The 138,061-nt window shown below is 41.0% G+C and overlaps 7 protein-coding genes across 7 annotated transcripts; 6 read left to right on the top strand and 1 right to left on the bottom strand.

The window, feature by feature from the left end:
* The first annotated feature begins 694 nt into the window (after nt 1-694).
* LOC115826808 (cytochrome P450 2K1-like) lies at nt 695-4,011 on the top strand. The gene is made up of 9 exons (XM_030790714.1): nt 695-943; nt 1,031-1,193; nt 1,301-1,450; nt 1,573-1,733; nt 1,835-2,014; nt 2,189-2,330; nt 3,188-3,372; nt 3,480-3,621; nt 3,763-4,011. The coding sequence occupies exons 1-9, from the start codon at nt 737-739 to the stop codon at nt 3,948-3,950; spliced, it is 1,518 nt and encodes a 505-aa protein (XP_030646574.1). The 5' UTR covers nt 695-736; the 3' UTR covers nt 3,951-4,011.
* A 4,193-nt stretch (nt 4,012-8,204) lies between these two features.
* On the top strand, nt 8,205-11,600 carry LOC115826807 (cytochrome P450 2K1). Its single transcript, XM_030790713.1, has 10 exons — nt 8,205-8,282; nt 8,600-8,920; nt 9,007-9,169; nt 9,276-9,425; nt 9,539-9,699; nt 9,951-10,130; nt 10,302-10,443; nt 10,678-10,862; nt 10,960-11,101; nt 11,236-11,600. Exons 2-10 carry the CDS (start codon nt 8,720-8,722, stop codon nt 11,421-11,423), a joined length of 1,512 nt encoding a protein of 503 aa, XP_030646573.1. The 5' UTR covers nt 8,205-8,282; nt 8,600-8,719; the 3' UTR covers nt 11,424-11,600.
* A 15,939-nt stretch (nt 11,601-27,539) lies between these two features.
* LOC115826809 (cytochrome P450 2K1-like) lies at nt 27,540-31,446 on the top strand. Its single transcript, XM_030790715.1, has 9 exons — nt 27,540-27,743; nt 28,019-28,181; nt 29,061-29,210; nt 29,593-29,753; nt 29,934-30,113; nt 30,276-30,417; nt 30,552-30,736; nt 30,901-31,042; nt 31,259-31,446. Exons 1-9 carry the CDS (start codon nt 27,540-27,542, stop codon nt 31,444-31,446), a joined length of 1,515 nt encoding a protein of 504 aa, XP_030646575.1.
* A 19,212-nt stretch (nt 31,447-50,658) lies between these two features.
* On the top strand, nt 50,659-55,253 carry LOC115826802 (cytochrome P450 2K1). Its single transcript, XM_030790708.1, has 9 exons — nt 50,659-50,977; nt 51,190-51,352; nt 52,575-52,724; nt 52,826-52,986; nt 53,153-53,332; nt 53,484-53,625; nt 53,749-53,933; nt 54,032-54,173; nt 54,311-55,253. The coding sequence occupies exons 1-9, from the start codon at nt 50,771-50,773 to the stop codon at nt 54,499-54,501; spliced, it is 1,521 nt and encodes a 506-aa protein (XP_030646568.1). The 5' UTR covers nt 50,659-50,770; the 3' UTR covers nt 54,502-55,253.
* Nucleotides 55,254-57,993: 2,740 nt separating this feature from the next.
* LOC115826774 (RNA-binding protein with serine-rich domain 1-like) lies at nt 57,994-61,199 on the top strand. The gene is made up of 7 exons (XM_030790670.1): nt 57,994-58,029; nt 58,767-58,922; nt 59,230-59,421; nt 59,549-59,654; nt 59,825-59,978; nt 60,143-60,284; nt 60,951-61,199. Coding segments are annotated over exons 1-7 (858 nt in total). The 5' UTR covers nt 57,994-58,027; the 3' UTR covers nt 61,057-61,199.
* Nucleotides 61,200-62,186: 987 nt separating this feature from the next.
* Nucleotides 62,187-81,885, top strand: LOC115826524 (arf-GAP with dual PH domain-containing protein 1-like). The gene is made up of 11 exons (XM_030790394.1): nt 62,187-62,277; nt 68,186-68,316; nt 71,017-71,108; nt 72,051-72,133; nt 77,525-77,637; nt 78,147-78,293; nt 78,735-78,818; nt 79,098-79,160; nt 79,518-79,589; nt 79,997-80,225; nt 81,857-81,885. The coding sequence occupies exons 1-11, from the start codon at nt 62,187-62,189 to the stop codon at nt 81,883-81,885; spliced, it is 1,134 nt and encodes a 377-aa protein (XP_030646254.1).
* A 2,957-nt stretch (nt 81,886-84,842) lies between these two features.
* On the bottom strand, nt 84,843-134,552 carry LOC115826800 (ras-related protein Rab-26-like). Its single transcript, XM_030790706.1, has 9 exons — nt 134,367-134,552; nt 131,514-131,624; nt 113,991-114,032; nt 111,579-111,645; nt 103,525-103,577; nt 87,728-87,793; nt 86,219-86,275; nt 85,327-85,403; nt 84,843-84,948 (listed from the first exon to the last, which is right to left on the bottom strand). The coding sequence occupies exons 1-9, from the start codon at nt 134,550-134,552 to the stop codon at nt 84,843-84,845; spliced, it is 765 nt and encodes a 254-aa protein (XP_030646566.1).
* Nucleotides 134,553-138,061: the final 3,509 nt, after the last annotated feature.

Here is a 138,061-nt window from a genome sequence, read left to right as displayed (position 1 = left end):
TAAAATATGATTACGCATTAGATTAACTAATTTAAATAGTCTCAGTGGGGCAGTAATGCCTTGAAATTTTCTCAGCTTTTTCTATCGTGTGCAGAACAGATTAGGGAAAGGGTGAACATTGATTGGCAGAGCTACGTCACAGCACTGGTTAACACAGTACTGAAAACACAGCTCAAGGTAAGAGTTCACTCAAGGTTAAAACGTAAACTTTTAAGGGAGGGGTGAGATTTCCTAATTTGTTACTAATAATCAGCAGTATGACACTAAAGAAAGTCACTGAATCGGCAGATTTGACAAAATGTGATTTGCTTGATGGCTGAGACAAGAAGAATCATTAATAACACTATATAACTATACACTCTATAAGGAATATCATGTCTCAGTTGCAGAACAATAAGATTGGGAATATTTGACAAGGAATTTGGGGTTTATACTCAAATGCATCTTCTGGTTATGTGGAGAGCTGTAGAATGTAAATAACACACAGAATCTCAAATGTGGGTTAATCATTTACTGACGTCATTCGGCCTGTATGCAATGCACAGCAATGTTCACTTTATCTGCTGTGTTCCATACAGCTTTCTGTTTTCTTTCTTTCTATTTTCTTTCCAAGAACTGCTCCTCCCTGTTTTATTGACTCTTCCCACTGTAACTCCTCAAGAGCACAGCTCCAGACAATAGAGGTTTCAGAGCACAAGAAAGGCATCTAGGAACAAATGCTAACTTAGATTTAATAATGGCAACACTGGAGATACTCCTTTCACAGATCCCCAGCACAGGCACATTGCTGACTGCTGTTCTACTTCTTCTGGTTCTTTACTTCATCTCCTCTGGCTCCAACACCCAGGAAAAAGGAAAGCAACCTCCCGGACCAAAGCCACTGCCTGTCTTGGGAAACCTCTTACAGCTGGACCTCAAGAGACCCGACGAAAGCCTTCATGAGGTGAGTGCTAATGTTTACAGAGACCAAAAGCAAGTTCACTTGCAACCAGCACATGAGCATTGTCTAACTTTATGTTATGCTCCACAGCTGTCCAAAAAATATGGGTCAGTGTTTACAGTGTACTTGGGCCCCAGGAAAGTTGTAGTTTTGGCTGGATACAAGACTGTTAAGGAGGCTCTTGTGGAACATGCAGAGGAATTTGGGAACAGAGATATTCCTCCTGCAGTAGCTGAGTTTAATAAAGGACATGGTAAGAGATGCAAGGACCACCATCCAAGCATGTGTATTTGTGATTTACTGGTTGACATTTTGATTCTCATGCTTCAAACACATTAATGCGCATGTCTTATATTTTAGGAATTATCTTCAGTAATGGAGAGGTTTGGAGAGAATTGAGGCGCTTTGCTCTTTCTACTCTAAGAGACTTTGGGATGGGCAAGAGAGGGAGTGAGGACAAAATCATTGAGGAGATCCAGTACCTCAAAGAAGTTTTTAAGGCATTCAATGGTGAGATTCCAGCTGTATGTCTGCTCTGTGTGGACCGACTTTCAAATGTATCATAAACAATTTGGTTTTCAAGGACATGATGAGAAAGAGGAAAATGTTTAATTTCTCTCTCCTTCCCACAGGGAAACCATTTGACACCACCCAACCTGTAAATTACGCTGTATCCAATATCATCTCCTCTATTGTGTATGGCAACAGATTTGACTACAGTGATCCTCAGTTTAAGGCTATGGTGAACAGAGCCAACGAGAATGTCAGGATTAGTGGCTCTGTCTCTATGCAGGTTCATCTCTTGTGTCTGTGACACCAACAATGATGACAAGACAACATCTCAGAAAAATGACAGTGTGTGTTATAAACTTGAATGTTTTGATACACTTTTAGCTATTTAACATGTTCCCCTGGATCGGTCCCTTCATTATGAACTGGTGGAAGATATGGAAGCATGTTAAGGCCAACAGAAAGCAGATAACAGAACTCATAAATGGTCTAAAGAACACATTGAACCTTGAGGAACGTAGATGCTTCGTTGACTGCTTCCTCATCCGTCAGCAGAGTGAAGAAGTATGTTTTTGGTGTTGATTAAACAGCCATTTGAAAAAGAAAAAATCTTTTGATACTTGCTCTTCAGGCTAATGTAACGTAGTGTTTATGTTTCAAGCTTCTGAACAGAATTTTCTTTTTTTTTTTAACCGTAAATGAGACAAGATCACTGTTTCATTTTTGCTCTTTTATAAGGAATCAGGTAAGAAAGATTCGTTCTTTCATGAAGACAACCTTCTCAACACTGTGGTCAATCTGTTTGTTGCTGGGACGGACACTACAGCCACAACACTGCGCTGGGGCCTCAAACTTATGGCCAAGTACCCACATATACAAGGTAAGGGAGTGTGACACACAAAGTGCACAACCTCATGCAATAGTCATGTCACACCATGGGCATCCTTTGTGCACTTTAACATTTAAAGCAGTGGTTCTCAATCCGTCCTCCAGGGACTAGCTGTACTTCACAATTTTGTTTCAGACCAGCACCAGAACACCTGACTCCACTGAAGAACTAATCCTTGATTAGCACAACCAGTCGTTATGATTAAGGGTTAGGCTGTTTGTATGAAAAGCGCATATTTGTAATATATTATTTATATTAACCCTTCATTATATTACTGGCTCCAAATCTCAGAGATTTCTGGACCAGCAGCCAGTGGTAAACAGGTTGTGTAGCACTGTGGATCAATGAAGAAAGACATCATATATCGGAGTATTGCTGAAGTGGTCACTATTTTATTTTTGAAATGCTCATTCCTGTAGTCATGGTTTCATTAGTTGACTCACAGTGACACTGAATGGTCATCTACTTCCTGGGCAGCGTAGCAGTAGCTTAAATGAGTAAAGTGTTAAAGAAACTATTAGATTAGCTCTGAAAATCTAAAAAACTAGGGATCATATCTGTTTGTATTTGGGCTTTAAACGGAAGCAACTTCTCAACCCTGTACAGTTCTCAGAAATTATTAAAATAATCAAAGGTTTGTAAACCAGCTGTGAAATCAAGCCCGCTACTCTCTGACTGAAAGAAGTATATGTAGGGCAGGGGGTGTCTGAGGAATGGATTGAGAACAACTGATTTAAAGAAAAGAACAGACAGTCAAAGGCCTGTTTGAAGGACACATTAAGGCTGTAATTAAAGACATTTGTTCAGGAGATGTAATAAAGTGACTTAAAATATTTGTTTTGCCTCAGACCGGGTCCAGGAGGAGATTGACAGGGTGATTGGCAGTCGGCAGCCAGTGGCAGAGGACAGGAAGAACTTACCTTATACAGATGCAGTGATCCATGAAATTCAGAGACTGGCCAATATTGTACCCATGAGTCTCCCTCACACCACAAGTTGTGATGTTCATTTCAAGGGTTTTTTCATTGAGCAGGTCAGTCCCATTGAAACACCATTCCATGATTATATACTTTTTACTTAATCACATACTTTTTCCAAACCTGCTTTGAACTCATTTTTGTAATTTGTAATTATTTTTAGGGAACTGTTGTGTTTCCTCTGCTGACATCTGTGTTAAGGGATGAGAGTGAATGGGAGAGCCCTTACACCTTTAACCCAGCACATTTCCTCGATGAGCAGGGTCGGTTTCGTAAGAGAGATGCCTTCATGCCCTTCTCTGCAGGTATTCTGAAATTTTATCCACACACTGCATTAGAAATGATCAGCTCAGTAAAGATATACAGTCCTCATTATACATGTATATGCCTAAGTAAAACTGTAGATCTTCCTAACAGAAGTCACTCTTTGTCCCTGTGTCTTTCAGGGCGTAGGATATGTCTGGGGGAGAGTCTTGCCAGAATGGAGCTCTTCCTCTTCTTCACCTCTCTCCTGCAGCATTTCCGCTTCACTCCTCCTCCAGGGGTGTCTGAGGAAGAACTGGACCTGACATCAGTTTTAGGGATCACATTAAATCCTTCCCCCCACCAGCTGTGTGCAGTGGCCCGGTCCTGATCACCACATTTTTTATTACAATCATAGCAAAGAGGACAAACCGTTTCACTGTGTAGGAAGGGTGGGGAGACCCTTTAAGAGAGCGATGTCATTCATCTCGAGTGTAACCCATATATCAGATATGGTTATAGCAGTGTGGATTTATCATCATCAGAGCCTGTGTTTGCTCTCCCAAGCAAATAAATGTTCGAAAATATTAAGTGGAGTCATACACTGATTGAGGCAATATGCTGTTGCTTATAATATCTGGGGAATCAGCAAACATATTTAACATGTATTTTGTTGCTTTTCATTGTATTGTCATTTTATTTTTTGGTAGGATTATTGGAAAGAGGTTATGGGCTGTAAAATCAAGAGACTCTGTGCAATTGAGAGCAATTCTTTTTTTTTTTTTTTTTTTGGCCTCACTTTCATATTAAAGAGTTATGATGTAAAATCATCAAAGCAAGCATCAGTCTCAGTGCATTTTTTTTATGTATTAGTGATTATTTTTTAAGGCACGAGAGGAAATGTGAGAAATTGTGTTTTGTATATGGAGATATTTCCAAGGCACTTGAACAATACTTTAAGAACTCCAGGCTGCTTCTCCACATGACAGCATTAAAATGACCTGAGCCTTACTGCTGTCACATTTAGAGAGTAAACAGTAGTACACACCAGTTCAAATGTTATCCAGGTGATCAGTGCACTCCGGTGAGTGTCCGGATCAGATAGGCAGTCACTGGTGGATTTTGCATTGTACAGGAGAATTTGTATGCATAGAAATAACTGTGAAGTCCAGCAACAGAGAGTGTGTTGCCCTTCATGCGAAAAATGGACATTAAATTATTGTGATGCCTCATTTGTAGCCTGTATTAATGCTTGTAACTTAAAAACCAGGGGTTTCAGCTGCACAACTGTTTAATAGATTTTCCACAGCTGACTACAATATTCTCTCTAATAACATCTGTTCAACAAAATGATGGTAAAGGCAAAAGATTCTCCTAAAGCTTCAACTCCTCAAGAAGAAGAAGAAGAAGAAGAAGAAGAAAGAAGACAGCTTAATTCTGTGACTTCTTTATATGATTACAAGAGAAAATGGTTGGAGTGGATTAATAAAACTGCAGATAATTAATCTACAGATATTAGACTATTAATACTACTGTAAAATAGTGACTATAAGAATTATACTGGAGGCCAGTGTATATATTCATGAAAATGTATTATCAGAAACGTGGCACATTACATTCCTTGGGCTGGCCTACCATTCTTATATCAAGAGGTTCTTCTGCCATGCTTTAAATCAGGGGTTCTCAACTTTTTCGCCAGCCGAACTCCTAAGACCACATTATTTTTTTCAGGTAGCCTTCTGAGATTTTAACAAAGGAGGTTCAATTTGACGTTGGCGTTTCCATCACAATCTAATGAATCCGCTAAAGTAATACCACGAACCTCTTAGAATTCACGAACCCCCGGCTGAAAGACCCTTAAACTAAGGCAGGTAGCTACCTCGCTATTTTTATAGGTAACGACTGCTCCATGTATGCTGAACGCCCTCGAGTGTAATCATCACAAGTAACTTCTAAATACAACATTTACTTCGAACAAAATATAATACCTTATTTGTGGCAATGCCACAGTACTTGTAGTAATTTTGGGACATCAGTTCAACCGGACAGTTTAAGTTCACAATAACGGAGTACTCTGTCTCTGAAATTGTGAGCTCGAGGTTGACGTCTTGTGTAAATTTAACTAATAGTTATGGAAACAGTGGGCTACTGATCAGGCAGAGACAATAATCAGGACAAATACTTAAAATCAAGTAAACTGTAATAAGTTTCATAACATATAAAGATGGGTTCCCTTGGGGGGTTGTGTATCTGGATAAACTTAGGAGTGTCCACTCAACTAAGGGCAAGTGAGCTTGTACACAAGCAACTTTGACAAGGTGGGGCAACCTCCCAACTGGATCCATCACATTGCCGCGAAATACTTATAAGATACACAATTTGTTAATGTTAATAATGCATTATTTGCATGATACGCTGCATAAGATTCGTCATGCTCACGTTCAGAACACGCTCCGGGGATTTGGCGTCAATTTAGGCTATTAGGCTACATTTGAGCAACAAAAAGCATAGCACAAAAACATTTAACAATTTATGTAAGGCTACGTCTTACCGTGACGTTTTAATTTAGTTAAAAAATTTAAAATCTAATTTAGTGTCCAATTTTTACTTTAGTGTAATGATTACAAACAGAGACATCCCGCTTTGTTGGTGGTTTTTTTTTTTTGTATAGTCAATAACAGATCCTTGTGCGTCAGTACTATGTGAAAAGTTATCAGCTAATTTAAATAAAATGAACTGGGACATTTTTCATCTTACTTTCAGGCTCTGAATGGTCATAAACGCTTCGCCAACGTACTGCGGTTAATTGTATTGGACAGTTGCTAGACATTCAGATTTCAGTTCTCGATATTTCAGAACGAAACGTCCAAGTATTATCGGAGATGCACTTTCTCATCCATGGAAAGACAGAGAATAACGTAACAAAAAATATACTGTCTCTTTATTAAAATATTCAGTCTTGTGATTTTGCTGAGCTGAGTCACGCTACGAGCGTCTAAAAAGTAACAAAACCTGTACCGGTCAGTTGATCTTATTAATAAAGAATGCAAATATTTATGTCGCCGCAGAATAATTATGGTGTAACCTTTATGCTACATTTCCGTACGCACGAAGTTATGTTTTGGTACATCATTTTTTCCTGCGCGCGCGTTTGTCATGCACGTATTTGCAGACATGTAGATGAACTTTTATTGAGTGCAAAGTTAAATAATTATTAACGATAATAAGGAAATAGTGGCAGAATTTGAAGGTTTGCTTCCTTATCTATTTTTTTTATTTCTCAGTTAAACAGCATTTAGGCCATTCGATTATGTATTACCAGTCTCAACCTGCCAGCCATTTTGACAGATGTTTCAGTTATTTACTTAGACTGTGTTTTTGTCATGCCCTGGCTCGTTCTCTCTCTCTCTCTCTCTCTCTCTCTCTCCCTCTCGCTCTCTCTTTCTTTCTCTCTTTCTCCCTCTGCTGGGCGTCTTTAGGTTTTTAGTCACTTCCTGGTTTGCCTTGGTTCACCCAGTTTAATCATCAGTTGCATCTGTTTCAGTTGATCTAGTCTTCTTAGTTTGTGTATAGACTCCTGGTTTTCTTCTGTTTTTTTGTGTGGATTTATCATCTGATGCTTGTATTGGTCATCTCCAAGTCAGTAAGTGTTGAGAAGTCTTTCGTTAAGTCTTTCATTAAGCCTTTTGTTAAGCCTGTTAAGTCTTTTGTCAGCTTCATAGTTGGACCCTGTTCAAATAAATCCTGAGTTTCTGCAAATGCATCCTGTATCTTCAGTTCATGACACTTTTGCTTTGGTTTCACACTTGCAGCTTCTCTAGGCCTAATTCAGGACAAACTGACTCAAACTTTCCTAACCTTAAGGTTTTTAGTCAAAATTGACAGAAAGCTATTGAAATCACAGATGACTTGTATTCTCTAAATCAAAACATTTGTGTTCTGTTTTCACAGTTGAACTGGCAAATCAAAACGTTCTTGGAGCAAATATAAAAGTAATTCTCATGTCAAAACCACAAAAATGTCTTCTGTTGCCTTTTTTCAGTAAGCAGTACGAGCATGTGTTAAGGACGCAAGTTTTTAAAATCTGAATGTTGCAGTGAATGTGTGAAGGTGGTCTGACTGTTATACTATGGAGTTTATATTTGCAAGTTATGCAGCCATGACACATATCTTTGCATTGTTTGTATGTAAGATTAACTTTCAGCTACTTTTTAGACAGTCTCTGAAGCCCATGCTCTGAAAGACTATCTTCAGATCAACTCAGCAAATTAAGAGTCTGAATATTTTAATAGTATTGAATATTTTGCAAAATATCAACACTGAACACTAGAAGGCACCGTAAAAAGGCGAACCCATTGGTTTGGAGAATTGTGGTAGGCCAGTCTGGAGGATTTGGTCCTTTAAGAAAAATAATGGTCATGTAATTGGCTACAGCAGGGACAGACTGTAGTAGGAACAAATGGAAGCCCAGTTGTAAGTGCATTTTAATGCGTGTTAAGTGTCTATAAATTTCGTGACATAAATTTGGACATCTTTTGGACCTTTTAAAGACATTTCTACATCTAATTTTACTCACTGTCGTAAAGCCACATTCAAATGCCATTAAACGTGTCAGGTATTGCTCCTTGTTTGTCACTCCTTGCAGTTTTATCAGACATCTGGGTGTAGTCTACTGCTGTTTGCATTTTGTGTTGTCCTGTCATTCATTTGGATGGTTTCACAGGTGAGAACAAACTGGAATTACTCTGACATTACTACCTTTGCCTAAGTTTGCTTGTTTCAGAGCAAAGTATTTTCATACCATTTATATTGCAGCAGCATTTGCTTTATACACCATTATGATGTCGAATAGACTTTTTCTGTAAACAATGTTGTTCTCTTTGGTATGTGGCATATGCTCAAAGGGGGTAGCTGAACTTTATACTTTACTCTTCTACCCATCACCTAGATTAGATTTACAGCAGCATTACTGAAGCTTGTTCTTATCAAATAAACATATTTCGCAATCTTGTCCTTAATTTTTCTATTTGATTTTTTCAGGAGAGCCCCTCCCACTGTAAAACCCTCCCATCTTTGACTGTTTAAAGAGCCAGCAAGAGACACAAGACGTCTCAGAGTGTCTTTAAGGCCTTTCAAACGAGAGAACTACTGAAATTTAAAATGGCACTGCTGGAAATGCTCCTTTCACAGATCCCCAGCACAGGCACATTGCTGTCTGCTGTGCTGCTTCTTCTGGTTCTTTACTTCATCTCCTCTGGCTCTCATAAAGAGAGAAATGAACCTCCAGGACCCAAACCACTGCCTATCGTGGGAAACCTGCTGCTACTGGACCTAAGGAAAACCCATGAAAGCCTTTTTGAGGTAAGAGGTATTGTCTGAATAAGAGCTTAGGGCAAGTTTGTAAACAACATAATAATGATTTTCTTATTTTATTATCTGTCCCACAGATGTCCAAAAAATATGGATCAGTTTTCACTGTGTTCTTTGGTCCCAAGAAAGTCATTGTTTTGGCAGGGTACAAGACTGTTAAACAAGCACTTGTAAACCATGCAGAAGAGTTTGGAGACAGAGATGTTGCTCCTATATTCAGTGACCTTGACAAAGGCCATGGTAAGGGAAGCCTTACATCTGTATTTGTAATTGGAACAGACTGCTTTTCTTTTTGGTTTCCTCCTACAGGCACATAATTACAGGATGTACATGTTTTGTGTTTCAGGAATCTTGTTCACTAATGGAGACACTTGGAAGGAGATGAGGCGGTTTGCCCTCTCTAGTTTACGGGATTTGGGAATGGGGAAAAAAGGGACTGAGGAGAAAATCATTGAGGAGGTCCAGTACCTTAAAGAAGTTTTTAAGGCTTTCTCTGGTGAGATTAATTCTGCATGTCTCAAATATGGAGATGACTTGAAAATTATGTTAAAAGTTATGAAACTTCCTTGGAGGATGACAAATGTTTACTTTTATTGTTCTCTCATACAGGGAAACCGTTTAATACATCACAACCAGTCATTCATGCTGTGTCCAATATCATCTCATCCATTGTGTATGGCAACAGATTTGATTATGAAGATCCTAAATTCAAAAACTTGGTTAACTGGGGCAATGAGAATGTCAGGATTATTGGCTCGGCCTCCATACAGGTAAAACTATGTGCTTACTCTGTGTAGTCCAAGTGCAGTACTGTATGAACATGTGATAAAGATTCAACAAACATTTCAAATTCTAACAGTTGTTTAACTTCTGCAGATCTTGTTCTTTTTATTCTCGTTCTTTCCATGTCTTCCTCTATGTGTGAGCCCAATATATTTCACACTAATAAAGACAATCTTCCTATATGTATTGGAAAGAGGTTTTACACTGGCAAAGTTATAATATTGTGATGTAATTGTAGTTGTATAACATGCTCCCCTGGATTCGTCCCGTCATTATGAACTGGTGGAGGACCATGAGGAATGCACAGGGCATGAAGAAGGAGATGATGGATATTATTAAGAATCTAAAGGATACAATGAGCCTTCAGGACCACAGAAGCTTCATTGAGTCCTTCCTCCTCCGCAAACAAAGTGAAGAGGTAGCCAGCCCATGTTAAATCAACATTTATTTTACCTATTTCAAAGGAGTTTGTGATGGGCCAAAACATATCTTAGTGTTTCATATTGCTTTATTTTATTTGAAAATGATTTAGTCATTCTCCACCTAAAGGAGGCAGAGGATGACAAATTTGTGGTTCTGTGTTTATCAGAGGTCAGGTAGGAAGAGCATGTTCTTTACTGATGAGAACCTCCTGGCCTGTGTACGTAACCTATTTGTGGCTGGGACAGACACGACAGGCACAACACTTTGTTGGGGGCTCCTGCTTATGGCCAAGTATCCACATATACAGGGTAAGATATATTTTGCCACACAGCATCATACTAAGGACAAGATCACAGGTTGTGGTCATAACTGATTTAAAAAGTGCCTTTTATTTGTGGGCAAATATCAGTATGTCTGTTTGATGAACAAATTGGCAAGTAATTGAAGAAGTGATTTTCCTTTTTTTAAATATACAACTAAGGCAGTCTTGGCCTTGCTGAGCTTGGTATGAATGATAAAGCATGTTTTTTATTTTGCTTTAGACCGGGTCCAGGAAGAGATTGACAGGGTGATTGGCGGTCGGCAGCCAGTGGTGGAGGACAGGAAGAACGTACCCTATACAGACGCAGTGATCCATGAAACTCAGAGGCTGGTCAATCTTGTACCCATGAGTATCCCTCACACCACAAGCTGTGATGTTAATTTTGAGGGCTTTTTCATCAAGAAGGTCTGTCTGTTGGAGAAACATAGACAGTGTACAATACACATACAGCATCACTTCAAAAATCCTATTTTTACCTGCATAATATCTTTGTTGTTTACAGGGTACAGTTGTGTTTCCTTTGCTGACATCTGTGTTAAGGGATGAGAGTGAATGGGAGACCCCTGACACCTTTAACCCAGCACATTTCCTCGATGAGCAGGGTCGGTTTCGCAAGAGAGACGCCTTCATGCCCTTCTCTGCAGGTATTCTGAAACTTTATTCACGCTCTGCATTAGAAATGATCAGCTCAGTAAAGATATACAGTCCTCGCTCTACATGTATGCGTCAAAGTAGAACTGTAGATCTTTCTAACAGAAGCCACTCTCTGGTCTTTCAGGGCGCAGGATATGTCTGGGAGAGAGTCTTGCCAGAATGGAGCTCTTCCTCTTCTTCACCTCTCTCCTGCAGCATTTCCGCTTCACTCCTCCTCCAGGGGTGTCCGAGGATGAACTGGACCTAACACCAGTTGTAGGATTCACATTAAATCCTCCCCCTCACCAGCTGTGTGCAGTGGCCCGGTCCTGATCACTATCATATATTAGTGACAATCATAATGACTGGGACAAACCATTTTGTTGTGCTGGAGGAGTGTTTTGAAAAATGAATTTCACTCATCTTGGATGTCTGTTTTTAAGATGATGTGTCTATATTTTGAATTGTTAATCCCTGTTTCAGTGCTCTTCAGTAAAATGATATATATTAGTCAAATTTTGCTTTGGTCATCTTCATTTTATATTATTTCATGTTCTGTGTTCATTAGTAGCACTAGTGCTCAGTTTATGGTGGCCATAGCTATGTCACCAACCACCGTGGAGAAACACTATGATGGTAAAAGCCCTGAAAAGAGAATGCAGGAAAGCCAGACATAAGTGCAGAAAGACTAAACTTCAAATCCACTATGAAACCCATAAACAAAGCCTTTGTAGTTCTAACTTTGAGGTATGCAGGGCTAGACAGCTATATTTCTCTAAAATGATAAACAGGAACATCAGCAATACCCGCACTCTAACCGCTCCAGAACTCCTTTCCACAGAGGAATGTAATGAATTTGCCTGCTTTTTTAGTGAAAAAATCAGAACTATTTGACTGACAATTGACACCATGCCGTCAAAGAATGAAACCATACCATCTCTACAACCACCAAGAAACAATTTAAGAATCATGTCACAATTCAGTAAAATTGACCATAAAACCCTTGAGGAAACAGTTCGGCATCTGAAAGTATCGACATGTTGTCTCGATCCACTGCCGTCTGACTTTTTTATTTTAAACTCTGTAACAACTGATTTGCAGCAAATAGTTAATGGTTCACTACTATTAGGCATTTTCTCCAAATCACTAAAAACAGCGGCCATCAAGCCACTCCTATAAAAGAGAAATCTGGATGCGTCTATGTTAAACAACTATAGACCCTGTCTCCAATCTTCCTTTTATAGCTAAGATCATTGAGAAAGTTGTTTTTGACCAAATCAGCATGTTTTTAAATTCAAGTGGTTATTTTGACAAATTTCAATCAGGCTTCCGACCTTACGGTAGCACTGAAACGACTCTTATAAAAGTGTTAAATGACAGACAGCTGAATACTGATTCAGGTAAAACAACAGTTTTGGTCTTACTAGATCTTAGTACTGCATTTGACACGGCTGATCATAGAATAATGCTAAATAGATGGGAAAATTGGGTGGGACTCTTCGGGACAGTCCTTAATTGGTTCAGGTCTTATTTAGAAGGCTGGAACTATTTTGTCACCATTGGCAGTTGTAAATCTGCTAGGGTGGCTATGGAATGTGGAGTTCCCCAGGGATCTGTCCTTGGACCTCTTCTGTTCAATGTCTATATACTGCCTTTGGGCCCAATTCTACAGAATTATAACACTGATTACCACAGTTATGCAGATGATACACAGATTTATCTGGATCTCTCACCAGATGATTACAGCCCAATAGACTCATTGCGTCAGAGTTTAGAGCAAATCAATAACTGGATGAGCCAAAATTTCCTACAACTAAATAAGGACAAAACAGAGGTTATTGTGTTTGGCAACAAAGAGAAGAGTATTAGTATTAGTAAACGCCCCCATACTCGAGCTCTAAAAACCAAAGACCAAGTCCGAAATCTCTGTGTTTTAATAGACTCAGATCTCACCTTCACAAACCATATCAAAGCAATCACCAAAACAGCGTTCTGTCATCTTAAAAATATAGCCAGAATCAGGGGTCTGGTGTCCTGAAATGACCCTGAGAAGCTCATTCATGCTTTTATCTCCAGTGAGGTGGACTACTGTAATGGCTTTTTAATTGGATTTCCCCAAAAAAAAAAAAAAAACAGTAAACAGCTGCAGCTCATTAAAAATCTGGCTGCTAGAGTTTTATCCAGGACAAAGAGTACTGAGCACATTACTCCAATCCTAAAATCTTTACACTGGTTTCCAGTTAGTTACTTTAAAGTGTTGCTACTAGTCTATAAATCACTAAATGGCTTAGGCCCAGAATATATGGCTGATATGTTTAAGGAATATAAACTGAGTAGATCCATGGACTCAGGTCAGCTAGTAGAGCCCAGAGTCCAAACTAAACATGGTGAAGCAGCATTTAGCCGTTATGCTGCGTGCAACTGGAACAAACTACCAGAAGATATTAGATGTGCCCCAAATGTAGCAACTTTTAAATCCAGGTTAAAAACATTTCTCTTCTCATGTGCCTATGATTGAGCCATAAAAACTGCACTGTACTCTTAATGCACTGTAGTTCTGGAAGTAGACCTCTCGTCATTCTTTTATTATTTATCTTTTAATTACATTCTGTGACTACATGCTTTTTCTTTTCTTTTCTTTTACATACTTTGTACTTACTTTTAATTTAATTTTATTATCATTTTATTTTTATATTTTTATCTCAATGTTTTCTTTTCCTTGTTTATAACAGTTTGTCTTCTTTTTCCATTGGAGGTCCTTTTGCTCTTATTTATGGAAAGCACATTGAATTGCTTTTGTTTATGAAATATGCTACAGAAATAAACGTGCCTTGCCTTGCCATTATGTTGTTTTTCCGAATTTTTAGTACTTCATTTTATAATCAGAATATGGACATACTTTGATGTTTAATTCAACTGAGTTCACACACACACACACACACACCCACACCCATAAATAGACTTCAAAAATTATGGCATTCTAGGTGCTTCATATAAAACAAACAGAGCATCTTTTAGTCATCTCAAGCTGATGACCTTTGAGTTCCTGTGATCAGCCTACTTTGCCATAGAGGATTATTGTAATCATTGTCATTGGCTGACATCAAGCAAAAGCACTTTCTAGGTTAAAGTTTATTCAGTTAACGGTCACTTTGTGTCTCTTTATGGCAAAGGTGACAAGCAGCAGTGGGTGGATTTCTGTTATATTCATGCCAGTCTATAGATATAGTGACTATGATTTTAGGATAATGTGAAAGTGCACTTTATTCATTCAGACTGACAGATATTGAAACTTCAAGTTACAAAAATGTAAGAAACTAGTCACTTTTTCAGCAACATAAGGCTCTCTGTTTTACGATGAAGCTAGCCATTTTCTTTGAGAGAATATCTCACTGGTCTTTTCTTATCAAACTAGTCTCTTTAGTTCAATAAAGCCTTTGTTTTGCCCTGGATTCACCAGCAGTAATAATGACAGTGCTAAAATAGTTTGCAGAACTTTGGCCTTTCTGCTCTGTACCAGAGAGGCCAGGGAAAAGGTGAGAACTGGTCAGCTTTAGTCAGAATTTATCATTAATTAAACAAGACTGCTGTTGCAGTCTATTGCAAAGCTGTAACAGAAGACTACAACTGGAAGGGAACGTTCTGTGAATGTTCTCAGCTAAGGGATTATCAGACTTGTTTAACCACCTTTTTATTACAGAGATTCCACAAATTGGTGGTTCTGTGTTTATCAGAGGTCAGGTAGGAAGAGCATATTCTTTACTGATGAGAACCTCCTGGCCTGTGTGCGTAACCTATTTGTGGCTGGGACAGACACAACAGACAGAACACTTTGTTGGGGGCTGAACAAATTGGCAAGTAATTGACGAAGTGATTTTCCTTTGTTTAAAGCCACTCTCTGGTCTTTGTTTAAAGCCACTCTCTGGTCTTTCAGGGCACAGGATATGTCTGGGAGAGTGTCTTGCCAGAATGGAGCTCTTCCTCTTCTTCACCTCTCTCCTGCAGCATTTCCGCTTCACTCCTCCTCCAGGGGTGTCCGAGGATGAACTGGACCTAACACCAGTTGTAGGATTCACATTAAATCCTCCACCTCACCAGCTGTGTGCAGTGGCCCGGTCCTGATCACCATCATATATTAGTGACAATCATAATGACTGGGACAAACCATTTTGTTGTGCTGGAGGAGTGTTTTGAAAAATGAATTTCACTCATCTTGGATGTCTGTTTTTAAGATGATGTGTCTATATTTTGAATTGTTAATCCCTGTTTCAGTGCTCTTCAGTAAAATGATATATATTAGTCAAATTTTGCTTTATTTTATATTATTTCATGGAGTCCACGTACATCATATAAAACCAACAGAAGTCTTTTAGTCATCTCAAGCTGATGACCTCTGAGTTCCTGTGATCAGCCTACTTTGCCATAGAGGATTATTGTAATCATTGTCATTGGTTGACTTCATGGTTTAAAGTTTAATCAATTAACGGTCACTTTGTGTCTCTTTATGGCAAAGGTGACAAGCAGCAGTTGGTGGATTTCTGTTATAATCATGCCAATCTATAGGTATAGTGACTATAATTTTAGGATAATGTGAAAGTGCACTTTATTCATTTAGACTGACAGATATTGAAACTTCAAGTTACAAAAATGTAAGAAACTAGTCACTTTTTAAGCAACATAAGGCTCTCTGTTTTACAATAAAGCTAGCCATTTTCTTTGAGAGAATACCTCACTGGTCTTTTCTTATCAAACTAGTCTCTTACATCTTTAGTTCAATAAAGCCTTTGTTTTACCCTGGATTCACCAGCAGTAATAATGACAGTGCTAAAATAGTTTGCAGAACTTTGGCCTTTCTGCTCTGTACCAGAGAGGCCAGGGAAAAGGTGAGAACTGGTCAGCTTTAGTCAGAATTTATCATTAATTAAACAAGACTGTTGTTGCAGTCTATTGCAAAGCTGTAATAGAAGACTACACCTGGAAGAGAATGTTCTGTGTTTTTCCTTAACTGAAGGATTATCAGACTTGTTTAAACAGCTTTTTATTACAGAGATTCTCTTCATACTTGGAGCCTCTCACAACAAGTTCATTAAATGGCTTCATTGTGGTGTATTTTGTTTTTATTTTTAAATACAGCTGAAGATATAATGCAGCAAAAGTCCAGTTAGAGGAGGGGGTCTCATACAATGTTTATTTAATCAATGAAACTGATTAGAAAATCGGTCCTTACATTTCGGCTAAATAATCTTTTGGGCTACACAGTTTTATCTTCTGTGGTCATTTAATCATGTCTGTCAGCCAGGTGGCAGTGGACATTGTTGCTGTACTGCTCCAATTTTTTCAAAGCGTTGTGAATATATTACTCAATCCGCTGTTCATTTAAACTGTTATTTATTAATGGGAATCACATGATGTGAAGATGGTAGTGGTGGCCTAAATTGTGTGCTCCTGTGACTCTCCTAGAAATATCCCTAAGATTCATTCGTTTCCCGAATCAGATTTTCACACTCTTGGCTATTTTAATCATAATAACCTAATGACATCTAAAAACCCCAAAAATCCGCCAAAGAACATCCAAGAACAGTCGATACGTCCTACAGCCCGGTCATCTATGCTAGCTTACCATGAGGGCAAACGTGATGCAACCAACATCGAACAAACACCATGCGATGACAAAACAGCAGGACATATTAAAGATAAAACCCTTTTTGATATGCTGCAGAAGATCTTGAGTGAAATGGAGGACTTCAAAACTATCAAGCAAACTACCCCTTTTGGAATTTCGAGTTCGACTCTAGTAGAAAATCCCACTAGACATCCAGTAGAACACCAGTAAAAAAAACATTTAAAAACCAATAGAAATTTTAACTGGTCCTTATTGGAAATTGGAACACATTCTATTGGTGTCTAACTGGTTTCTACTGGAATGTATTGGTCTGGTTCCAGTTGAAAAAAACAACTGATAGAAGTTGCTGGTCTCAAATGGTCTGTATTGGTTGACGTGGTCTCAAATGGTCTGAATTGGTTTTAGCTGGGTTATTGAGTTCACAATGGTGTCTGAAACGTTGGTATTTAAATGGATTAAACTCATTTCAGTTCAGCAGGGTGCACCAACTTTTGCATATACCACAATTTTTTGTATATACTTTTCATGAAATGAAAAAGTGACACTGCATTAACATTTGAAGAAATGTTCATTTTGCTGCAGGGGTTACATTTACTCCTTTTCACCATAAATATCAGCAAAATATGTATGTATGTACTTTCCACAGGGGTACCCTAATTCTTGCATACAACCTTGCAAACACCATTCACTGAAACAAAATACCAATCTTTAAATGCCTGACATTTTCAGGAGTGAGGGGAGGTTTGGCAACAACTCCTTCGCCTTTGAGCCTGTTGCACACCTTCCCCTCAGTGGACTGGTTCCCCAGGACCTCTGACCCCCAGATGGCTATGGCAAGATCCTTGCTGAACCAGGAGTCATTTTTGACTCCTCTAATCCAGCTCCAGGTCCTTGCAGAAATGTAGGCTCCAATATGGATCTAAGAGAAGAGTAAAGAAAAATTGCCAGGAAAATTAAGCAATAGTACAAGAGAGGCAATGGTACATGGAAAACACACAACTGCTACAGGAATTGTTGGCCCAACTCAAAGCAGAGTGCCCTTAATGCCTGTAATAGTTGTTTATTTTTCATATACCATTTGCCTCGAGTGTAGCCTACTATTGGTTTTATAACACCATTGCCAGTGATTTATAACACAGTTACCCGCGATTTTGACCAGAATGGTAAAACTTTATTTTCCATTCATGTGTATGGTTGCTGAGGAGCTTGCCCGTTCATTAGTCACTAGCTTCATTTCAACCCAACCCAGTCCATTATTTGTTCCATTGACATTTTGTTAGTTGGTTGTTAGGTCTAGAAATCTGTGAATTCTATGCCAAACAACATGGGTGACATCACTCCCATCACTACAGGTGACATAAGGCACACAAGAACACCAGTGCCATTGCATTTATCCTATTTTCAATATAACTTGGTATAATCGTCACAATTATTTTGAAAGTATTAAGGTCTCACAGTGACACTGAGGAACAAAGCTGATTACTACAGAATAATAAAATGTACCTTTCTATCTGGGCATTGAAGAGTTGTCTCTTCACTGGTCTGTGAGGTGCCGAGTTGAACAGGTGTACTGCAGGATACTGAAAAAACAAAAACTTTCAATTTTGCTGTGTTGTAATTAGCTCTTGTCATATTGACAGAAGTTTCTTAGTGGTAGCAGGCAGCGGGTAGAAAATTGAACTTCGGTAGCCAATAGAAATATTTCACATTAACGCAAGTGTAATGCATTGGTATGCACCTTGTGTGGTTAAATGTGTACTATGTTTGGTCTCCAAAGACAATAAGATAGTAGTAAGAATAAAAATAATATGGTACTTTCCTATCACTTATAATTACTTCATTTAAATGTTTGCTCACCCTCTAACACCTCCCCTTGGAGCAGTGTCTGGATGTTGCCCTGGCTGGACAACAGGTAGATTTTGTCCTGGTCACACTTGTTTTGTATGTCTATTTTGTCTTTTCCAGCTTTGTGTATGGTTGGATGAAAATGGAAAAAGACAATAGAATTTTTAATTTTCTCCTATAATGGTAAAGTAGATTACTACCATAACTACATGTCCAGAATCCTAGAGATGAGGAAAATACAATTGTCACAGGAAATGACAATGAAAAGTTCAATGACAGTTTCATTACATTTCACTTTCATGACATGTCATTTATGAAAGGCGACAATTGCCCCATTATTGACTCTGTTTATGTCCCAAGTCCTTACTTCTGTTGAAGATCACATAAATTTGCTGAGAGACCACTCCACCTTCATCTGTGCAATCAGAATCCTAACTGCAAAGGAAAGACTTCAATGCATCTCTGGAGATATTTATTATATGGCTTAGGCTACTTATGTCGACCTTGTCTATGCCAGTTAGTATGAGAGGTTTAAAAACAATTTGCTGTGACACCTAGAACAGTGTAGTGCTAAAAAAAAATTATGCATAACACAACTCCTGTTAAGCGCACACTTTTGCAGATTATTGACCTTTTGCAGCTCATTAATGTGTTGTCTAGAGCATAAGTGTTCTTGCAAGTTCTAAACATTTATTCCAGAAAGTGTTTGGGAAATCTTCAGATCTGGTTAAACTCCATTTGTACTGCAGTTTTTGTAATCCTTCTATTGGTACGCAAGGCTCCAGCGACACGAGAGAGGTGGAGTGCCTTCAGTGTTGTAGCATGTGTAAAACACAGGATCTCAAGCAAAAAGTGTGCTCATTAGTGTTCCCCTTGCTCCACAAATTCAGTGCATCCTTGAAAGACTAGATGGTACGGGTCTTAAAATTACAAATTAATACCGGGTAACCGTATCAGTAACAGAACCCACCACAGAGGCAACATTATGAAGGCCCCGGTCTTCGTCAGGCCGTGAGTCTTCGTCATGACCCTGTTGAGGAGACATATGAAAAGGAATGATTTAAGCAGGATTAACATAAAACTGGATAACTGGGAACCATTTCTAGAGTATAAATTGGGTGTAAGTGAATTACAACCTCCATAAAACCCACCATAGCTGCAAAATTTTGAAAGAGCTTGCCAGTGTCATTGGTGTGGGGAAATAGCAAAGTTTGCTATTTTTCAGAGCTTCAAAAGCAGACTGATAGCAAAGACAAGACATATATAGGATCTGATAATGAAATTATGGTGGGTTGGGGGGGTATTAATCTCAGTAGTGATTGAAGAATTCAGAGAAGATAGTCTGTCACGCAAGTAAAGAGAACCTACCATAGACGCAGCATTATTAAGGCTTGATTACAGGTCTGATTACGCCGCCCCACACCCAATGAGAGACCCAGAACAATTGTTGCAGCTTTTCTTTGACACCAGGACTGACAAAGAATCCTAGGAGCCACCAGGGAGAGACAGAGGATTCTGTGGGAGGGGAAACAGGTGATGTTTTTCCCTGATTTCTCCAGGGAGACCCAAGAAAGACGCAAGAGCTTCAAACAGTGCAAGAAAGCACTCTATGACTGTAAGATGAAGTTCAGCCTGCTGTATCCTGCACTACTGAGCATCAGTGTAGGAGAAGGTGCCTCCTGGATCTTTGACAATCCCCAAGACACAATGGATTTTATCCAGAACTGGTGATCTCTCTCTCTCTCTCTCTCTCTCTCTCTCTCTCCCTCTCCCTCTCTATGCTGATTATTCTATCACAACCTTAAACATTTCTGGGCGACTATAAGACTAAGTTTTGAAAAAAAAAAAAACTGAATAGAATGACACACGGGCTGGAGGTGATTATTTTCCAGGGGGTTACAAAACCAAAATGGATCTATTTCAGTTGGGTTATGATGCCGCTTTGAGACATTTTTGCTACCCTAAAACAATGTACCCTACCTTTTCCCTCATCTTGGGTTTATGTTTACACCTTCATACCTAATGTTTCATCTTGCACATGAACCATTAGAGGGACATAGAGAAATAGCTCCGTTGTGTTCAATTGCTCTATGTACCCCAACTCTGTTCTTGATGATGGGCTGTAATTGCAGAATTAAGTGCTGTATATAGTTTTTAATGGAGACAAAGCCCTTTGAAGTTTTGTACAGTTTTTTTTTTTCAATTGAAATTTTTAAAAATTGACAGTTGTAGTTCATGCTTTATTGACTTGGTGCTGGTTCGGATAATGGTAATCACAATCTGGTGAGGTCACTTGATGCATAATATGGAACACCACTTGTCAGAGGAGATATGGACCATGATAGTGGGAGTATTTTTCTTTTTATCTTTCATGTGTCCCATTTTTTTGGTGATGACACATGACGTCAGGAAGAGTTCTGAGGTTCTTCTTTTCGGTATGTATGTTTTTCTTTGTCTTTTTTTTCTTTCTCTTACATCTTATCAAAGGCCACACACAGGGTACAACAAAATGAAGGACTGGTTTATCAATACGACGATATTTCTGATTTCTGATTACATGTGGTAACAAGAAAAGTCTGTCTACCTGGAACATTAAAGAGTTTGAGGATCCTATAAAAAGACGTAAGGTTCTTAACTTTCTGAAATCGAAACAATATGATATTGTCTTTCTGCAAGAGACTCATCAAACCGCACATGAATCAAAGAAACTCTGTAAGGACTGGGTGGGACATGTTTTCTACGGCACTGGGTCTAGTAGGGGTAGGGGTGTGGCAACTCTAGTACATTTGTACAATTCACATGTTTAAAGAAAGTGTCTGGTCATGAAGGCAGAATGGTCATTATCCAGGCCAATGTTCAGGGACAAAACCTAATGCTGGCAAACATTTATGCACCCAGTGGTGATAACCTTACCTTTTTTATTGACCTGGAGAATAAATTACATAATGCAGGTGATCTCCCCATAATTCTGGGTGGAGACTTCGATATTACTTTATACAGTACTTTAGATTGTAGTGGTCTGACTCTCAGTGGACCACCCAAGTCAGTGCAGGTCACTTCTAAACCCGAAAGGCAATTATTACACTTTTTTCTCAAGTCCACTCCAGGATTGATCTATATCTAATTTCAAGATCTCTACTTCCCTCCATATCATCTTGCTCTATTGGGAATATTATCATCTCAGACCATGCACCTATCTCACTGGATATTCTGCCACACTGTGATAACTCTCGGTCACCCAGGTGGAAACTTAACAATGCCCTGCTACAGGATCTAGATTTCAAAGATAAACTTAGGACAGAAATGAAATTTTATACGAATAGCAATGTCCCAACAGCACCCTCTGCAGGTGTGGCATGGGATGCTATGAGGGCTTACCTTGGAGGCTTTATAATTCAACACTCAGCACATAAAAAAAAACAGTATAAGGTGGAGTTAATATAATTGGAGGAGGAGATAAAAGCTGTGGAGCTCAAATTGAAATAAAATATGTCCACTGGAGAACTGAGGAAACTAACGCAACTCAAATTTGAATATAATCCTTTACTCACAAAAAAGTGTAATTCATGCAGTATAGGGCAAAGCAAAAGTACGTTGAATCAGGCGATAAAATGGGAAGGTTAATAGCAAGATATATCAAACAAAAACAGTCTACTTCTGCAGCAGTGCGTTTTCACAATGGCAAACTAGCAACCAAGCCTAGAGATATTAATGAAACATTCAAAGAGTTCTATAAAGAACTTTATACATCAGATTGCACAGTTGCAGATGAAGCTATAAATTCTTTTCTTGAGAGTCTACACCTTCCTACGCTGGATGTGACTCAACAACATGCTCTTGACTTCCCAATAACATGGGAGGTTATATAGGAAGGCAACAGCAGCAATGCCAACAGGCAAAACTCCTGGCTCAAATGGTTTTACAGTCAAATTCTTTAAATGAAAAGAATGATTTCAGAAACCTTTGATAAGGGCAAACTTACACCCTTATTAGAAAAAGCCATTATTACTCTCAAACCTTTTTTTTTTCATTGATTCATTCACTTTCTAAGCTGCTTATCCTAATTAGGGTTGCAGGAGGTGCTGGAGCCTATCCCACACCTTGGACAGGGCGCTAGACCATCACACTACTCTAATACTTAAATCGATAAAGATCCCACTGACTGTAAAAGTTATCGCCCTATTAGCCTCGTACAAACAGACTGTAAAATCCAATCAAAGATTCTGGCCAACAGAATAGACAATGTACTCACCTCACTTGTACATCGTGATCAGGCAGGTTTTATTCAAAAGAGGAATTCTTCAGGTGATGTAAGACAGATGCTAAATATCACGTGGGCAGTCTGCAATTTGAACTCTCCAGTCGCCGCCACCTTGCTTGACGCAGAGAAAGCATTCGACTGAGTTCAGTGGAGGTATTTGGTCAGTGAGCTGAGAAGCTTTGGATTCGGACAAGTGTTCATAAAATGGATAAAGATCTTGTATATGCAACCAGAAGCAGCAGTGCAAACTATTTTATGCTGGGCAGAGGGACACGTCAAGGATCAGGACTCTTGCTAGCGCTCTTTTGTTGAGCTATTGAACTACTGGCAGAAGCAATACATACAAACTCTGGTTCCCTAGGAGTCAAAATCGGTGACTCAGTTTATGCACCAACTGATGTTATATGCGGATGATATACTTTGCTTTGCATTAGACCCCGCAACATCTATTCCAGCCCTTCTTAACGCCATTAACCAGTTCTCAAAGCTCTCTGGCTACAAACAGGGGTGGAAAAGTAGAAGTACTCTTGCTAAAGAAAAGTACTCTAAGTAGAGTTTAAGTATCCCTCCTGAAAAATACTTAAGTAAGAGTAAAATAGTCACTCATTTACAATTTATGAAAATGGTTGTCAGTTTAACTCTACTTAGCATACTTTTTTTTTTTTTTTTAGCAAGAGTACTTCTACTTTACTTTTTCCACCCCTGCCTACAAAGTTAACTGGAGCAAGGTAGAGGCTCTCCCTCTGATCGCATTCTGTCCAAAAACCCTATTCCAAGCCAGATCCTTTCAATATGGCCACCAGAGGGCATCAGGTATTTAAGTATTGTCTTCTCCCCCTAAAATAGATGAGACTGTGGAAAAGAACTTTGACCCCCTACTGAGGAAAATATCATGCGATGTAGATAGATGGTCATTCTTATTTCTATCACTATGGGGCAAGGTGAATGTTCTCAAAATGAACCGTATTCCTAAACTTAACTATCTCATTAAATCTCTCCCCATACATACCCTTACGAAATACTTCAAGCATTTTCACAGCATATGTGACAAATTTCTCTGGAATGGAAAATGACCAACGATGCGTTTGGAAAAATTACAACTACCAGTGGACAAAAGGGGCTTGGGACTTGCTATTTTATCATTATGCTTTCAGTCTGAGACATACTGCCAAGTGGTATCTACCACCAGAGAGAGCTTCCCCATGGCCATGTAATGTGTACCTCCCTCTCACCCCTCTGGCATGTTTGACCATCAAAATGTCACCTGATATGCATTCCCACCCGGTCCTCTCTCACCTACAGAACATATGGAAAAAATTAACTAAGATTCATAACCTAGGCCCTAACCTCAACTCAAAGTGAAGCATCCGGCTGAATCTGAGACTATGTGTTGGTAGAGCCCCCTCTTTATGGAAACTATGAGTATGTAAGGGGGTTCAGACACTTAATACACGATTGTGCTCCTTATTTTTTATTTTAGTTCTTTTAAGGACCTTTGCTACTTTACACACTTTTTTTTACTCAACGACCCCTAAGTATATACCAGCCAGGATGGATAATTTTAGTTTATTTCTTATTATTTAATCTGATGTTTTTCATGTACTGCTCGACTTTTCTTTGTGTGTGTTTCTTGATAAATAACACGTGGAAATCTGTACTAACACAATGTACCACTTAAAATGTAGCATATTAATTCTCGGTCTTGTGATTCACATTTTTGCTGTCTATTGTGATATAACAATTATAACTATCTAGTTATCTACCAGATGTCAAAAATGAATATGGTACAACGTAACGTTAGTCAGGAAAGAACAACATTAATACTGTGACAAACATGCAGTTAAATTCCAGTATTGACTTTCATTTCAATAACTTGTGCAAAATGAGCACAATACATGTAAAGACTGCATTCTATCACTGGTGAAATACAAAAGAGAGCTGCCATAGCTCAAGTTCATGGGGACACCTTTAAGTACTTTGTAATTGATTGGGTTCTTGTGGTCAGAGGAGCTCCTTAGAGAACTTTATGAAATCAGCCAAAATAATGAGCCTGTAACTCCCATAGCTGTTATGTAAATTTAGACTAAGTTGTAGACTAAAACCACTGTATTCATTCTAAATTGCACCTGGATTTCAGACATTAGTAAATATTTAATTTCCCTGAGCTCTCTCTCCTGGCAACTGATCAACTGGTGTGTTCTTCCAGGAGTTAGGACCGCAGAAACTAACTGACCAGCTGTGAAAGATGCTACAGTTTCCTCTCGGTTCAATGTATTTCTCATCCTGAATCAAAAACGGAGAAAAGAATATTTTATTGTCAGTCTCTGAAGGAACTGAAGAAATGGAATTGTTTATATTCGTCTGTCATATACACTTCAAATGGCTATTCAGTAACCATAATTATATGTAGCGATGTATTCAGTAACTACAACCATGTGGCTATAACCAGTAGGGTATACCTCTCTGTAAAATTATGTTTTAAAGTATCTGATAATACGCAGGGGTGTAGAGAGCACAAACAGAAGTACTGTTACTAAAAAAAGGTAGAGTTAAAGTATCCCTCCTGAAAAATACTTCAGTAAAACAGTCATTTACAATGAGTGCGTGGCCAGGCATGCTTGGACTGACCAAAGCAGCCAGCTTTGCGGACAATATATTTGTAAGGTTAAAATATGACAGAAAGTCTCAAAAATAGATTATATCTACAAAATGGTACGAGATAGGAAAATTTTTAGGTGATTTTCGTGATCAGCATCCCAAAATGGATTAAATATGCCCAAAAGAGTTCAGGGAGCAAAATCTTCGTTGTCCAGTGTAATACGTGTACTTAAGTATAAAAACACAGGTAAATTACTGAAATAGAAAGAAGTCAGTAGTACATATCCTTGTTGTTTTGTGTGTCTTTATGAGTCTTTCTTACAAACTCTTTAAAAAAAATCCGGTATGCCATCCTCTTTTTGTCCTCAGGATGAAAGCCACGCATGCGCACTACATCGTGTTTTCTGGCATAAACAGAACTGTGCCGCTCATGCGCACACATCCCAGAGCACAAAACATGTAGGGTGTATCCGAATCGTTTTTTGTTTTTGTTAACTGAGTGGAAATGACTCAGAAGTGTCTCTGTGAGAACCGTGATAACAGCTGAAGGGGTATTCCAAAAAGTGGGTTTAGTGAAAACTCAGAGTTATTTAAATCAGAGAACATAGTAAACCTCTGAATGGAAGAGAGCTATGGCTTTGAATGAAACCATAAGGCTGTTCTTTTTCTACAATTTTAAAAACCACATTTTTTATTGTGATTATTTGGAAGCAACCGTAGAGTTTTTACTCGAGAAACAAAATGTTAAGCTATATTTCTGATAATGTTATTGAAGTACTGCAAGTATTCAGTATAGTTTAAGCATGACATGCAGTGCGGGATTAAATTTTTTGCAATTAACAGATACGTATCAGAAAGCGTAAATAACAGACACAGAAGGCATATTGACTTATCAACAAGTAGAACAAAAAGGTAACAAAAGAAAAGTACATACTTTAACCTAGGATGAGAGTTCTATATCAGAACTTTCAACAACGTTTTTACGTTTTGAATGGTATTAAGCACATGTTTCCGCAACAAGACAAACAATAGAATAATGTTCTCAATGACAAAATTACGGGTTTAAACGCGTGAGAGTTAGCGTGTGTGTGTGTGTGTGAGAGAGAGAAAGAGAGAGTTCAGTATCACAAATAGTGATGAAATGACAAATTGAGTTTACAACTAAGCACAGAAAATGGAAAGCAGCATAAGAGAAAACAACGACGAGCAACCATTGAAGACAAAATCAACAAAATAAACCGTGGCAAAGAAGCTTAAGACATGCAAAGTGACTACTTAAAAACAAGGTAACTCAACTGATCAAGGCAAGAGCTAACTAATTCCCCTAAAGCAAAGCAAGTGAAAGACAAAATTACAAAAAACAAAAAACGTCAAAGCAGCACTGGTGTAGCTTACGGGGATAAAACAGTGATCACTTGGCTTGGTTTAAATGACCCTACTTATGATTCTGCTCAGTCAGCGTGAGCATTGTCTTTTAAAAACGTTGTCCAATAGAGGTGTAGCTACTCCAGTGTTTTGTTATATTCTATGAATATTTTCATGTTTGAAACCTATTTTACATGAAAGTTGAGCAAACAAGGAAAACAAACATCGAGGAAAGGAACACCGTGTAGTTACAGACTGTTAAATTGCTCCCTGAGCGGTGATGATGAGAAAAGCTCGCTTGTACTGCAGTGGTTGTTTTAGCGTTGCACCTCATCTGACCGAAGTCAGATCTCTACTAAAAGTTGCTATCGATTTTCAATGTTGAAATAACGTCAGCTTTTCAGACATTTTGGTCACACCCGAACTTATCGGGAATTCGATGTCGAATTAATGTGGAAAAAGTGAAGCAGTGTGTGTATTTGAGTACTTTTTTTCCGCTGATTTAATCTTGCAATAAACAAAGGAATATGTATGGGGAAATGTATCAGAATAAAATGCGTTTCAAAAATACTTTTGAAATGAATTGTGGCACACAGATTTATACTTGAGTAAAACAGAGATGCCCCATAAAACACACCTGAATGTTTCTCTGCTGCACACGATTGGATGCAGCATAAACCACTCCCTCTGTGCTATTTTCAAGAGTCCTATTTGTTAGCATGCTCCCTGAGAATAACAATCACTCGCGGTGTTGACTATGGCTGTGGTTGAAGAGCTTCTACAGTTTCCATGCATGAGCACAGTCCTTTCTGCTGTGCTGTTCCTTCTGTTTTTTTACCTCATACTTTCTAGCTCCAGCACCCTGACACAAGGAAAGGAACCTCCAGGACCCAAACCACTGCCTATTCTTGGCAACTTGCTACTCCTGGATCTCAAAAGACCTTACATGAGCCTTTGTGAGGTGGGTGCTGTTGTCAAAACAAGAGATGAAGGTCAGACTGTTTGCAGATAAATATGTTGCCTTTGCGGTCTTAATTTAAGACTTTATTCTAAGAGGTAATCATACCTGTATCGGTGTTACTTTAACACGCAGTGCATGCACTTCCGTGATGAGATGAGAGAAAACCTGCAAATTCTGCCAAGGGACATATATTTTATCCATAGCTTTTAGGATCAACAGTTAAGGGAAGCCTAAGATAGTTGTTCATAACAGAATCTTCCTTCAATGCCTTACAGCTCTCGAAGAAATATGGATCAGTTTTCACTGTGTTCTTCGGGCCCAAGAAAGTGGTTGTTTTGGCTGGATACAAGACTGTAAAGCAAGCTCTTGTGAACTGTGGAGAGGAGTTTGGAGACAGAGATGTTACTCCTGTATTTCATGATTTGAACCAAGGTTATGGTAAGGAAAAAAAATGGAACTCAGGTAGTGGTTTGACAAGGTTTTTCGTCTTCATGTTTTTTTAAGCAGTTGAGGAATAATGATATGAAAAAATGAATGATTTTGTAATAACGGCTGCTGGTCATTGAAATGAATCTTTTCAATGTCCTATTGCAGAAATGTAAGTTTGTTGATCGTGGTTAATCTTTCTTTTTGATTCGAACAGTCATAGATTTGAAACATTGAAAGACGTATGGTTTATAAGGAGGCAGCGATTATGTCTGGGTTGAAGTACACATGTATATATCATTAACCATGAGTTGTGCTAGTTCCATATTGTGCAATTGTCATACTCAATGAGTTACATATTAAGACAACAGGAGAACGTCAAATGTATAGAGGTACGCCTTTTTGGGATTTTGACCCTGCTTTCTCCCAATCTGGCATGTCCATATCCCTGTACTGTCATACATCCCCCGTCCTCACACACCAGTGCGGGAAGGTGAAGACTTGCACACGCATCCTCAGATACATACGTTATTTACCACTTTCTTTTCAACTTCCAGTGTATAAGCGTCTCCACAGGGATGAAAAGCATGTGGGAGTCCCTGCTATTTGCCTGGATCTGCCTACAACTGTGCTCTTACTAAATGTTAGGAGTCACTGTAGTGCAATGGTAGGATCCTGACCCTTCCAGAATATAGCAAATTGTGTTTACAGTGCCATCCCACATGTAAGACAAGTTTCCAAAGAGGGTCAAGAGTGCTCCAAAAGAGAGGAGCACAATGTGAGGACAGACTAAGAAAACAGCAAGAGTCACCTTAAGCACCCGCCCATGACCATAGTGAAGCAAATTATTGACACATGTACCTTTTATAAATGCAAACATATTCCTCATAGGCATCCTCTTCTCAAATGGAGAAAACTGGAAAGCGATGAGGCGCTTTGCCCTCTCTAATCTGCGGGATTTTGGCATGGGCAAAAAAAGGAGTGAGGCGAAAATTATTGAGGAGACCTTGTACCTGAGAGAAGTGTTTAAGAAGTTTGAAGGTAAGAATCATATATTATCATACAAAAAGAGACAGTCTAAATGTTATTTTATATGGACATGCAAACCATAAGGCTAATTTGGTTCCTTTTCAAGTCACTTAATGAACCATCATGTCTTCTCATTTGAACCCTTTCAGTTATTGAGATGAAGCTTGTAAACATGAATTGTGCATCCATCCACCATTCATATTTTTGGCACTACCTGAAACATTTCTTGCTATAAGACCACTTCTTTTGTTGTACTTTTAACAGAGTGTATAATACAGTAAAATGATACACTTACAGCATGCTTTTACGTTAGAAGCATTTTAATGGTCCTCATGCTTTGAGTCCTAAAATCTTTCTAAAATTTGCTGTCCTAAAATTTGTTTTTCTTTTCTAGGGAAACCATTTGATACAACCCAACCCGTAAATTATGCTGTATCCAATATCATCTCAGCCATTGTGTATGGCAACAGATTTGACTACAATGACCCTCAATTCAAAGCTATGGTAAACCGAGCCAATGAAAACATCAGAATTGTTGGCTCTCCCTCTCTGCAGGTATTTTCTCTATGGAATTTCTGTGTGTGGATCCAAAAAGTCATATGAACTGTCGAACTAATGCCCCGTCCGGGTTTTTTGATCTAAACAATTTGTATGTCTACAAAGCACAACTGTTGTTGTTTCATGAAGGAAGTATGTGCATACAATCGGTTTCCCTATGTTTGAATGGACTTCTAGGTCTACAACCTCTTTCCCTCACTGGGCCCATGGCTGAAGAACTGGAAACTACTCATGAATAATGTTGAGAGTAATGTCAAGGAAATGAAGGAACTGGTGAAAGGTTTGCAGGCAACACTGAATCCTCAGGATTGCAGAGGCTTTGTTGACGTCTTCCTTACCCGTAAACAGAGTGCAGAGGTGGGCTTCTGTTCCATACATAACATTGTTGATAGAAACACTTTTGTGGCAGACTTTGTACATTTAGAGATGAATATCTTCCTCAAAGTACATTTGGCAACATGCTGTGTTGATTTATTCCAGAGGCATCTTTTGTTTTGTGTGTGTGTGTGTGTGTGTCAGGAATTGGGAGAGAAAGACTCACTTTTCCATGACAGTAACCTCATTTACACGATTGCTAACCTATTTGCTGCGGGGACAGACACTACTGGCACGACACTGCGCTGGGGATTTCTGCTTATGGCCAAGTACCCACATATACAGGGTAAAGATTTACGGCTGATACAAAGAAATAGTTAAACTGGTGTTACATCTAATGCTTTCACTGTTAAATACGGGGATATAATTTCACTTGGTACAAGTGTACGAGTGATTAAGCCATTGTTCATATTACTTTAGACCGGGTCCAGGAAGAGATTGACAGGGTGATTGGCGGTCGGCAGCCAGTGGTGGAAGACAGGAAGAACTTACCTTATACAGATGCAGTGATCCATGAAATTCAGAGACTGGCCAATATTGTACCCATGAGTCTCCCTCACACCACAAGCTGTGATGTTAATTTTGAAGGCTTTTTCATCAAGAAGGTCTGTCTATACCAAAATGGATACAATCAAAAATAGTTCACTCTAAAGTGCACTTTTCATTTTTGTGTGCTAAGAGCTTCAATCATAGCTGCTAAAAGCAAGATATGTCCTTTGATCTATCTACATATGTATTCATTTACTTATTTACCCCAACATTTTCACAGGGAACTTGTGTGTTTCCTCTGCTGACGTCTGTGTTAAGGGATGAGAGTGAATGGGAGACCCCTTACACCTTTAACCCAGCACATTTCCTGGACGAGCAGGGTCGGTTTCGTAAGAGAGATGCCTTCATGCCCTTCTCTGCAGGTATGCTTAAGATTGTGCATTTACCAAAAAGTTATCTTGATGACTCAAAATGCCTTCTTTAAAATGATCTTTGCAGTAGCTTTCAAAATACTGAAACTGTGCAATTCTACATTGCGACCTGGTTCTTTTCACTTACCTTTAATTGAAATATAATGCTTGCTAATATGATATGTTTGTAATTTAATGTTTCACATTCCTCTCTCCACATATTTTAAGGCCGAAGAGTATGCCTAGGTGAGAGTCTTGCCAGAATGGAGCTTTTCCTCTTCTTCACCTCCTTCCTGCAACATTTCCGCTTCACTCCTCCTCCAGGGGTGTCTGAGGATGAACTGGACCTCACCCCTGCCGTGGGGTTCACGTTAAACCCCTCCCCCCACCAGCTGTGTGCACTGAGTCGATCGTGATCCCTGTTATGTTTTAAATGGCTGAAATTGATTATATTTACATTACATTTATTGATTATATTCATTAATCTACATCATAAAAAGAGTCAGTGCCAATAGGTCAGTCTAGGTATAAGGGTTTTTTAAACATTTGCTATAGATTAATTGTAGTTGAACTATAGCTGTTGAAATAATCTTGATTTTTTTGTAATTCAGCGTTTTATCTGAATTTAATTAGAAGAACAGGGTTTTGTTTCATGGTAACATTTCCCATACATTCACCTTCCCCAAACCTCCCCGGACAACTCCCTACACCACCACCAAATGGGAAGTTAGTAGATAATTCTAAAGATAATAAAAGATAATTCTAAATAAAGAACATTTAAAAAGGTTTGTAGCCAGTGTTTGATTGAGAGACTAACAGATGGAATCCAGCACTGCACAATTACTTTTTTGCTGCCGTCATGCCTACCAGTTATAATTCACATATTCTTCCTGTGATTTTATGTCTCAAATCCTCATTTAAGAGATCAAAAGCATTATGAAATCTGTGTTTTTCCATAAAGAAATAATGTCAACTATACTGTACTAAAAACACGAGATGCACTTAATGAACCTAAGGTATCATGTGGGCAAAATGTGCAGTAAGGGTGGGGAGCCAGTCCCATGAAGTGCCTTTTTGTTGAGTCATACAAGTTCTGTGACATACAGAAGGCAGAAAACAAACCAAACATATAACCATTAAGGAGCTATTTGTTGCATTAGTGCCACCGCTAATATCAGTATCAGACCAGATACAAGAATGTTGAAGCTCTTGGCAACAGTGGAGAACTTTTATGCTGCTTTGTTCCTACACCCAAATATCTTTCAGTTCCCCTGAAGGTTTTTTAACGTGTATGAGATAATGGGGCCAAAACCTAAAGCACACTGTCTATATGACATACCGGAGAACAAATAATCTATAAGTCTGATGGGTGCAACTTGATCCTTCTCTATGTCTATCCAGAGCAGCACACATCAAAGCCTAATCAGTGTCTCAAATTTTGAAAAGTGCAAGACCACCGATTTTGTCTGAAATTTGGCCGGGCTCAGCCACCTAGAGATTTAGCTAACTGTAAGGTTCACAATTTGATCTGTGGGTGTTTACCATTCCAATTCAATTTCTTTAGTGGTGAGTCAGTTTTTTTCCTAATAGCCTGCCTACTGGTGCACACGTTTTTGTTTTCCTGCACGCACATTTTAAATTTTATGAACAAGCAATTATCATAGGCGTACAGTTTATTGCGGGGTCCATGTATACTAACCCCTGATTTTCATGAAGGTGATTTGGTTCTCAATATGTACACACTTTTTGAAAGGTAATGTAAAGTAAATTTGAAATTACCCCGTACTGAGGGTGCACAAGAAATAGCAACACAGTTTCTATTTCACAAGTAAGTGATTATCATAGGCGCGCCGCTGGTTGCTGCAAAGGTGATTCAGGCCTCAATATGAAAGGTAATGTAGATCAGAAATTGCCCCCACATTGAGTTTGTACAAGTAGCTGTTTTCCTAGCCACACAATTTAAAGTTTATGAGGAAGTGATAACTGTAATCTGACTGTATGTCAGAGGGTTGGTGAATGAAAAGCTCTGGTGCCTCCTCCAAGGATGATCTAGGCCATAGTATGTAGTCCTTTTCTGGAAGGTATGCATAAGTTGTTGTTTTTTCTAAATTTAGCCAAATTTCCAGTATTTCCCCCCTCGCATACACTAGTTACATGCTGCTCTATGAATGCCATTCATCAGTCAAAAGCCTCTTGTCTGTGCTACTGGAACCAGCCGGTATACTTCAATGGCTCTATGCAGGGGTGGTAAAGTAAAAGTAGAAGTACTCTTGCTAAAAAAAAGAACTCTAAGTAGAGTTAAACTGACAACCATTTTTGTAAATTGTAAATGAGTGACTTATTTTTTTTTTAGAGTACTTCCACTTTTACTTTTTCCACCCTTGCTCTATTGTAACCTCTAAATAAATGAAGCATCAATTAGCAGGGGGGTGACCTGGGTGGAGTAACTCGGGGAGGAGAAGTAACAGATCACAAAACAACAAGGAACACAACATATACAGCTCTAACGCTACCCACAAATTTTATAGAATGTGATCAAACAACATTAATAGATCTACCATAAGACACTTAGCTGGCACCAATGACCTTGTTACCCTGCTATTACCTTTGTGTGTGTTGCCACAAGGGCAGTTCAGACATCATTATGTACACATTTTCAGGCAGGTAATCTCATGAGGATTTGACATTACTACCACACTGAGGGTACAGAACTTATTGTTTTCCTGTGAAGACAATGTAAGCATGTGGCTAAAGAACATTAATAGACATAAAATTTCTTACTCAGTTGGTGCTTATTTGCCCAGGTTACTACTGAAAGGCTATTCAGGCCCCAGTGTACACACATTTTGTGACCAATAATATCTTGATGATTAGAATTGAACATAAATGTAATGCATAATTTCATATAGTCACTCTTTATTTTAATAGGCCTATAGCAGGTTGTGATACTGCTAGTGTTAACAGTTTGGCACCTACAATATATGCTCTTGAAAATGCAACATTAGTTTTAAATGTTCATTTGGCATAGATTGAAAGCATGCCAGTGTTAAAGGCTACATTGTACAGGCCACTGATTAAGCATGATAAGCATAATAAGTTGTCACTCTATTTTTCAGTTCACATACATTTTTGCCCCTCTGTTTTTCAATTCACATGCATTTTCATCACCTCCATTTTTATCAATTAATTTTTGTCACTTCCACCCTTGAGGTTACTTTCCTTTAATGATAAATGGCAATTTTGTGTTGTGAATTATGAATGATGAATAAAAATGATGAAAAAATGGCTCTGTTTTCATAATATCATGTTTTAATCAAATTGGCTTTAAATTAATCAAATTACTTGGTAATTTATCACTCTGTGTTTCATTTCACATCCATTTTTACCACTCTACTTTTCAATTTACATGCATTTTTATCGCCTCCACTTTTATCAGTAATTTTTGTTACTTCCACCCCTCATAAAAGCATAGTTTAAAAATCTCTAGTTAAAACGGAAAATGGGGTTGGTGATCATGCAATCTATTTCATCACAAGACTCTAGCTTTGTTTTGCTCAAGAGGCCAACTGAAGTAATTCAACTCCTGATGTTCACCTTGCTCAAATTAACTTTCATAACTTTCAATAATCAAGATATGAAATCGGATGCTAACATGAGGATGATGTAGGGCCTGCACATCCATTTCATCAATTGGTCCTGTATTCACCAGTTTGTCCTGTGTGCCTTTTAAGCCTTGTAAGTTTTGGCAACCATCATTGTGAAGCTCATGTCAGCCTTGTCAGTAGTTGCATTTGGCATCATGGAGAATTTTTACTTGTCAGACCTTTCAGCTAATGTTTAGCATTTTCTGGATGTTCACCAGCTTGAAAACCCAGTCTGGGGCAAAGTGTGTATTTGCAACCGTATAATTTTGTGTAGCCAAACAGATGTTTTATTTTGCCTAACATCAAAAATCACAGGTTTTCTTGTTCAGCTCTCTTTTATAGTGAGATTTGTACTTTCCAACCTCCTGTTGAAGGTCTTTTATAAAGGGTTTGATATCCAGTTCAGGAGAAAGTTTGACTTTGAGGAAAGGAGGCAACTTGTATTCGCTTGTGTGTAAAGGGCTATATTCCCTTCTGTTGTGATGAGTCACAATTGGTCACAATGTGTCCAAGGGAAATCTAGGAAAATGACTTGTGGGTTTTGGTAACTGCCACTGAGAAGCCCATGTCAGAGTGCCCAGTGGTTGCATTCACAAATACAAAAATCCCATCCTTATTAAATTTGTGACAGACATAAGCATTTCTTTGCGTTGGTCAGTTGGAAACCCCACTATGTGCAAAGGGTGTGTATTTTGAGCCTATGGTTATATGTAGCCTGATGGAAGTCTTATTTTGCTTTCTTTGACTGATCAGTGCATTTGAAGATTTGGCTACATCAGCAGGAGATCATGTTAAACCCATGCAAGACTGTGACTGTTAGTGATGTGTCGTTCGTGAACGATTCGTTCATTTTGAACTAATCTTTTGTGTGACTCGGGAGCAACAAGTCGTCTAAGTGAGTGATTCATTCATTTTTTCCCTAGGCCACGCATGCAAGCCACTCAGGCTCAGCTTCGTTCATGAACCGGTCTTTCAGGTCTGTGTCTTCCATTCACTTGTCACATAACCACTGTGCAGGCTGAGTGTAGGAATGTCTGATTTGTTCATGACTCATAATTGTGGGTCTTCGGGTCTTTCGTTCATTATTCACGTGGTTACAGCAGTAACATGACCAATGCTATTATTACTGGTGAGGAGAGCTATCTAATGTTAGCCTAATAGCTAACGTTAGCTATGTAGCTATTGAATGGATGTTTAATTTGCCTTTCTGTTGGAATGAGTTCATACACTATGGGTCTTCAGTGACCAGGTAGGCTAGAATGAATAGCTATCATAGAATGATAATTTTTTTTATTGATAGGCGCAACGCTCTCGTATGGGTGAATTAAGTAATCAGTCATTTCAACTGAATAACGCAGTAGGCTATGGTCCAGAAAGTTGAAAGAGCTTAACAAAAGTGAACTTGTGTTTTATACAATTTACAATTTAGTTATTTGGCAGACGCTTTTTACCAAAGCGACTTACAATTGGTGCATCAGTCGGATTTCTAATACCTTCAACAGAGATCATAATAAGACTGAGCGTCAAATTGACCTTTCGCATTGCGCCCCTGGAATACTTTTACAAACAGAAATACAAGACAAAGGGTTTTTTTTTTTTTTTTTTTTTTTTCTTAGGGAAGGGAGGTTAGGCATTGGGGGACAGGTGTGTTCTAAAGAGGTGGGTTTTCAGTTTCCTGCGGAAGATGGTAAGAGACTCCGCAGTCTTGACTGCATGGGGGAGGTCGTTCCACCACCTCGGGGCAATGGCGGAGAAGAGGCGTGGTCGGGAGGAGCGGCTGCCGGGTTCCCGGAGTGAGGGGATCGTCAGTTGTCCGGAGGACGTGGAGCGGAGGGTCCTAGTTGGGGTGTAAGGCGTTATAAGAGACTGAAGGTATGATGGGGCAGAGCCTCTTGTGGCCTGGTAGGCCAGCACCAGTGTCTTGAACTGGATGCGGGCTGCTACCGGAAGCCAGTGGAGTGCAGTAAGCAGTGGAGTGACGTGAGCGTGCTTAGGGAGGTTGAATACCAGGCGTGCAGCGGCGTTCTGCACGAGCTGGAGCGGCCTGATGGCGCAGGCCGGCAAGCCAGCCAGTAGAACGTTGCAGTAGTCCAGGCGGGAGATGACAAGCGCTTGGACCAGGAGCTGGGTTGCCTGTTGCGTGAGGAAAGGGCGGATTCTCCTGATGTTGTATAGGGCGAATCTGCAGGATCGTGTGACTGCTGCGATGTGCCCGGAGTATGTCAGCTGGTTATCGAGGGTTACGCCAAGGTTTTTGGCTGCTGAGGTGGGAAACACCGCAGATCCCTCGATGGTGATTGCAGTGTCGATCGCTGGGGAGTTCTTAGCAGGAAAAAACAGGAGCTCCGTTTTCTCCGGGTTAAGTTTGAGATGGTTAGCAGACATCCAGGAGGCAATGTCAGCTAGGCAGGCTGCGATGCGAGGTTGAACCTGGGAGTCAGAGGGGGGGAAGGAGAAGAACAGCTATACTTTACCAGGTGAAGCAAACCATGTAGCTCTTAGTGTTTGAGAACCATCTTTCTGTCATCACTCAGATGACAGCTACAGTGCCACACTTGTTCAAATGAACAAAATGAACAAATGACTTGAAAAAAGATTTGTTCATTTTACTGAACGAGATTCAAAGATCCGAGTCAGTAGAAAGATTCGAACTCCCCATCACTACTGGATATGTGTTCTTGTCTTTTAAATGAAGACGGTCCTCCAACACTTCTTTCTGTGCTTACAGGGTTTTTTTTTTTAAGAAGTCAAAGGGTATCCTCCTACTTTTGTTTGACTTTCATGTTAGGTAAGAGTTATACGTTCCAACCTCCCATCAAAAGTCTTGTACAAAGGCTTATTTCTCCTCCTCAGGAGCAAATTCTTCACTTTGAGGGAAGGATGCAACTTGTATTAAGCACTTTCTATAGATAGCACTTTCTACAGCACTTTCTATCCAATCTGTATAGACGCCTATATAGATTGAATGAGGTGAGAAGGGGTTGATAAATTGTTTTGTTGCAATAGGTCACAACTGTTCTTGTGTGTCCAAGGGAATTCTGGGAAAATTCCTTGTGGATTTTGACAACCTCTACTGAGACGACCATGTGAGCAGGTGTAGTTGTCATGTTCAGAAACATTAAAGGGTTTTCTTCGACAGACATTGGTATGACATCAAGCATGTTACGTGGGTTCATCAGCTTTAAAACTCCAGCGTTAGGCAAAGTATGTGATTTAGCGGTTTTTGTTTCTGTGTTATATGATGCATGCGGTGCTGTTGAAGATTTGGGGTCTATATTCACCAACTGCTCCTGTATGGCTCGGGGAATTTCGGGGAAAAACGTTTGTGGGTTTGGTGACTGCAACTGGGAAGTTCATGTCAGCAGCGGTAGCGGTTGCATTCAGAAAGGTTACATTAATAAGTAAGGACTTACTTTTGGCATTCATAAGGAACATTCTGTGTACTATCTTCTCTGGCTTCAAAATTCCAGTGAGGAGCAAGGTGTGCTAATTGGTAATTTGCAGTTATGTGTATTGTGACGAATGTTTGAATTTGCTCTGGCTGATTGAGCAATGTTGTTGAAGATTTACAGTCTGTATTCACCATTTGGCCATGTGTGCTCAAGGGACATCTGGAAAAATGCCTTGTGGGTTTTGGCAAAAGCACTGAAAAGCCCATGTCAGCGGTGCCAGACACTGTTTACAAAAAGATGGAACATGTTGGTTTGTTTGACCTTCAGTTAACATCAAGTACTCTCTGTGAATTTATCAGTTCACAGCTCTAGTCTGGGGTAAATAATGTGTATACTTGCCAATTTGTTGTTTTGTGTAGCAGGGTGGATGATTCATTTAGGTTAACATCATAAATCACAGGGTACACTGTCATGTGTCCTGTTATGTTTTCTTACCATGAAGGCTCAGGCTCAGGCTGAAGATGTACTGAAAGAACCCACAAAGCTGACTAGCACATCATTTGAGCTCTCTGGGACTGAGGGTGTCAGGCCCTGCAGCCTTGCCTGGGCGTAGTCTGCTGAACTCTCTTCTCACATCCTCCTCAGTTATGGTAACAGACCCTGGACAGCTGTTAGAAAGCCCTGATGGGGGAGGGGGGCCAGGCTGAGGTGATGAGACAGAAGTTGAGGAGAGATGCTGGGGGAGGGAAGCCAGGAGAGGGGTGTTGTGGTAAATGGTGCTGGGAGGTAGCTGGGGGGGGGGTCATTGGAGAAGCTAGGGGGAGGGTGGGCAGAAACCAACTCATCAAACCTGTTAAAGAACAAGTTTAATTCATTAGCATCATTCAGGTCTCCTTCCCTCCCCTGGTTGGTCTTTTGATGGTTCTCGTGCTACTCCACACCTCCCTGCTTTTCTTTTGCTGGAGTTTCCTCTGAAGCTTCCTCCTGTAACACTCCTTACCCTCTGTGATCTTTTCCCCCAGCTCTATCTGCACCTTCTTCATGTCCTCCTTGTCTCCACTCCTGAGGGCCGCCTTCTTCCTGTTCAGTGATGCCTTGATATCCTTAGTCACCCAGGGTTTATTGCTGGGGAAACAGTGAACCGTCTTGGTGGCGATCATGCGGTCCATGCAGCAATTTACATAACCTGTTATGCAGTCTGTGAGTCCATCTATGTCCTCCCCGTGTGCATTACAGAGAACATACCAGTCTGTCACCTCAAAACAGCCCCGGAGAGTCTCCTCTGCTTCCTCTGACCACCTCCGTACAGTTCAGGTGATAACTGGTTGCCGCTGGACTACAAGTTTAGAGACGGGCTTAAGGTAGACCAGGTTGTGATCTGATCTGCCCAGGGGAGGAAGAGCTATGGAGCTGTATGCTTCCTTAACATTAGCATACAGCAGGTCCAATGTTTTGTTTTCCCTAGTCTTGCAGTCCACAAACTGTTTAAAAGTGGGCAGGGTTGTTGTTAAGGTGATGTGATTAAAATTCCCTGAGATGGCTATGAGGGCACTTTGGTGTAGTGTCTGTAGTCTAACAGTCACAGAGTTGATGACGTCATTGGCCCGTGATGCATTAGCCACTGGAGGAATGCAAAGAACAATCGTAATGGCCTGGGAGAACTCTCTGGGCAAGTAATACAGACAAAAACTGATTGCTAACAGTTCAATGTCCTAGCTGCACACACGTTCTCTTACTGTAACGTGACCGGGGTTGCACCATCTGTTATTGACATAAATAGCGACTTCCCCTCTTTTCTTCTTGATGCTCTCGCTGCAGCTCCTGTCCACCCGCACTAACTGGAAACAGTCTAAACTCACGATAGAGTCTGGTATGTTATCATGCAGCTATGTCTCCGTGAAGCACATAATAGAACTCTCACGAAACACACTCTTCCCCTTTGTGAGTCATGTTAACTTGTCCATCTTATTCACCAAAGATCTTGCGTTTCCCATGATGATACAGGGAAGATACGGTCAGTATCTCCTCTTTCTTAACCATCATCGCGTCTTGGCTCTGCAGCCCCAGTATTTCCTCCTCAGCTCCTTGGGGATTACAAATTCCTCGCCGGCCGCGCCACACTGTCGCAGGCTCATCAGCTGAGTCCTAGAGTCTTAAAATTCTAGGCTACGTTAATTGTGTGTTTGTGCAAGTTTATATGTTTATCTGTGTTGGTTTTGGCAACCGCCACTGACAAGCCCATGTCAGTGTGAGCAGTTGTTGCATTTCACCTTACTACTTAAAGTTTGATAATGTGTTTGAGCAGTATCTTTGCTAGGAGTATTAGACAACTTAAATGAATAACCTTTCTTAAACTTTAATTTGTTTGGGTGTATTTGCCATTTTATTTTGCTTGGCCTCAGTGGGCACTCTTTGCTATTGAAATCCAATTTCTGTATTCAGGTTGCAAATTATCACTCATTTTGGTTAGTCTCTCTTTTCTTGTGAATTGTAGTTTTAGGCAAAGCGAGGCATCGTGAGACACTGAAACGTTCGAAGTAAATTGCGAAACAGTTTCGAAACAATCCAACACCTGTCTCTACGGTGACACCTACTGGCCACTTTTCCAATCGTCACATCTTGATAATGCTGTTCTGCGAACAACGATCCAAGCAAGTGTTGTCAAATTCTAAACTATTTGGTATTCTGGTGGGTTTTTCCAGGCTGTCAATACATATGATCAATACATATCACCATATAACAAAGAAAGAAACAAATCTCTCAGATTCAGGGGCTGTTGGGTCATAAAGTCCTTCCACCCCGTGTGTGTGTGTGTATGTGTGTGTGTGTGTGTGTGTGTGTGTGTGTGTCTGTGTGTGTGTCAGTCTTGGGAAGTGGAGTCTATTCCTTTTAGTGAGTCCTTCAGCCTTCTGGTCAGCCGGTCTATTTTATAAATAAAATATGTAATGTTTTGTATACTTTCATAATCCTGGCAATACCAGTTTTACTTGTTCCCTTTTTATCTTTATTTTGAAAAAGTGACCGCTTAATCTTTCCTCCCCTTGGATATTTTATTCTGTGTCTTCTTGACAATGGCCAAATGACTAATGAATGCAAAATAAAGAATCTGATGGTTGGCACATAACTCATGACTCTGCTCCCACCTTTAGTCTGTAAAATCCTGCCTGTGTGGGTCCCCTTCTAGTGATTATAAAATACTTCTTTCTCTGGGTGTAATTCCCAGGGTGGCTTAGTTGTGCTACAAATTAAGTCTCAGCTCTTGTACCTCCCCTGCCCCCTCCTTCGACTGGTCTCAAATGCATGGAATGTTTTCCTCAATGTCAAATGGAAATTTAAGAATTTCCTTTGTAGCACAAAACACACAGCCTGAACATGCAGAACACTCAAAATATATTTCAGTACTCTAGGAAAACCAGCTAGTTAAGTCATTTTCTTATCAAATAAAACCTCACGGTGGGGAGACCATAAAATAAGTGTTCCAATGGCAATTAATGTTTGAACCACAAGGATGCTAATGTAACATTACATAAAATTCTTTACTGTTATAAACATACGGACATGGCTTCATTCTTAAAATGAACTGGACACAGTGACAGATGTGATGGGCTAAAAAAGTCCACTGAAAAGTGCACTGAAAAATCTAGACAAGTGCCACATTGTTGGAAAAATGTGTTATTCCTTCTGTAAGAAAACTGCTTTATCTCATGCTTACATGTGCCTATTGGATAGAGGCCAAATGAATACGGTTAGATAACTGCTGAGCTAAGGTTTGGTGTATGTCAAATAAGGACAGAGCTAGTGCGACAATAACAAGAAAATGCCTTGTAATTAACAAATAGTCAGCTAAAATGACATGGGGTGTCATAAACAAGTTCCTATTTCTGTATTTCCATATAAGGAACATGAAATCCACTGAGCCCCTCCTGTATTGTGCAGCTTGCTTTTTAGCTTATAAAAAGGTCAACGCTAGAATACAAAGATTAGACAACTCACTACTGTGATGCTGGATTGTGTCATTGTGTGACTTGTCTCCTTGCTGCAAGAATAAACAAGACTGCCTTGACTTCGGAGTATCTGTGTGTGGTTTAGTAATTTTCTCCTAACACACATTCACAAGTTGCTCCCACATGTCCGTCTCCAGGCTGGAAAAGGCAGGCAAATTCAGGATGCTCTTCATGCACGCAGCTGTGATGTTCGAGAACATTGGAAAAAATGGTCTGACTATTCGATCAGTCAGCACCATGATCACAGGCTTCCAGTAAGAGTCTTTTCTTAAGAGACTGCACATGTCGTGTCTACACAGAGCCAAGCTCCATGAACGCTTTCGAAATTGCATCAAAAGTCTACTTAAGGTCTTTTGGATAAGAAAGATTTGGGGCATACAGAAGACTAAAAATGTATGCCAAGCCAGAAGAGAGCTTTCAGAGATCCTGCACAACAATGACGTCCTCCAAAACAACAGAAATGTACAATAGCGATAGCAACTTCAGCAACCTTTGCTGAAGAGTTTGTGATAACGGCATCCTCCAAAACTAAAAGGATCCCAACAGTCACTCCTTTGGCCTTTCCATATTCTGGATCTGTTTCCTCTGAGACACAAACACACAGAGCAATCGAAAAAACAAAAAAGTGAATGATACATCAATAACCCAATTTCCTCAGATCACATGTATGCCTCATGAAATCTGTGCTGTTAACCTGACAATTATTTTTTACTGATTTTTGTTTTTTGATTAATTTTTGATGATAAAGTTTTGTTAAAATTAGTTTATTGTGGATTATGCTGCATGTGTACTTAGTGGACTATACAGTCTACCCCAGGGATGGTAAAAGTAAAAGTAGAAGTACTCTTGCTAAAAAAGTACTCTAATACTCTAAGTGGAGTTATCCCTCCTGAAATAGTCACTAATAGTCAGTGAAATAGTCACTAATTTTCAGTTTACAAAAATGGTTGTCAGTTTAACACTACTTAGAGTACATTTTTTAGGAAGAGTATTTCTACTTCTACTTTTCCCACCCCTGATCTACCCTTTACCATTTGGTTACTTTCAATCCATGCCTAATGAACTAAATGTGCATTGCAGTTATTGGTCAGGTAAGAGATAGAAATGTGTCCTCCCAAAGAAATGCTGATGAAGGACATTTTAACCTTGTGTATGTTTACATGTGTAGTGACACGGTTCTTAATGGAGAGAATCAGTATTTGTCACAGTTGTTTAATTTAAGTAATATGTCAGGGCTAACTCGTAAATGTTAAATGCTGTTTGTCACACTGGCGTATTCAAGTTTCAAGTTTCAAGTTTATCTAGAGCCCAATATCACTGTTTACAGTCTCAAAGGGCTTTACAGGCCACAACAATCAAAATCAAAACAGGACGGCACCCTGACTTAATCCTCATGGCCGGCAAGAAAAAACTCCCCAAAAACCCAAAAGGGAAATGGGAAAATGGGAGAAATCTTGAGAAGGACCACAGAGAGAGGAGACCCCTCCTTGGCCAGACAGGTGTGCAATAGGTGCCGACCCAGCGGGCAGTTACAATTACAAGTAAATTGGAGCATGAACAAAGGGGATGGCGATGCTGACAGGAGGCTGACGGGGGATGAAAGATGATAACACCAGGATGGATCAGTCCAGAGGGCAGGAGGAGTCAGGATCACTAGTATCTCAGGAGTAGCATGTGTGACGAGTAGCATGTGTGGCTTGACAGAGAGAGAGAGAGAGAAAGAGAGAGAGACATTGTTAGATGTTCATTTCCACATAATGGTTAAGGGAAAATATACATCGTGTGCCGAGTGCAGGCAGAGACTCCAGCAAGACTAGCTATTACAGCATAGTTAAAAGGGAGAGCTAGAAGGTAATACAGACATGATGGCACTCTGGGACACAAGGCAGCCGCCCACTCCACTGTCAGCAAACCTGAGTGAACATGTTAGAGTGGGGGGCGACAGCATACAAACATCCCAGTTCACCAAACATTCTATGCCCGAGAACCCTCCAGATCTGCTCCTTTGTCTAGTAAAGAGCTGTTAGCAAAAGGCTTGGCTAAACAGATAAGTTTTCAGCCTTGACTTAAACATAGAGACTGTGTCTGAGTCTCGAACATTAATTGGGAGGCTGTTCCATAACTGTGGGACTCTGTAAGAGAAATCTCTGCCCCCTGCTGTAGCCATCACAACTCGAGGTACCAACAAATAGCTTTCACCTTTTGATCTAAGTAGGCGTGGTGGATCATAAAAGACCAGGAGTTCGCGCAGGTACTGTGGTGCAAGACCATTTAGTGCTCTATGGGTTAATAGTAAGATTTTATAATCAATACGAGATTTGACTGGGAGCCAGTGCAGTGTGCATCCATTCATTCTCAAAGCCTCTTAGCCTAATTAGGGTCACTGGAGCCTGTCTCAGCATTCATGGGGCGAAAGGCGGGGAAACACCCTGCACAGGTCGCCAGTCGATGGCAGCACACTGGACTAACTACTCAATATGAAGGGGTTGAGCCAGCAATCATGCTGCACAGACAGATATCTTATGATTCAGGTGATGCAGAACCTAAATTTACTAGACCAAATATGTTAAGAGTAAAACATCAGTAGGCGCTCATGGAAGCAGAAAAATCTAGAATTTATGGTTGTATTACTACTTTTATTGCAACATGTATGTGGTATGTGTTCTGTGTACAGGGTTGTGCCAAAAGGTATTTTCTTTGGTTTCTAGCAAAAGTGGCTCATTTGGAATGGTCTGGAGACAAGATCTGGCAATTATTGTATTTTTTTCCCTCTCTATATTTTCTCTATATTGCCTTCACAGCAGGCAGGTCAATTTGCTTACGTCATTGTCAGACATGGTCTTAGTCTTGACTTACTGCTACCCTTGTGTTTTCTGCGTTCCAGGTTGTGGTGACCTGTCTGTATCTGTGGGCTGCGGTGTATTGTGTGCAGCCCTTATTTTTTTTTTTTTATTTTGTTTTTGGTTTTTTTTGTATTTTGGCAAACCAACTGTCTGTGGTGATTCAGTTTCTTACTTTCTTTTTAGATTCTGATTGGCTGTGCTGCCAGAGGCAGTTGCAGGGTTGATAACACAGGGCGAGCCCTTTCTCTAATCACTTGCATGCTGTCTGGTTAACTTTGCACTTAAACACCTTTTGCTCACTTTTTTTGTTGTTCTTGTTGTTGATGCTGATGATGTTTTTGCAGTGTGAGATCCAGGACACTAGCAGGTGTGGTTTCCTTGATTTCCTTCCCTTGGTACAACCCCCCCCCCTCCCCACAACATCATCAGCCTCAACCCTCAATCATATCTTCCAGATCTTTTAGATGTGCATATTTTCTGCTATTTTAGTAACAAATTCTGTTTTGTCTGTTTGCTATCACACTGTCGATACTGAAGAGATTAAAAAGGAATTTGTATTTTTTATTTTATTTTTTTACATTTCCTCTGAATAAAATTTCTTCAATTTCCTTCCAGAGTAGCCCTCAGCATCCTTTTCTATTCATAGCATTGTATCGAAAGAGACTTTTGTCACCTGAACTTGAAAATCACAACTCTGTTCTGTTGTAAATCTTACCTGTGTGCACATGTTTTTGAAAACAGAGGTGTTATGTGAAAACCATACTTCCCTGGGTGCAGTTCCCTGGCTGTGCAGTTGGCTGCTTGTATTACTTAAGCCCATGCTGGCCCGGTCACAGTATCAAATGAAACATGCACAGTAAATCATGCACTGACTTGTGCATGAACAGGGGAAACATGAATTTAGCTCTTACATTATCAGGCTCTACTTGCTCTCAAAAGGCTGGAAACAATTTAGCGTCCTTGCGAAAGAAAAGTTAGAGGTTGCTAAAACTCGTCTCATTTTCTTTGGGTTCAGTCTTTGCTACTGAATAGTACATTCCTGACGACCTGCTGTAGTAAATGGTCTGTCCCACAATCCAAGAATTCCTGTTCAGCTTGTTCAGACTTAATCATATACCAACGTGACCTACATGTTCTAACAGTGTTAAGGTCAGATGTGAACGTGCAGCTGCACTCACATGCATGCTTTCTCCCTCCCAGCTAAGCACGCAGCTTCACACTCATAAACACGCACAGACATGCACAGACAGACACACACACACACATACACACACACACACACACCATCCACCCTTTCCTTGCACTCTCTTGGCTAAACAGGTTGTACAGACTGAGTATCCCTAATCCGAAATCCGAAATGCTCCAAAATCCAAAACTTTGAGCGCCGACATGACACCACAAGTGTAAAATTCTACACCTGACTTCACTTGCCATGATGCTCTGTTGGCACTAAGATATCTCATTATGTATATTCAAATACTGTATTCCAAAATCTGAAAAAATCCGAAACACTTCTGGTCCCAGGCATTTCAGATAAGAGATACTCAAACTGTATATGCTTTTAAACTGTGATTTCTGTTTCTATTTCTGTAAAATCAGTGTGTTAATATTCAACTCTGTTTTTAATCTTACCATTCAGATATTATTTGGAACCCCTTAGCTTTTATGCATCTTATGAAATCATGATTGTTATTCACTTTAATATTAAGAGACATTTTGATTAATTTGCTAATTGTCACATTTTGTTAGTAAGAAAATTTAAATGTTAGTTATGAAGTAAAATTACAGATTTAAGGTCTGAGACTTTACAGAACTGATCGCTTAGCAAAATTATACTTGCACAGTTGCATAACCACTAAAATCTTCTTTTGGTTCCAGTCACCTGAGGTCGTACTCTTTTCTGAACCTAGTTAAAACAACCAAAGAACAGCCAGTCACATAAGCACCCTGTAAATATCACTTGCCTTAACCGCAGTCAATTTTTGCTTCACAGTGTGGGGCCCAGCTGGTTATTTTGTACCATCACCGGACATCTCCAGACTCTTAGAGAGGTGTAGTGGTAAAACACGATCACAATATATCTTGTGAAGTGAATAGAACGTGTGGACATTTCATCTTATGTTACCGACATGCATTCGTCTTCTCTCACTTAAGCACTGGTTTATCAGCCAAGCTCTCACACACCTGCCCCACAGTTTTAGAAGTTCTCATTATCTGTGGGCTGCACGGGTATATCTGTGTGTGTGTGAGACCTTGTAGTCTAGTCTTCCACCATCAAGACTCTGTCTGGGTGCCTCTGATGACCTCCTCTCTGCTTTTACTGTATACTCTACCTTTTGTTCAATAAAGACAAAAGAGCTACCTTAAGTCATCATTGTGCCTGTTTATTACATTCAACACTTTAAAAAAATTTGATACCCAACAACAGTATAACATACCAGAGGGTATACACCACGGAAAAGAGCCTAGGCCTAAGGAACGAAGCTGAACTCCGCTCCCACCCTCTGGCACTCTCTGCACCACTCTGTAGAGAGGAATGCAGTGCAACAGATATTATTTGACAGGTAATCTATCATAATAATATGAATGTTTCTATGTGTACCTTGTGTGTGAATGATTCTGTCAAATTGACTTTTTGGCTGTTTTAGGGTTTCATGAGATTTGACTAGAACAATGTCATGGCTACTAAAATCTGTCTGAATGTCAAGTGCAGAGTAAAAACAGGGTGATCAGTTTGTTAAGAAGTATAGAATTACACACTGATTACACACACTCTGTTGGATTGCCACAAAGAATGTCAGAGCTAAGAAAAAACAAACAAAAAAAAACCTGCATGATCAGCAGCTTAAGCATGAACTCTGTTCTTCAACCTTGTGAAAATAGTCCTATTGTACAGTCAGAATGGGAGTGGTAGGAACATTAAGATCCTACTGGGCAAAGATCATACACAAGGGCCTTTATATAAATTCCAGCTTAAGTCAGGGGAGCCCAGACAGACCGTGGAGGAAATCACCCTGAGTGGCAGTCATTTTACAGTATACAATACTTGGCTAAATCTACTAACTAGATACAGGGGGGTTCATAAGCAATAATTAGTGAGCACCTTCTCACAGGGTAGAAGGGAGACATGAGCCAGGTAACCATTTCAGCCCTGGAATGGTGTTTTAATTAGCAGGCCAAATTACGTACTTACACACACACACACACACACACACACGTGCACGCTGGGACAATGGGACCAGTGCAAGTGTGCAGGTATGCTGACGTTCTATAAAGGGGTGGTCTGAAGAGGGTCCAGGACCTTGGTATTGTTGTTGGTTCAGGGAAGGAGTGGGACACATGGCTAGCTTTTTGTGACACTTGGCTTGGGATCCAAACCAGTGCCTTATGCTTCACTGGTGAATGTCTCTCCTCCACTCTACCCAGTTGGCAACGGTTGCTTGTAGTTGCGGCTCACCAGAGTCTGGTTGCAGTCACTTCCTTCAGTGGCTCAACATCCATCTCAGTTGGTGGCAGGCTCTCCCAGATGAACTGGGAGGAGACCTGTCTCTAAGTCTAACCTCTGCACTCTCCCTCTTCTGGTCCACTCTGCTGGCAGCGGCACTCTCTGGGCAGCAACTCAGCAGCCTGGAGAGGCAGGCAAAGATGTGTCCTTAGCATGCTCTCCTCCCCTCTTTTCCCCAGACTCTGTGTTTTATCCTGCAGCTAATGGGTTTCCATGAGCAACAGGTGCCACTCGTCAACAAACAGCCATTCATGCCTCCCTGTTGTCTCTGATCTTCCAGTGCCGTCTTGTCACAAACCATTGCAGGAAGATGTTCTATTGTGAGGGGAAGATCTGTGTTTGAGCACAGAAGCTAAAGGATGATGAGGAGCAGAGAGTCCACTGTTCAGTCTTGTAAGAGAACAAGTACCGCATACACTATAGTTAGGGAGCCGGTATCAGACAAAAAAAAAATGGAGATTGTCTGCAGCTACTTTTTTGTGGCTAGGCTCGGACACACCTGCCACAGAATGGAGCCACGCTAAGAGAGGAGTCATGCTAAGAGAGGAGTCATGCTAAGATTCTCTGGAAGTGATGAACATGCCACATTTAGCACCCCCCCCCCCCCCCCCCCCCCCATCCCCTGGGATTTCCCTTTTCCCTACGAAGCACTTTGCAGGTTCATTGAAGGATCATTTGTTTCTTGTTGCTGTTGACACACACAGCAAGAGGAGACCAAGGTCACACAAAAGTACGTTCCTGTCCTGGGAAGTTATAGCCACACAGGCGCCACCAAGACCGGATCAAAACCCAGAAAGCTCGAACAGTGACACAGGGATCAGCCTTTCACTCTATTCAAAGTGGTAAAAGAACGTATCAAGCGGCACGTCAAACGCTATGTTGTATTTCTGACAGTGATCTTTAATTCCATTGTGCAATAAATGCGCTCTTTGTCTCCTTTCGAAATGCAGGAACCATTGTAACAGTGAATTTTGGAACAAACAGTTACACATTTGAAAGTAAGATTTACAAGAAACATCGTATGTGTCTGGCAAAGCTTAAGGTACGTTTTCCATGTTGTAAACAGTTTAATAAATTCACAGTTTCTTCTGTTATAAACGTACAGATGTTAACACAAGGGGGGGGGGGGGGGCGCTCTACTTTTGCATGTTGTGGAGTGTTTGTCTGGTTAACAACTGCAGTGAATCTCCCGGTCCGCTTCACCAAAGACGTCTGCTGTGACTCCAGAAAGAGGACTTTCTGCGGCTTCGGTCTTCATGACCCTTGGAACCAGAACTAGGTGCATCTCATGAACCTCCAATATCTCGATTCCAGAGTTGGAGATGATTATCTTCCTCTGACACAGAAGCTCAAGCAATATGAAATTAAAAATGAATTAAAAACATGAAAAGTGCCCAAACAATATAATTCTTATTGACTATGAAATAAAATGTGGATCAGAATGATCCTTAGTTAAATCCTTGCTTGTTTGAGCATTTACTTGTCAAATGACAAATATACAACAGGGCTACTTAAAGTAAGCACAACTTAACGCTGTGAAACATGTGCTAAATAATTTATGAAATAAAAGGAATTAGATGTGCTCTGTTTATAAATTTCCCCACCAAGAGGCTTCAAACTTTGAGAGAAATGCTATAATAATTATACAACTTATAAATACATGTGTATTACCATTTAATGAGAAGCATCTAAAATAACCTTGTATCAAAATGTATTTTGAACAAAGCATACATTAATTAAGCTTAGTAAATTGGCAATGCCATCTTCCTCACAACTGTACTTTAATTAGGTCTTTTGGACAAAAATATCTGCACCTACTTTGTACCCTCGTGCTTTGCCATCACTTACCTGTTCTGTTTAAATTCCAGTGTGATGCACATATAGACATCACCCATTAAAAATGCACTCTCCATCTTGCAAATGCAACACAGAATTTAGAAGTCAGTCATTAGATGAAGGTCTTTTGTTTTCTGTTAGTATCTGATATGTCAAACTAGTTCAAATGCCTGAACCAGTTTGTGTTTATCTTTGTGTCTGTGCATGTGTGTGTGTTTTTGTGAGCTTATGTTTGGTAGGACTTTGTATAGAAAGGCAGATAGATAATGATTGTACCTGCTGACTTGTTCAATATGCGTTTATGTACTCATTGTTTCATCAGACCAAAGTCTGCTTGTTTATCGTCACAGTTCCTCTACCAGGGTACCACTTTAGCCACTCCCATATCTACAGAGCAAATGTGGACCAGTCAGACAGACAGAGAGAAAAGTACTTTTCTTTAGACCTGTTCAGAAGCCCAAAGTTTTTTTTTTACAGTGCATTGCTGATTCTTATTTTCAGGGTTCTGCTTTAACTATGGCAGTGTTGGGAGAACTTTTTCTACTAATGCCCAGCACAGCCACGCTGTTGAGTGCTGTGCTGTTGCTCCTGGTTTTTTACATGATTTTCTCTGGCGTCAATGTAGAGAAAGCAGAAAAGGAGCCCCCGGGACCCAGTCCGTTACCTATTCTGGGAAATCTGCTGCAGCTGGACCTCAAACGACCTTACTTAACCTTTTGTGAGGTGAGAGCTATTAATATTATTATCCTTATTGTTGTTGTTTGTTATTATTTACACATCTTGGTGGTTCAGCCTATGATTTAGGACCTTAATGATCGTTACTAGCCTTCTTTGTAAGGCATGTGTTAAATATTCTTTTTGAGATTTAATGATAATATCCTAATGCTTTCCAGCATGCTAATAAGAAGTGATTGTTCACATTTAACGTCTTACAGCTTTCCAAGAAGTATGGCTCAGTTTTCACAGTATACCTTGGTCACAAGAAAGTTATCATTTTATATGGCTACAAAACAGTTAAGCAAGCCCTTGTGAACCGTGCAGAAGAGTTTGGAGACAGAGACATCACTCCCATATTCCATGATTTCAGTAAAGGACAAGGTAAGTATTTGCATCTGTTTCTTTATATAACATATATGGCATTATCATATGCCCCCCTCTTGGCATTGCCTGTATATGAGGACTCTGTTCTCCTGAAGCTTTGTTAAACATTGACCTTAGTTAATTTTTGTGAACGGAATCATCCTAATTCATCATACACATAACATTAAGTGATTTGTGGCTGTTCCTTGTATAAGAGCTATCAGATTTCCACATGTATCAAGACTTATTGAGAAATTTAGATAAATTAGGGCCCTGTATGAATATGCATGTTTCGGGATTCCCGGGTTTTTGGACGCTGTTCTTTTTTTATAATCAATAAGTAACATTTTGGTATGTCACCTCTGTAAGCACATAATGTCCTTTTCCTTTAAATAAAATACATAGAAAAAGAGCAGTGAATGTTTTAAGGTCATCAGCACTTTTTCTCTATTGCACAAATTTCATTAATCTCTTGAGAAATCAAATTTCCATTTTTACCACAGCACTGGGTATTTTAAGGATCTCCATGCTGGGGAATGTAGAAACATTCAATTTATGTTTCCCCCATATATTTCACTTTCTGAACTCATGGTCCATATTTTGAGCACTCAAACTGCACACTTGTCTGCTTTAACTCATAGAAAATAGTCTTGAGAGACTGTAGCAAGAAACTTTGGTGCGGTAAAACTTGTACTCATTTGGTATCATCACAAATTTATCTGTTACTTATTAATGAGAGCTGACGCAGATCAGACTCAATTTCTTCATTGTGGGGTGGGGGTGGAGGATATATTTGCATAGTTCAAAGATTCTCAATCTTTTTGCCGACAGAAACTGAAATTATTTTCCTTATGCACCACCTTGACATTTTAACTAGGTGAATTTAATTTGGCATTCATTTTTTCATACCAATCTCAAGAAATCTCTACCATACTGTCACGAACCTCCCAAGAGGGATCATGGACCCTCAGTGGAAAACAACTGATATAGTTGAACACATAGAACGTTTTTGGTCTAGATACTGGGTGCCTGATCAAAAACAAGCTTTACAAATGTTGGTTTGGATGTTGCACGTTGTTACAAGCCAATGCGCCCAATGTACAGCCAAAAAAAGCAGGAATGCTGTGTGTGACCAATGGCACTGGGGCAGAGGTGAGTGTAGAATGTAAACAGTACAGAGGCCTATAAAAAGACTCAAGATCATCCAGATATTTAAAGCAAACAAATGTCTTCTTGATAGGGATCCTTTTTTCAAATGGAGATAACTGGAAAGTGATGAGACGATTTGCTCTCTCTAATCTACGGGACTTTGGGATGGGCAAAAGAGGGGTTGAGGAGAAAATCATTGAGGAGATGCGGTACCTGAAGGAAGTGCTTGAGAAATTTAAAGGTAAGGACATTAAAATATGTAAAGTGAAGATCAGAAGCAACTTCAACACACATCCATTGTAAAGTTGAAACTTCCTTCTTTTGTTACACATTTTATCACAGGAAAGCCATTTGATACCAACCAGCCACTCAACTGGGCTGTGTCCAATATCATCTCATCCATTGTGTATGGCAGCAGATTTGACTATGAAGACAGTCGATTTCAGGGGATGGTTCGCAGAGCCAATGAAAACTTAAGACTCACTGGTTCTGCCTCTATTCAGGTGATATGTTATGTCCTCTGTTTAACAGATAGCAACACATTAAAAATTGCCGGACACTCCCTCGGACTTTGGGTTATTATATCATATCGGTGAGGTCTTTGATGGATTTTTCTTTCTTTTTGAGCGTAACGGGACACAGTTCAATATAATTGTGTTGTACTTGTAGATCTACAACCTATATCCCTTTTTGGGCCCTTGGCTTAAGGCTTGGAGACAACTCAGAAGAAACATCGAGAGTAATTTTAAGGAGATAAAGGAGCGTGTATATTCACTGAAAGATACACTGGACCCTGAGGACTGTCGAGGTTTCATAGACTCCTTCCTCCTCCGCAAGCAGAGTGAAGAGGCATGGTGACACTCTCACTGCTGAAACAAAAACAGATTTACATTTCAGACAGAATAAGCTCTGCTCCCTTCTTATCAATGATCAAGAGTCACATATATAGTCACATATGTGTATTAAGAGGACTTTCATAAATTTTCTGTGGTCCTGTTAGGCATCAGGAAAAACAGACACACTGTTTCACGAGTGGAACCTCTTCACGTCAGTGTCCAACCTATTTTCAGCGGGAACAGACACCACGAGCACAACAATGCGTTGGGCACTGCTGCTTATTATCAAGTACCCACATATACAAGGTATGAGGTTATATTACTGCTGGACAATATTCCCACACTGTAGCACCAGCATAGGAAAAGAACATTATGGGGACGTAATTTAACTTGGTACAAACGATTAAGCCATTGTTTATTTTGCTTCAGACCGGGTCCAGGAGGAGATCGACAGGGTGATTGGCAGTCGGCAGCCAGTGGCGGATGACAGGAAGAACTTGCCTTATACAGACGCAGTGATCCATGAAGTTCAGAGACTGGCCAATATTATACCCATGAGTCTGCCTCACACCACAAGCTGTGATGTTCATTTTGAGGGCTTTTTCATCAAGAAGGTCAGTGTATGAAAGAAACAGAAATGGTGGACAAAACACATGCTTACCATCACTTCAGAGATCCTATTTTAACTAAGGAAAATCATCATTCTTTGCAGGGTACTACTGTGATTCCTCTGCTGATGTCTGTGTTAAGAGATGAGAATGAATGGGAGACCCCTTACACCTTTAACCCAGGCCATTTCCTTGATGAGAAAGGACAGTTTGTTAAGAGGGATGCTTTCATGCCCTTTTCTGCAGGTGCTTATATTGTAAAATTTCTCAAAAAAAAAAAAAACTGTATAAGACACACTGTATAAGTTGTAAAAAGGATTTTCATCTTGAATGTATACAGATTCCATACTCCCAGTACGGATTCTCCTCTTGTCTCTTTTCAGGACGTAGGATATGTCTGGGAGAGAGTCTTGCCAAAATGGAGCTCTTCCTCTTCTTCACCTCTCTCCTGCAGCACTTCCGCTTCACCCCTCCTCCAGGGGTGTCTGAGGATGAACTGGACCTGACACCAGTTGTAGGATTCACATTAAATCCTCCCCCTCACCAGCTTTGTGCCATAGTGAGACGGCCCTGAGTTGTACATGCTGTACTTCCATTGAGGGAGTTGAGACAAAAAGGATTGAGACATAAAGGGTTGAGTCAAAAAAAAACCTACTACTACTAACTACAACAATAATTTCTTCAGACATGAAAAAAAAAATCATCATGAATTAAGTCGAGCACCTTTTCATACCACGGTTTATAACCGACTGAGACATGTTAATAATTTTTCTGTAACCACTGTGAACACACTGTTTGATAATTCACAGTTATCATTCTTGATAAGAGCATGTGCTAAGTATAAAAATGTACAAAATTGTAATTTGTACTCTCCAGATTTGAGAATGTCTATTCATATTGCACTATAGCGGTAAACTTAGAAACGGAAAGTGTACAGAGGATTTTTTTCAAGAAGGCACAGTTATAGTGCAGACAAGGTCAGTATTGTCATGTTACATATCAGTAGAGCAGTAGAAAAACCTGCTTGACTGGTTCCTGAAAGTGGGACAAATGGAGAGATGTTGCACAATAATAGGAAACTAGGTTTTTTGTTTGTTTTTTTTTACAAACAGAGCAAGCACTGCACTGCACATCTTAGGGACAAAGAGTACCTTACTTATTTTCCCTTTTTTATCTGTGAGATTACAAATTTTAAAAAATTGATCAGAAATGCAAACCCTGTTCATTTAGCCTTTATTATATTAAGACTATAAATGGTCTTTTCTTTGATCGGTATTCACATTTGTAATAATTACAAGTCAAAAAATAAAAACTTCAAAAAAGGAATCTACAAGTGTTTTGTGTTTATTAAGTTATGACATGGCAGAGACAAGGGACAATTACATATAAATTTCCAGCACTATTTTTGCTGAAACATTCTGAAAGAGCAGACAGTCTTTCACTCTGTATTATCTTTCTCAATACAAAGCCAGACCGCAGTGCCACGGTTAAATGCCGAGACAGAAAACTAAGCCCCATTATAGTGTCTCAGACTGACTCTATTTTAATGATATTGAGCTGTGGTCCATGTGGGGAGAGTGTGATAGGAGAGACTGGGTGACTGGATGAGTGACTGGAGGCATTACAGTCCTGCAAGGACCCTTCTGCACTTGTAGAGGGCATTTCCTCTGTCTTACTGTCCACACCTGCATAGGTCTGTGAATGCGACTGTGTGTATGAAGTAGAGTGAGACCCAACAGGGGAGAAGGGCTGCGTATGTGACTGTGTGTATGCTGGAGTGTTTGTTTGCGTGTGTGTGAAAGACAGACCGTCGGAAGTGCTGCATGGCTGAAAGCCGTTCATGGCACTTGAACTGAGCCCATCCAGAGAAAAAGCCTCCATACTCTCTAGAGAAGGACCTTCCATCTCGCTGTATCTAGAGTGGGCTTGGCTGCACTGAGTGTATGTACCATGGCTAGGTGTGAGTGTGCTCTGACTGAAGGAGACTGCTGACAGGGAACAGGATGCTGGCGGAGTGGGGGCTGTTGTGTGATGTAAACTGGAGGTACCCAGTTTGGATGCTAACCCTTGCAGAGTATTGAGGATTTGCTTCTGGATCTGCGTTTGCTGGGCCTGTTCCCGTTCCAGTCGGGTCTGCTGCTCGACCATCATCCTCAGAGCTAAGCCCAGGCTACGTATTTCAGAGCTCAGAGAATGGAACTGCTCCTGAAGAGTGTTTCTCATCCCGGCCTCAGAACCGCTCTGCTGAGAGGTAGGGGAAGGCTGGTTTGCAGGTGCCTGGACTCGAATAGTGGGGCTGGAGCCCTGTGGTGCAGCGCTAGTCGGGCCTGCGGTTGGTAGTCGCATGCGGGGCAACTGGGGAAGGGAGCGGACCGGTACACCTACCCTCTGTTGAAATGGCCGTCTGGGAGGCCCAGCTCCTTGATGCAGACCTCTCTGCAAAGTAAAGTTATTCTATAAAACATCATCACTTATCTTGTGTACACATTTTTTGCAAATAGCAAGTATTTTTTGTATATTTTTGTGTGTCTGTGTCCACAATTCTATTTATGTGAACCAAAATCTCATATCTTTATTTATCGTAAATTACATTTAAATGAATTGAGCGTTCTTTGTATTGTTGGCACTGACCACTTGAGGAGCTCTGGATGTTGTTAAGTCATAAGAGGGTGTCTGAGATAACATTACTTTCCGACCATCAGATTCAGAGAAATCAGTCTGCTCTCGCCTCATCAATGATGCCATCTGCTGGCCAGTCTGAGGACCGCTATCTCTCATCTAAAAAGAACAGGACAAGTTATCACCCATGAGTTATGCAGCACAAACAGAAAAACTTCTTGATGTAATTAACTGGAACTCAGGTAGAGGATTTAGAAAATGACAGCACCTACCCTTGCCTTATGCAGCAGAGCTTTGTCCAGGAGTCTTTTCCGTGCTACCAGAACAGGGTTGGAGGCTGGAGAGGGAGTGTACCTTCTCCTTATAAAGGCACCAGTCACTGGTCCTGAACCAACACCTGACCGTGATGGATGAACCACCCCCTGCTGAGAACCTTGAGCCAGCGAGGTGACACTAATGATGCGGATATCATCCTCTTTCCCTCCATCTTGCTGCTCATCTCTGCCCCTATCAATGGAGCCACCTGCCCCGGATGGTTGCCCCCTGGCCTCTGATATAGGTCCACTTTGCTGTGAGGAGTCTGTGGGGTCTGAATATCCAGCCACGCGTGATGCCTCTCGGAGCAGACTCCGTAACTGCTGGTCACTCCAACCACCTCGCCTACCCTCACCGATTCCCACTTCTCTGGCTGACACGACTCCTGTGGTTGACTGTGTGGCACCAGCGTGTCCTGCTAAGGCACCCTCTGGCCTGCTCTTCCCTTGGAACTCTTTAAGGAACAGATAGATAGCCTGGGCAGAAACCTTGATATTCTCCAGCTCCAGCACTGCTTTGATTTTTCGGAAGCTAAGGCCTGCCTTCCGCAGTTCCACCACCTTACGCTTTGCCGCATCATCCAGCCTGCCCATGGTTGCCCACCTTCCAAGCTTCAAACGAGGGTCTACTTGTCCGCTATCGGCACAAAGTGAGACAACGACTACATTTATCGCGTACAAATATTGGTTACCGATGTAAACATTTGGACAAAAATTATAATGCCGAAACATAATTCATACATATAAATCGAAAAGCATATTACTAAAACAAGGTTACTCGTTCATAACCTTTCTTTTACATGCGAAAACATTCTGCTACCAATGTACAGTCTGCTATGCAAGGAATTTTTATCCAACGGCATAGTGGGAAGAAAACCAGTACTGCCAACAATAAGGAGTAACGTTACGATGGAAACTCACCAGTTACTGCTACGTTGCTAACTTAATGTAGATCACGCTTCAATATACATTAGATAAATAAACGTAAAAATAATGTAAAAAGACCGTTGCAACTATCTGTATTGGTTGTAGTCGACCAAAACAATGGTAATTTTCATAGACCACTATAAAACAAGTCGCATTGTGAATGACGTTAACTGAGTATTACGTAAAACATCCGCGACCAAGTGGGAGTGTCCTAAGACGAGACTTCGAGCCGCGAAAAATATGTAAGTAGAACATTTTGCAATCCGTTTTAATCTTCTTGAACCGTTTTGGTGTTGTGTACAGTACTTTAATAATTCTTGACTGTGTCAAGCGAACAATCAGACGTCGTCTTCATTAAAGCCTTTTTACGACTGGACTTGTAGTTAGCTAGCATGATTTGTCAGTTGAATGAATGAAAATGGCTGACTGCTCTCTTTAGTAGCTATCAGGGGCTATCTGTGAGTTTAAAGCAAGCCGGTCAGGAGATCAGAGAATTTCAGACGATTGCATACTACCGAGAAAAAAATACTTCGTGCAGTAATTGTTCAGCATTAGCAAGGCTGTATAGCATTAGCAACTGTGTACGGTTTTTTTGTAGGCAACCAGGTTAGCCAAATTTCGAAATATTACCTCCATTTTCGCTCGGTAGTGATTCTTTGCAGGAAAACTTTATGCAGTGTTAAAACAGCGAAAAGAGTAGAAGGTGAAACAGTACAGTTTAGTTGCTGTCTAACGGGGCTTCAAGTCTAATTTCAAACCGCAGGTGCTTGTTAATCGCGGTATTCTGTGTAGTTACTGTGTTTACAGTTAACGCTCAGTAGTGTTTTCATCCCTTAGAAAAGGCCACGCAGAATCACATTACACTTAGCAACACATTTTCAACATGTTATTGTACAGACATGACAAACATTATAATGGTTATAATAAGCTTACTTAATTTTTATTTTAATTCATGGCTCATTTCAATGGCTCTCTGCAGGGCTCCTTCACCAACTAAACGTAAGGAACGTTCTGAAGATAAAACCAAGGAGAGAGGGAAAGAAAAGACTGGAGGAAAGGAAGGAGCTGACAAGGAGAGAGGCAGGGAGAAGGGTCGCAAACGACGGAGTGCTTCTACTGGGAGTAGCAGCAGCAGGTCAGATCACTAATATATTACTAGTACTGATTTATTAATGTATATGTATTTTGTTAATTAGCTTAAAATTTGTAGTTTTCGTTTGTATGTTAGATGTTAAGTTATTTCCCCTGGTTTTCTCCTTTGTTCTCTTTACTTGGAGAAAAATTCTAGTTCTAATTCTAGAGTAACATGGCTGTCTGTTTGTACACACATTTCGCATGAACTTCCTCGAACTTTTGATATACATTTATGCCTGCAGTAATTGTCCGCTAAGTAAAATCCTGATTAATGAAGCTCTCTTGTTCTTTCACTTATTTCTTTCTAGGTCCAGGTCCAGCTCCACATCCAGCAGTAGCTCTGGTTCAAGTTCAGGGTCCTCCAGTGGCTCCAGTTCCTCGTCCGGGTCCAGTCGATCTGGATCATCCAGTTCTTCACGGTCCTCCAGCTCCTCTAGTTCCTCAGGGTCTCCAAGCCCCAGTCGCCGCCGTCATGACAACCGCCGCCGCTCACGCTCAAAGTAAGCAGATTGGCCGTAAAACTAAAACCGATGATGAGATATTTTGACGATAAAATGTTTGTCAAATGACCCCTCCTAGATGAGAACCTGATTAATCTCTAAATTTTAATGTGTTACTATGGTGCAGATCTAAATCACAAAAAAGAGGTGATGACAGGGAGCGGAAGAGAAGGAGCCCAAGCCCTAAACCTACCAAAGTTCACCTGGGACGTTTGACTCGGAATGTGACAAAGGTAAGTCTAGCCTAACCTTTGGCATCAGACGCTGCGGCCATTCTGTTGTATTTTCAACATTTTCTTTGTACGTTTGTAGTCATATTTCTGTGACGAATTGCACCAGCACGAAGCAGTGAAAAGATACCGTTTTTTTTTTTCCCCCCCCCTGTTGGCGACCTTTACTGCAGGATCACATCCAAGAGATCTTTGCCACCTACGGGAAGATAAAAATGATTGAAATGCCTATGGATAGGTTGCACCCGAACTTGTCCAGAGGATATGCATATGTGGAGTTTGAGACACCAGAAGAAGCCCAGAAGGCCCTTAAACACATGGATGGAGGTAATTACATGTGCTCCCTTACACTGATGGATGAACAACAGTGATAGCAGAACAAATGAAATGATATTACCTCAGTTTTAACAACTGTAAAAGAAAAGTTGCTCTTAAGCAAAAGTTCTTGCTCTGCCCCTTTCAATGCATGCGAATGTGCTCTTTATCTGCAGGTCAGATTGATGGACAGGAAATCACAGCCACTGCTGTCCTGGCTCCAAGGATACGACCTGCCCCCCGCCGGCTGTCGCCACCCCGTAGGATGCCCCCACCTCCCCCTATGTGGCGTCGCACCCCGCCTCGTATGAGGAGAAGGTTAGTGTTATCACTTAAAAGTGACCCCCACCTCATTCAGTGAGACTTGGGTATCATATCAAGTTTGGGCATGCATGTGTTAGACCCTGTGGGACTGGTACAGTGGTTCTCTCCCTGTCAAAGAGAGCATGTTTGCCAAACTGGGGTGGCATAGAAACTGTTTCAGTGGCATTGTATCTGTGTGAATGGACTTTAGCGAATGAATTGTCTTAGAGAGAACACACATCATGTTTTGACCAGAGATGAGGGTAATTTCTCAATTATTTGCTTTTCTGCACCCAGGACTTAACAACTGTATGAATAAAAGAATGTAAGCGATGGTTTACTTATTGTGCTTCACACTGCCTGACAGTTCATTCATGCATTTGGGCATTTACCATTGCCTTTATGTGGAAATTGCAATTACACGTGTTCTTAAAAGCAAGCAACAGATCAGCAAGCAACCTTGTTTTGAAAGTTTCAACTTAAATGGTTTTCATGTCCCCCGCATGAGTGTTTGGTGCTACCTTGAAAAAAAAACATTCATAATATATTCACGATCAATTTAACATAACTGTTTTAATAATGTGCTTCATTAAGTGAAGTTCTTGGCGGTTTTAGGCGGTCGTTTTAAAATGTAATCCATGAATGACCTAACCCACTCAGTGACACCGTATGCTCTTACAGGTCTCGGTCCCCACGCAGACGGTCCCCAGTGCGGCGACGTTCTCGTTCCAGATCCCCTGGCCGCAGGAGACATCGGTCTCGTTCAAGCTCCAACTCTTCACGATAGCAAGTTATGAGTTAATGCGTTGCAGGTTTTTATGAACATCTCTTCAGAGAGAGAATGCAGCAGTTCCGAGGCTATGAATGGGCAGCAACCAAAAGCTAGTGTCCTAGACTGTGCTCTGGAGATGTTTTAGAAATGTCTCTGATCCCCCCCCCCCCCCCCCCCCCCCCATGACATTTTTCAGAAATTTAAAGACTCCAATTCTGTTCTGTGCTCACTTTGATTTGATGTATGCAGATCTTACCTTTCCTGTTCTTTCATGTACATTTATAGAGCTGTTTTTTTCCTGTAATTGCTCAAGTTGACTTCATTGTACTCTGGGCTGTTCTGATTTTTTTTTTTTTATATAATGTGAAACTTTTACATTCGTGTGCATTAGTAATGAAACAAAGGTTGAAGTGCCCAGCTAAAAACTAAGCAGGTTAGTGAACATTTCTTAACACTGTCATCTGAAGTGATGGCATAGCCTAATAAAGACACATCTTAAATACCTGAACGAGTTATGCGGTCAGTTTTTTTTTTTAAACAACCCGATTTGCTTTTGTTTGTAATACTTGTGCAAATAAACAATTTAAAAACCGTTTTGGATATATTTGTAATGCTTGCGTTTATCCAGTTATTTGGACTGAGGGTGCTAAGACATGGGATCATTATTGCAAGTCTGGTCGTTCTCGCTGCTTAGACCAGCGTAAATTCTTGATAATGGTTGCACTTCGGAAGCGTTTTGTAAACGAAAAGAATGACCGCTTGAGGTCTCCCTTCACGGGACGAAGGGAGGAGAGCAAAATTGCTTAGACGAGGAGGGAGAAACTGGCTGAGGGAGTAGAAATGCCATGCCTCAACGCCTATGCTACCGCAAATGCGCCAACTGCTGACAGTAGTCGTTTTCTTTCATTCTCTGTTGGCTCTTATTTTTCTTTTTCTCTCATCGAATAGGTGTTGTCAAGCTACCACTGCTTCGGAAATGTGCGATCGAACTATTTTTGACTGAATTGCGGGTGTTGATTGTTCGAACAAGCCATCGAATTCATTTGAGTACCACCCGAGTGTAATAAGTTACAGTGGCGACTTTAACAAGCGAGAACCACTGTTTATAGTATTTTATTTATTTAATATACATTTCAGCCCACATCATGACAACGGAACAAGAAAAGAACAAACGGCTCATGCGAGAGCTTCTAGAGAGACCTGGCAACGATATCTGCGTTGATTGCGGCGCTCCAGGTAAGGTCGCAAGAATTCATCAAGTAGGCTGATTTTATGCACTCCCCTCGCGTCATGTCACCGGACAATGTCAAAGGCACCGGTCTGAGCTGCACAAACTGATAATGATTACGAATTGATCTACGCTTTTAACATTCGGTCTGGAGGAGGCGTTTGGATTTGAACATGGCTTTGAATTGAGTTTAATTCGTTGAAGTGAGCGGACTGTTTTGGCTGCTAAATAAATGCGGGTTGGAGGTAGGCATGAGTGTCAGGTAAAGGATAAGATGTTTCAATCACCAAAATGAAGTTTAGGGTTTGGTCTTAATTTAAGCCATACTGAATGGGAAGTTGCAAAATATTAGCTTCAGTATCCAAAACGTTACATCACTTCTAGGAGCATGTGCGGTTTTAAGGAAGTCTGTCCTTCATGACCGAAATGCTACAGAAACTTGTATTTTGACACTTACATACTCTTTCCACACTATTTTAGTCTTCTCTTTAAGGGTCTAATGTTTTCTTTTTTTCTAGTTATCAGCCAGTAAGTTATCATTGTCAGTTTACAGTCAAATCCAGACAAACTGATATGATTACATTGGGAGATAAAAAACTAAGCAAATGCCATGCAGAGGCCTGAGGTCAAATGGGTGTGTTTGCGTGTGTAAGGTAGAGTGTTAATGTGTAACACCACTAATAGGTAAATGCAACAATGTCGACAGTCCAGTTACTGTGTCCTGGTTTTTATCCGAGTTCTCAGTTATAGAGAGTTATTTGGCCCTGGCACAGTTTCCAAAGAGATTATTGTCAGCATGCTTTGTCTTCCTTGTACAATAAGTTCAGATGTTATTATCCTATCATATATCTACTGATACAAAGGTCAAACTCTGAACAGGCAATACTTAGATGAATGTTAAGTATTTGGCATTTGCATAGTTGAATAGTTGTTGTCAATGCACTGGCTTCAGATGTTGATGAAGGACCTGAATTTGTTAGCTGCGGTAAATATTCAAATTATGTTATAAATCTTCATTAGGTAGACACTAAGGATACTTGCAATTTTCTTGTGAAAACGACGAATAGATAAATCATAAAAAAATGAGACACAAGTCTTAGAAACATAAAAATTTATGCTGTGGTATAATGACAAGGATGGATTTTGATGAGTTAAGCAGTTTTGCCGCTTGTGATTTACGCCACCACAGCAGGTGAATAACACCCCTCACACTGAACATCCCAGAAAGCAATAGTTTGACTTTCTCTCATTCTCTGAAGGTTTCTCTGTGTATTCCATACCTCTGACAAGTATGAAAGATAATCAGTGGTGGTTGTGAGATGAATGTTTGTTTGTTTTGCCAAACTCAGAAGTTCTCATCACAGATGACAGGATGATGACACATTTTGATTTTAACAGCTCCAGTCAGCTCCGCTATTAGATTATGTAATAAAGAGATGCTACTTTAATTGTGCTAGAAGAGGTGTAATTATCTCTGGCTGCCTCATTAGGCAGAGCCTTCAAAAATCAATAACAGTGTGGATGTGGAAAAGCCTGGACCCAATATACCAAAGGTAATGGTGAAATGTAGATTATAAATTGTTGTCGGTAATGATTGCCTGTCATTTTTGTAATTTCTAGGCCTTGAGTGCATAGCGAATAAAGGCAACACATAGCACTTGAACATGAAAGTACTGAAAATAACTCTAACATCCGAATTCAGCAGTGCCAGTCCAAAAAACGGTTCTTTACAGACACAAGTTTTTATACTGTTTCATGGCTTGTACATAAAAAAAATTGTCAGTTTCCTTAAACGTAGCCCAAACACATGAGGAGTTTTTTCTTCTCCTCTGAATAAATCTCTGTTACGTGTTCTAGTTTTGATACAGTTGTCAAATATACTGATGTCTAGGCATCTTTTGACATTTCTGAACAGCACTGTGGTTCTAACAAGATTAGCCAGGGATCCCATCTGTTGAGAGGGGAGGAGACAAGGTATGCATAGATGGTATTGAGATGTCAGTGCGATCACCATGGAGACATAGGCCTGTATCTTTCAGCAGCATGCTTTCTGGATTTTCTGTGGCACCTATTCTGCAATGACACTGAAAATACAATTTTCACTTGCACCAATATCAGTTTAAAGGGATTATTTAAAACAGAGTTTGAAAATGAAAGACTGTTTCCTTTTATTAGTTTAAAGAACAGCAAAAGAGTCTAGCAATCTATAGCTTATGTATTAACTGTAGCATTACCTTGACAATAAGAGGGAAAAGAGAATCATGGTGCATAAGTCGTTTGTCATGAAAGAGAGGTCCATAACTGCTAAATGAGATCTTTAAAATCTCTCAGTCTATGAGGTATTTGCACTGTTCTGTACCAGCGTTTTTATTAGCAGTCTGAGGGACAGTCGGTGGACGCTGCTTTTGCTCTAGCTCTGCACCGACATGCCTCGGTGAGCTAATCAAGCGCTTGATTAGAAGACAAGTTGAATCAGGTGCGATACTGCTGGATTCGAACAAGAATGTGCTGTTTAGTGAGTCTCGCGGACAGAGTGAGAAACATTCTATTGTACAGTTACGTTAATTATGCTATTTTAATCACTGTCATTTTGGTGAAATTCAGCAGTCATGCAGTGTCCCTGAAGCTGACACAATGGTATGACTGGAAACGTAGTGAACAAATTCAGAGTTTCTGTTTTAACTAAACCACACATGTTTAGTCGAGTTGAGTCAATGTCACGACAACTGTTAACATGTTCTCTCGGAGAAGTTGAGCGCGCGTTGAACATAAAAAGGGTGAGTCCGTAACCTGGAGCACAAAAATGGAAAGAGGATAGATCAGTCTACTTCAGCTACAAAGAGCTAAATTTTTTTTGCTTGATTCTGCGGAATTTAACAGTATAGTTTAATGCAAATGCAATATAGTCTTAAGTATGGTGATGGAGGGCATGGAAAGTCATCTCTTGGCTTTAGCGGCTCAAGGACCGTCCAAAAGGGAAGGTCGGGATGGGAATCTGTATGCTTGGTCCAAGACCAAGGACAAAGCAAATGGATCTTGGATACTTCTAAAACCCTTCTGGAACCCTCTCACACTTTACACGTAAAAAGATACATACATAATATTCAAGGCAAAAGGCAATGCACATCACTTGAGATACGAACAGTTAATGTAAAGTTTAAGAGACAGACTATGCCTCAGTTTGTTCAGTCATTTAGACGTACATGTACATTTTCTTTTTGCTTTACATCATTTATTGTCGTAGTAATTCTCTTTTTTGATCCTCTTCCAATCTTACCCCCTTTTAACGCAAATATTCCCGTGTTTAGTATGGCGCTATTTGTGTATTAAATGTAAACTCGCACATCTTCACAGTAAGATGGCTGTTAGTTAAGAGGAAACCTTGCACTATTGCTTCAGTTGCTGCAATTTCAAAATAGCAACAGCTGATGCCAACAACAAAACAAGGGTGACCTCTCAGAATGTAACGCTAACAGGTTATTCACCTAGAATACAAAATTCTTTGGAGTTTATGAGGCTTGCTATAATCTGTATTGCTTAGTCTATTACAATAATCAATGAAATTTCCACTAAAAGCCACCTGTATGCTGTAACCAACCGTTACTTTTCAAGTACTTCTAGGAACATATATGGTGGTGTTTGTTTTGAATTGTGAAATTTGAATGGTGTTGAAAATCCCTTGCACAGTGTTAATACATACTGGAAAGCAGATGTTATTGCAAGTTGTGTCCCAAGTTGCAGTAAGTTGCACAAACTCTTTCAGCTCTGTCCTGCATACCCTTGATATTCATATCCTCCACAGACCCCCCATCCTCTCCTTCTCACTGCTCAGGCGAGCTACCTCCACCTTCTTGTGCTCTTGGAAATGTAGAGAGAGCACTGATGATTGGCACCAACCCTACCCTCCCCTGTCTCAGATCCTGCTTCAAAGAGACTCTCTAATAATCTGAGCTTTCGATGAACTTCATGACCGAGAAACTCACTAACACGAACAATGAAAGAGAGTTTGTAGGTGCACTCCAGTTGCGCGTAAAGTTGCGTGAATTTGTTCATTACGTTATAGAAATTCTGGGAAATACATCAAAGTTATGTAACAGTAATATTGTCATTTTGTTTTAATGACCTGTAAAAAAAATTCTTTAATTCCCTGTAATGTGAAAGCGGCAATTAGACATGGCCACACTGTCTTTGGCTCTCGTTGGCTTTTTTGAAGTAAGAAAGAAAATTGAAGGGGGCCACAATGGTATGCTCATCTTTTTTTTTCTTTGGTTCTTTTGATTCTGCAGTCAATTGCTCAGTAATAACTGAAAGTGTTGCTTTGGCAATTTGTGGTCATTGATGTCAAATACATCCAAACAGTTGTCTTTCCTGCCTGCCTCTCCCCTGTATGTGTATCTTGACCTCATGGATAGCAACATTATCCTATATTTTGAGAAATTCATTGAAGGACTGGATTGAACAGCCGGGTGCTTAATGTCCAGAAGCTGGACTGCAGTAGGAGCTTGTCTGGTTAAGGTTAATTGGTGTCTTTAGCTTAATGAATACATCTGCCATAGAGTGTGTTTATCAGCCAGTCTCTTAGAGACAAGCTAAAGCTGTCAGTTAGTTTCTCTTAATTTCTATTAATATATGTATTTTTCATATGTTATAAATGTGAAAGACATGACTGGGCCACTCGGTCCCTGTGGGGTTAAGAGAACGCATAATCTGGTGTGAGGGGAAACTCAACTCTCCATTTTTACCCCCGTGCATGTCATTATACCTCTGAGTAACTATTCTGTTGGCGGAAAGACCGAAGACTCTCGAGAGGACTGTGTTATTTTCAGTGCTGCACTCACGCGTTAGTGTGTCATTCTTTTCCTTTGAATGACACACAGTAACAGGACGCCTTTAAGAAGTGGGAGGGTATTCGGTCACAGAGAGAATGTCAGGTCTGTTTGGCTATGGCTGTGCTGTCATTAATCTCAGCTCGAGGGAGTCCAAAGACTGGATCTAATAGACAACTGATTTTGTTTCTTTTGTGAATGTTCCTACAAATCCTGCTCTGGTTTCTCTCCCTCTCTGTTCACCTTTGTTTCTCTTTGTGTCTTACAGTCCTATTTCTGTGAGCTTCTCTATTGGGACACAACTGGAAGAGATGATACACATTTCTCCTCTCTGCCCCTTCTGTCCTCAGAAGGATTAAATTCCCCCCCCCCCAACAACTCTCTCTCCATCTCTCCTCACTCAGTGTCTTCAATATATGTTAAATACATAAATTTGTTTTATCATGTAACATCTGTGGAGACTATAGTATTATGGTGTGCACATATATTGTTGTGATAGTATACTGAGGTTACACTACAGGATACAGTGACTGAATGTAACAGGCCGTCATAATAGCTGTTTGTTCTGTCACACCATCTGAGTTAGACTTGTGGTTGCTGAGTCTATATATGTTAGTGGTTTTTGCGCTGCTGCTGAACTCTGAAAATGTTGTTTGAAGTGCTGCAGCTACAGTGTTCACATACATTTACATATTTATAGTGTAAATTTAAATAAATGAAGTATAGGAGCCACTTCTGTCTTGCAACAGAATGCTATGCAATATTTCAGGTGTAGCTTGCATTAGATGACTTAATTCTTTTGCACTATTAGAGCTGGATATTTATCCTTAAAATTTAAAAATCCCTTTACAGAATTGGAGAATGGTTATCTGAATTCTAAACTCAAGTTGGATGGGGTTTAAAGAAGTTAAATTTTATCTGGTGAAAAAAAAGCCTCTCTAAACATATTCATTCTCTCATAATTTCTGCTGCGTTGGGCTTTGTTACAGAGACCAGTCATTGTCAGAACAATGACAGCTGTGTTTTTTTTTTTTTTTTTTATTTTTTTTTTATTCCCCACTAACGGGGACTCTGCTCTCTGACCATACAGATCCAGAATGGGCTTCTTTCACCTTGGGCGTTTTCATGTGTCACAGCTGCTCAGGAATGCACCGTAACATCCCTCAGATCAGCCGTGTCAAGTCTGTGCTGCTGGATCCCTGGGAGACCACGGAGGTGGAGGTAAGCCTTCGAAGCAAGACGAGCGAAGGGCCTAGCGTAGGCAGGAAGTGACCTTATTTAAGAGTGGCCATAGAAAAGAGAGAAAGAAGAGTCAGATGTAGTGGGGTTTTCTGTTGTTGCTCCTGGTGATGGGAGGTCTTTTTTTTTTTTTTTTTTTGTATATTTGGCCCATCTATTGTTGCAGCACCTGCTGCTCCTACCTCGGCTCAGCCGTGCCAGGCTTGGCCCGGGTAGCCATCTCTGTTGGCCTGCCATTGGGAATTGAACAAGTCATCAGTCTAAATCCTGCCTGAGGAGAAACGGACGAGCCAGCGCCTGGCAGCCGCACAGGGCCACAATGGATAGTGTGTGTGTGTTAGTGTGTGTGTGAGAGGGAGACAGACAAGGGAGCACAGACAAGCAGAATATGAAGTCTCTTTTTGTAGTGTTAGAGAGTTGGCTGCTTTCTGATGCAGGCATGGGAGAGCTTTAGGAAGAGTGGAAAAGGACATTAAAGGCCGCGATGAGAGAGGGTTGTAAGAGACCAATGCTCTTAGACTTGCTATGGAAGGCCCACCAGCCTAGTGAGGACTCGGGGATTAGTGAGGAGATGAGGTCATACTCAGGGTGACTGAGGTGATGGCTTATGCAATGTAGTGAATGTATGCAGAGAGGACGGTGTTGTGCTGCAAGTTTTAGAACGAGGCGGTGAAATATGTTGACTGGAGGCCTTGTGTGTGTTAAATCTTCCAGTAGTAGCAATTACTGTGTAATGATGCTGCAGTAGTTACACCGATGTAATTGCGTGTGGGTGCAAAAGTACTTTCAGCCTTTAGGTGTATTAGGTGGAAAATAACAGGTTTGAAACTCTGAGCCTAAGGTGTGCATTTGTGTGGGTGGTTGCTGAGAGCTTAACTGAGAGAGAAAGAGATATTAAGTGTGTGAATTTAGAACACGATCTATAGACAACAGGACAAATTGAAATAACTGGTGTTTATTGTGTGTGTGTGTGTGTGTGTGTGTGTGAGAGAGAGAGAGAGAGAGAGAGAATGTTGGTGACATGGGATTAAAGTGTTGGTGAAATGGACAGGATGTTTAGGTGAACTGGGTATAAGATGTTGATGAGTTGGTTTAATTGTGTAGGTGAATATGGCTGAATGCAGGGCTGTGGAGTCGCTACACAAAACCTTTGACTCCGACCCCGACTCCTCAATTTATGGTACCTCCGACTCCACTAACCCAAATTTGCTCCCGACTCCAACTCCACAGCACTGCTTTATTCTAAAGCAGTGCTGTTGAGTTGGCTGTGGAGTCAGCACACAAAACCTGCGACTCAGACTCCGACTCCTCAATTTATGATACCACTGACTCCGACTCCAGTAACCCAATTTTGCTTCCAACTCCGACTCCACAACTCTGACCCCACAGCCCTGGCTGAAGTGAATGTGAGTTGGGCAGAATGTACTTAAATGGCACTGAATGTGCAGGTGAATGGGACAAAATGTATGAGTGGAAAAAGTGAAGGTTTTATTAGCATTTTAAATACGTTTTTATGACGGTTGTTCTAAAGTAGGGGTATTGAGTCATTTTATCAGGAGTTCATCTGTAAATGAGAAAGCCCATGTGGTGTATGTATAAGTATTTTGAAGCTGAATAATGATATTGTGGTGATTGTTTTTCAGCTGAACATAAACACAGACACTGAGTTACTGATTCTCGTTTGGTTCTGTTGATTGTGTGTGAAGGTAGTTGTTGTGTGAGCCCTAAAATGAAGGGATTAAGTTAACCAGTGGCTATCTAAAGTGTGGTTGTCTGGTGAGTCTTTAGCTGTCTTAAGTGGCAACATTTGATTAAATGTGGTGATGGTGGGTAAGGGAGGGTGTTTGCGTGTGCTCAGAGTTGTGAGGGCCCTGGAAGTGGTCCTGAGTCAGTGATTTTAAGGTTGCATGTGTAGAAGAGAAGGTGGGTGTTGGGGTGAGTTCTGAGGTGAGATGAGTATTGACTTGGTCTTGCTGTGCAGTCAGGGTGGTTTTTTTCTGACTGCTGCACTTTGATAATGAGAGAGTGCGGAGGAGGAAAAGAGCAGTGGCAGCAGGGCGCTCCCCGTGGGCTTTAGATTCCACACATGGACACACATACACACACACGCACACACACACACGCACGCACGCACACACATACATACACACACACACAGACACACACAGACACACAGCACACACACAAACACGTATGCACACGCACGCACACACATACATACACACACACGCACACAGCACACACACAAACACGTACGCACACGCACGCACACACATACATACACACACACACACACACACACAGACACACACACAAAAACAGGCATGCACACACACACACACACACACACACACACACATACTTGTCTGTCCAGTCTCACTGGTTCTCCACATAACTGAAACTCAAGCACCAAAAATACACAATCTCTGACTTTCACAAACATTTGCAGTTTTGTGTGATTTAATTGTTCAGTATGTCATGGTACTCTTTCACCCAGAATGACACATGTATTCACATTCTAAACTGCTTTACTCCTAGATGACTAGACTCCCCTCTATGACTGCTGTGTCAGCATTGCTGAGCTATAATATGGACCTCATTAAACTACTCCTCTCTACCTTTTTCCCTTTCTCTCTCTCTCTCTCTCTTGCTCTCGCCCTCGCTTTCTCTCTCTCTCTGCAGTTAATAGCGTCTACCGGCAACAATGCCGCGAAAGCCAAGTATGAGCAGAAGGTGCCAGCATTCTATTACCGACCCACACAGACGGACTGTCGGTAAGTGAAGACACTGTGACCTCCGTTTGACTGCATGTCTGGCACTCATGACCGTGGCTCTGACCTCTGAGAGCTGCTAAACGTGCACAGATCTGCACGGCCGCACAGCTGACACACACCACTGCTGCTGAATAGGGCGGGACTCTGTTTTCTGAGAGGCTTCCTCTTTACCAGCACCAGATAAAAATAATGGCATGAAAGTCATTAGTTTTCTATGTTTGTTTGTTTGTGTTGGTTCCAGTTGGATGCAATGGCTCTTCTGGGAGGTTATTTTTGAAAAAAACAACAAACAAACAAACAAAAAAAAAACATGATACACGAGCACAGATGTTACAGACAAGGATGTAAAGTTTATGAAGCATAAAATCCACCAGACAGCACAAAGAAGGGAGAATTGAAGGAGAATGACGGAGGGAGGAGTAGGGAGAGTGGGGGGGGGGGGGGGTAGAGATGCCTTGAGATTGGAAAAAAAAGAAAGATAGAAAGGACGGAACTGATGCAGTTATTAGATTCCACTTGCATAACTGATCACCCGAGCATTGTGATAGTGAACTGCTTATCTTTCCTCAACACACACACACACACACACACACACGCCAGTAAAGTAGAGCACTGATTTTGGCTTCCTTTGTTGACATGACAGTGTGTGTAGAAAGCTTACGGAGAACAAAAGCGTTGATGAGAGAGATGAACTGAGGCACATGAAAGACAGGAATGAGAAGAGGGAGAGAGCAGGGGGGCTCTGATTCAGAAGAGAGGATAAAGGATAGACATCAGGGAACAGTGTTGGGTGTCATCCCTAAAATTCATTCTCAACATTTATTGCTCTATTGGTTAAACATTATTGCGGTAAGCAGTGACTCCTTTGCAGGGCACTAAAGTGTTTAGTATGTTATTTCCCATAGCCACATCCATAAAATAGCTACATACATTAACTTACAGGCTGCTCCGCGAACAATGGATTCGGGCCAGATACGAGAGAAATGAGTTTATTTACGAGGAAAGACAGGAGCCATATTCTGCAGGTAAGATAGCTCGCTTTCTCTCTCTCTCTCTGTCTCTCCCTCCCTCCCTCCCTCTCTCCCTTTCTCTCCACACTCTACCTATCTCCCTCTCTCTCCTCTCTCTACTCCATTCTATTGTTCAGCATGCCAGCTCAGCAGTGTGTAATATATGGCCCAAGAGATCACACACTCAAATACACCATTCACTCGAACCCACTGTTTTCCTTACTGTGTCTCACAATATTTCCGAGAAGTCTGCCTGCCTTAATTTTATCAGACTCAGAGAAGGGGAGATGTGTTCTGTGGGAATAGCAGATAGGACCACCCAGAGTTCTCATAGCTTTAAAGTAAACTGAACTGAGCTGCAATGAGAGAGAGATGGAGAGAGATGGAGAGAGAGGAAGACAGAGAGGGAGTGGGGGGGGGGGGAGTGGAGAGCAAGAATGAAAGAGAGAGAGGAGATTGTGTCAGAGGAAACATATTCAGCTCTGTGGTCAGTGTTTCTGGCCCCTGCCAGGAAATCTTTGTCACTGCGGATCAATGGGCGTGGCAACCACAGGTGGATTAGCATGCTCTAGCCCTGGTGTGAAACCACAGTGGGTCAGTAAGAGGATGTAAGTTCAGGAGCAGATGCAAGTCATTAGGTTCTTGCTCTGTTTGTCTCAGAGAGACGGCCTCACTTGTCTAGGTTCCTCTCTGCTCTGTGACAGAATGGAGGAGATGGTGGTGCACGCGTGTGTTTATGGCGATTATGTGCCTCCTCTCTTTTGCTTCATCCTCTACTTCCCTCTCTCACACTCTCTCTCTTCCATGTCTCACTCTTTCCTTACCTGTTTATCCATCCATCTGTTTGCCTCTCTTTCTCTCACACTTGCTCTCTTTCTTTCTCTGTCACTTTGGTTAAAAAAAAAGGACAGGATTAGGCAGATGACTGGGCCTGGTATGTGTGTTTGTGTATGTATGTGTGTGTATGTATGTTTGTGTGTGCTCTCTTGTTTTTTGCTAACTTAGGAGGATGCTATTCTACAGGATAGACCTTGTCAAACCGGTGCCAAAATCATTGTCCCCACTAGTAAAAGAAAATGTTAGGTGTTTTATATATATAACAGAGATTGTGGTTATTGGTAAAACTAAAAGTTTTTTGGTTACAATTAGTTACTTTATCTAGAGTTACTTTTGTTAACATGGAAGTCAATGGAGGGTCCCCATACAGGTGTGTGTTTGTGTCTTTATATGTATATGTGAGTATGAGTGTGTCTGTGTGTGTGTGTTTCTGTGTGCGTGTGTGTTTAGTTAGGGGATAGGAAGCATTGAGTCGTAATAAGTGCTTCATAGCTCAGAAGACAGAGTGGGGTGACTCTCTTTTCCATTGCCCAGGCCAATTAACCTGTCAGTCAGTCAGTGGAACTCCTCCTCTCGTCAGGGGAACAGCCGTGCCCTTCTCTGTCCTCTGGTCCTCTCCCGTCTCTCTCTTTCTGCCCTCATCCTTCTCTCGTTTAATGCTGCCACTCTGTCATTCCTTCCATCCAGTTCTTTCCTTCCTCTGCTGTTAAATTTCTTTTCTCGTGTGGAGTTCCCTTCAAAATCTTTCATTTTCTGTGATTTTAGACAATAGTTATGCTTGTTATTTTTCCGGTGTCAATAGGCCTAATTTTCTTCTATTATAAACTGCTTTGCCGATTTTGATGTGTCTACGAGTGCACTCGTGCTGCTCACACACATACACACACACACACACACACACACACACGGTTGAAGCCAGGAAAAGGAGTGTGTGTCCGTGACATATGTCCTCGTTAATTATCTTGTGAAGTCTCATTAGGGCTCGTCAGAGTGGAGAGCCAATGATAGCATCCTGTGAGCTAATGGCTGATCAATAATGAAAGAGCTGAGATCTGAGCCCTGGTCATAAACTGACACAGTCACAGACTTATACCATAATTGACAATTTATAACCCACTATATCACCAACCCGATCCATCAATACAACATATTCAGCCCAGGCAAAGACCTGTTGGACTTACTGTATATTAACCTCAGTGTTGCAGTGTAAAGACATTACAAGAAATTATGAGGTAGACTTGGAAAAAAATAGGTTTTACTGCACTTTTTCTTTCATCCACCTTTCAGTTTTTCCCCATCTCTGTGACAGAGAGCCAGGTATTTGTTACAGCTCAGTGGTTCAGTACTGTTGTGAGGCTATTGTTGTGGAATATCCACAGCTGCTACATGAAAGAGCAGAACACAGTGATCTGAGAGAACCTTTATTCTGTTATCTGGGAAATCCTCATCCTCATTGCAGCAGTGTGAATTAAGGGTGTGATGTGTGGTTGTGAGGCCAGCGTGAATGCACACATGTGTGCGTGTGCGTGTGTGTGTGTGTGTGTGTGTGTGTGTGTGAGAGTGCACGTATGTCTGTATTGTGTGTGCGTGCGTGAGCATGTTTGTGTTGTGACTACCCAGTATATGTCTGTGTGTGCTGAGTGTGATCTTCATTTGCGTTACTGTATTTGTGTGTGTGTGTGTGTGTTGTGGCTATGTGCTGGCCAGAGGGCAGGAGGTGTGTTGTCTGTGCATGGCTCAGGTCCCCGTGACTGTCAGCGCCTCTCTCTCCTTTCAATACTGCCTTCTGTTACTGAACACAAGACAAATAGTACAGAGCACTCAACCCTCAGACCGGCTGGAGAAAAGTGTGTGTGTCAATGCTGCCTTTTGTCCAACCGTTCAGTCAGCCACCAGACTGCTACAGCGCTGCTTGTCCTCCTGGACTGCGAAGCCTATTCACTGTTTAAAATGAGAAGTGACATTTTAATAGCGTACAAATGGATTATAATATGAAATTATTGGAGTGTTATTGGGATGTTAAATATATGGTCCAGTCATTTCACGCTGTTCTTCAGCATATATCTCATTCGTAGATTTGTTTACAGTGAAAATCGATTTGTATGTTTTCATAGCCGTTTGACTTTTCCCAAAATATCCTCTTCCTGGCTTCCCTCAGACCTTTGCAGTGATAGTATCAGCTTGAATCTGTGTGAAATTGTATCTGGATAACGAAGCAAATGAGACCGTGACTGCTGCCGCACAGAAGCTGGTTTTGTGTCGTTATCAGTGGTACTGGTAGAATGATTGATTTGACCCAGCTATGGGGTGGCCATGACCGCAGAGACGGAAAAGTGATACATGCAGGTTACTCTGGAGTGGTTTTTAGAGGTGTTTCAAACTTTACTGGTTTATCTGAATGTGGTTCAGACCCAGCCCCCAGGTTTTAAGGGAAATCAGATGGCTTTGTTGCTTTGTTGAGTCAGCCAGGTTCTCTCCGCCTCTTTTTTTCCCCCCCAGATGTGTGTGTGTGTGTGTGTGTGTGTGTGTATGTGTGTGTGTTTGTATATATGTATATCACCTGAGAGAAATTTCAGATAAGTTTTGATAGGTTCAACAACTTTTATGTCACCCTTGGATCAACTTTTTGCAGCACAAATATGATTGATCTTCCCGTGTAGCTGATGTAGTAGATGCAGACAAGTTGGTGATGGGTCACCGAGACAAACAGTTCGGTAACGTGGGCTGGCTATTGGACGCAGACGGTTAGGCCCCGGCGGACAGGTTGTCTCGGCTGCTTAATTTGCAGGAATCTCTGACGGCTCGCTCAGCCCTGTGATGGAGACCTTGACTTGAGCGATGGCGGACGAGTCTCTGCGGACGTGCAGGAGAGATCAGAGCACTTATTGAATCTCTCTCCCTGCCGTCTCACTGAGTGCGCCGCTTCCTGTCTGATCCCACTGCTGCAATATGGATGAGAGTGGTAAGGGCATTCTTCAGCAGAGTGGCTCTGTTCTCGCCAGCACCGCCCATGATGACTTCATCACTGTGTGTGTGTGTGTGTGTGTGTGCGTTAGGGGAGAGGGGGTCTAACTACAGGGTCTCTTTCTCCCTCCCTCCCTCCCTCTCTCTCTCTCTCTTTCTCTCGCTCACCCTTTTTTTTTTCTTTTTTCAACTCCTATCAAGCGGTCCCTAAGGGAGAATGGAGCTCTTCCATGGAAATATTAGCCACTATTAATTCTGCCTCTGAAAAGGAGTCATCACTCATTTGTGTTCTCTTGCTTCTTTTTTCCTCAGCGTTTTTATACTCTCGCTGTTTTATTACTGTCTGTAAATCGTTTGGATATGACTTGGACAGCGATGGTAGTCATTGTTTTTAATGTCCTGTCTCAGCTTAGTCCTGGCTACGCAACAGGCTCAGTAAATGACATTTTAATTGTTTTAGTTTTGGAGTCAACTCCATTGCCATGGAAACAGCCAAGGGAGATTTGTTTGTTTCTGGTGATGCTGAGGACAGCCGATTTCATCAGTTAGGGAAAACAGGTTGTAAAAAGAGCTATCCTGAAAAGAGTCCCATGGCAACAGTAGATCAGGGCTGGTGCATTGCTGGCGTATAGCTGGTTTATGATGCCGCCCTTAAGCAAACCATTTCTATGGCATCCTCATTTTCATTGGCCTCAACAATGCTGCTCTTATTAGAGAAGAGAAAGCAGTTGTTGTCCCTCTCTCCCTGTCTCTGTCTGTGTGTGTGTGTGTGTGTTTGTATTAGTAGGCATTGCAGTGTTTACAGGGTCAGACAGTGACTGTGCACTCTTGCTATGTGCTTAGTGCAGATGGATTGGTTTGGAGACGTGAGGCTTGTGACAGAAGCAGGGGAGGATGCATCTCTCACTGGAGATGTGCGTGTGTGTGTGTGTGCGCGTGCGTGCGTGGATGTTTATTTTTGTTCAAAACAAAAACAAACAAACAAACCAGAAACAGTCAACAAGTGAGCATGAAACAACTCAGAACAGAAATAGTGAGGGAAAAATGAAAAGATCTTTCTTCTGACCATCTGAGAAAAGATCCATTACGCTTCATAGTTTGAACTTTGGTCATATTTTGTTCTGATGAAGAATTGAGTGTGGTTACTGCTTGTTCTTTTAGCTCTGTTTATATCAGTTTAGCTCTGGCAGTAGACCTGAACTGCAGACTGAGACAGAGAGAGAGAGAGAGAGAGGCTGGTCAGTGGCCTTTGGGTGGGGGATTGAATTCAAACATTGATCGGCCCGCTGGAGGAAAGCATCGATCGCTGAAGCAATCCAAAGTGAATAATTCATGTGCGTCTGAGGTAGACTGGCCACGCTGAACTGTTTTGAGAGGGGGGGGGGTCGTTTGATTTGAGACATGCCACGATTAATTGTTCTTTTTTTTTTTACTGATCTTCTTTAACAGAACTGTAACCTCTCTCTCTCCCTGTGCATACAATCACTCTGAGCCACTCGTAATCTGGTTACGGCTCACTTTCGTCTCTGCCGGTTCCTGTTTCTGGTTTGAAGAGTTCGTCCTCGTGTCTTTTGAATTCGACCCCTGTGGTTTCTCTCTGTGCAGGATACAGAGAGGGGTTTCTATGGAAACGTGGACGAGACAACGGACAGTTCCTCAGTCGAAAATTTATTCTGTCTGAAAGGGAGGGAGCTCTGAAATATTTCAACAAGCATGACGTAAGTTTTCCCACTAACAATACCTTTACCTCTGTGTGTCCAACCTATTCACCCCCCACCCCTCTCTCTTTCTGTGTGTGTGTCTCCCTCTCTCTTTCTGTGTGTGTGTCTCCCTCTCTCTTTCTCTGTGAGTCTCTCTTTCTCTTTCTGTCTCTGCACTGAGGCTTTTGCCTCTTCTCCTTAGAGTCCTTGTGTTCCCTCCCCTGCTCAAAATAGCACAGGAAATGTCAGAAATTAAACCTGGCATCATTATGAATCATACTGTACTGTTTCTCTTTCTCTCTCTGTCTGAGCAAGTTTTCTTCCACTGGGCCCAACAGCTGTTAAAATTGTCACACTGTGTTCTTTTTGCCTTTCTGGTTTACGCATTGAGCCCAGTGCAATAATTTAACTCCCCAGTGTATCACGTTGTGTTCCTTTGCAGCATGCGTCATTAAACCTTTAATCATTTCAGTTTTAAATACCCAAGTGTAGCTGCTGAAGCTAAATCCACTCATTTCCGACCCCAGGCAAGAGAACCCAAGGCCATAATGAAGATACAGACCATCAATGCAACCTTCCAGCCGGATAAAATCGGAAATCCGCACGGACTACAGATAACTTATCTGAAAGACAACAGCACTAGAAACATTTTTGTTTACCATGAGGATGGCAAGGTGAGATTAGGAATGAGTCAGCATGCTTAAAGCCTTTTTTTTGTGTCGCAGTTCTACACTCTGAAAGAGAGGTATATACGTCTGTCAAGGCATTGTCATTTGACTTTCAAAACTTCCCTGATCATCAGAGAGATTTGCAAACTGTTGTCAGACTGAACTGTTAACTGAGGCATGACAAAGAGGGTGTAAAAAGAGTGCCACTGTGTTTGTTTAACACAAACATTTGTGTCTTTAGAGCGGTAAAGTATTTGCTTTACAAATCAAACTGAGGCAAATCCAGGAAGATGGCTGTAGAGATGGAATCCCTCTACAGGAAGTATGGGAAAGCATCAACTGTCAAATGTACTGCTGGACATCAAGTATCTTTTAGTTCAGCCACTGATAGCCTTTGATAGCTAATGAGAATGTGAACCTGTTTAATGGAATTTGTCTGTCACGCAGGAAATGGTGGACTGGTTCAACGCCATACGTGCTGCCCGTTTTCATTACTTACAGGTGGCTTTCCCAGGCGCACATGACGCGGATGTGAGTCTAAACACACACACACACACGCACACACACGCCAAACTCGCACAGAGAAAGTCACGCAGTCTCACAGACTTTTTTTTTTTTTTTTTTTTTTTTTTTAAAATGTGTCATTAGGTGATGTGAGATCACTAGCAGATACTGAGGTTTTTGTGGTTTACATGTTGAGTTCATGCACATTGCCTAACACTAGAATCAGTGAGTCTTTTTTTTTGTTCTGGCATTGAAATGCTGCCTTCAGTCTACATGCATTTCCTCTGTTCTTACATGTTTGTCCAGTTGGTGCCAAAACTGACCAGAAGCTACATTAAGGAAGGCTACATGGAGAAGACAGGACCAAAGGTTGGGCTAACTGCAAAGCAGTCCCCGCTCAGATTTCTTTGAGGAACTTGACAAACTTGTGTGCTGTGGTTTAGCTGCTGAACTAGTGTCCTGAGCTTCACTGACACAATACCATTTAAGGCTATGTGAACAAACACATCTGTGAACTGTTGTATTGCTGTTTATGTATGTGTGTGTGTATGTATGTGTGTATGTAGTATTTTAAATTTAGCACAACCATTTCGTAACTTAAGCGTAGCAGCAACTTTCTTTTTTCTTTTATTGCATCATCCTTTGTTTGTAAAAGAGAAATGAAAACTTTTACTGTCATGAACCTGTTGAACTCTAAATACTGTTTATGATGCGTTCTCCCTCCAGCACACAGAGGGCTTTAAGAAACGCTGGTTCACTATGGATGACAGGAGACTCATGTACTTTAAAGACCCCTTGGTGAGCAAATGTGTGTTTTTTTTTTTTTGTTTTTTTTGTTTTTTAAACCTCAGAGAGGTCTAGAAATAAGGTTGAGCTTTGAAGTGATGCTGTTCCCTCTCTACAGCTAAACAGGGGATTCATGACACATTGTCCAATAGATGGCGCTGCTTTGTCAGTTTAGGAGATGAATCTAGGGTCTGATGCATAAATATGGATAGAACAAGGCTCTGAATCAGACGTTACAGCGTGTATACAAAATGCCAACTCGTATTGTTAGAGCCCAAGCACCGACTAGCATAGACTAGCTTATGTTTATTAGAGCTATATAAAAGAGAGAAATTCATTCTTTCTCTCGTCTTCTCTCCCTCTTGCTTTCTGCCTCCTCTTCTCCTTCCCTCTGTTTTTCTCTTTCTCTGACCTGCAAGGATGCCTATGCTCGAGGGGAGGTGTTCATTGGGAGTAAGGATAACAGCTACACTGTTTTGTCAGGCCTCCCACCCTCTACTCAGGGCTACCACTGGCAGTTTGGCATCACCATAGTTACACCAGACAGAAAGTTCCTGTTTGCCTGTGAGACGGAGGAGGATCAGAAAGACTGGATAGCTGCATTTCAGAGCGTCATAAACCGACCGATGTTGCCTCAGGAATATGCAGGTAAACTGCCAAACTCTTGACTCAGTATGACTCCTCAACTGTCATTTTACAGGGATGTCTTTTTAATGCAGACTGTTCACTGGGTAAAAAAATGTTCTCTTTGAAAAACACAAGCGAACAGAAAGGAACTCAACTATTAACTAAGACAAATTTTCATTAGAAAAGTTTGAAATTGTCTTGTAAGACACTAATTTTCAGCACCTTTTGTAAATGATCTTTTATTATGTGAATCAAGCGGTGACCAGGGTCATCCAGTGGTTTCACATTTCAGGCAACGCAATGTAGTAGAGTTGTTTAACTCAGAGCAAGTAGTAAACCTCATAATAGAAGAGCCCTATGGCTCCATTCTCCTAGGAAAACAAAGCCACAGGACTCTTGTATTAGGAGGTTTACTACTTTCTCTGAGTTAACTAACACTAAACCCGCTTTCTGGAGTACCCCCCAAGCCTGCAACATTATGACGTGTTTATCCTTTTAAGGCCAATCTGAATTACCCTAGGGCGTATTTAACTGAAGCTATACACTGTCTCGTATAGAGAAAGCATTTGATTCAACTGTGTTTCTATAGGCTTTGTAGCATAGTCCACAAGCTTTTTATTCTACAGGCTCTACAAGCATGTCAGTGCATTCAGTAGGTTGTTTCAGAGTCATTAGGCTCTGTAAATGCATTGTGGCAACAATACAAGAATGTGTTGAGATTAAAAAGAAAATGTACTTTTGAATACTTAAGTATTTTTAAAAGCGAGTACTCCATTACTTTCACTCAAGTAAAAATTTAACTGAACAACTTTTACTTGTATTGGAGTAATATTTGACCAGGAGTATCTATACTTTGACACAAGTAATGGGGTTGTGTACTTTGTCCACCTCTGACCACTATATATGTCTGGATATACTATATTTCCAGAACTATTAGAACAAAAAAGTCAGAATGTATGATTGTGAAAGCTAATTTATTGCAAGAAACTATTCGTGATTACGTGCATGATATGCAAGCCCACAATAACCTTTAAATAGGCTTATTTTGGTCATGTCGACTTGGAAGAAAATAGTAAGGATAATTTAGACATTGCTTATTTCTTACATACCTGCTGCATTTGTTTCTGCAGTGATATTTGAGGTGGCGGTTACGTTTTGCTATATGTTTAGTCGCGGCACAGCATTCACTGTTGTAACGACAGGTTAGCACAAGTTCATTTTTGTTAACGAAAGTGGAAAATAATACGCGGATCCGCGCGGAAATTTAACAGGTTCTTCCTTTGCTCATGCTACTATCCTTCCACCAAGTTTCATGAAAACTGGCCCGGTAGTTTTTCTGTAATCCCGCTGACAAACAGGCGTACAAACTAACCAACAAACCGCCTAGAAAACACAACCTCCTTGGCAGAGGTAACCTACAAGAAATCGTTTTTTTTTAATCATCAGTAAATATGAAAAAAGTGCATTAAGTCATGCATTAACTACGCCTTATATGAATATTTTTAATATTTGTGATGAACTAATAGTCTGTGTGTTACTGCTACCAGTTAGTTAATGGCTGTTTATGGCTTATGAATGAATATAGTTTAAGTCTTTCTCTTTTTAAAATCTTTGAGATGTGACAGGCCTTTTGTAAATCTTCTGTTTTGCAGTGGAGGCACACTTCAAGCACAAGCCCTGAGGGAAGTTCCAACTGATGAGAACAGCAAGCGTATGATTGTATGGGCCCCTGAGGGACATGCGGCACCAGTGTCCACCAGAGGGCGAGAGAGAGCGAGATAGAGAGAGAGAAAATAGACTGAACCCGGAAAGCAGGCCCAGAACTTGAGAGGACAATGACACTACCCTCTTTTCTCCACTCTAAGCCTGACAGAAAAAAAAAAACGACTGTGCCAATTCTGTGCTTTGAAGTACTCTGAAAACACTCCATGCCTCAGTGTCATTGAAATATAATTATTTTAACTCAGTTGTATTATATTTTCATAGAAAAGGGACATTAAGTAAAAGAGAGAGGCCAGACATAGCCATTGTATTGAACAGGCTGTTTGAATGTATTTCTGCTGCTTGCATTTGCTCTGCGAATATGTGACATGCCAATCAAAACAACTCATCATACTTACCATGTGGATGTGTCAAAGACAATGTACTTAATTTATTTATTCATCTGTTTTACTGGGTTGGGTTTTCTTGGAATGTTGTATGTATATTCAAATGGATTTTGGACAAGCCAAAAACAGGAGTGTTTGTTGTGACTGTAACCATATGATTATATCTACAGTTTATGTAAATGTATCTGACATGAAGCATATGGTAATAAGAACTGTGAACAAACAACCCCATGTTTGATTACGTCACTGATATTTACATCCTCTAATCCGGAGAAGTCAAATGACATGAAATTTCACTTCATGTCCACAAGAGGGCGAAATATCCTTAGACTTGACTTTTCTGGTCATTTTTGTCTGCAGGTTTTTATTACACTTAGAACCTAGATTAAAATAAATAAATGACCAAACGAATGGGCAGGTCCGTAAAATTAAATCAGAAACACCTGAGCAGTTGGGTTAGTAAATGGTTTTAGTAAGAATAGGTTTTCTGGAAACTTCTTTGTCTGAATATATATATATTGGAACTTGACAAAGTTGAGAATATCTCTAGAATTCTTGCAGTGAAATGTAGTTTTTGCAAATGATGAATTGATCCTCTAAAAACGGAGTGTGTCATCCTCCTCATAGGCTCTGGAACTTTTATTAACATGGAAATAATTTTACATTGAAATATTGTAAAATGTCTCAGGAAGGTTACAACACATTGTTTGGACATACATGATAGTTTTAACCAGCCCATACAATGGAAATACTGTACATCAAACATTTAGTCTCTGTGGAAACAGGCTTAATAAATAACTAAATGAAAATAATGAGACTCAGAAAATGACTGAAAATCAGTTTAGCTGTTGTTAATTATACTCATGGCAACCACAGACAACGTGATTGCTAAAAGCTTGCGAGTAAATACAAAGATCAACACCATATACCGAATGCATTACGTCCATGTTTTTAAAGATAAGCAACAATGCACTAAAAAGACAGTCTTAGAATAACACAGAGGCCCAGAAGAGTACAGATCAACATTAAATACATTTGCCTTCATTCTCTGAGTGTGTTCTTAAGTCTCTGTACAATAACTGTACTTTACTGTACTGTACTCTGTACTTTACACAACGACTTACAAAAGGACAAAGAAACAGCACTGCCTTTATTTAAGAAATGATTTTGTAGGTTTTTCCTTCCCACTGTTCATTTTAACTTGATTCGGCAGAAGTTAGAGTCTAAACTACGTGTAAATTAGCTTGCTTTATCTCACAGCTATTTCTACTTTGCTAGAACTGTATGTTAATTATTAGAATTCTACAGATATCAGTTAATGCCCTCTAAATTAAATAAAACATCAATCAACTGATAATAAATGTAAAGAACAAAATGAAGAATGTACACATTTCTTTCCAAAATAAGGTTTTCTTGAAATATACAGATTCCATTTTAGAATTATAGCTTTGACTTTGTTATTAGTATTATTTGATAGATTATTATGAACCCAGAGGATTAAGAAAGTGGCTTGAAGTTTTCTGACACAACAACAATCACACAGTTTTATTATTTGGGCATTTGGTTTTCTGGGATGGGTAAATATTTTCTGTTAAACTAAAATGCTGGTGTCTAAACGTGGCTGAGATGGTCTGTACATTCCTGACCCAAACTAACCTAAAATATTCATATTTACATTGGCACCAAGTAGAGACCTTCACCAGATATGTGATGTTGCTTAATTGTATTGGTTAGAAAGGTAAGGGAGGAAAAAGGTAGCATTGAATGTCCATTGGCCACACTGACTCTAAATGACCATTTGTGGCACTGAAGTGTGAGAGAGCTCCGCTCTTCAACTGCACTTAATACCACTGGTCTCTCTGCTCCCCAGAACAAAATTGCCTCCACCCCCTCTTCCTCTACCGTGCCTGCAGGATCCTGAGTGCTGATTTGCTCAGGGGGGAGGCTCTGTGGGTGGGAGCATGTACGTGTGTAGGTGTATGAGTGTGTGACAGACACATGTGAGAAGCGCTAGAGGGACCCAGTGCCTGGCGGGTGAGGTTCGAACTGAGTCAACCACGGGGGGTCAGAATCATCTCTCTACCCACAGGCTGGTGAGTCTACAGTGGCAGAGTAGGATACAGAAGCACAGTGTGGTGTGAAGCAGTTTAATGTGCTATTCACATGAATAGTGTAAAAAGACTGATATTTTATAAATGGGAAGCAGGGTGGGGTGTTTAGGCTTGTGGAAGTATGACAGAAAAGGGACCAGGGGAGAGGAAGATTTGACTGTGGGAAAACACAGCAGAGGGTGTGTGCTGTCAGGATTAGGAGTGTGTGGGTTACATTCACAGCTGCAAAGGAAGGTGGGTCTGAGGATTTTCCAGGACACAATGCAGAAAGGGGAGAAAGACAAGACAGAAAGACAGACAGGCAGACATGCGCACTCTCACACGCACACACATACACATACACACGCACACACGCACACACATACACACACACACACACACACACACACACACACACACACACACACACACTGGCAGGTTTAGGACCTGCAGCATCCCGTGCTCTTCATCTCTTTGTTGACGTACTCTTGCAGTTTAAACTTAGGCTCATTGGGATCTACCTTCATGGATCTGTGCTTCAGCTCTCTGTGGGGAAAGAGGCAAAGAACGAATGAGAGAGAAGTGGAGGACAGCAGGCGGAGGATGGAGGGGAAAATCTCAAAGCAAGCAACAGGCAAAACAGACAGGAAGGCCATAAAAGAGAAAGAGGGGGGCAGATGCAAGGTGAAAAAAGATAAGAGAATCCAGTAGCTATGCTATCAGTGTCTCCAAAGCTCGTAATCAGTGCCATAAACAAATAGCAAAAAGCCTGCAGTGCTGATAGAAACTTAGTGCCACTGTGGTGGCATAAGCATTGGATTTTTCTGTTCAAAAATACATCATATTACCCACCAAGCATCTTAATATCTGAGACATCCTTTGTATGACTGTGGTTTATAAAAGTCTGGGTTGTAGGGTACTTACTTAGCTATAGCTGTGAAGGCCAGCTCCACGTTCAGGCCTGATCTTGCACTGGTCTCCATAAATGGCACACCATATTCCTACAAAACAGGGGAAAAAAGAACAAAAACAGAGAGGAAAGAGAGAGTAGTCAATGACAGAAGCTTAGAAGCATAACAGTCACAAACCGTCTGTGCTAATGAATGTAAAGTCTGCATCTGTGAGGATTTAAGGCTTTTTAAACAGTTTTACAGAGAGTTTCCTCTCTCTCAGCTTTGTAAACTGAAGTTAAAAAAAATGGAGCTGCTCTAAGTTTCACGGGAGTTACGTGGACAGCACTGATTTCTCTCACAGAAACAGCTCCAGTGATATTCAGAGAAAGAACTTTAAACTAACGTGAGTGTCGCTTATGAGTTCATAAGCAGCACGGAAAATAAACTTTACTGGCATATCTCCCAACTGTCTTTTTTACAGTATATTTCTCCACTGGTATATGACCTGTCTAGGACGCAGGTAAAATTAAAAAAAAAAAAAATACCGGGTATGTTTGCAGAGGTTCAAGAGAACAGGGAGTCCACCTCAATGAGTGTACAGGATCAGATAACACTTCAAATGTACTCATTTATGGTGCAAAAACAGGATCATAAATCCAACCAGTCCATTTATGATTGGGCCTCTGTTTTTGCAGATAGTGCATTTTTTTTTCAATGGCAGTGAAAATCAATAGTAATTTGGCTAGGTATAGACTGAAGTAAACAGAAAAACAAAGAAGCTTACGGTCACACATGCATGCACACACACTCGCTCACACACACACACACACACACACACACACACACACACACACACACACACACACACACACACACTCTACTTTGATAAAAATCTGTTTTTCCCTCTTTCTTCTGGAACTCACCTTAGCAAGTTTTTCTCCTTCCTCTCGTTTAACCACTCTGTCATGTGTGGCGTCGGCCTGTAGATTCACACAAAAACACCACAACCAGGAAAACATCTTAGCACATATCAAATACATGACCCTACCTACAATCCAACTGGTATTGCAAATAACAGGCTAAAACCTAAAGGTGAGGAAGCAGAGCACAGGTGCTCTGTCTGAGCATCCACAGATACGGGATATAGTTCAGGAAAAGTTTGCACGTTTAACAAAGCGATGATTGACAAAAGTCCTTCATTTAAACAGTATATGGACCAAATTTCCCATTAGGATAGTTCTCATTAAAAATAAAAATCATTTTCTGCTAAAATCAGTTACAGTTGGAAAAGCAATATTCATATAATAGCTGGACTGTTGACTCATTGGATATCTGATATGATAGGAATGATTTAATCATGAAACTCAGGCTTCAGGCATGTCTATGAGTTCAACAGCAGGGCAGCCCACAGAAGAACGAAACACTACTGATTGAGTTTCTAGGACAATTTTTTTTTTTCCTTTGTTACAATTTTCATAATATTCTAGTTGAAATTTTGTGGAAACCAATTTGCCTACCATTAAATGAATCAGTCTTTTCATAGAGCGAGTACATCACAGGCTTAATTTGAAACACATTAAAAAAAAAAAAAAGATTTCTTAAAACCACTCAGCTTGAAGCTTGGCGATGGTCCTCTGAGAACAGTCACACAAAGCCTGAAAATCTTTTTGAAATGGTTTACTCGTATTCAATTACCCCATATTTGCTAAACGGCCCTTATCTGAAAGAAAGCCTATTCCACAATATCTTTGAGGTTTAGTTTAGATGAAGCAATAGGCCGTAACTATGTCCTGTCTTGCCTCTGCAGAGACTGTATCCTGCTCTGGTTACTTATTATCCTGCTGGTTGGCATTATGATACATGTGGCGATAATTATGATTGTAGTAGTGGCAATTATAATTAGAGATTAGACAGGCCATGTTAGAGGTGATTAACTCCTAAATTAGTATCTTTGTATTCTGGAGGTGGCCTGCATTGTACTGTAAGCGTAAGCCAAGCACCAAAGGCTAGTAATATAACAGCTGAACCACACTATTTCACTTTTTTTTTTTGTATAGTACAATTTTACGAGATTGTGAGAGAAATAAAAGAGTATCGGGGAGTGATGATTCACTGGCAGAATTCTAATGAGCGGATGGCTTTTCCGCATTAGGATGAGAAAGTCTAACTAAGCTCAAAGGCTAGACATCTGTTCGCCGATCTAACTGCTGCACACAGTAATAATACATAATGATAAGCCATCTTTAATCCCCTCAGGCATGTCTGCTAATCTGTTACTGAATACTTTTCCACCTGAGCGCAGCGGTACAACTAGACGTAAACACGTACACCAACAAACCGTGTCTGTCCGCTTCTCTATCAGTCAGCAAGGGCACTCATCCATGATCCAGTCTACCGCTCAGCACGGATGAATCTCAGCAGAGCACACTCACCTTGTTCCCAAGAAGCATTAGGACCACATCTTGCTGGGCGTACTCATGGATCTCAGTCAGCCAAGCCTGAGGGGGAAAGAGAGAGAGAGGGAGAGGAAAGAAAGATAAACCTACTGAGAGAGACGTGAGAAATGAGTGAGATGGTGAAGATGTGAGATGGGAGGTTTGGATTGGACGTGAGAGAGGAAACAGGCCACCAAGCAGCAACCCGTGTAAAATATGCAACTCCTGGATTTGTCAGCTGACAGGAAGGAATATATGCAAAGAAAAAGAAAACATGAATGAGAGAGAGAGAGAGAGAGAGAGGGAGAGAGAGAGAGAGCTGGTACATAAATGGTCCAAAAAATATGCAAGACATAGATAGTGCTCAGAGCAAAAGAAACAACAAGTCAACCTCGGTGTTGTAATAAAAACAGCCCTGCATCATTGTAAAAGTCAGAGCAAAAATATGAGAGCTTTATTACACAGAGACCTGGTGTCAGCCTACATCAGTCCTATCCAACAACCTCATTTCTCCTAATTACAATAAAAAAACCAACAAAACACACTAGACCCACTGCAAGCTGCTGCAGCAACGAGGTTATCCATTTTAAATCCATCATTCAAACCATGTAGAAGTAACATCCTTCATTTCATCAGTCCAGTGCAACTACCATTAAAACACTTAATTGATTCCCTAGTGACACACTCAACAATGGTTTCTGCCCGACTGTAAAAATCAATTTTCTTGACTTTTGCAAATCGGATCAGGGCTGTTTCCCATAGCTGTGGTTGGAAATCTGGTAATTACAGTGGTTAATGAATTTACGGCTTTGATGGATTTTCTCAGAGCCAAGATCAGATCAGTCTTATTGAGTCAGGCTGATCCAGTGTGTAGAGACACATGCTGATCTAATGGGGGAGAGGGTCAGATCATGTTTGACGGTTTACATGGTGTAAATGCTCCTTCGCCCAATAAAGGTGACCTTTAAGGTTCAACAAGTGATATGAGTGCGATCCTTGAGTGACAAGAGATAAGAGAGACTTTTGTGCCGAAAGGCTTTTCCAGTTATTATACGCTCTCCAGTTCACAGCGAATTCTTCAAGAGCCTTTTAGAAGTCTCTCACATGAAAAGCACAGCAGAGGCTCTGCCCATGTCGAATAGAGAGAGGGACGCAGAAATCTGTCCATCTTCCTGCCCTCCGACAAGGCACGGCTAAATCTGCCAAACATCTCACGTTTCTCGGCAACTGAGCCCCCGCCCCACCACAGAGGTGATACTTCAAACACACCAAACACACAAGTGTGACACACGATAGAGGCATGTCAAGCTTAGTGCTGCCCTGAAACTCATTCAGGAAATGCGCCCACTGATGATGATGATGATGATGACCATGATGAAAGTGCTTGGCAACAATACTTTACAATATGAAGTAACATTCCAAATTCTCTGTGTGATTTTACGCCGCCTGTGATAAGTTATTCCTCTGAGGTCTAAAAGCTAAACTTGTACTGGAATTTCTTATTCACAGAGAGAGGGAAGATGATCTTCTGCCCTGTGCTAAAGATATAGAGCACTCCTAATCCCTCAGTCCATTTCATCACGCCATTAGACTCTCACTTCTATGCCAGTCGTTCCAGGAACGAAGCTGCACTCTGCGTCCCTTGCAGTTCAGTGTAATATCAGAGTTACAGCACAAGGTTAATTTCATTTGCTGGCCGTTCTTACTCACAGTGACATTGTCTGCACAGACACGTAACAGAGCGGGCCAGCGACGGGTCAATATTTCACGAGCAGAACGGGAGCCGTCATGCATGACAAAATGTACCCAACTGCAGATCCCTTATCTCTGGGGAGAAAAAGACCTTTCTCTTTAGCGCTGTCCTTACACAGCAGTGAGGATCGTCATTATGAAAGCTCTTTCGTGTTTGCTGTCAGACGAGTCTCCGTTGACGTCTGCTTGTGACAGCCCACTGCTGCTCGGAAGATTAAACCACCGTGTGCCACACTGTGTTTCATTTTGAGAAACGAGACTTTTTTTTTTCTTGTAGCGTTCGTTTTATATGTGAATTTGCAATATTGCCTTTGCGCGTGAGTATATTTGTGTTTTGCATGCCCTGTCTGAGAAGATGAAAAGTGTGTTGTTGATGTGAACTTGAGCGCCTGGTCCTGGTTATTAGTTCAGAGGAACGTGCCTTAGTCACCTGACCAACAGGTTGTGTGAATGTGCAGTTTTCCACCAAGCTAGACAAGATCTTTCAGGAGCCACTTGCAGAGATAACATGTCCTGGTGTAGTGTTGATAGGATGACGATAAGATGCCAATGTTAACAAAACTCAGGTCGTACTTTGAAGAACAAAGGAAACAGAGACAACACTCAAAAAATGATTAATCTTTAAACGCGTGATGTTCAACACCTGCTTGCAACGAATGACATGCAGTCAAGTTCAAGACCACACAAATGAGAGAACAAAACAGCAGGGTTTGAATATTCTAGAAACAAGTCCCAGCATGATGTTGAGGCGTGGGGAAGACTTCTTCTTTGGTGGCTTCTGGATGCATTGCCCTTTGCTGCCACCTGATTCTTGGGAGGCCTCACGACATAATGAGTGTTGAGATGTGAGAAGTCATGGATAAATATGACCGAATTCGCATTTAATTTACAGAGAGAGAGAGAGAGAGAGAGAGAGAGAGAGAGAGAGAGAGAGAGAGAGAGAGAGAGAGAGAGAGAGAAGAACCAACAGAACAAGCCTCACAAAGGGTTATTAATCTTAGCCAAACATATTGTATGTTACCTGGTTCTAAAACCAAGCATTAGAATCTCTTTTTATTCATTTTTTAAAATTCATGTTTTCATCTCATAGTAAAAGTCCTAGATACAACAGACCTGCCTCCATCCCCAAAAGAAATAAACTGCTTCTATCAGGAACAACACATTTAACATTGTCCTAAACTAAGCAGGGCTATAAAGATCAGTTATTCTCATTCTTCCATTCTTCCCCCTTACATGGATCTGTGACACAACAGCCATGCGTGAGAGGTAAAGAGCTTAGATGCTGTACGAAGTGAGTTGTTTATGAATGATGTCCTGCAGGCAGATGTAGAGTGCACTAAAAGCAATACAATGCACACTTGTCAAAGCAAGTGTCAAAGCAGCTGACATTTTGACAGCGATCTGACAAACGTTTTCCCCCCGTTGGGCTGATTAATTTACCAGAGTCAAAAGCAGTGTGACAAAGACCATTCACTTCCACAGTACGTCTGTAACATCAGGGCTGACAGGACGCTTCAGCGCAGTATTGTTCAATAAACAACGGCCCACAAAAGCCCACAGTATCAAAAAAAAAAAAAAATATATATATATATATGTCAAGGTAATCCTGTGTCAAGAGAAGAGGTTACTGTGAATGCACCACACACAGGGGTAATATAATAGAAAGAGAGCGTGAGAGATTGAGGGAGAAATGAACAGGTGTTTTGATGAACCCCTCTTCTATCAGCCCCTGAGTCTAGCCATTGTGGCATAACTTATGAGAATATGAGGTCTGTAATTAAGAGGTAATTATCAGGTGTGTGTGTGTGTGTGTGTGTGTGTGTGTGTATGGTGTGTGTGCATGTGCATGTGTTTGTGTGTGTGTGTATGTCCCATGGCTTGTGAATGCTAACCAAACTTCAAATTAGACCTTCAACAGTAGCTGGGGAGTGATTCAAAGGCAGGTAGACTGTTTTACCTTGAAACCTGAAAGTGCTTTTTAAAGTGTTGTAGCAAAACCAACCTGAGCCAACCAAGACAAGCCAATCTCTCTCTATCTCTCTCTGTCTCTCTTGCACTGTTGCTAATGCCGCCACACAAGTACGCATTATCATTAACCCTGTCGGAAATTGGCGCACTGATCCCAGACACTGTCCCATCAGACAAATATAAAATATGACATAAATATGACACAAATACGACTTTAGTACGGTACAGTTAGAAGACAGGTAGATCTACTTTTGACTTTGAAGAGCTTTTAGCCAGCATGTAAATATGACCATGTGTTTTGTCACTGACCTCCTGCCTGAGAAACAGAAGGCAGTAAATCTCTCCGGGTACGTGAGCTGAATTCATTCGCTAACGGTTTTTTAACAACACCTCTCATAGAGGGGGGGGCTCTAAGAACGCCCGCACTCCTCCACCGTCAATCCAGTTTTCACGGAAGGGGCTTTATTGTTCCATGACCTTTATGTCCAATTCCATGGCATGGCGCATGTGTTTACAGAATTGTGTTCTGGGCTGATAGCTTTGAATTGAGGTTCTGATCTCTTTGCCTCGGACTTAAACCAGGCCTAGGTTCTTCTCTCTCATTTTCTTTCTTCTGGGGCATATTGTAATGCTCAGGATGATGAAATGGAACGAAACCTGTTTTTTCTTTACTTCTTTACACACCCACATCAAAGAAATGAAAAACAGAGAAGCTCCTAAGCAACCAAGAAGAGAGGCCAATCTAAAAGCTATGGGAGCTCTCTGTGTAGTGAAGAAGAAGAGAAGAGAGAGGAAGAGTGTTAGCTGAGTGCCGAGATACCAGGTAAAGGTCTGAAGTTCGGTTTTTCGGCATGTTACAGAGATGATACAAAACACCCCCTTATGTCTCAAATGCATCACTTCCCTGTTAACAGTTAACATTTGGGGAGCTAAAATGGCACTATGCTCCAGTGACCCGCAATGTTGTCCACTCAGGGGGGCTGGATGCATTTTGGAGAGGAGTGACACAGTGAGTCAGTTGCCCCCTGATGTGTGTGATGATACACTGCCATGGTTGGGTGAAGGTTTGTGCACTTGGATCCTTTTTCATGGAAAGCAGCCAAACCTAATTTCGATGTTCGGAGGCCAAACTTACAGACTAGCCAAACTCCATGGGTAGCTAACACAGACTGGACAGTCGGTAGGAGGTCTGGCAACAATCTGATATCTTGCCACTGACACGCAGACCAGGAGGCAGAGAGAAAATGAAGCTACGCCATCACAAGACCGACAGGCAATTTGAACCACACCAGCATGAATGTTATCAACCCCTGCAGACGGATTAGTTGTTATTATCATGTGCGGCATTGTGTGTTAAATCAACACAAAAAGGAATTGATAGACTAGAGTTCTGTAGGTTATTTGTCATGACGAAGATTCCCACTTGGAATAGGTGGCAGAAACAGGAGAGGAGGAAGTATGGAGAGAGAGAGAGAGAGAAAGAGGGGGAATTTTTTTTTTAGAAAGTACAGAGGCACACACAGATGGCTGGATTCTTTCAGCTGCTTCCCCTAAGGGTGAATGATGGTGTATGTTGCTAGTTGGGGCTGGTTGCTCACACTGAGGAGTTAATGCAGAGGGGAAAAAGAAACGTTATGGGCTTCCTGACTGGCAGTAATCAATGTATTTGGCGTTGTGTATGGAGCACTCACAGCAGGCCAAGGGGGAGGCATAAAAGATCAAGTGGTAGAGATAGAGAAAATAACCAAGTGAGTTAGAGAAAGAAACCACAAGAGGCCAGCTATTATCTCTTAGTAGTTTGTTCGAGGCATGAGCAGAGTGTTAAATCAATGCTTAGTTTTGACAAGGAATATGGAATAAACCCATGTTACAAGGACACAGGACATGCAAGCCAATGTTTACAATGCACTACTGCTGACTAGAGGAAATGAAGGGCACTGTTCAATAAGTCCTCACTCTAGTTCTTTCTCAGCCTGTACTGCTCTGATATTATAACTTTTTGTCCATGTTAACTGGGACTGGCCATCCACAGCACTGAATTACCACAAATCTTTTAAGAGACTAGTTAGATGTCTGAGAGGTGTGTGCAGGAACAGTGAAAATACTTATAAAATCTGAGTAATTTTTATAACATGTGGTATCAAAGCAAGACAAAGAAAGGATTATTCAATAGTTGATCAAAAGCAGAACTTAATCATGTTTAAACGTGTAAAGTTTTAACAGTTTCTTTTTGCCTTTTAAAACATCGCTACAAAGACTATACTCCTTGTCATGGACTAATCTCAACGGAGTGTTTCTATTATGAAGTAGTTTGTCACATGACTGTTTAAAAGGGATTATCTATGGGTGCCAGAATGCACCTGTCTGCGCTTTGATCAGAGTTTTCCACATTGTGTTTTTGTTGTCCTGGGAAAAGTGAGGGTGAGCTCCCGAATTAGTTAGCTCTACAGAAAGACTGGCGGAAAGTAGGCCTGCTCTCCTGAGACAGGCAGAGGCAGTGTTAACATGGCAGCTAGACTAAAGAGAGAGACAGGAAATCACTGGCAGCACAGGGGTAAATGTACTGTCGGCACAGCTGCTTCGGTATTGATCTACTGTCCAGCACCATTAACACACGCAAACACACGCTTTTGTCTTTACATTTTTATGGGGACTCCCCAGTCACCTCCATTTTACTGCAAATAAAAATTAATAACCTATTGACATGCCACAAGAACCTAAACCACAGGCACGCACACACACACACACACACGCACGCGCACACACACAGACACACACACACACATGCACACAGGCTGCAAGGCTCTGGAGTGCGAGATTTTTTCAAAAGGAGGAGAAGGCTTACCGTACTCCTAAAACATGCAGTAATGTACATGATTTTCCACTGGTTCAAAAAAGATCCTTTTCATTTTTCATAAAATATGCAGCAGATATGAACAAAGGATAGAGAGCTAAGCCTGACTGATGTGTTTTTGAAGTCAGCACAAACCTGTTGGACTGTGTGTGTGTGTGTGTGTGTGTGTTTGTGTGTGTGTGTGTGTGCGTGTGTGCATTTGCGTGCGTGTGTGTGTGTGTGTATGTGTGTGTGTGTGTGCGCGTGCTGTGTGTGACCTGCTGAGCGCTCAGTTTCCCTCTCACACTCTGAGGCAGGGTCCAATCTGAAGTCTTGCTGAAGTGAGAAACTTTAAATGAGGCAGAGAAATCCATTACATCCAGGGCCATGGTTGTAAAGAAGTCCCTGTGAAGTAGCTCTGTGAGGTATAGTCATCATCCACAGTAACATCAGACCAATCCATTTATTCAGTACATGGGCCAGGAATCTACACTTGTTCACAGCAGTGAATAGACCCACTGGGGTTAAAGGCTAACTGGCCCAGTTAAGAGAGAAATCTCTCTCAGTGGAGAGAGCTTCAGTCACAGAGGATCACTGTAGTCTCGTAATCATCGCGCTGTAGCCTTGGTGAGATGACCCTGGATGACTTTGCCATGGTTACCTACTCTTGGGGACGTAGAGCCAACAAAGGAGGGAACTGAATTATTCTTTCTGCAACCCTGACGTGATCTATCTCCTCTCTATCTCCAACGGCTTGGGTTTTGCATTTTAACACAGCTCAGAAGCGTCTTTCCAGCTCATCCTTCACTAGCACTCGATAAAGATGACAAAAAAAAAAAGAAACAGAGAGGAGCGAATCAATTTCCATTGAGACGGAGTGAGATGAACCTTAAGGAAGTGGGTCTTGTCAAACAGGAGAGAAGGTTAATTCCCGAGCTTAAAGCCCGTCTTTACACATCAGTGGAACGTTCTCACAGGTGCAAATCTTCAGAGGCAAAAACAAGTAAATATAGTGGTAATTAGGGAGCTGCGTAGAGCTGTATTTAACCTAAGAGTCTGATGGCAGGCTGCCAGATCACTCTGGGACCACCAGGAGGTCAGAAGGCTCAAAGCAGGCTTAGGGTAGAATCATGGTTCATCTCACCGCAGAACAGCAAAGAGATTGAGAAAGAGCCTTCATATAGCAGTGTGCATCTTCCAAAATGTTTTTTTTTTCTTTTAATATCTCCCCCTCGTTTCTCTTTTCCCTGTTTTATTTCTTTGTTTTATATTTAGACACCTTCTGAGTTATATTATTAGGTTATTGCCTGAAAAAAACAGAAGCGATTCGAAACAGGAAATATTCTGTTGATGTTGAAAAAATAACCTGAACTGTCGTAATGGTTGGGAAGCATACATTCCTATTTTGACTCGCAATCACAAGGGTAGCGGTTGTCATGACGATTAGTATAGCTCCAGTGTCGCTAAAACAAGCCTTGCTCTGTCTCTGAGGGACGCCACCCTTAACTCGACACAGAACCCCGCTGTGTCCACGGCGTTCCGGCATATGTCTTCTCCACGCCTCTAATTGGAACAGGTGTAAAATAGAGAGACGTTATCATCGGTATGGCTCATGAGTTCCACAGGGTGAAAGGACCATTATGCGTTGAACATACCGACATTGATGAGCAATTACGTTTAAGGGAGAATTTTATTCCGCTCACAACCCAGCCATCCTTGGCTGAGCGAGTGGGGGAAAATTACCACGGTAAATGGTTTTTTGCTTAACAGAGAGCATGAGAATACAAAATGAGGAAATAAATATGGGAAAACATCTACGCGCTACCAGAAGCGGCTACAAATCCGAGAGGCGAGGCAAAGGCTGAGGGTCAAGCCATGTCGGGTTATTTATTTATTTATTTATGCATGTATGTATGTATGTATTCCACGAGGCCATGGGCAAGATGTCATGTTTCCAAGGAGATTACACTTTTCCATAAATACGTGCATGAATTTGATGAATCATCCATTTTGAACTAAAAGAGAAAGCGATCAGTTATTTTGGGGGTGATCTTTATGGGGGGGGTGAACTGAAATAACTTCATATGTACCGTAACGCTTTTGACTCCATTTACAGGATGAAAATGCTGGTCACACAGGTGTACGTTAATGTACAGAGACCTCATGATACAACATCTGCTCACCTCTTCTGAAGAACTATACCTTAGCATGATGAACATGACCTACTACATCAGTCATAGTTTCCATGACCATTTTTGTAAAACACACTTCACGGTTTAATCCCTGCAGTACAAACACAAATCAGAGTTTAGAGTGGATTTAAGGTACTAGAGAAAAAAATATTCTCCTCAGGTAAATCAGCTGAAATCAGGGATTTGCAATATGCTGATATTTTCACAGTAGGGCTGTAAGTCACCACTAAGCGTCTGAAAAAATGCTATCTTAACCGTGGCAGTCCTTTGATGTTGTCATATCCCTCTGACGCCCAAGAGCCACACCTGTTAGAGCACAGAACTGCTTTCTTAGACACTGACAATAATAAACCACTCACTTCTGTCATCACAGCCCTTATGTCAATGGCCATACATCAGAGACAATACAATTATTTATAGTTAGCAGAGGGTTTTTTTTTTTGTAGCTCTAGGAAACGCTTCATTTTTGTAAACGAGATGTCAAATTGGCATTTTCCTCAAAGCGAATTTGGAACAGCAACTTCAGATGAGGAGTTTCAACACTTGGATAACTGCTGATCTGCTCTGCACATCATTGAAAATCATAGAGGACAAACTTCATATTAAATAACACATTGCAAAGCAGAACAAAACGAACAAAGGCTCTCTAACAATGCCAGCATTCATAAATATTCTCTACACAGACAGCACTTTTGATGAAGTGAAAGAGATTATCAGGAACCCATCTGTATATCTCTGATGATTAAAGAGCCAAGGCGGAGGAAAGGATAATTAAACATCCTTGGCAGTCCACTCACCCGCCAAATTACACTAAAAGAGAACCGTTCAGATGACCTGCGTCAGAAGGCCAGATGAAAGCTTGATTACAGAACATGAGCATGAACCTGCTTGAAGATACTGCTCATGGTTTTTGTTGCAAAAAAAAAAAAATATTTTTTTTTCCCTTTCCTCTTTGGATACAAGTTAAACAAGAGATCAAAGTCAGGGAAATTGAATTTCTGACCAAAAAATGTTCTTCAGATGAAAGTAGGAGTAATTTCTGGAATCTCCTCTGAACAAGACGGATGAGTGTGTGAAGATTAGCTGTGTGCAGTGTGAAAACACCAAAGCCATCTGAGCGAGATGAAACCCCATTGGCTGTGGATGGAGGCCATGAAAGAGCTGCACTAACTTTTCTGCTATAACAACTACATGGAATGCAAACTCAAAACCCCCCCCCAAAACATACGGTTTTGAATTTAAGTTGAGGCAACAATGAGCTATCGCTAGAGTTTTCTTCAGAATGAGAAATAAATATTCTTTTTGCGTGACTTTGGGCAAAAATGTAGATTGTGGGGAAATAATGTAAAAGAAATCATTGAAAATGTTTGATGCTCCCAATTTAGATTTTTTTGTTGTTGTTGTTGTTGTTTTCTGTTTTTCTCAACCCTGCTGTTCAGAGAGTGTATCTTTCTCACAGAATGACAGAGCTCCTCCACCCCCTGTGTTGATAGGTTAATTCCCTCACAGTGAGAGAGAGATCAATAAAGCATCGCCCAGGCCGACCGATAAACTGAGCCATGTCCCACGGCTGTTTGTCGGTACTGTACCTGTCTCCAAGGATCAGTCCGGAGGGTTTAAAAGAACATGGCATTAATGTTTGTTTGAGACGTTCTTATGATATTTTTCCTTTGTGTTCTCGCTGGCTTTGGTGGAAACTGAAATGTCAGTAGGACATAACCTTGAGAAAATGCATTTATCTATTAAAATATTTGACAACACAGATTTCTGTCTTTTCTATAAAGAATTATGACAGAGGCTCATTAATGCATTCTTATGTATGAGGAAAACATAAAAGAATGTAAATAGCATTCTCTATAGAGCAAGACATTACAGTGTTTTCGAGAAAGAGTGGATAAAGGTCAAACAGTACTTTTACTGGAAAATGCTTGGCAACACAAAAGGCTTTTATTCTACTTTAGCAATGGCAGTGACTCACTCTGCTTCAGCCATCCTTGTTGAAAGACTAATTGTGTGTGCACATGCATATGTGTGTGTGTGTGTGTGTGTGAATGTGTGTATGTGTGTTGTGTCTCTGTGAAGCAGAAGCAATATGACTGAAATAATAATAGAAACTTGATGGAAGTTGGTTCATACGTAAATCAGATCATCTCCATCCACCACTGGCACATCATTTGTCAAAAACAACTTCTGCTAATCCGAATGAGGTTTTAATGGGACGGTCATAAACTGGAGATGCGTGTCACCACGGAACGCGAGGAAAAATGGATGTAGTTTATTCACACGCAATCAATCTCTTGTCGGTTTACACGCATTGATCAACTAAGTTATTAAAAAGCAGAAAGCTTTGGCAGAACAGAGCCTGCTGGACCACAGCCAATCTCTAGCCCTTCAGTACATCTACAGCGGTCCCAGTGTGGGCTCGGACTGAAGTTCCACAACTGTGTTTGTCAATAGATCAAGACCTCAGCGCAGGGAGATTTCCGTGAAGTTCAGGTGAAAGTTTAGGAACAATCTAGACACCCATAAAGAATTCTAGGCACTCCAGTTTCATCTGAATCACAAATTAGCATCTCTATTAAAAGCCAGCCTCGCTCTCTGACAAGTAAAGGCAAAAGATCGCTCAATAAGTTTTGTAAAGTTGGCTAAGTAAGGTACACTTCTCGGAACTGCTTACAATACATGAATAACGTTAGAAGCGAATGCATTTTTTCATAAAGCTCTTCTTTTCTGGTAAATCTGAAGAAAAATGTTGATCATATATCCTGTCTTTGCCTCTGCCATTATCTCAAGGCTGTCTCCAGTAAAACAGTGCCATACCGTCCAATGGTGAATTACAGTACTGATGGGGCATTTATCTACTGCCGCTTTCAAGGCTCAATCTACCTGTACCATTCAGACTTCAGAGCATACAAATCCTTTGTTTATAAAAAAAAGAAAGAAAGAAAGAAAGAAAGAAAGAAATCCTTGCACTTCTGATCTTAAGAGTGTTTAGAGTGCCTGCTTTTACAGAGTCAGAACTGTGAGAATCTTATAGATTGAACTAGTGAATGGCCTTCAGATTGTACACCATACAAGTTGTTTTTATGGCAACCCAACAAACCTAAATAGTGACACACATACAGTATATGCAGGTTTACTGGACAGCCAAAGCATATGTGTCAGGTCCACGGATACACGGTCCACGGTCTTTGTGATAGATAATCTAATTTGCTTGTCTTGGTAATTACAATAAATTCATTTGCCATTTCACAGCTGTACACAGTGTGTGGCTTGCTTTGTTTTTAAAAAAAAAAAAAAAAGACACAGATTGAACAGAATTCTCAGACGTAGGCCTAACAGACAGAGCGTTTGACAGCATCTTGACCCAAATGCCCGGTGGCGGACCCGTGACTGATGACCGAGCTGAACCGCGCTGTTTCCTTTCCAGCCATCTGTGGATGGTCTGCGCAGTGGCGTGAGGCGCTGGAGCGATCGGCTGTTTATCCTTTGTTTTCGTTGCCCCATTTATCACCATTAACATTAATTAACATGAATTAGCATCGGCGAGGCAGAGGTGCAGTAGCAAGCTCCAGACGCCACGCCTGCAGGCATCTGCGCTGCGCGCCAACAGGTCGCCATGGCGCCAAGCTGTAGCTGCCCTAATCGACGGTGACTGAACGAGGACGCCTAAGCCCGACTGCAGACTCTCACGCAGTAAACCTGAGACGTTGCCGCGCCCTGGTAACAATACAAACAGGCCAATGGATATCAAAATAACTGCTTTAAGTGACCTCACGGTTTCCTCTATTTTCTTATTCATCTTCCTTGTCTCTTTCCCTTTCCTTCTGCCTCTCTACCTCTCTCTCTCTCTGTGAGTGAGATGCAATGTCACTTCGAATGAGGGAGAAACAGGAGCCTCAGCTGGAACTTAAGAAGCACCTATCATTTTATTACGCCCCTCTGGACAGATGGTGCCTTTGCTCTGACTGACTGACTGAGAGAAAGAGCGATAAGCAATCTTGTCTCTGGCTCTCCGCCTTTCACTCTTTCAAAGCATGTCCACTCAGATGTTGACATATAATGAGATTCTAACAAACAGATCATATATTTTGGTGTAAAGCTTTGAAAAAACTTCAGGGGCAGCATTGTAAATGCGCTACTGACTGGACGTATCAATCTTTCTGAAGAATCTCTCTCAGGGGATTGTAAAGCAGTCTCTAATACTCTATATCATTTTAGACATGAGGAATTCTGATCACTTTGTTATGGATGAAAAGGACAACAGGATGATCAGACTGTCAAAGCCTCGGGAATTATGGGATAGGGAGAGAAGCTCTTTCAATAAAAAGGTGGCTTAGCGCCGTTCTTAGCACTGACGTTAATGAAGATTCATTTTAAAGTGAATTAAAGTGCCCCCACTGTACAGCTTCAAATATTGAGACTTACAGACCGTGAATTTCTTTTCTTTTTTTTTAAATTTTGTTCTCTCAGCTTATGAATCCTAGACTCTTAACTTTAAAATCATGTTCTCCTAGCCACACTAATCCATAACAAATTCTAATCCATGCTTAAATTCCTTATCTAAAAGCCATATAGTTAACTTAATTTCACCAGAGTTTTCCCTTCCATGGCTGACTTCTGACGTATTAAAAATTACTTTACAAAAAACACATTTGCATGATTTTTTAGTTGTGTTAGCTTTGAATATTATTGATAACTTTGGACCGAAATCACGTTAAGGATGTTAATTTTTTGTGCTTAGCTTAATTTGTATTTTGTGAAAACTATAATATTTCAGTGTATTCTGTTGTGTATGCCATTCTGAGAGTGTCGTTATTCTTGTCCAGGGAAGGAGTGAGAGACAGAGAGAGCAAGAAAGAGAGAGAGCGAGAGACAGAGAGAGAGAGAGAGAGTGAGAGAGAGAGAGAGAGACAGAGAGAGAGAGAGAGAGAGAAAGAGAGAGAGAAATATGGATGAAATATGAATATAATCACCATCAGAGGGGAGCTCACTCTATTTATTCTGTGTAGTTCTGACAGGCCAGTGCTGGCTCTGTCAGGATGGAGAGAAGAGAGAAGAGAGAAGACAACCTGCCCTTTTTTGGCTGCCTGCTGTATGCCTGGGATAGTGAATAAGCCTCTCCCACCCTAATTCATGGCTTTTTCCCCCTCTTATACTCTATTTTTCTCTCTCTCTATTCTTTGTCTCTACCTCTCATATACGCTAGTTGTAGCGTATTCCTTTTCCCTTCACATCAGGGGATTTATCCCTCTCTCATTCGAAACCATTATATTATTCAGTCTCTGACTTAATAAACAGAAGGAAAAAAAAAAAGATTTTTATTAGCAATTTTGCTCTGTGAAGATATTTTCTCTTGGTTTTAAGTTTAAAGCATTCTGCTTAATTCTTGCATGCTATATCAACCCTATGAAAATTTCACTTTAAATGTCAACAGTTCATAGCAGACAAAGTCCATTAAAAACCATGACCACGGAATTCTTGATTTAGAAGGAGGAATAAAATAAAATGAATTTTAATAAGATATGCCATCAAAAATTCATTTGTTGGGGTTGACTGTTCTGTGTCTGGTGGCAAAAAAGGCACTGAGTTGTCTTGAGTGGTAAATGAGCTGTGTTTTGAAGGAAAAGAATAAAAAGAAATGATGATTGAGCAACAAATGGGGTCTCATTAGTGATGCTGCCGCTCTTTGAGGTTATGATTCACCCGAACATTGTTGCTTTTCTCAGACTGATAAGGGTACAGGAGCGAAAATGGACCCCCTTTTTCACAAACTTATCTTAATTGGAGCAGCAGAGCCTGGTGGAAATATAATGTGATGAACCCTTTTTTTGCTGTGTGAAAATGAACGGTCCTTTGACGATTCAGTGGTCAGCTAATGTTGATTGGTTTCATTTCTCATTGTGTTATCTCTGACGAATGTCTCAACTGGTCAGCGTGAAGAAACGTAACTCATTACTCATCCATCCCCTCACGTTTCCGATTCGTTTGGAAAGAGCCTTTCCTTTCACACAGTCACTTGTGCTGTTTGGCCCCAGACGAACGTGAATGTGTGTATGTAGGTGGTGTATAATGAAAGAAACAGTGAGCAACATACGCAATGAATCCTGACCCTCCACAGGGCAATCACTCTGTCTTTATACCACTCTATGTATGACAGACCCTCGATAAAAATGATAAAAAAAGTTCGAGGGAGAACTGTATTCTTTTTTAGTTTCAAAGCTTTGGCAGTGCTGTTCCTTGAACATCTACTTCAGACCAACTCAGTGGGCAAACCACCTGTTGATTTCAAAATCAAAAGGTATGACAGACGTTTCTCATGATCTTTTTCATCAACCGGCATGTGAGGTCTCTATTTCAGTCTCTAATGTAATTTGTTGGAAATGCCCTGCATGGCGTGTATGGTAACCCACTGGGTCTTCAGGGACCAGACGAGGCTGAGTGACAGAAATATGCCCAGCGAGAGGCAGCCTTTCAGGTGCCATTTCAATAGCTACAGACCCAGAATGTTTTCCCCAGAGACCGTCAGCTTCTACAGCTGGTTGTAGGGTAAGACAGACATGTAACAGCACCCTGCAGATCTTAGCTAAACTAACAATCAGAGTCTGAATACAGGCTTCTTTTATATCATTTGTTCTCTGCTAATGGGAGAGTGAAAGAGGAGAGAAAAAAGAAATGGAGAAACAGGAAAAGAAAGAGAGGGGGGAGAGAGAGAGAGAGAGAGAGAGAGAGAGAGAGAGAGAGAGAGAGAGAGAGAGAGAGAAAGAGTGAGAGAGAGAGAGAGAGAGAAAGGAGTGGTTGGATAGAGACCTCTCCCAAGTGGAGCAGGAACCACGTACAGCCACTCCATGAGCAAATTATACATCATTACATAGCTTTTAAGGTAATTTTGAGACACATTCAATTTCAGTGGTTTTGTACTGGTGTATGACATGTCGTTATGCTAGTGTGAAGCCTCAAGCCTAGTGATTACTGAATCATTAGACATTTCATAGGCTCTGTTTAAAAATGAACAAAAAACAGAAAATCCATGGGAGTGTTTTTCCTACCTGGATGTTGTCAAAAGATGCTTTATTGGTGACATCATACAGCAACAGGAGAGCTGGGGAAACACATAAGTGAAAGAGAGAGGAAGAGAGAGAGAGAGAGAGAGAGAGAGAGAGAGAGAGAGAGAGAGAGAGAGAGAGAGAAAGTTAGTCAGTTACTGAGTTAAAGGGGCATGAGAACTTTCTATTGGCTGTGCTACCAACGTAAACCAATTTTCAAGAGTTTCAATTTGGCCCTTCAGTCTCCTTCGTGAACCTTTCGTCTCTACAATTTGTTTGCGGTTGAACTGCTTTATTTATTTTCACGCTCAGCTCGTAATGGCGGGTAATTGCGTTTCCTGCTCATTGTCAGTGGAGCTGATAAAAGCCGGTGTGTTCAGCACTGTTTGACCCAGCTCTGCTCTGAAGAACTCAGCCTGGGTCTTTATCAGGTCCTGTCACATGGAGAGAGAGAGAAGGAAAGAGAGAAAGCTAACCTCTACATTTATTGGGCTCAGAGCAGCCAAGAGGAATGAGCAGCCAGAATGAAATGAAAGCAACAGCTCCAGCAAATTGAAAAGTTAAAAATGCTATAAGTACAATGATAAAGGCATGAGAAATGTTGTAGTTATGGGCAGAGATTTCGGGATTGATTTTGGAGTCAACAGGAAAAAGGGGGAGCTACATCTGTAGTCTTTCCACATATCTGGAGGGACGGGCAATTACAATTAAACATTACAGTTAGGTAAAGGTTTTTTACTAAGTCCAGAGACTTAGACTGTTGGCTATAAAGTTTGACAGACAATACACACCACATGATGGGAGAAACAGGGCTATGTGTTGCAGTGCAGTTCTGTTTCAACTGGCATTTTAATATCAAACTACAAGATAAAAGTTATTGCGAGACATATAAGACTCCCTGGGAAACAGAGTAATCAAAAGAGATGACATGAAAGTATTGACCAACAGTGGGAAACAAACAAACTAAAAACACAAAAGGAGTTTTTTTGTCAGCAGTATATCCTGCATATGAAAGTTCATAAAAAAACAATGTAGATGCCTACAGTTGATTTTTTATTGTTTGAAAATGAGACAACGACATGTGATACAAATGACTTACAAATGACTTTTGGCAGTCAAGAAACAACAGTGAAGTTCCATATTGACTTTTGGCAGTCAAGGAACAACAGTTAAGTTCCATATCGTAGAGTAAAGTTAAAGCACCTCTAGTTAGAGGTTGCGTTACTACTTTGTAGTGCATGGATGGACCGATGTCCTTCTCTTTAATTTAAATAGTAAATCTGCTGAGGAGAAATAAACGCACTGTCTTAAGTACGAGACTGACTTTAAATCTCCTGATCCTACAGAGAGCCTGCCTTAGGGTGCCTATCCTACACAGGCTAGAGACTCCCAGGACAGGGCTGGGTTCTTCCACGATGTCCCTCAGTCACAGGCCCTTCTGGGCACAATGCTCACTTCAGAAGAGGTGATGGATGTAGTTCAGCAGTTTTTTTGAGGAGGGGGGGGGGGGTGCATCTGTTCCTGGAATACATAGACTTCCCTCTGACATCAACAAGAAACTCTGGGGAATTGTCTGCTTCGAAGTTCTGCTGTGATGTGAGGATGTTGGAATAAAAAAAGCTGTCAGTAGACAATGCTATTTCTTTTGCCAAAGGAAGAAATTCTTACATTCTTGAGGAATGGGACTATTGTGGTGTAATTGTGTACTGGTGATAAAATTCAGCTAAAGTGTCTTGCCAACAGGCTGAAAGATGGTAAGGTTGCTATTATTCAGAGGGACCAATAATATTGTATGAAGAGTTGGGCTACCAGGTACGGTTTTGATTTAAATGTTTAAGGGGGCCAATAGGAGATGTTTATTAATAATTAGTTTTGGTTAATTAGTTGAGTCCATTAATTATTTCATAATAATTGTTAAATAATCAATAACAGGGGGAACGAATTAATTTAAAAGGATGAATTATGCTGACAGTAAGTAAGCAAGTTAAGTTTAGTAATTAAACCGCGCATGAAGCCATGAAGTCTTTATAGTTAGCAGAACTCATTTGTAATTCAAGAGGAAAAAACAGACTGGGTAAATGTAATGATGTTATATAAAAATGATCAAAGACAGCAAACACACGTTTATAAATATGTACATAATATAACACAAAAAAACAACAAAATAAAAAACAAATACAGGAACTCTATGAATTATCCAAGTTCTTGGAAGCGCATAAAAGCCCAGGGCAGGCTGGAAATGACAGGGTTCTGGAAGGAAAGGAGAGGCAGAACTCACTCGTGTGAAGGAGCTTTCTCTGCCCTCTGTACTGACCTGTGGACTTTTTCTCAGTACAGTTAAAAACATAGTTATCAGAGGAGCTAAATTAGTTACCATTCCAAAAACTGTGCAGAAAAACCATTTCAAGCTATGGTTACACCCTGGTAGATGATGGATAGATTTCATGGTTCTTTCACCATGGGAAGATATGAATTTGCTTCAACTCTGAAACGGATAAACGGATATATTAGAGTTTAACAATGTGCACGGGGGTTACGATTTTGGAGCGGAATACATTCTCCTTCCAAATGTCCTTCCATTGAGTTTATGACAGTGTGAGATAGCCAGTCTCCTTACGAAGCCCGTAATGCAAGAATTAATCATGTGACATTTACAGAGTCTATTTCAAGAGTGAATATCCCGCAGCTCCCTAGAAATGTGCAGTGAGAGAGAAATGATTTTCAGTTCTTTTTAGGATGAAATGATTGAGGGAAATAGAACTGAAAGAGATTAGTGGAGTCTCACTGGCAATATCTGCTGCTTTAGGTGTCCTATAGGGAAAGAGTCTAGGTCTTACATAACGTTGTTATCTCCTCTTTATGGCACAAGATGGTGATCCTTGATCCTCCTGCAGGTACAGCGAAAGAAATTTGACTGTGTGTTATAACTTTTTTTTTTTGGTCTGAGCGGCACCGTTTGAGTCTGTCAGATATCAGACGGAGCCCAGAAGAAGATCAGCGTCTGGTGGACATCAATCACATCCCTCAGCCTCCAAGTTGCCAAGAGACACCTAGACAAGTGAGCTGGACTGATGTAGCCTGTGCCCTCTTGAGGGAATGCAGCCAGTTTTCAGCCTGTTTTCGGTGGCTCTACAAGTAGTAGTTTTGGCTAGTCTCATCCAGTCGAGTGAGAACGTTGTCTGTTTTTAACCAGTAATACTTTTGTTTTTCATAGTCAGAGGCTGTTCCATGGATTCAGTAGTTAAAAGGGTGGTGTTAGAAATCTTCTGGTTGAAAAAATGAGGACGGAGCATGAATTGGCTCGCTAGCTTACGCAACAGTCAATAAAAGTCTGAAGTCTCTCTCTCTCTCTATTTTTTTTTTGTATCTGCGATGCAGGTCTTTAGCTCACAGCCTGCCAAAAGAGAATGCTGATGGGAGAGGAGAGACAGGTGGGGAGCTATTGACTAGAGGATGATGGGTACTGACAGGCAGGTGGGCTGGAGATGGCGCCTCACTTCTTCTCTCTAATCATTTGTTCACTTCAGGCTAGGAAGGCTAGGAGAAAAAGAGTTTGATTCCGTGCTTGATAACAGGTGTGTGTGTTTGTGTTTGTGCGTTCGCGTGTGGAGTTTGCCAGCTTGCTTGAGTGGGCGACCGAAACGGAATTGTAAAAACCCCCTTGTTCGGCTCCATCCTTCTGGATGTGAATAAATGTGCGGTATGTATTTATTTTCTGCATACATCTTTGCTAAAAGATGAATTAGATATGACAGGCAATTTTCTTTGACAGAATATGCATTCTAAAACGAAACTCAAAAAGTCAGAGCACATATATGAATCCATCCTTTCAAAACAAGAAAAAAACACTCAAAAGATTTGCCTCCACAGTAACTGGTTTCTCTGACATACTGTTAACTGCTTTTCTTGAACAGAAAAAAAAAACAGTCTATTTTTTCTCCACTGTTTCTGAATAAGAGAAGCTATTCTGAGTCCTATCAGTAGCAAAACAGGGGCTTTAGGCGGCAAACAGAAAGAGAGCAAAAACAAAGAGAGAGGTAGCAGAGCGAAAGAAGAGTCCTCGGCTGTGACGAATTTGTGAACAAGGCATCCCTGCGAAAAGACAAGGTAAGGAAAAAAAAAAAAGTAGCAAGAGTGAAAGCAAAGAGATAGAGGTAAGATGAGAATATGGTTTATTCCTTGCCTCTGCCGACAACAATACGATTGTAGCTTTACATATAACGTTACGCATGATATCACCAAAGCATTCCTTATCTCCAGCTGACACAGGCTGAAACACACATGGTAATACTCACTGCTGCCTCACCTCTGCTGTCTCACTGAGACTGTAGGACAGTAACCTGAGGGCCTATATTGTGGACTTCTCTATAACAGATAATCTCCTTTACATGCAGGACCACTTCTCATTGAAGTTATCAGGAGACCCCCCCCCTCCTCCCCACCTTGCCCTGCCCTGCCCAGATAGTTCAGGCTCCACTGAGCCTTGGCCAAACCACCCCTGCTGCCCATTCACAAAAATATCTGCTGCAGTTTCTACTTATCACAGCCCTACTGCTGCTGACGGCTGCCTCAGCTCAAGGGGGTTAGGGAGGCAGGGTAAGTTGTTGTTATTTTTACTGCTCTTGTGAAAGTTGGAGAAATTGAGCTTCGCCAGAGTTTACTCAGCCACTCATCCTTTTACGAGCTGATGGAAGGGAGAGAGAATCCAACCGGAGATAAGAGGCGTCTGTGACAGCTCTCCCTCTCCTCTTTTCTCACTCGCCCCTTCCCTCTCCCTCTTATCGGGAGATGACTTTTGTATGGCAGCTTGAGACTTGAGCTCAAAACAGGATCGAATACAAAAACTCTGATCGTGTTTGCTTTTTTCTGTCAACACAACAGTGTGACAGTGACAGAGTGGTCCTCACCACTGGAATCACTAATAGGGCTTGTATAAGAGAAAAAAGTTTGACTCCTAGATGTAAACATATGGTCAGCACTGTGAATGTACAGCATAAGGTAAACTTTAAGGATTTCAATTGGACTGGAAATTATGTACTACTGCCCACATAGGTCTGGACTTCCTTGACAACAATCTTTGTCTTGCTAAAAGCCCCCAAATGCTTTGTCTTTATTTACACAGTTCTGTTCCTGCTTGTATATGTGATATTTTAAGCCTACAGATAGAACAACAGGGACCCCACTGGGAGCTCTGAAGTTCTCTTCGAAAGCAATAGGATGTTAAATTTGTGAGAAACAAGCCTTGGGTCCTAGATTCTCCTCAAAATGGGTACAGGCAACCAAATTCCTATCTGTTAATTCTATCGAGAGCAGCCAGTAAGAAATAGCTCAGAGACTCCTTGACATCTATTCCCAAATTCTTTTCTCAATGAGTGTGCTTGTCTTGCTGGTATAATTCCAGAATGTTCCTAGAGAGAATCACTAACCTGATCCAGTGTTCTGTTCAACCGTGCCCAGACAGCTGGGGTAATTTCTGTAAATGTTGGGGCGTGTGCGCGTGCGCGCGTGTGTGTGAGTGAGAGTGCGTGTGTGTGTGTGTGTGTGTGTGCTTCTATGTGGAACGCAGCAGGACTACAGAACCGTTAATTTGACAGAGTGAAGTCCAGTTTCAGACTGAAAAGAAGTTAGGACAGTTAGGACTGCTAAATGCTGAATTGTAAATTATAAGAATCATGTAGTCATTACATTTTGTGTATCCTCATGCCTGTTCTAGTCCAGCTAAAAAGCTAACACGTTAAGGTAATTTATTTGACATTTTTTTTAACTCTTCAGAAAAAAAGACATAAAAAAGAGAAAAGTCTGAAATGAGGCAAATGCACAAACTCCCTGACCTTTACTTTTTCAAACTGCCATAAAAACAAACAAAACAAATCTGATTAGTTTTAGAATCCACTATTTAAGTGGAGCAGAGAGGTAGAAAGTGAAGGTTGTCTGGTTCAGCGCGTTTTAAGCATACACAAATCTATCTGTGCATTCTGCTTTTGTCTGCCAACCTGTTTGTAAAAGCTCTAAAAGACTGTTCAGCTTAATGGTTACCATGAGCTATCCACCTTAACCTTTTGTTTGAAAAGTTTAAGCCGTTGCATTTCAATGGATTACACAACGTGTCCCTAAAGTTTACAGTAAAATGCAGACAAAGCAGTAGGCTAACGCGGTGAATTTGCTTATTGGAAATTTTGTTCCGAGTGCGTGCGCGCACACACACACACACACACACACAAACACACACGCACGCTACTGGGGTCTGGCATAAAGCACAAGAGTTAGAGTGTTTCAACAGTTTGAATGTTATTCAAGTTCTGGGATACGAAAATGAACATGAGCTAAATCCCAGGGAGTGAGAGAAAGACAGAGAGTGAGAGAGAAAAAGAAAAAGTGACCATGAGACTGAGAAGTAGTGATTGTGATTAAGCATAATGACAATGACAATGTCTTCTTAGGCCATCTCTTTTATGGAGTGATTATACAAGCTAGCACCTGCATGGTGAGGTAACCTTCTCTTATTACCGCACAGAACAGGTGCAGACCAAGGACACAATTAATCATGCAGAGAAACACAGGAAGGAAAACAAAACAAACAAAAAAAAGCCCAAAAAAGTGACCGTTCCATTCTCTGCTTTGACCTCCTCCTCCTCCTCCTCCTCCTCCTCATCATCTTTTTTCTCTTATACTGTCATTTTGGTCTGTAACTCCCAAATGGGGTGGCACAGTGGTGCTGTCGCCTCACAGCAAGAAGGCCCCCGGGGTCGATTGCCGGGCGGCCAGGCTCCTTTCTGTGTGAAGTTTGCATGTTCTCCCCGTGTCTGCGTGGGTTTCCTCCGGGAGCTCCGGTTTCCTCCCACAGTCCAAAGACATGCAGGTTAGGCAAACTGGAGACACTAAACTGCCCCTAGGTATGAATGTGTGTTCGTCTGTGTGTCTGCCCTGCGATGGACTGCTGACCTGTCCAGGGTGTTTCCCTGGCTTTGAAAGTGTGTGAGAGTGAGAACTCCCAAACGTTACTTTTTATGAAAACTGGCTCATTGGTAATAGCTTTTTTTTTTTTTGGTTAAAATGCTGCTCTAAAAATGATCCCAGATGGCTTAATGGTGGTTACAGATACAATGAATCTGTAAAGCACCATATCTAAACACTGTTTTGTCTGATATTAGCTCACATTAGTTCAACACATTCCAAAAATGTGACACCCTAAAATTTTATAGTCAAGAGCTCAGTTTGCATGAGGAGGGGCCAAATTTGTAAGGATTAGTTAGTAGGGGGCAGGAGTCAAACTCATGATGACTTTGATGCATCTTCAGTAATTCTTCATGTGAAACAGTTTGTTCATACAGCACTGCGTCCTGGCTAATCACCACTTAGCCCCTAGAATTGCATTGTACAGCTTGTTGCAGTATTTGCGATGGAGTATTTGGGAGAGACTGAAGTACTAATGAGAAGGCAATATGAGTGCGCGCGCGCGCGCGCGTGTGTGTATGAGTGTGTGTATCACATCTCCTTCCATTGCATCATACAACTCACACTGCTCCAACAGGAAGCACAGATTTATCACAGTGGCGACTGCACAAAATTACACCCCCTCCCACATACGCAAATGAATGCTCACACACAACCAGACAGAAAGCGCAAAAAACACAGACATGTGCAGTCACACACACACACACACACACAGACACACACACACACTTAGGAAGAGGGCCATGTTTCAATAATGCAAAAGATGAGAGGAGATGATCTATTACACACCGTCTCCTTTCAACTGTAATGTTAAAAATGTAAGAGGTTCACAGACTAACTGTCTTTTGTAGCATGAATGTATCATATACAGTACACATGAGAGCATGCAGAGGAAAACTATCACTGTTTCGAGTTGTTTTCTCTCTTTATAAGAGAAACTGCAGTTGTCAGTACAGCTGACACTGCAATAATAATGTCACTGTCAATGTTACTGTTACCGCGTTTGAATACAGAGCACATATCAGGCAGAGTAAACTTCGGTTGTGTGTGTGTGCATGTGTGTGTGTGAGAGAGAGAGAGAGAGAGAGACAGAGAAAACTCACCGTGGGCATCGCGGTAGTAGGCGTGGGTAACACTGCGAAAACGCTCTTGTCCTGCTGTATCCCAGATCTGAGGGGAACGAGAAGAGGACGCTTGACTCTCATCCCTCATTTATCTCTTTACTTATTCTCTTCACTGCCTCTAAAAAAAAAAAAGTCTCCTGGGAGCATGTCTCAAGGTTCACCTGAAGTTCTTCACTCTGTGATCTGAGTGATCGTAAAAGGGGTGGAGGGCTTTAAAAGCAGCTTTCACCATTTTTTTTTCCAAATCCACCAGAGACCTAAGATTCTGTTTTCAAGCATCATTCTGTTTTACAGCACTGATCTGCTATCCCATCAAAAAAACAAACAAACAAACAAAAAAAAACCCCTACACCTTTCCAGCACGTTTATCTGAATTCAAACAATGAAGAACTGGGTCTGTTTGAATCTACACAAGTTCAACACAACTTCACATCAGCTCTTAGAATCACAAATGAAGAGAAAAGTCATTTTCTAATATCTGATTCTGTGTAATTAGCGAGCAGTTAAGACTCCCTCTGGTCCTTCCTGCTCATCCCTCTCCACTGATTCTGTAACGGTGAATAATCAGGTGGAGGAGAGGAGTGGGATCGGAGGTTAAGAGGACTCTTTGACTCGTGAAATCATGAATATAAATCAACTCTGACCGCTGCCCAGAACCCCCCCTGCCCCCACCCCAAACCCCAATTAATTAAGTCCCTCAATCTTCCACAGTTATTTTTCTAAACGAATCCCCTCGTCAGTGGAGCTCCGTACAACCTACTATTCCTACAAATGAGTCGAATATCTTTTTTTTTTTTAAATTTGATTCTCTTTCTGCTAATGACGGACTCAGGAGAATCCGCCCATTCCTCACACAACAGGCGACCCAGCTCCTGGTCCAAGCGCTCGTCATCTCCCGCCTGGACTACTGCAACGTTTTACTGGCTGGCTTACCGACCTGCGCCATCAGTCCGCTCCAGCTTGTGCAGAACGCCGCTGCATGCCTGGTCTTCAACCTCCCTAAGCACTCTCATGTCACTCCAGTGCTTACTGCGCTCCACTGGCTTCCGGTAGCTGCCCGCATCCAATTCAAGACACTGGTACTGGCCTACCAGGCAACAAGAGGCTCCGCCCCATCATACCTTCAGCCCCTAATAACTCCGTATACCACTACTAGAACCGTCCGCTCTACGACCTCTGGTCAGCTGAGGGTCCCCTCACTTCGGGAACCTGGCAGCCGCTCCTCCCGACCACGCCTCTTCTCCGCCATTGCCCCTCAGTGGTGGAACGACCTCCCTCATACAGTTAGGACTGCAGAATCCCTCACCATGTTCCGCAAGAAACTGAAAACCCACCTTCAGAACCCACCTATCCCCTAAAGCCTAACCTCCCTTCCTTAAAAAAAAAACAACAAAAAAAAACCCTTTGTCTTGTATCTATGTTTGTCTAAGAATTCCAGGGGTGCAATACGAAGGAGTAAATTTACGCTCAGTCTTTTTTGCAATGTCTGCTTATGAGGTATTAGGAATCCGACTGATGCACTGATTGTAAGTCGCTTTGGCTAAAAGTGTCTGCTAAATTGTAAATTGGAAATTGGACTCGTCCCGTTTAACAATGTGTCGTTGCTCTGCTTGCTTTGTTTATGTGCTTGTTTTGTTTTGTTTTTCCTTCTTTTTTTATTATTTTTCTCTGTTGCCCAGCTCTGACGGGTAGCTTTGATGCCATTTCTGGTCTCTGAGTTCCATGTGGGTTTTTTTTTTCTCCCTACCTCCTCTGTGGCATTAATGAAGAATGGCATTTACATGAGAAAACTGTTCCAACGCACGCCGAGCTGAGAGCACCCCAGAGCACGGCAAACACAAAGCAAATAACATCACGGAACGCGATCCTTCATCAGCTCTCTAATTAAGCTCATTCAGAATGATTAATATAATTGCTAGCTGTATTTAAATGCAACAATATCAAAACAAACCACAATGAACTCTTTCAGAAACCCTCTGCATGAGAACACGATTTCCAAGATGCAAGTTCAGAGAGAGTGCTGAGTGTAATATGTAGAGAGCCCTTCATCAATCTTAATAAGTTTTAAAAGCATTTTTTTTTTCTCTTCATATGAAAACATTGACCATGTTTATCGTAAAAGCTACTCTGTGTCCTTCATTTCGTTCAAGTGGTTATTTTAAGGTAATACAGCTCTGCTTTTCTTCTTACAGTGGAGGAAGAGACGGCAGCACAACATGTTACTCATCACCCAGTCCTTCAGCGACTAACTTTACCTTCCCCCAGTGGTGCACTTGAGTTTCCATTGCGCTTATTTAATGCATGAAAATGTCCTTTAATTATAATGTAGCATTCATGTAGCGTGAATGAAAAAGAACAGTGAATTAATAATGAATTATAAAGTATCCATACCTGAAGCTTGACCTTCACCCCATCAATGCTCAGCACTTTGTTCTGGAGAAAGAAAAGGGAAGAAGAAGAAGAAGAAGAAGAAGAAAAAGAAGAGGAAGAAGATGAGGAAGAGGATGAATGATGAACAGGCTACACAGTTGCGTGCATCATTAACAAGACTCGAGGGACATTATTTTGCTGAGTTAAAGTGCTGAAGTGTCAGAGTTAGTGAGTGTGAGTAAAGAGTCAAAATGCCCATGTGTGTATGAGAGTGCTGCTTCTGTTGGACCCTTTATCCAGGCAGTGTCCATCAGAGTGGATCAGAGGAAAAGAGTATTTCTCTTCATCCCTCAGACTGATTACACACCCTGTTCTCTCTCTCTCTCTCTCTCTCTCTCTCTCTCTCTCCGGCTATCAATAATGTAACACTTGATGCTCTTCCTCTGTTCCTTTTTAATAATGCTCTCTCTCTCTCTCTCTCTTTCTCTCTCCATCTTTCACACTCTCTCTCTGGCCTGCAGATCCCACTGGGACTGACCAGTCACAGTACAACACGTCTGCTGAACTCTCCATCGCCATGGAGATAAGAGGTCAAGCTTACGACAGCGAGGTTAAAGATGGACAGATGCGATTAAGCAGCGGGGACTTGGCTAGCCCTGGCCTCTTCTCTCATACAGTCAACTACTCTTGTTCCCGATCAAAAGAACCTAATGGTAATAAATAAAAAACAATCAATACTAATAGGATTACCTCTCCTCATGATAACACACCACTCAAATCTGTCTATATGTCTTCTATATTTTGCATAACTGCAGAATCTTCTCGGCAGGGTGTAGGACCTTTTCGACAGGATGCTTTCTCAATGTGCCCTCTGCTCTTATTAAGACTGCCTAACGATTCTCTGCTGTCTAGACTCTGCAACTCTGTCCCAAACTTTGACAATAAAATTGATTGATTTTGGCATGTACTGTTTTCGCATTGTACACCCTGTACGGTACATTTTGTACGCTGACTCTGCTTTTATTAGGAGATTTTTTTTTTTAACTACACCTATTTTCAAACTGCATGTAAGACACTGAATTCATTTTATTTTGTACTGGGAAAAAAAATGAACTTGTATATTTTGATGTTATGATACAAATATGTGTGAGTCGCAACTTCCGGAAAACAACTGTCTGTGACAGATTACAGATGCGCTCACATTTGTTTCATGTCATCCACAGCACATCAGATGTGACAGGAACCCTCCGTGCTAACACCTCTGTCTCGTATTATGTTTCTCACTTAGATGTGTCCTGACCTCCTGCTGTGCTGGCTTTTTCTTCATTTCTACCGAGATGGAGATATTGAATCTCAAAATGACTTAAGAGCGTCAACTTAACAAACACAAAAGGTAGTACCTGTTGCGTGGTGTCATTTTTGAAATGGAAGTTCATTTGAAGTGCGCTCTCATACATATGCATTGCCAGTGAGACGGTTTCTCTTGGTTAAGCTTCATTTCCAATCAACATCTGACATGCAAGCAGAGTATCGCAGAATCTGATTGGCATCTACTGCAAACCTTGGCTGCCCTTGTAGGTGGGACCGAGAACTCATGAATATTTAGAGGCATAGAACAAATACTTTTTTGAACAGTGCAACTTTGCTTAGGATAAAGTGCCCCTGATTACAATTATAGATAGGGCCATTAGGCTGTGGAGAAGATCTCTCTCAGGTCGATCTCATTGTACTTACATGTGACAGGAACCATGCAAACAGTAAAACAGAGTTTATGAGAGAAACCAGATAAATGGTGAGTCAGGAGTGACTAATGTATGTTCACATGGGGGGAGGGGGGGGGGTGTTTCTATTCTGAGTCTGTCATGTCATTATCGACAACAGGAAAAGAGGTTCTCTTTTAAATTCTAAGGGTTTTGGAAACGTTCCTTGGTCCTAGAAACCATCCTGGGGCCTCCAGTGGATAAAAATGGATGCTGTCTCTTACATCACTTTCATTCCAAAAAACACCAGGACACCCACATGCTCCAGTGGGACTATTAGCATAACACAGTCAGTTCCTTCACAGTTGGGAGTTATTCCAGAAAGCTGTTTTGTCCAAAAGTTACTGACTTTTAAAACCTGTTAAATTTTTTAGGGATATGATTTTCATTATTAACCTAATAAATGATCCATCTAAATGTAAGTAAGTAAAACTGTTATCAGCACCCCAGTTTGCACAGTCCTCAGAGTCACATAAAACATGAGATAGTGGATGAAACTGATGTATCACTCAGTGTGTTATGTGTGTTTTATTTCTGAACAGTTTTCTTCATTACAGTACAAACTATTCTGTTGGTTTAAGAGTGTCCATCTATCTGACGTGTTAAAGGAGCGGAGCTGAGCAGTGGTACGGCAGGCTTCCGTCTACCTGCCCTCGGAGTTTTGCGACTGAAAGAGGTGTGTGTGCGCGTGGAGCGTCTGGAGTGTGTGTCAAAAAAAAACCCTTCTAAGGCTCAGGAATGTGTAGGAGACTCCTTATCCTTCTCTGCCAGGGCAGCGTAACCCTTGTCCAGAGTTTATTATTATTACTATTATTCAGCAATGAGCACACAGTGAAGGGGAACGGGGTGTGCTTGGCTTTAATTAGAGTGCTGTTCCCTGGGAGAGGAGCAGTGTCAGCATAACCTGGTCCCATTCATCGCCCTTCACCATGTCCTCCTGCTCCCCATCCCTTTCAGACAACTTCAATAAGACACGACACACAGCAAAAAACATAAACCCTCATTCCCTTAACTCATAAATGATGGTGATATGACAGTTATTTATCCTACACTCTAGTTGCTGACGAAGAGAAAATATTGCACACATCCATGACATCAACAACAACAACAACAACAACGATAACAACAACAATGTACCTCCTAGGTGATGTATGTTTTGGCATTACAGTCCTTGTGGAAACATTGTATATACTGCATAGGTGTAAATTCATTAACAATCCTTCTAAAATATGAGGGTTTATTTCATGGCACAGCCATCAAGGTGCTTCAAACTGAACCCAAAGTCATCTGTAAAACAGCAGAAAAGTCATCTGTAAAACATCAGAAAAGTCATCTGTAAAAGTCATCTGTAAAACAGCAGAAAAGTCATCTGTAAAACAGCAGAAGAAAAACCAAGACACGCGCTACTATGGAAAGGAGGGGCTTTCATTCAGTATGCTCAAAAGGTCCACAGGAGGACTGAATATTTAAGGTAATTCTCTGTTAAGGATAAATCAAGTAGATGGCCTGTCCACTCACTCATTTGTCCTTAATTTGCTTTTTTTTAGTCTTGAAAGGATCTAGGTGTTGTGTGGCCCTAGAGAGAAGCTTTGAGGCATTTCCCCCTAAGCAACAAAGTAAAAAAAAAAGAAAAAAACCTTTCAAAATGAGTATTGACAAGCCAGGGTTGTTCAGACTGTGTTGGAACCTTTTCATTATCAACATGGTCCACGGGGCGTTCCCTTCCTTCTGTGAGGGAATGAGACTACATTGATTAAGGCAAAAGAAAGTCTCTTTGAGGGATCTCACACACACACACACACACAAACACACACACACACACAAACAGTCCTTGTATCTCAGTCCTTGTTTAGTTACAATCAACACTTGATTTGGGAGTTCCTCAGCATTGCTCCCATTCAAAGGTCAATTTTAAAACATCCAGTTAGCATGTCAAAGGGCTGATGAGAGCTGTTTAAAGTCTTCTAGGTGCTGTTTAGAGTGGTCTGATGTGAAATCAGAAATTGAGGGTTTGGTAATAACCAGGCAGTCTGACTGTGAATCATCCTCTCTGAGTGAATCACTGGTCAGGAGCAGACTGGGCCACAAGCTGTCCTTGCTAACTTAGTTTATGTAACTCAACTGGAAGAGAAGTTTCTTTCAAAATGTTGGTCAAACTTGGAGATTTTTGTTTCCATGGACACACTGTGATTATTATTCTGTTTCCCCAGAACATTTTTACTGGCCTTCCTGATGAATGCATTTCCATTGCAGCCCAGCAATCGGTACTCTTATTTCGAACTGAACGACTAATTATTAATCTGTTCCTGGGTTGATAACGTAGCGAGTGCGTTGGGAAGCACTGTTCTCCTCACCATTATGGAGCCAACATGGATGCTCTCTGCCGCTTCAAAGCCAACATGGATGCTCCGTGCTATTTCGGAGCCAGAATGGTTGTTCTAATCGGTTTCAAAGCCATTTTCGGGACCATTTAAATGCACTCCTGTAAAATTGCTTTGAGGAAGAAAAGCCGCTCCCTTCAGTCAGGGTCGTTAAATATTCATGAGCTCTCCTCAGGCTCGGCCTTTCAGCTTCCTGATGACATTAGGGCTGTAGGTGGCAATCCTCCTCTCCATTAATTAGACTCACAGCCTCCAGCAAACACACCTGAGAGTGGAGGAAAGAAGCACCGACTCTCACAGTCCATCAGGAGATTATTATGTCAGGGCATCAGACGGAGGCAGAGCAGAAGGAGGGGAAAATGTTTGAAGAGAAAATGGACATGATGAGAAGGAAAAAACTAAACATTGATGTTCGGCTGATGAAGATGGAGAGCTCTGATACCCCCCCCCCTCCCCACTAAGGCGTAAATGAATGCGTTTCCTATCATGAGGAATAGTAATGAGCTGTCTGCATTCGCTAGCGCTCTCATTTCCATCTCTGTCTGTTTTTGGACTTCTTTATTAAAAAAAGAGGAAAAAAAAACCATTTACTTACGCGGGGTTTAAAATGAAAAAGAAAAAAAAAAAGAAAAACAGAGCCATTTCTCATTTGTGTGTAGTGTTCTTTGATTTTAATACATCCCCTGTTGGCAGAGAGAGGAAGAAGAAGAAGAAGAGAGAGAAAGAATGGAGTAAGCACAGCCAAGCAGGTCTCTGAAACAAGAAGGGACAAGGTGGAATTCAGAGGTATGGTGACACAGTCACCGGGCCTCAGTTCTGATCCACCACGGCAGCCGAACAAAGCGCAGTCAGAGATCAGAGAAGAGCCCCTGGAAAGGCTGTTTAATAAAGGAAGTATCAAAACACGGAACAATTCTACAAAGCCCACTGAATAAGTCTGTTTTTGGCAACAATTTATCCTGCACTGCATTGCAATTAGTGAAATGTAGTACACCCTGTTCTCCAATTACATATTCTCTCTCTCTCTCTCTCTCTCTATCTCTGCTGCTGCCATTTTTTCAAGTCGATCATTTAAATAATAACCACTGCAGGGTCTGTGAGAGGTAGAACAAACATCTTCTCCCTCTAAAGAAAAAACAATATAAACCATGTCAACAGTGGCTAAGGGAACTTTTGTTCCACTCTTTGTTATTTGCTTGCTATTTGTTAGCACGTCATAAGTGCAACATTAGAGAGGCTGTTTTTTTTAATGAAGGTGCAAATTAGGACATTAACAGTTAACTAAAGTATTCCACTTCGAACAACCTTCATGGAGGAAAAACATGAGAATGATATTCTTGCCCCTCCACCTTTGAAAGAGAGCAGGCTGTCTTCTTCAGAAAAAAAAGAAAGAGAAAGAACGAAAAGAAAAAAAAGGAAGAATAGGTGAAGTGAAAGGTTGATTAAATAAGCTTAACAATCTTCCATTCAACTCAACTAGACACCAAAGGTCAGAAAAAACGGCCAGACATATACTTGGCGGGTAGTTGGTGTATGACTTCAATGTCTTTCTTGAACTGGAAGCTGAAAAGATTTTATAGATTTGGCTGCTTATGTCTGAGGTATTTCTGTGACAGCTGGTCTTAGCTCATCGGTGCTCTATAGTACCCACAATGCAATGGTAGACAGGTCACTGGAGCGGTGTTTTTGTAGGTGTTTTTCTTTTTTCTTTTCTCTCCTCTTTGTGTTTGTGTGTGTGTATGTGTGTGTGTGTTCAAATGATACTACCATCAGCTTTTCATAAGTCTTTTCATAATTTAAGAGATATTCTAGCCTACTCTCTGCTGCACCCAAAGGCAAGCACACCTCTCCCAAAGAATAACTACGAGTCCATTAAATGGATTAAAGGTAAAGTGAGAGATACTGAATAACAAGCAAGGTGAAAAAATGCATTAGTTGAGTGAAATATTGCTGGGTCGAGCATAATTTGCAATTTAATACAAGCAATTTAATACAACACAAATAGAGAGAATACAGTGTGAGAAGTGCATGACTGATTAATGGAGATGATGATTCTATGGAATGATATTTCTTCTCCATTCATTTCCTCAAAGAAGTGGAAAGGGGCATCAAGTAAGGGTTTAAATAAGTACCAGACTAAAGGGTATGTTTACAGCAGGATAGGGAACCAAATGTTTTACAAGAACAGAAAAGAGAATTAAAACACTAGACAGACAGACAAAGACAGACAGAGAGAGAGAGAGAGAGAGACAGAGAGAGAGAGAGAGAAGCTGAACATTATAAGGGAAACCCCAAAAGAAAGAGTGGAAAACTGAGGGTGTCAGAGACAGCAGGTACAGAGAAAGGCAGAGCTCTCTAGGCTTCCCTTGACTCATCAGCAACAACTACAGCAGTCAAACAGAAGTGCTAGTGTGTGTGTGTGTGCGTGCACATATGCACGTATGTGTATACAAGGCAGAAAGTGTGAGTCGGGAGTCTGCCTAGAATAAAAACTGTAAATCAAGTGACAAGTCAAGAAGGTTACCATGTTTTTTTTGTTTTTTTTTGCCACAGCTAACGACACCTTCCTGTGTAGATTTAAACAAACAGAAGCGGGTAAACAGCACAGGTAGACAATTCATCTGTACTCATCGCATGACTCATTTGGCTGACCAAGTGTATCGACTGGACCAAGAATTTCTGCGAAGCCCATTTGGTCACTGAACTGTTATCAATGCTATTGGCTGACGCAGTGCACCATGAATCTGTGTCAGTGGAGCATGAATGATGTGAGAAATACCTGGAAATCCATTACCTGACCTATCGAAGTAAAATCCTCATAGTGGGACGGGCCAAAATGGCCAGCCAGATGACCAAATTTAGAAAAAATTAAGGAAAAATTACTGAGTTCAAATCAGGTGATGTGTCTCCCCCAGTTCACAGAGTTTCCAAAACGAAAAAGGATTTTGACAGAGTTTGGAAAAGTGTACCGAGACAACACTCCGCGTTGTTCAGTTTTGTACATGCTAAGATATCTGTGTTTCTTCTTCTTCTTCTTCTTTGTAGCTTATGGGAGCTCATTCATCTCGAAGCTTCTTTAAAAAAAAACAAAAAAAAACCCCTCACTTTCTTAAGAGAAGTGTCCGATTAGGCGGCTCCCCCTACTCATCTGTCACTGCAATCAAAGTAAACTAACTCTGCACCACAGTCAGTGAACTAAATGAGCCAAGATGCGCTTTGAAAAAGTTTGGGGTAGAATGTTCTCTTCCCTCTGGATCTGTGTGTGTGTGTGTGTGTGCATTCTGTTACTGGTGCTGCTTCATTATCGCCTTGTATTCATGTAGGCACTCACCTCCTTTGTTTTTCTTTCTCTCCTCTCTGTTTCTTTTTTGTTATCTCCAGATGCTGTGCAGAGTTCTTGCATCTTACCTTTGATCCTGATTGTGCTCTCCCCATTGTCTCTCTCTCTCTCTCTCTCTCTCTTTTTATCATAAGGAAGGTATACTTAAGCCAGGACAGCTGCTCTTCATAAATGACTTCCGCATTAACGAGGTGTCAAAGCTTTCCCTTTGGTCTCCTCATCTGCCATATGTTCTGTATCACACATCTGTGCACCACGGTGCTTTACACATAAACACACACCTCCTCATACACTCCCTCTGTTAACCTGGGACAGTGCCGCCATGGTTCTCACGGCCCTGCTTAACATTACTGATGCTGCCTGACAGGAGTCAGCTAGAGTCCTTTCATGTTTGGGAGTGGTTTTAATTAGTCCTACGTCCCCAGAGGCGAGAGGAACGACATATTATGGAGAAGGGATTGTATCTCTTTAAGGCAAAAGTGAAGTACAAAGAAAAGATGTAAGGGACACACTTCAGGTCAAAGGAAAAAGGTTTGATTAGCATATCCCCCTTTGATTGAGGTCAATTATCTCCTTGCAGAAGACTGACATCACCCAAATTGATAAAATGAGATATCTGGTCAAATTGTCAATGCGATGTCATAAAGAGTCACAATGACTAACCAAAAATGAAATTATACAGTCATTTGACACTGCTCCAAAATGGTTCTTCACAAAAAAAAGACTGGTAGTCAAATGCTTGGGTAGTCAAGGTAGACTTCATTTAATCATTAAGAGACACTGAAGTTTTATCTTCTTTAGAAATGTAAAACACTTAGGAGGGTAGGCACTGACATGGGTTCGATACTGATCTGTGAGCAGCTCATGATTTGTAAATGTGGCCGTAGCCCTCAGTCACCTGTAAATCAATGAATTGGTCATTTTACTCTTTCCTGGTCTGAGAATGAATTGTATGGCTTTGCAAAACTGACAACTAGTCTGTAGCTTTTGCCTTAGGTTCTGTGTAAGTGACAGCACAGCTTCTAACTAAGGTATCACACATCTATGTAAAGATGATTGGGTCCTGATTAAAAGGGTTTTGAGTGGGTTTTGTGGGAGGACACATCACTTTTGGTTGATGTTAGGCCAAACAGTCATTAAATCATTGAAGTATGGTTGCAACATTTCTGAATGTTCTATTGGTAAAATAGTCAACACCTTTTTAACACTATAGAATGGTACAATTTAATCACATTATTCATGCTCCACTGACACAGATTCATGGTGCACTGCGTCAGTCAATAGCATTGATAACAGTTCAGTGACCAAAGCATTGGACCTGCAACTGAGAGTGATCTACTACAGCAGGTTGTACTGTGTTGTACTGTTGACTGATAAATTCCATTGTAGCAATGTAAACCAGGTGTAGAGATAGCTTACTCTGACTTAAGGGCAAAAAGTTCAATCTTACTTTAAGGTACATTTTGTCAACAGATTTCTGCTGAGCAGTAGAGTATGGCTCAACAGGCCTCAATGATTTTTGTAACTTACAAATAAATAGCCTTCAAATTTAAAACAAACAAACATAAAAACAAAACAGTTAGTCCTTATCTGCAGAACATATGTGGCCTGCTGCTGAATATAATCAATATCAATATATGTTTTCAGAATGCTAGATTAAACTTTTTTATTGTTCTTGGCACAGTCCAGTGTAGCACATACACTATCTTCATTTAGTCCTACAGTCCATTACAGTATAAACAACATGTATTATTAATGTTAATGTGTATTAGATTACATTAATACTATTATATATTAATATATACCCGTATTAATGGAGAGCTAGAGTCTGTTAGTTCGACGGTGTTAAAGTTATGATATGCTTTGATAACCATCAGATAGCACAAAAATATATATTTTTTTAATTACACACTTTAAATCCTGTACGTTAAAGAATTATGCTTATACACCTTTTACATGAATGAAAAAAAAAAATACACGCATGTGCAGTGCTGAATGTGTGGAAGCAGAATGCGGTCATAATGACTGTTCAGTGTGATTTTAAGAGAACCAGATCAGACAAAGAAACACACACACACACACACATACACATACAAACATACACTGTGTGTGTGTACTGGGGCAGCACAGTGAGATAGCTTTAGAAATGACTTAGGCTAGATTTATTGGTGGTTACAGTGTGTATGTGTTGGTACACGTGTGAAAAGAATAAAAGGCTGTGTTAAAACTCGAGGTGGAGCAGGGGTCAAAAAGAGTGTGGGACTCAGATGAGAGGATGAGGAGGTCACCCAGCTGTGTCTTTGACATTTAAAACATTTAAGGCAAACACACAATGAGACTACCCAGATCAGCATGATACAGAGGAAAGACCAAAGTCTCACACACACACAGACACACACACACACACACACCCACGCGCGCGCACACACACACACAGATACACACACACACAGATACACACACATGCAGGTACACACACACACACACACACATAGATACACACACACACACACACACACAGATGCACACATACACACACCTAGTTTACATCTCACTAAGGCTCTAAGGCCTCATATCATTTACAAGGAGGCTTTATATGGTGAGATTGTGTCAGCACAAAAGTGGAGTCTAGGAGAGCTCAGGAAAAGTCCCTGAGGTTTGTCTGTTATATGAACAAAGCTGCTTTACTGATACACAACTCTGTGTGTGTGTGTGTGTGTTCATCCTCGTTTCAACACACTGCCATTCGTAGAGAAATGTGACCAGGCTCTTTGATTATACATCGGAACCAAACTGACTTCTAAAAACAGCCATTCTCTTGATTGCAAAACTGATTTGAAAAAGTATTCGAACACAGCTGGCACTGGATAATGATGAACTGCACATTACGCTAACACCGGTCACACTTTGATTGGACCAGTCATATTAATGAGAGAAAATGAATGTTCCATCACAGAGTTGTACAGGACACAAGCTGTGTTGCTGTAGCTCATGCAGGCAGACCTTGTGTACACTCTTTTTCTCTCCTCAAATGATAAAGTGGTTCACAGTGTGGCACACAGCTAAGGGCTTCATTCCTCTTCCTGTCACGTTACAGTCACACACCCCTTCACCCCTACTGCCGACACACTTTAAAGAACCTCATTATCAAGTAGGGGCATGTGAATTCTTAAACACATGTTCAGATTCATGGGCAGCTACTGCTATAAACTCAGCAGAATGCATTCAGCTCATCCATTGATGTTTTTGGACCTGGGTCGCATTAGTGTTGATGACCAGCTAATAGATGGAATTGCCTTGTGATGCTCCACTGATTTGCGCCTCTGGTCAGAGAGACTGGAGCGTAATCAATGCAAGGTGACCATCCGTAAGCGGCTGATCTGATCTCCTCTCACCTCCCGAGGTAAGACGGATGAGCCTGCCCTGTGTGCCGTCGTCAGGCGACGGGAGATCGACTTCAGGGGACGCTTGGGGCAGGGGTGGGTGAGTGGGATGACATGAGGAAGACGTGTTACCGTATCATGACCCGCAACTCAATAGAACCACAAGCTATTGCACAGACACTCAGACTTACTGGAGCCATGGGAAGAGGTCCAACAGAGGTTAACAGCGTTTAAGCATTCAAAGGGTCTAATCTGAGGCGCTCACAGCGGGAAGTTCTAAACTGATGACTATCATACTGTAAATCAGTGTGTGAGTCGTACCAATAGCTGAAACCTAGCCTTGTCGCTATAGGATAACCCTGGAGTTTGTGCACTAATGGTGGATGTACTGGATGGAACGACAGAGGTGGATGAAAATCCAGTAATCTGTGTTTTTTGAACAAAAAACATGACCACTTAGCAAATCAGTCTTGACATAGGCCTGCTTTCACTCTACAACTTTACATTAAAATGCAACAGGCTATAGCAAAATGTGTATTTTTTTCTGTTGAGGTAACATAAGTTACCCTGGGGATACTTACAGAGTAATTTAATTTAAGGGTAAGTGGTTTAAGAAAAATACAGAAATCTTAGATCTGCAGAAAGCTATGAGAAATCTGAAGGAACCTATTTTAGAGTACTTTGTCAACAACATTACAATTACTTTGTTTAACAAGAGTTCTCTTCTTCTTTTTCTATGGGATACTGGATACCATTTAAGTCAGACTTATGTTAGAAAACCAGTCAGGGTGCCTGGTTATGTGCTGTTTTATTAAGTCACATTGATCTTTTAGTAACTCGTTGTGTCATAATACTGCATCGGAGCAGATCCTCTGATTCATCACCAGCTCTTTTAGAACTGAATGTAAATGGGTGTTGACTATATTATTAGAGGGGAAAATGGTTCATTATTCAGTGACCCCTGTAAGGGTGCAGTGGATATGTAGGCAATGAAGGGGAATAGTAACCCAGCAATTCCACAATCTTGGAACTGTTTTCCTCAACCATCATAGTGGGCCTATCAAACATACACAAAAAAAACTATCAAGAATTGTCAATTATAGGAAATGTTATGAGCAATATTGGAAAGGGAAATTAGAAATTCCGTTCTTTCTGTTTTTTTTTCTGTTTTTTTTTTTCTGTGAGTTCATTAGATTGATTTTTTTTTTTTTTTAAAGCTGAGCCCTACTCAGCAAGACTCCTGCAATTAATGCGTCATATATTGAAAGAGTGTAATTAATATGTCACAAAAGAAATAGTCTAATGACATCTCGTGAACAGAACTGTATGATCTTTACAAGGTGAGATCTATAAAGATGACTCGAATGCTTTTGGGACCAGAAGTGTGAGTGGGTGTTTTTTGTTGTTGTTGTTGTTTTTATCTTAGTAAGAATCAGAATAAATTCTCCTTGTGTTTGAACGATGAGGTCTGGACAGACAAACAGGGAGTAGAGGATAACGGAGGAGGAGACAGGCAATTGTGTTGGTGGCACTCAGGCGCATCAGCCAAAAGCCAGTGAGACCCAACGGAGGCAGCTGCTAATTGGCTTTGAAGGATGAGAGAAACAGAAGAGAACTCCTTCACGCCAGCTCTGATCCTCATCTCTCTCTCTCTCTCTCTCTCTCTCTCTCTCTTTCTCTCTCTCTCTCTCTCTTTTTTAATCCACTTTCACATCCTCTCCATCCTTAAAGAGGTACTTCGATCTGAACTTCATTCTTAAATAGATTTGCTGTGTGTAAGAAAAGTCTCTGTTCCTTGTCTATCATTTGTATGTTTTTATTAACCAATAGCTGTGCTAGGCGATGATATCACATGGCCGTAAATCTTGCTCATATTACTCATACGAGCAAAATCGTGCATTTTCCTAATACTGGAAATAGTTTGTCATGGTCAGATGCCATGTTTGTTTTCGAACTTTAACAAGTCATTTAAGAGATTGTTCATTAAAATGTCATTTTACCAAATATTCAAAACTCAAAGAATCAGAAAAGAACTAATTCTGGTTTCTTCAAAAAGTACATTCAGTGGTCTTGCCTTACAAAAAGACCAACTGCTCTGTCCATAGTTGTCATGGAAATAGCAAATGCCTGTGGTTACATTAGCTATACTGTAATCCACCACTGCAGTCACACAAAGAAGAAGAGAGGGGTGGTCTAATTCAGTATCAAAAACAAGTAATGACACCATTGTGCCAAAACAGAGAAAAAAGCCTCAGTAGGGAAAATTTAAACAATGTAAAGATCGGAGAGAACATCTTATAGAACAACAAAGCACTACATGTACACAACATTGAACGTTCTAGAGAAGCTGAAAAGAGAAAGCAAAAAGAGAAGTCAAAAGATACGTGTAGAAAAAGATGAGTTTCATTTTCAATAGATTTAAACAGATTCATATTCAGTGGGACTACACATAAAAAGAGCCAGACAGCAGTTTCGAAATCTTTGCCTGCTTCAGTTTGTTAGTTAGTTCATTTGATTTTTTGAGAGAACATAACAGATTACATTTAATATGATCAGAGTCAAAGACACAAGAAGAATCAGCGTAGACTAACATATGTTAAAAACAAACCACTTTGCTATTGATCCAGGAGCGTGTCTATTTGACCGGTTATTCACGTACACACTACACAGAAGCTCAATCTGTTCTGTCACTGAGATGACTGAAACAGACAACACATTCAGAGAAGAGAGATAGGAGTAAAACAATTTAAGGAATGTTTATCAGTCAGTGTTCATTACAATCTAGCGAAACATGGATTTGAATGGGAGAGAGATACTCCCCCCACACCCTACCCCTTTGTAGAAAAAGCTGTAAAATGGTTGCCTAAGCAACAAGAGTTGAGAACACAACAGCAGCACCCTCCATGTCACTAGCATCCTCAAGTGTCCTTTCAATACTGCATCACATGACCATTTTGATAACAGATTCATAAAGGAAAGTTAATTACAGACTATACGAATGACAAGTATTGAAAATGTGTCGTTCCGGTTTGGAGAAGTAGCAGACGGTCGCCTTTTTCGATACAAAAACAAGCCTGGTGCAGCAATTACAGAGAATGTGTGTTACGTAAGGGAAAACATTCTAAACAACAAAAAAAAAAAGAGGGACGCAATTCATTTCAAAAACGAATCATTAAATATTTATATAACTCTAGCGAAAAGCTATCCTTAACAACAATCACAGGTTTTAAAAGAACTGACCCGGCCCACTTATGTAATCAAATCAAAACCCAGTCATCAATGGCAAGTCTTAAAAAAACAACAACAAAAAAAAAAAAAACAGGCAGTGAACAACGAGAATCTGTGGTGCAGGGATTGAACTCAGTCCACTTTGTGTTCCTTATTACATAACACGTGTCTTTTCTCCAAACCTCATGTAAAAGTTTCCGTAAACGTTTCATCTCTTTTTCCCGAAAGGTTACGTAAAAGTTCATTCCAGCGACACGTTAACCTCCGAATCAACAGTAAAATAGAGATGACTATGGCGGGAACCTTCGCTTTCCCTGACATCTTCGCTCTCCGCCGTGACTCAGTCTTGAATGGAAACTCATTTTTCAGGGCCAAAGCACAGCATCAGAGAAACAAGGAGGACAGGAAGTGTCACCTCTTAGAGAAGCTTTCACCTGTTCACCTGTTCACTCGTTAACACTCTTTCACAGCAGGCGTATTTAACCTAACCCGAACACCGGGTCCTTGGAAAAGCTATCAATTAACAGACCAAGGACTCTGGGATTCTGTAAAAGCTGCTTTCTGACAATACATATTGCAAAAAGCTACCATTCATACCAAACCGAACTGCGCCGGACTTAAATCTATAACACAAAGGAAGAGCAAGTGTGTGAATGTGTGAGTGAGCCTTGAGAGAGGATTTTCTGATTATGCCTTTGCCTATTTGTGCATGCATGTATGTCTGGATACTGCACTATGGCTCACTTGTTTGTAAGAGCTTTCAAATCCCAGACAAGACAAATTCAAGGCTAGCGGCGTTCCCTTGAAAGGGAAAAAAAAAATCCCTCAACATCTTATTCTGAAGTAATTTACAATTATAGAAAGCTGTTGCTAGATGTCTACCTTTGCGTGTCTCAACAGTGAATTGGGGAGAAAACGCATGTTTACTCAGAAAAAAAAAAAAAAAATAGAGATCACTCCCAAAGGAGAAATCCTATTCACAGCATAATCATCTCCTCTCGATAAACCAAACCACATATAAACAAAACAACAGGAGACCATTTGGTGGACGGTCAAAACCTCAAAAGGGCTTAATAACAGACGCCTGTGAGAGCTATTCATGCCTGCCTCACATTCTCAATGCTTATGACCTTTTACACAGAGACTGTGCACACCATTTACCGGAGAGTTGTCGCCAGCTCAGTGCTTTAAACTGAGCAGAGACGAGGCAATGAAGTGGCACTATCTCTCCGTCTCAACCTATCAGAGAATAGCTGAGCTACCGAGCCCACCAACCTAGTTCAACCTATCAATTATCGCCATGGCGATGAGCATCTGGCCGGGAGTGGTCCTTGACTATGTATTTAGATGTTGAAAGCAGAAGTGTACGTTTAGTGCTTGGTGACTGCTGGATGTATCTGCCTGGACAGGGGAAGGAGAGATAGGAATGTCTGGCTGTATCAGGACTGGTATTGTTCAAACAAAAGCACAGGTACAACCTATACATGGCACTGTCTGCTCTTAGTGTATTGAGTTGTTGGGATTCATTTCTTGCATTAAGATCCTTTTGAGAAAGATTCTTTGTTGAAATGAATAAACTAATCCTATTTTTGAAGGAAAATGAAGCAGGTCTAAATGGGTAAGAGGAAACAGCAGAGATAAGAAAAAAAAAGAGAGAGAACACAACAACAGCTCCACAGCTCTGTGGTGAAAATTGTATGAAATCCCATCGGTAGTAAATTGCCTGGATTTTCACACTGATTGGTTGACTTGGCATTGTGGCCAGACTAAAAATAATCCACACTACCCCTCTTCATCTCACCCCTCTGTCACTTCTCCACAGCCCAATCACACCATCTTTACAACTGATGAGATGTTTTCTCCACCATGTATTCACACACACTGACAGACAGATTAATGCACATACACACACACACACACACACACACACACACACCCGCACACACACGCCCACATGTGCGTATACACACACCACACATACACACACTTACAGGCCAGAAATACATGCGCTAACCATGTTTAGATTCAGTCAGTAGTTTGAAACATTTCTCTGTTTAACTGTAACCTTGTGACTTATCAAGCAACACCGAAACCTCTGTATATCTTAAGTGTTGTTTTTACTGTTGTGAAATGAATCGATTTAGACTGTAGAATGGTATTGCTTCACTCACAACACTGAGTCACTGTTAGTGTGTGTGCATATGTCACTGTGAAAGCGTGTTCATGTATTTTTGTGCACATGTGTGTATATGTCTGTGTGTATTTGTGTGTGACAACGCGTCTGTGTCAAGTGGAGGCGAGTAAAGCATTTATTGTATTATTTAGCTTATTCTTCATGAACCTAGCCATAACTGCCATCCACTCTGTCGGTTAACAGACAGAATCAACATCCCAGCATAGTCTTTCATAGAGTGACTCACATCTATGCTCTAAACACACAGCCAAAACACTCAATTACCAAAGCATGGACTCAAAAAAAAAAACCCCATAGCAACAAGCTTTACAAGACAGCACAAACCTTTAAGCTTGTACATGAAGCATCCATGTAGAACGGCACCAAAAGCACAACCATACTTGAGTTACCCAGTGAATTGATATAATAAGTGAGCGAACAATGCAATTAACTTTCAGACAATTAATCTGGATTACGACTGTTCTTTTCTTTCTTTCTTTCTTTTTTTTTTTTAAATGTCAGGATCATGTGATCATCTTGAAAAGGGCAACGCATGATAAAAATGGAAACAAACAAAAAATAAATAAATGAATATTCAAAGGGATAATGGAATGAAATGGTTGAGGAAAAACAAATTAAGGGATGAGCAAATTAATGAGCTGCTCATTTGTGGAAAATGGTTGCTTAATGTTGCAAAAACTAGATCCAAAAATCGTGAGCACATTTCCCACGAGAGAGGTACGTTAGGTTTCATATTCTAGTCTAATGGTTTTTTTTTTTTTCTCAATGCCCAAGGACACCCATAAAACCAGCACAGGAGACACCCCGGTTACCAAGGGAACCCTCTGAAGTAAAGCATGTCAAACTAATTTAGGAATCAATACTCTTACACCGAGATTCAGTTCAGCAAATATCTTGTAGCCTGGAGGCATTGAAGACTGCAAAATGAATGTGCCCTAAAAAATATATTATAAATGTAACTATGTTAAACCCAAATCCATCTGGGGTGTGAGTATGGCCCCGATAAGTAATATCTCAGAGTTACCTCCTATAAAATCATCTTCTGCTCTTAATTCTTTTAAAACTTGTGTGTTGTGTGTGTGTGTGTGTGTGTGTGTGTGTGTGTGTGCAAGAGAGAGAAGAGTGGAAGAGAGAGAGAGAGGAAGAGAAAGATATCTCACTTTTTACGCTGAAGTCATAAAAATGTGTGTTTGTCTATGTGTGCATGTGTGTGTGTGTATCGTATGCATTTGGACATGTGATGTCTCTTCACACTTACCCTGAAATCGATGCCCACAGTAGAAATGAAGCTTCCTGCCAAAAAAGCTCCATCTTTAAAGCGAACCAGCAGACAGGTCTTCCCCACACCAGAGTCTCCCACCAGCATCACCTGTAACACAGACACCTCATTACTCTACACCCTGGACAGGTACTGTCCATACACACTCACATCCTGTTCTCAACCCTCACACATATACACTCAGCTATGCCACAGCAGAATATCCTCTAATACATATACCCACAGAACCTCTAGCTGAGAAACAAGTTTCCATCCTGCGAGGACAAAGCAGGCCTAACAGGGCACAGTGTACTCATGTCTTTCAATTAAGTCTAATTGCCGTCCTTACAATTATAACGGCATATAATTATTCCTCCTCGGCATCTCGGGTAAATGAATGGAAATGAGTGTGGCAGGGTCCAGTCACTCCAGGCCCCGTGTGTCATTTGGTTTGAAGAGTGAAATGGAGTTATGTGACGGTGCGAATGTGCAGTCCCGTGGAGCAGCCAGCTGTGCATTCATGTCCTTGGGGCTCTTTTATAAACCAAAGGCTTTCATTTGATCGCTGTTATTCAGTTATTCTGGACAATAGTGGCTCCGGTCCACCGATGAACAGACCTTCCTAAGCGAGACAAGCTGTCTGTTTGAGCTTATTAAACTCTTGGCTTTCCTTTCCCCTTCGTATCAATATCAGTTTGTATTGTTTTCTCTTCAACTCTCTTTCTTTACACACTGTCTGGTTTTTTTTCCCTATGGCCCAACTCCTGTCTTCTCCTCATCCCCTCAGCCGAATTCTCCTTTATTCTGCTCCCCCTCTCCTCTTCTCCCCCATGACAACTCCCCACGCTCTGAGATTCTGGTAAGGGAGTAACATGAGTCGGAGCCCTGTCTTTTCCTGCTGACTTTGTCATTCTCCACAGCCCCTGCAGAGGTAAAACACAGCCAAAAAAAAAACCTCTAACGGAAGAGCGGAAACAAAATTCAACCTCGCTCTTCTCACCCCAACGGTTGATCATATGCTAAAATCCTTGTGTGAACCCACAAATCAGCCACATAAACATCTCACAAGGGAGCGGTACATTCCCAGCAAAAAAACCAAACAAACAAACCAAACCAAACCAAAACATAAGGTAAAAAAAAAGCAAAACCAAAAAAAAAAAAAAAAAAAAGAGAGAGAGAGAGAGAGAGAGAGCGAAAAGAAAAAACAGCAGCACATTCCCAGAGTGCCCATTTAACAACGAAGCGCAGTCAGAGCTCCATCCCGAGCGGCCTGATTTACATCAGATTCTGCCAGAAATGAGGAAACGAGAATGACTGTCTCAAACACATTCCTGCCCTCAATACAAACACCACTGATAGATTCTGACACAACTCGACATTCTGTTTATGATTCTTATTTTTTTTTTAATCAGCAGAGATTCCATCCCAACCTACAATCAATGTTGTTTCATATTTAGGTTTCTTTAAAAAAAAAAAAAAAAAAACCCAAAAAAACCCCCATAAAGCATAGCTAATATTCTAATACCCTTGCTTCTCATCTGTGGGTTCATGTCTCTATAGAAGAATCTCTAGAAGAATCTACAAGAAAAGAGCCTACCATTAATGGTACACAGACAGGGGAGTGTGGAGATAAGCTTCTCACATGTAACTATGAGCTTTCTCCAAGTCAACACATCTCTGTCACCCCATCTCTTCATTCCCTCAAATCAGCTCTGTGCACACACTGTCTTATGCCAGATACATTACCAAAATTTCAAGGTTGGAGAGGTCTGAAACAAATATTGTGTCCTTTGAGAGAAGGCCATTTGAAGAACACATTAATTCATGTCTTAAAAACACAAGACAACAAAAACAAGCTAAATGCCACTTCAAAGGCAGCAAACTCATCAGTTTCTAGAGGGCAAGCTGGTAGGTGGCTCTGTTTGGCTGGATGCTTGGGCACACAGATATAAGCCATGCTTTGAAGTACCTGCCACAGTGCCAGGGGAAAATGACTAGGACGGATTTATTGCATATCAAAACCTGTTGCTCTGACTTCAACTTCTTTTGGCAGTCTCTTATGAGGGAGCTAAAAAAGGACAGAGTGTGCGCTGGATTGAAGTCCATTACTGAAACAGGAACTTCAAAAACAAACAAACAAAACACAATAACAAAATAAAACAAACAAAGAAACAAACAAACAAACAAAAATCCCCCCTCAACTACCTAAATTTGTAGATGTAGTTTAATAAGTGGACGTTTCAAACGGCTACAACATAGCAACATTCCCACAATTCAACGAGTTACTACAGCAGAATAATTCATCTGATCACATACATCACCTTTTTTGGAACAACTTTAAAGCGTTTCTCAGAGATGACTGCGGCAATATTGTTTCAATACAAGACAATTTTAGTAGGATTATCCCCTCTCCTCTAATTGTACTGTACAGTGCTTGGCTGTGATACTAAAGTCGCACGATTTACCTGTGGAAGGGACTCTTCCCCTCCTGCGTTTTTGTTTGCACAGTCCACGCTCAACGCTCGAGCGTTGGTGATATCGATTATCTTTATTGACACAGCTGTGACACGGCCATTTTAACCGTGACATTAACAACTGTTGTTCAACCCAGTAAAACATCTAGCAATGACAAACCATTATACACATATATAAACCATAGCACTTTATCTGCCTCTATATCCTGACTCTGTTTTGCACAAAGTGCACTCCCCCCGCTAAAACCCTTCTTACAATAGCAGTGCAGCTGTGTTTTAAGAAATGTCCGTGCAGTTTAAGCAATCTAAAGTTGCCATCTTGTCTAGTATTACAGAAAATGTAATTTAAGAGGGTAGCTACGGTATAGATGATGCTCACCTTGAAAGCGATGTCATAAAACTCGCTGCTACTGCTGAGAGACGGTCGGCTGGGATGGACCACACCGTTTGCCTGAACGCTGGACACTATGGTGCTTTTTCCAGATTTAGCGTTTTCTTTTCGAGGAGTGCTTGCGGAAGGACTAGCGGTGTTACTTTTCGCTTTAGCTCCCTTTTTTCGGGACATGGTTAAACGATGCGAGTCCGCCAAAAGTCGTTAGCTCTGCTGTATTGTTAGTCACACTTATTGGAGAAACTTTTATCTCTCTCCAGGTATATACCGTTTTTAATATCTAACACACTGCTTCTGTTGCAGTCTTTCCTCTTGTCTTTTAATTTTACCCGCTTGTCAGTTTCATGGTTGTAAACATTACAGTAACGCACAACCTGTTCCCTCACACTTTCCCGTTACTCTCCCCTAGCTCCTTTGATACCTCAACTCCGCATCCCTATCACTACTGAGGAAACTGGGCTGTGCTGCGTATTGACAACTTGGTTGGCTGCTTCACAGCTCAGTGCCCTCCAATAGTCAGGCGCGCTACCTCCACTGTTAGTACTACTGATAATATATTACCGTTGAGGTACGTTGAGCCCAGACATTAAAATGTACTTTGCGAGCTGAAGTAGAGAAGGATGACCTGGTCGCTGTGGAGACCACTAACGGTTTCATCTAAAATCGGAATTATTTGTAGGAGCATGCAAACTCAGACTTAATTGCCGTTTTTAAAGTCAAGTACGAAATGCGTTGTCGCCACACTAGTCGAAATATTGTTGTGTATCATGATAAACAATATTTTCAAATATGGATGGTAGATTTTCCTGCAAAATCACAAATTTTAACTGACTTGAGGTTTGGTGGTTAGATTTGTGACAGAAGTTGTCACAAAACCTAAAAACGGAACAAAAAATAAGATACGTATATCCATCAGTGTCCAGACCCACCTAAAAAAGGGACCAAAAACAAGATACGTGCTAATACACTGAACAGGTTGCTTGGGCTGTTAGCTCGCAGCGAGATCTATGAAGTAGGCTACTTCGTGGAACAGGCTCTATTGAAGCCAATGAGTCATTTGGCTTGTATATGTGTGAAATAATATTCTTAAGCACTATACTCAAGCTCAATCCACTTGGTTACAATGTCTCTCAGTGAAAACGCGTAGGCTGCATGCTTGATCGCATCTATTCTGAGAGTCTCACAGATAGAGCCGTATTTTGAGCGCTCGGGACAGATGGCGCTTTCCATGGTGCTGAAGGAAGCCAAACGCCAGCTACATGAAACTCAGCAACGGACGGCAATATCAGTTAAGCACTCAAAGATTCAAACAGGCATGTACAAAGAATGCAACAACGACACAGACGTGTGGCGAGGCACGTATGGGATACAAGAAACATTATCCCGCGAGGGAAACATTACTTTTCGCGTTAAATATGGCAGTTATGTAGGCTATGCCATTGTCCCTGTGCATAGATTCTTGCTATAAAGTGGAAATCTTACAAGGAAGAACAACATAACCAAAACAAAAAATTCTCTCAGTTAAAGAGAGAAAAGTTACAGTTACCAAGCTCTAGTGCAAAAGTACTAGATGCCCCGGATATGTTTGTACGGAAAACAGCGGGCACCACAAAATCAACCGTGAAGCAGTGAGTTTGGGAAAACATGCAAACTCCCTTTGAGGTTTCGAACATTTTTTCAAATTTGTTTAAGAACGCGTTTCAAACGTATCCTGACTGAGCGCACTGGTGTGTCATCAAGCGAGGTCAAGCGTACCAAGACAGGTTTTTAACTGCAATTGCTTTTAACATGAAAACACGAAAGACATAAAATTCATTTAGAAAATAAACATGATTAAGACGTATAAGATGTCGCTTCTTTAAACTCCCGAATGGACATTGAGAATAGTCCGTTTGTCTGTAACACAACGGCACATAAATAGGAGTCGGTTTGGATCGTGGAGACAATAGCGTGCAACCCAGAGGGAGATGAGCTGTGAGATTTTTCTTTCTTTCTTTCTTTTTTCTGCTGCAGGTGGAAAATCTGTTGTTTAGCACCAAGGTAACAAGTCTTCCTACAAGGCTTTAGCTGTTTCTTGAAAGCAAGTCACATTAAATTTGTGAAAATACTACAGGCTGTCCGTATTATCCCTCTATACCACTAGAGGGAGCCAAAGACTGATTTAGTAGGTCTTACCTTGTTGAGTGAACAACCATGTTGACTACTCAGCCGAACAAATCTATGTGACCCTCTGTAGTCTGGGGCCTTCCTAGCTGTCCAATTATCTATCTATCTATCTATCTATCTATCTATCTATCTATCTATCTATCTATCTATCTATCTATCTATCATTATTATTATTATTATTATTAATCCAGAGACACCCCATTTGCCCTCCACTAATCCAACATACCATCCTACCAGTATCATATATATGTACATACATAAATGTGAAACACAGGCAAGTGTTGGTGTTTGTTTGGGATTGTTTGTAGAGGCAGGAAGATGACTGAAGTACCAAATGCCAATGAAACTCCATTCTGATAACACTGCAGATTCAATGAAAGATGACCATTAGAAGCAGAGGGGGATTGTGGGAAAGCCCTCTAAGATACAGCTGGGTAACCCCATGCGCTGAAGTCTAGTACAAAGCCAGTGAGGTAAGAGTCGAGCCTGGGAGATATGTAGTGACAGCTGAAGGTTTGCCACTCCCCTCAACCAAAAACTGCTGTCCATCAGCACTTAGTGACACCTCACCTTCCCGCCCTCTACCCCCACCCCCCATCTCACTCTCACTCAGCCCCTAAAGCCCTCCAACAGCTGAGATTGGTTCCACCTCGGACGCAGCTGTCTCTCTCGGTAACAGCTGGCAGTTATGGAGGGAAGAAAGGTGAAAAAAGTCAGAGTGGAATCCAACTCTGCTTTCAGAGAAATTAACAGCCTTGTCAGGGAGAGTTAAATATGCACAACGACTGTGGTGTGTGTGCGTGTGTGTGTGTATGAGTGTATGTGGGCATGCGCAAGGGGACTAAAGAGCTAGAAAGCCTCTGAGGCATACGCTAGTAAAAAAATAAAGTACATATTATGCACTCTCCTTAAAGACAATGTGAACAGAAAGTGATGAGTGATGCAATCTATCAGAATGCGGTAGACAATGAAATCAGTCATTATATAACTGAGTGGAGCTACTTTTCAAACTCATACATGAATTCAGTGAGTTTGAAATGCATTGCTTTCTCCCTCAGGTCCTTTTTAAATGAAGTTTCAGCTGCGACTTATTGTTGAAATATGTTTAAGGCTTCTGTGTTCAAAACAGGGGCTTCACTACTGCCCTAAACGCTGTAAAAAAAGGAGAACGAATCACATCAGTCGTACGAGATGTGAGAAACGTTAGCATTAGTACAGAGGTTTGCGGCGAGCAGTGTTTAGATGATCTGGTAGTAGGTATTTGTCAGTTTACCCAGAGTCATGTTGCAGAGCGTGGGCCTGCGGGGCAGCAGCAGCAGCTCGGACCGCAGCCCGGCCAAACCCCCCCCCCCCCCCCAACAACTGGCAGGACAGCAAGTGGCACCTCAGCTGCGTGCTGTACCAAGTGACACTTTACCCTCGGCTTGCGAAGGGGGAGCGCTGCCAGCAACCACCGCTGTTTACCCGCCAAGATCTTCCTGCCTCTGCACCACTGGCACAGCCTGGCACTCACAGCT

Source organism: Chanos chanos, chromosome 13 (assembly GCF_902362185.1).
Source record: "Chanos chanos chromosome 13, fChaCha1.1, whole genome shotgun sequence".
Taxonomy (NCBI): Eukaryota; Metazoa; Chordata; class Actinopteri; order Gonorynchiformes; family Chanidae; genus Chanos; species Chanos chanos.
The sequence above is the reverse complement of the archived record's forward strand: the minus strand, read 5'-3'. Positions and strand labels throughout refer to the sequence as shown.

Coding starts and splice junctions, on each gene's coding strand:
- LOC115826774 (XM_030790670.1), top strand. Junction 58,923..59,229: donor ACTGGGAGTAGCAGCAGCAG/GTCAGATCACTA, acceptor ATTTCTTTCTAG/GTCCAGGTCCAGCTCCACAT. Junction 59,655..59,824: donor TGACTCGGAATGTGACAAAG/GTAAGTCTAGCC, acceptor CCTTTACTGCAG/GATCACATCCAAGAGATCTT.
- LOC115826524 (XM_030790394.1), top strand. CDS start 62,187: ATGACAACGGAACAAGAAAAGAACAAACGGCTCATGCGAGAGCTTCTA. Junction 79,161..79,517: donor TGGAGAAGACAGGACCAAAG/GTTGGGCTAACT, acceptor TTCTCCCTCCAG/CACACAGAGGGCTTTAAGAA. Junction 79,590..79,996: donor TGTACTTTAAAGACCCCTTG/GTGAGCAAATGT, acceptor CTGACCTGCAAG/GATGCCTATGCTCGAGGGGA.
- LOC115826808 (XM_030790714.1), top strand. CDS start 737: ATGGCAACACTGGAGATACTCCTTTCACAGATCCCCAGCACAGGCACA. Junction 1,734..1,834: donor GTGGCTCTGTCTCTATGCAG/GTTCATCTCTTG, acceptor ATACACTTTTAG/CTATTTAACATGTTCCCCTG. Junction 3,373..3,479: donor AGGGTTTTTTCATTGAGCAG/GTCAGTCCCATT, acceptor AATTATTTTTAG/GGAACTGTTGTGTTTCCTCT.
- LOC115826800 (XM_030790706.1), bottom strand. CDS start 134,552: ATGTCCCGAAAAAAGGGAGCTAAAGCGAAAAGTAACACCGCTAGTCCT. Junction 131,625..134,366: donor TTTATGACATCGCTTTCAAG/GTGAGCATCATC, acceptor TCTGTGTTACAG/GTGATGCTGGTGGGAGACTC. Junction 111,646..113,990: donor GGGTGAAGGTCAAGCTTCAG/GTATGGATACTT, acceptor CGTTCCCCTCAG/ATCTGGGATACAGCAGGACA.
- LOC115826807 (XM_030790713.1), top strand. CDS start 8,720: ATGGCACTGCTGGAAATGCTCCTTTCACAGATCCCCAGCACAGGCACA. Junction 9,170..9,275: donor TGACCTTGACAAAGGCCATG/GTAAGGGAAGCC, acceptor TTTGTGTTTCAG/GAATCTTGTTCACTAATGGA. Junction 10,444..10,677: donor CAAGTATCCACATATACAGG/GTAAGATATATT, acceptor ATTTTGCTTTAG/ACCGGGTCCAGGAAGAGATT.
- LOC115826809 (XM_030790715.1), top strand. CDS start 27,540: ATGGCTGTGGTTGAAGAGCTTCTACAGTTTCCATGCATGAGCACAGTC. Junction 29,754..29,933: donor TTGGCTCTCCCTCTCTGCAG/GTATTTTCTCTA, acceptor ATGGACTTCTAG/GTCTACAACCTCTTTCCCTC. Junction 30,737..30,900: donor AAGGCTTTTTCATCAAGAAG/GTCTGTCTATAC, acceptor ACATTTTCACAG/GGAACTTGTGTGTTTCCTCT.
- LOC115826802 (XM_030790708.1), top strand. CDS start 50,771: ATGGCAGTGTTGGGAGAACTTTTTCTACTAATGCCCAGCACAGCCACG. Junction 53,626..53,748: donor CAAGTACCCACATATACAAG/GTATGAGGTTAT, acceptor ATTTTGCTTCAG/ACCGGGTCCAGGAGGAGATC. Junction 53,934..54,031: donor AGGGCTTTTTCATCAAGAAG/GTCAGTGTATGA, acceptor CATTCTTTGCAG/GGTACTACTGTGATTCCTCT.